This window comes from Phyllobates terribilis, unplaced genomic scaffold (assembly GCF_046119375.1).
Source record: "Phyllobates terribilis strain yellow unplaced genomic scaffold, ASM4611937v1 Scaffold_2__4_contigs__length_985480577, whole genome shotgun sequence".
Classification (NCBI taxonomy): Eukaryota; Metazoa; Chordata; class Amphibia; order Anura; family Dendrobatidae; genus Phyllobates; species Phyllobates terribilis.
In genome coordinates this window covers 400130208-400254184 of record NW_027362762.1, presented here as the reverse complement: position 1 = coordinate 400254184, position 123977 = coordinate 400130208, and the positions used below count along the sequence as shown (strand labels likewise).

Genomic DNA, 123977 nt, shown 5'->3' with positions numbered 1-123977 from the left:
GCACTGTTTAAAAAAAAACCCTTGTCTCCTGACGCAGTTTTTTTCTTTTTTTAAATAGCTTTATTCACCCTCCCCCGGTCCAGTGCTGAGTCTCCGATGCTGCTTCTGGTGTCTTTTGTCTGTAGCGCTGATGTTTCGTTGACAATGCTCTTGTCAATAAATGAGCTCAGTGTCTCTGCCCGTGTAGACGGCATGAGCCACTCAGAGCCACAAAGCTCATTGATTGGCTGCAGCGCTATCAACATTCAGCATTGTGGCCATTATCAGATACGGGAGTAGCGGCCGAGACTCAGCACTGTATACATGGAGGGTGAGAAACGCACAGTCTATTTTTTTTTTTTTTTTAAACAAACTGTGCACGGAGGGTTTCTGAAACTGGAAAACCCCTTCAAGCAGAGACAATGAATAAATCCATACCACATACACCACAATATGAAATATATTTTATTGAATAAAAAAATCAATATAAAAAAAATCGTTGAGCAATTCATAAAAACTGAGGTTGGAATAAAAATTGTTGTACATGGCTACATAAAAAGAAATCCATTCTAATCAGCCTCCAAATAAATAAAATTATTTCTTATTCTATTTTACAAAATAAACACAAAAGTTTTTTAATTACTTAAATACATATCAAATATACAAATCACATAAAAATATAAATGTATTGTTTAAGAAAAAAAAAAACTGCAAAAACAGATTAAAATTATGCAAGTTGATATTACAATGCAAGTAGAAGAGTATGAGTATGTAATATATAGCAGATTTATTTTTTCAGCAATATTTGTGTGCCTCCAGTGTGCATGGTCACAACACACTGAATTTATTAAAAACTTTATTATGTTACTGTGTTTGTCTATGAAAAAATGTTTTCTACATGTGTTGATCTAGTTTTGAAGCACTTTGCAGGATATGTTTTAGGTATAATTGTAGTATGAGAACTGCCCAAGTTAGCAGTTTCCCTGAGAATCAACCTACAGACTGACGACTGCTGTGCATGACAGCCTGTATGTTTAGGGTAGGTGCACACGACATCTTTTACATGCCGTTGTGCCTGCATAGTTGTTATTTTTTTTTCTTTCATTTTTGTGGTGTCTTTTTTTTTAATTTTATATATAAAATAGTGCCTTCTTCCAACCAGAATCAGCCTGAAGAATGGTCAGGTCACTTCTTTTAGCCGCTTCCCAGCTTTCGAAGCCTGAAGTTGTTAAAAAACATATGCACAGCAAATTGTTTCTAGATTGCTGTGCAAATATTCATTATTTTTAACCTTTATTGAGGTGTAATCCGACTGAAAAAGACGGTGTGTGCAAATACCCTTGCATGGGATCCTTGACAATTGTGTTTCACAAATCTCTAATATATTCAGTAAAGTAACTCCAAAATATAGGCATGAATTAATAGGACACTGACAGTTATTGGACAGCGAGATTACTTAGAACTTTGGTAGAAGACAACAACGCTTTCATGGAAACATTCAACATACAACATACAGTGTATTTACTTATTATATAATTAAGGCTGTGTGCACACGATGCGTTTTTAAGAGTTTCCGCAGCGGCAAAAACGCTGCAAAAATGCTTAAAAAACGCATGGTAGAAGGTCTGCCATGTTCCCCAATGATAATCCGCATGTGCTGTGCACATGCTGTGGATTATCATTGCGGAGAAAAACGCAGCACTACCAATTATTTTGCGGAAGTGCTGCGTTTTCGCTGCCAGTGACTTGCATTAGAACGCATGTATTCCGCTTCACTAGATAAGCACATGCGGAATACATGCGTTCAATGTGCGGATGGTACCCAGGTCTAGAGGAGACGAGACTCTCCTCCGGACCCGGGTACCATAGAAAACTGTAAAAAAAAGAATAAAATAAAAAATATACATTATACTTACCTTCTGATGGCCCGCGGTGCGCTCGTCCTCCCTTGCCGGCAGATCGTGATGGACTGGAGGACCTGCACGTCATAGTCATGTGAAGGGTCAAGCGACGCTGACGTCGGCAGGTCCTTCAGTGTACCGCGATCTGCCGGCAGCCTGGACGGAGCGTGGATTTATATAGTGTGACCAAGTTGTCAAGCACTTTCCAAGTGATGCTAAAATCGCTTGGAAAGCGCTTGACAACCCGCATGCGGAAATGCATGTGAAGAACGCTTCACATCCGCTTGTCCCTGGAAGGAAAAACGCATGTACAACCCGCATGTACAATCCGCATGTACAATCCGCATGCGTTTTTTCTGCCAGGGAGATGCAGAAACGTTCAGGAAAAAATCCAGAGCATTTCTGCATCGTGGGCACATAGCCTAATTATTATATAATTAAGAAATTGATGTTTTGTAGATGATCCCATGTATTCTACATAACATACAAAACCACTGAGAAGTGACTGCTTATTTATTATGTAACAGTTCTGTCACGGTCAAAAGAGAAAGTCATGGGCACAAAATGAGATCCCAGTATACGGTTACTCATATTTAATGATGATATGCAGCAAGACTCTGGACAAAGAAGATAGATAATGACTTTGAGATGACACTGAAGATGGATCTTGAAAGATCTTACATTTTTATCCATAGTTTAGTAGTCTCTAAATAGAAGACTCCTGCAAAAGAAATCATGACATAATGGTCAGAAATGTAATACAATTATTCATAGCCATAGTTTATATAGTGAGGAGAGACATAATGATCAGACAGGTAATACACATATGCAAAGTATAATAATATAATAACATATTTGGGTTTGTGATTAGTCTCTTACTAATTCTAGCTCTGCTTGCACAATACACATGCAATATATTACAAAGTGTCCACACCATTTAAACTGAACAGGCATGTTATTTCTATGGTTGAATCAACAATATCTATCCGGCTGACATCTCTAGTGCCACATAGCTAGGATATGGGTTGAAATCCAACCTGTCTGACTACTGTTTCTTCTCAATGGCAGATGTATAGGGATGTGGCTTTGTCATCATAAACTAGAAACTATCTGTGACGTTTGTTAAAGCGCTAAGAATGGCTACAACTATAGTTAACATAAAAGTTGGGTCAGGTTCTGTTCACAGCTATGTTATAAACTGGTTTTGGAGACTTCTATGTAGTTTTTAAATAGGAAAAAAAGCAAAAGAAAACATTCACATGCGCATTGTCGGGATAAATCAGGATGAAACAAACAGGATCAAGGAATAGGGCTATAGACCAGGTAAGCAGAACTTATTAACTGGCAGTGGAAGTCAATGATTCAGGTGTTTAAGTAGCAAACAGCCCCAGCCAGGTCTTTCTGGAAGAAGTAATCAAAACCAGACAAGTACTAACTCCATGGCTCCCTGATTTAGCAGCACCAAAAGTCCCAGAAATAAAACAGGACTGTGACTGTCACACATCGCTTGCAACAAAAATGCAGCCCATGGGCCAAAGAGGAGGCAGTGGGGACTGGAACCGGCACAGATTTTACATGCATTTACTCTATTCTGTTAGTATGCTACGAGCCAATCATCTTCTAGTCTCTACATTTTTCATAGGCTTACAGTTACCATATACTGTATTATTTCAGGTCATGCTCAGTTCACTATAGCTCTCTCGATATTGGATCCGATTGATGGGACATAGGCCTAGATTATGGGATTGCACTCAGCTTGTCATCACAGCACAATGTATAATAACAAGTAGTGAAGACAGAGTCAGACAATGTTAGAATGTGCAGAGGCAGCTTGTAACATTTTACTCTATAGGACGGCTCTACAGGAAACAGTAGCAGGACAATTGTCTCTTATTCTATTCACAGCTGAAGTCCCTAACAAAGAGGAGAGCTCAAGTGATGCTCCATCAGCACAGTGCTGTGAAACGCATTAGCCTGGGCTGATATCATAATACACCCAAACTTCCACAGCTCATAGATCAACCACGGTCCATTAAAAAAAAACATACAATATTAATGAAAAAAGTAACATAAGTAACATAGGCATAATGGAACTATGTCACATCCACAAACAATATGAACAAAAAAAAATTTAGAATACATATGAAATGGCGTGTGATATTAGCCTATATTTCAGACTTTTCCAGATATGAGGGCGGTAATTACACCAACATTGGTTAGGAACATTAGTGGACACTTGTGATACTGAGATAGTGACAGCACAATCCATCATGTGTCTATAACTCAACTACAAGATAAAAATGGAGCTGAATATTTGTCTCGGTCATGTTTCAGAATATCATGCTTGCCGGTATAGGGAGAGTCTTAGACTAAGTGCCCATGATGCAGAAATGCTGCATATTTTTTCCGCATCTCCCTGGCAGGAAAAACGAATGCGGATTTTACATGCATTTTTCCTGCCAGGTAGAAGCGTTTGTCAAGCGTTCTTCACATGCATTTCCGCATGCGGGTTACCAAGCGCTTTTCCAAGCGATTTTAGCATCACTTGGAAAAGTGCTTGACAACTTGGTCACACTATATAAATCCAGGTATATAAATCGAGGTTTAGCCAAGATCTTGGCTAAACCTTGTGAAACTTTGTTGCAGTCTCATGCCAAATCGGACGATAATCAAATTAGATTCATCACCCAGTTTAATAACCAATGGAGTCAACTTTTTTGTAGGCACTGGGATATCCTGAGAACAGATAAATGTGTAACAGGTTTGATACTTGAACAACCACTTTTGACGGCTAGACGTGCGCCCAGTCTTAGGGACAAACTTGTTAGGAGCCACTACACACGCCCAACATATAACACTTCTGAAGGGACTCATCTTAGGGGCATATTTCCATGTGGTGATTGCTCTGTGTGTCCACATATCTTGCCAGGACCCACTCTGATAAACCCAGGAGACAATCAACAGTATCCCCTGAGGGATTACATCAACTGTAGAACATCGAATGTAATTTATGCTCCAAGATGTACCTGTCCCAAGATATATGTGAGGCAAACTTCCCAACAGCTACGGAAAAGGGTACAACAACATATTTCTAATATTAACCTTGCGGAGCAGGATCTAAGAAAAGGTCGGGTAATCACGTCTGTGGAATCACATTTTTTGCACTTTCATTCGGCTAATCCTAAATATCCGCAAAATGGATTATACTAATGATCTGTTGAGATTGGAGTCTAGATAGATTTTCTTGCTTGATTTCGTTGCCCCTAAGGAATTAATGAGGACCTCTCATTCACGGGGTATCTCGTATTGGGCTACTTGACCATTGATCTTTTTTCATGTATTCTATATACATGACTTGTTTGCCTAATGGTAATTTTTCAAAAGCAAAAGGAAGGGAAAGAAAGGGGGAAAAGGGGAAGGAGAGGGAGGAGGGAAGGAGATAGGGGGAAGGGTGGAGGGAGAAGGGGAAAGGAAAAAAGGGAGAAAAACAAGAAAATTGTTCAAAGTTTTTTTTTTTTTTTGGCTTAATATATATTTCTCCTGACAGTCTAACCACTTTCTGTTGCGTCTGACTTATCAAATCAGTTGACTGAGTTTTAATTTTATTTCTTGGTAGGTATATACTTGTTACATGTTTTTTGTTTTTTTTTACGTTTTTCTCTTCTGGGGTATTTATTTATACTCACACTATGGGTGTGTTTTTTTATTTTTCATTTTTTGTATTATTTTTTGCATTGTTCCTTCGTATGTGTTTCGTGTTTTTTCACATTTTTACACTTTTCATTCTCTATTTATATTTTTTTAATTTTTATTTTTATTATTTTTTGCTTATTTAGAATTTTTGATTTTCTATTTTTGTTTCTATATTTTTCTACTGTATAAATGTTGTGTATACACACTTTTTGCTTACCTGGCGGACGTGCCATCCCCTTCTATCTTTTCTCTTTCTTTTTCCCTCTTCCCTCTCCTTTATTATACTGAACCGCGGTGTTATTCATCATGCCGCCTTGCTTGCGTTCCACTGCGGCCAGCATGTGGAACGCAAGTGCTCTAGACACAAGGAGACCGGGAGTGACGTTAGCGCGTCATTTCCAGTTGCGTTCCACCGCGATACCCGGTGGAACGCATGGCATTTCCGGCTGCTATTTCTATGGCGGTTTATTTATACCGCTGCTGCCTCTATGGCGGTTCATCTACACCGCACGGTTTGTGTCCTGGTACGCACACCTGTACCAGGACCGCAAATGCCTTTTCCCTCTCACTCATTACACCTGACAATGGTCACATGCTCCTTTGATCCTGGGTATTTAAACATGAGTAACACACTACCTCATTACCCCTGACAAAGCTGCTGGTGAGCAGCGACACGCGGTGGGTCCATTCACTTTGTAGGTAACTATATGCATTAACCCTTAATATAATGCTTTCATCTGCCAAGGCCATGTTTTTTACTGCAAATATTGATTGTTTATTAATATATTGATCCAGTGGTCAGAGATCTTAGGTATTGTTTTTTATCTGGATTCAATTAATAGACGTTTTTTCACAGTGCCTACAAAGTTTAGAGGTTCTCGGCATTTTTGGATTATTTTCCCATACCTCTTGTATCTAAATATTTTCTACACAAGTTATGTGTTTTAAGTGTTTTTTAAAAAAAAATTGTTTGTGTGTTGCTGATGTATTATTAATAACATTTTTTTAGATATCTTGCATTATATCTGGGAGTGCATGGTCTTTTGTTTGCCCTACGCCCTTTTCTCTTCTTTATACTATATAAATCCATGTAACCGGCATAGATTTATATAGTGTGACCAAGTAATAGTTAAAAAGAATAAGAATGGCAAAAAATAAAGATTATACTTATCTTCCGATGGCCCCCGGTCTCCTCAGCAATGCGTCCGGTGTGTTGCCAACGTCAGCGGTTGCATGACCTGTCACATGACTAAATGACGTCATGGAAGGTCCTTTTAGACCATCGTGAGCCGCCCAACACACCGGACGCATCACTGAGAAGACCGGGAGCCATTGGAAGGTAAGTATATTCTTTATTTTTTATTTTAAATTCTTTTTTTTTACAGGTACTATGGTACCCAGGTCTGGAGGAGAGTCTCCTTCTCCAGACCCGGGTACCATCCGCACATTGAAACGCTTAATATCCGCATGTCCACATGTAGTCATGCGGATATTATGCGATTCAATGCAAGTCAATGGCGACAATTACTCTGCGTGTCCGCAAAATTAATGGACATGCTGCGTATTTTTCTGCAATGATAATCCGCAGCGGAAATTTCCGCAGTATGTGCACAGCACATGCGGATTATCATTGGGGACCATGGGGCACGTATTACCAAGCATTTTTTCCGTGGCAAAAACGCTTGAAAAACGCATAGTGGGCACGCAGCCTTAAAGCTGCTGCTGCATTGTGTTCTGCTTTAACGATTTTTATGCTAATTTGGTATAGTGACCTGTCATTTTTTTGCTCTTTAGGACACACTTCAGGTTTTGCTGTAGTATTAAATCATTGTCTCCTGCACTGACGAGGGGCATCTGTCAATCAATGGGGCTTTGTCAGGCACTGTTCTGTATAACAGTAGTTTCCATAAGTTCATAATTTACAGGATAGGAATAAAAAAATATGGTGTAGAAGCAATGTATTAGTATAAAAAGGAAATAAAAAAGTCAGTCTTTTTTTTTTTTCAACTTTCTTTTCTATTCATGAATCAATTATGTTTGGAATGTATGATTGCCGCATTTACACGCAGTCCATGTGAGGACTTTATTGGTCTTGTCAAAACAGGATTGGGTTTTTTAAGATGAACTTCAATAGTTTTTGACAAGAAATTGTCCTGACACAGAAGTGTGAAGTCAGAGTAAACACCTACAGTTCAGAGATCTATTTGTATCTAAAAAGAAACCCTAGGACTAACCCAGGAAGCCTTAATTCTGATTTAACACACAAGTTGCAGGACCAGTCCTTTAGTATCAGCTGAATTCTCAACCAAAATACTAAAAAGCTTTCCTCTACAAAACCATTGTTCTAAGTGTCACGAGTTGCTCAGCAAGGCATTATTTTCTTTCTTTAGCGAGACCGATACTGCAAGTGTGGTTTTTGGGAAAGTTAGCTTTTTTTTTTTAACCTAAACAAAACTATAAATCATAATATAACAACAAAAATGTCATCTGAAATAGCACTATGCTTTTACATTTTATTTTTGGGGGAATTTTAATTCTTCTTAGGGTGGTTTTTGCATTTTATTTTAAGTAGAATTTTTTTTTCATCACTTTGTTCTTTAACATGAATATAGAGGGGCAAATGGCCACATCATTTCTATGGAAAACAGAAAAGAAAAGATTCCGAAAATGTAATAGTATTACAGCCTTTTCATTTGCAGAAAAAAAACCTGCAATATATAGGGCATCTTTTGATTAAAGCGTAACTATTATTTTGGAAAAAAATGTATATATTACATGCGCTACATAGTGTTGGTGATAGGTGGGGCTTTTGGTCCTGAGACCCCCACTAATCAGTGAAAATACTTCTCTGAGCAGTGTACGGGCACAATAATAAGTCTATGGGACTGCACACCACCACCACTTCAGAGCGGTGTTTTGAGCGATCAGGACACTATGCAGCGCCTATAACATACCAAAACTTTTACAAAATGATAGTTACACTTCAAGATTATTAGTGACTAATGTTCTTTTTAATTTCCTTTTTTCCCAATCTTTTTTTCTCAAAATATACTGTCACTTTTTTAACATACAATTTCACAGGATAAAAACTATCTAAAATGTTGAAAATGTTTCTGCACAGCGATGATAATGATGTTATTACTGATGAGTTGTCATTACTACATACAGTGATTGCTGGTTTCAGCTTCAACTTATAAGGTGATGGTATACTGCACTTCAGAAAGGCCTCTGTACCAGACGATAAAAGGGGACTATGGATTTCCAATAAAAGACGATTTTACTTGCACTTTAATATTCTGAATACTGGCAAACTTCTTTTTTTTTGTAGATTTAGCCTGAAATGGAAATCCACCTTGCATGTTGGCCCAATGGTTACTAATTATCTTTCCTGGTGCTGTCTAAAGCCAGTTAATCCGAAGGTTATTTATATTTATGCTGTGATACATGGTAATAGGTACAACATGTACTTCACTCTCCACCTTGGACAACTTTTTTACAATCTACGTCTCTCACCTCTCTGTCAACTTTTCTGGAGATCGGGATCGGCACTCAGAAGAACGGAAGGAGCGCTCTGGTGAGAGTCTGGATGGACTTGGAGTTCTTCTATAAGTTGAAGTTGGCTGAAAATTCTGGCGTCTGAGCTCTTTGACAGCAAACTCTCTATAAATGAGCAAGATAAGTTAATAAGAGCCATTAATAAAAGTCATAACAACTTATAATTTTCCTATTGAATCCAAGAACTATATATTTTATACATGAATTGCTATGTAACACCAGAAGATTTTACTTTTTAAAACAGGAAGAGAGGAGTCATAGGATGCTTGGAAGACCACCCTGTTATATATTAGAAACCAGGAACCAAGGTGCAGTATGACTTATTGGGTCAATGGCTGCATTAGGCTAAACTGAACAGGAAATTTGGCCTAGATTGCTTCTTTGGAGTGAATCTGTGAGGTTAGCTAAGATTGAAGGGGTTGCCCAGGATTAGAAAAAAGGCTGCTTTATTCAAAAAACAGTGCCACACCTGTCTACAGGATGTGTGTGGTATTGCAGGTCAGCTCCGTTCACTTCAATAGAGCTGATCTTTAATGCTATAGAATACCATATCTAACTAGTAGACAGATGTAGTGTTGCTTTTGGATGAAAGCTGCCATGCTTTTTTAATCTTGGAAAACTAAATGAGGGCACCAAATAATATACAACTGTATACCACTGAGTACAGCAGTCGCTTCTATACTATGCTGCTGTCAGAAAAGAAAGCAAAGGTGAGAGATCCATTTTAAAATAAACAATTGTACAATGGGTCACTGATAAGGAAGATCTCTACATACTGTATAATAGATGGAAAATAAGTATTTTCACTAAAACTTCCCCTGCAAGTATATATTTTTTTATTTTTTTTTTTAATAAGGAAAAGATTTGCCATGTGTTTGTTAATATAGTCTACATATGCATATATACACACGTGGTCAAAATTGTTGGTACCCCTCGTTTAATGAAAGAAAAACCCACAATGGTCACAGAAATAACTTGAATCTGACAAAAGTAATAATAAATTAAAAATCTATGAAAATGAACAAATGAAAGTCAGACATTGCTTTTCAACCCTGCTTCCACAGAATTTAAAAAAAAATTAAACTCATGAAATAGGCCTGGACAGAAATGATGGTACCACTGAAACAAATGTGACAAAAGGGACATGTTAAATCAAGTTGTGTCCACTAATTAGCATCACAGGTGTCTACAATCTTGTAATCAGTCAGTGGGCCTGTATATAGGGCTACAGATACTCACTGTGCTGTTTGGTGACATGGTGTGTACCACACTCAACATGGACCAGAGGAAGCAAAGGAAAGAGTTGTCTCTGGAGATTAGAAAAAAAATTATAGGCAAGCATGTTAAAGGTAAAGGTTATAAGACCATCTCCAAGCAGCTTGATGTTCCTGTGACTACAGTTGCACATATTATTCAGAAATTTAAGATCCATAGGGCTGTAGCCAACCTCCCTGGACATGGCCGTAGGAGGAAAATTGATGACAAATCAAAGAGACGGATAATACGAATGGTAACAAAAGAGCCCAGGATAACTTCTAAAAAGAGATTAAAGGTGAACTTCAAGCTCAAGGAACATCAGTGTCAGATCGCACCATCCGTCGTTGTTTGATCCAAAGTGGACTTTGTGGGAGACGACCGAGGAGAACACCATTGTTGAAAAAAAAATCATAAAAAAGCCAGACTGGAATTTGCCAAACTACATGTTGACAAGCCACAAAGCTTCTGGGAGAATGTCCTATGGACAGATGAGACAAAAATGGAAGTTTTTGGCAAGGCACATCAGCTCTATGTTCACAGATGGAAAAATGAAGCATATCAAGAATAGAACACTGTCCCTACTGTGAAACATGGAGGAGGTTCTGTTATGTTCTGGGACTGCTTTGCTGCATCTGGCACAGGGTGTCTTGAATCTGTGCAGGGTACAATGAAATCTCAAGACTATCAAGGGATTCTAGAGAGAAATGTGCTGCCCAGTGTCAGAATGCTTGGTCTCAGTCACAGGTCATGGGTCTTGGAACAGGATAATGACCCAAACACACACCTAAAAACATCCAAGAATGGCTAAAAGGAAAACATTGGACTATTTTGAAGTGGCCTTGTATGAGCCCTGATCTAAATCCTATTGAGCATCTTTGGAAAGAGCTGAAACATGCCGTCTGGAAAAGGCAACCTTCAAACACGAGACAACTGGAGCAGTTTGCTCATGAGGAGTGGGCCAAAATAACTGTCGAGAGGTGCAGAAGTCTCATTGACAGTTACAGGAATCATTTGATTGCAGTGATTGCCTCAAAAGGTTGTTCAACAAAATATTAAGTTAAGAGTACCATCATTTCTGTCCAGACCTATTTCATGAGATTAATTTTTCTTTAAATTCTGTGGAAGCAGGGTTGAAAAGCAATGTCTGACTTTCATTTTTCATTTTCATAGATTTTAATTTATTACTTTTGTCAAATTCAAGTTATTTCTGTGACCATTGTGGGTTTTTCTTTCATTAAACGAGGGGCACCAACAATTTTGACCACGTGTGTACTTGCCTTTCAAATCGTTCTGTTGATAGTTGTCTTCTTGTCATTTCAAGCTCGGCCTCTTGTTGAGCGATTTTGTTTCTCAGTTGTCCTGCTTCTCGATTCTGAGTGCCTCTGTATAATGGAAACAACATTTCAACATTTTATAAGGAGAATAAAAATCATGCTAAGGTAGCATTAAAAGTTTAATAACTTTACTAGTTATATTTTGTAAAAATGATTCAGATTATAAACAAGAATGTATTCAATATAAATCTAAACTGTGATACTAAACATAAAGCATAAAAATCAGAAGTGTTATAATTGAGAATTTTGAGAATGAAAGATCAGTTCAGGAGGAGAAAGAAGCAGATTTGTCTGATAAGATATATTACAAAGTTGCTTATTTTCATGTGTATTTTTGATTTCTGAAATAAAAATTAAAACAATGGTTACGCTTTAATCAATGATGGATTAATGAAAGAAAAGCCCATGCAGCCCATTAGAGAGCTTTTTAGATAATTGTCAATTACTTTTTGTCCCTTTAAAAAGAGGCAGCTACATATTAAAGAGATGTAATTCCTAAACTCTTACTCCAGTTTGGATGCGAAGACGCTCAAATTAAAGCCGAGAGTCTGCATTTTAAGCCCATATTGATTATATACCTGTATTTTAAATATATTTTGGTAAACAGCTAAAATGCCAAAACTTGTATCACTGTCCAAATATTTCTGGACCTAACTGTAAAAGGGTTCTCCACTTTTTGACATTCCCCGATTGAACAATTTTCTGACAATAATAAACGGATCACAAAGTGTCAGTCTACAGCTGTAATCTTTGGGGAAACCGGTTAGCAAGTGTTAATCTTTTTTGCAGCAACACCACAGGGTAAATGAAGCAATGCACAATGCCCATTGAAAACAAGGTGCTGACTATATAATGCAGGACAGGGAATGTACACCGGAGCAAGAAATACTCTTCATAACTGCTCCCCACACCAGTCAAGAGCTGAGGATGCAGAACAGAAGACTTCACTCTATCAAAGGGAATCTGTCAGGATGTTTTTGCTATATAATCTGAGAGCAGCATAACATATGGCAAGAAAGCCTGATTCCAGGGATGTGTCACTTACTCAGCTGCTTAGTGTAGTTTTCATAGAATTCCAGTTTCCACACGTACTGGAGACACTTACACATATAGACCCATTCAAATGAATGGGTCTGTGCACATGTCATTGTGTTTCCACGGACCGTGTGTCCATGGGCAAGACACGCTGACATGTCCGCAAAACGTTCCACACACATGCACACTGAAGACACATGGATGACATCCATGTGTCATCAGTGTGACACGTACTGGTGCCTGGGAAACATTGGTAAAGTTCCCTTGCGCAAGGTGCTGGAGGCAGCTCTCATCATTGTCCCCTGCTCACGCTGAGATCAGCGCAAGCAAGGGACAATGTTGAGAGTTGCATTCATCCCCCGCTGTCTACATAGAGGCTCGCTCTTGCCACAGCTTCCTGCCCTCCTGCTGGTCCCCTTTTTGAGCGTCATTTCTTTACCTTTTGGGTGAGTTGTCTCTGTCTCCTTACGAAACGGACCATGGCTGTCTATTATTATACTTAAGACACAGGCTTACTCGATTCCAAATCACACTTCCTTTTGTATTATGCTCTTTGGGGCCCTCTGGGGATTGGATGTCTATTTTCTATTCTTTCTTTGTCTTTTATATATTTTTTCCTGCCTTCTCTCTTACTTTCAGGCCCAAGTATATAGTGGGGCCGTTTGTTCCGCATGTTTGCACATTTTGTAATGTATTCTGGAATTATGTATTGATATTTTATATAATAATAAAGCTATTATATGCCATTATACTCGTGTTCCTCCTGTGTGCACATAGAGTGTAAAATTAAGAATAAAATAAAAAACACATTATACTCCCCTTCACACCTAATCCCCTGAAGCCTTGTCCTCTGTAAAAAAAACAAAAATAAAAAACAATATCTCTCACCTGTCCGAAGTTGAAAGAATCCTAGTGTCCCATGCTGTAATGCATCTGTGTGACAATTGCTCATCAACATGAGTGGTGGCATGAGGTGATCACACACGCTGAGGAGCAGGGGAGAATGACTCACTGCAGCGAGCGGGCCCCTGAACTGCGGTGACCTCAGTGAGATCATCGCAGTTCACCGCAATAATTTCAGAACTAAACTGACCTGTTTATTACCTGAAGATTCTTGGGTAAGCAATCAGTGTAAGGGCCCATTTAAACTAGCTGATAATTGTGATAGGAACACTCATTTCAGAATTATCGACCTGTCTCAACAGACCAGCATTCACCCAATGAATGAGTAACTCTCATTCATCATGTGAAATGATTTTTAAGTTAGCTTAAAAATCATTATTCTCTGCAGCACACTGTCCAGTGTAAACAGGTGATGTGCTGCCGAGAACATAATGTTCTAAACTTCTATAGCACACAGAACCATCATATTAACTATCATATTTTTTGCATATAAGGGTAGTCCAGCTGTCCAAACAGGTTATGAAACAATTGCTGATCAGCTTACATGTAGCCGATCAAAGGTTGTTTAAAGCCAGCGATTGTCACATGTAAATGTGGCCTAATTGAGATTGCGTTATCTTTATCGTAGGCTTCTAATTGCAGGCTTTTGCATCTATATCTGTTTAGAAAAGCCTTTCCATATGCAAATGTCAAATATTATTGGCACTGTGTGTTTAGCAGAATGGCTGTAGCTTAAAGTGATACTATGTAATATTAGCTAGACACTAGACTGCAGATTTAGCAGCTGTAAAGAGCATTTACTTACAGTTTGGTCTCTGCCAACATCAGCTGATCTCCAAGCAGCAGAAGTTCTGAGTCAAGTTCCTGGACTCGCACTTGGGACTGGAACTCTTTGTCTTGGTTTGATACTAAGATGGCTTCCAGGTTCTTCACAGCAATCCTCTCACTGGCCAGTTGCTTCCTCAAGAGTTCTATCTCTGAGTGACAGGATTCCAGTTCTTGCTGCAGCTGAACATGCAGAAGAGAAGAGATGTCTGACTTTACAAAACATTGCTGATTGTTGACAGAAAGTTCATGTTTTAGCTTTACTTCACCGCCGTTTCACCATAATATACTATCATCATCATTAAGTGAGTTTTCCAACTTTAGAAAAGTGGACCCCAATCACCTTCTCACACAGAGCCCTGCAGGTTTGGATTTCTTTTTCCCTTAATAATAAAGACCTTCATTTAAAACTGCATTTTTGTCTTTACTTGTGTGATCTTTGTCTAATATTTAAATTTGTTTTGTTATCTGAAACATTTAAATGTAACAAACGTGCAAAAAAATAAGAAATCAGGAAGGGGGCAAATACTTTTTAACACCACGGTAGCACTCACCCTCCCTGGGTCCAGCACCGTCTCTTCACCGCTGCTCCAGTTTCAGTATTTTGACTGCAGCAGTGACATCACTTCAACAGCTCATATCACAGCTGCAGCCAATCACCGAGTTCAGTGTCTCTGCTGATGTAGATGGCACAAGACGCTGAGCTTGGTGATTGGTTTGCAGTGGTGATGCAAACTGTCAATATGATGTTACCACTGCACCCAAAACACTAAGACTGAAGCAGCGGAGTACTATCTACCGAGCAGATGAGTACTATCTACAGAGCAGATGAGTACTATCTACAGAGCAGATGAGTACTATCTGATTTTGTTATTTTTTATTACCGGAAACCATTAGGGTCCACTTTTCTAAAACTGGAAAACCCCTTTAATAAGAATAATGATATTTAGGACTTTATAATTTAAACTTTGAGAGTTGTGTATAAAAATGGCCGCAGGCACATTTTTTCTACAATAGATAGAGTTGAAATGGAAAAAAAAAATATTATATGAATGGGGTACCTAAAGTTCTGGAGCCAAATATAACAATCAGTCCCTACTGAGGTGCCACTTGACATGCATACACTCCCCATGTTATTTTCATGCTGGCTAGCTAACATTGAGGAAGCACATGTTAACTTGGAATCAGTCCCTATAGGCTCCGTATCAGCTGCAGATCAGCTTCTATGGAATGTACATTCTTGACACGCATCATATATATAAAGCATTTCACAATAATCCAGGTTAGAGAGAAAAAATATTATATTTATGAAGTGCCGAAGTTGTGCCCTATTAATATAAAATTGTCCACATTACAGTATGTCACTAAAACATGTGCCCCAACCTGTTACTCTGTAGCTATGCAGGAAACACATGTATTAATATGTAGGGTAACATATTCTAAACCATGTAATGCAGACGTTAAGGTGACACAAGCTTTTTAATCTTGGCCATACATGGAAAATTGATTTAAAAGTCTACCAGCATGTAAATATAATACCTTTAGCCACATGTATTGCACAATATTAGTGCATACAGCTAAACAATAAGGCTGTATGCACACTGCAAAGCCAATTGCACTGACTGTCCCTATGGATATGTATAAGGAGTAGTCTGGTCTAAAACTACAAGTCTGCAGTCACACTATGTGACTACAGACTTGTGAACCGTCACAATGCGCACACTGCTCGCTGTGAGGATTCCCCGGTGTCAGAACTGGAAACGGCGGATATGTGACTGCAAGTATTTAATATGCATACCCCAACTACTGTAGACTGTTTCCGGCCTCGCTCAATATACTTGCATTGACAGAGGAAGTCCCCATTTAGTCTGATAGTGCCCGGGAGTATGTACAGTACAGACCAAACGTTTGGACACACCTCATTTAAAGATTTTTCTGTATTTTCATGACTTTGAAAATTGTACATTCACACTGAAGGCATCAAAACTATGAATTAATGTAGTATCGGTGTCTCTCCCTCTTACCGCCGCGCTCCCGGTCCGGCATCTTCTGGCTTTCCTGCTTCTGCTGCTGCCGGCACGCGCAGCTTCCCGGGCACTGTGCTTAGGGCGCGCGCTCCCTCCCTCTTAAAGGGGCCACGCACGCTGTCCTAAGGAGTCCCTGGCCAATGGCCGGAGGACCTCTCATATAAAAGGCACCTCCTCCAAAATGGAGGTGCCCGTGCAAGGTTGTAGCTTTGTGTCCTAAACTCTGCTTCAGGCCTCAGGTCCCGCTGCTAGTCTGACTACCAGTCCAGTCCGCCAGCCTCACTACCAGTCCAGTCCAGTCCGCCAGCCTGACTACCAGTCCAGTCCGCCTGCCTGACTACCAGTCCAGCCCGCCAGTCTCACTACCTGTCTCCGCCAGCCAAGTGTACTCTCCAGCCCGACGGTCTGCCTACGATCCAAACCCGCCAGTCTGTCTATGGGCCTGGCTTGCCTGCCTACCCGGAGAACGTACCAGTTACCTGCCGTGCCTATCAGTCAGCCTACCTGGAGGCTCCTCCTGCCGTGCCTATCAGTCAGCCTACCTTGAGGCTCCTACCAGTTACCTGCCGTGCCTACCCGGAGGCTCCTGCCAGCTACCCGTGGGAGTCACCTGCTCATATACAAGGACAGGCCCAGAGTAGCACCTGGTCCCTCTGCTCGGTCCTTCCCTGGTTTACGGAGTCGATTGAGCCGCCGTGCGACCTTGGTCAGTCCGAGTTGATACCTAGTTACGCCCCTCTGGTCCCTCCTTGCTCCGCAGCACAGAGGTTCCATCACCCGGATCCGTAACAATTAACACATGTGGAATTATATACTTAACAAAAAAGTGTGAAACAACTGAAAATATGTCTTATATTCTAGGTTCTTCAAAGTAGCCACCTTTTCCTTTGATGATTGCTTTGTACACTCTTGGCATTCTATTGATGAGCTTCAAGAGGTAGTCACCGGAAATGGTCTTCCAACAATCTTGAAGGAGTTCCCAGAGATGCTTAGCACTTGTTGGCCCTTTTGCCTTCACTCTGTGGTCCAGCTCACCCCAAACCATCTCGATTGGGTTCAGGTCTGGTGACTGTGGAGGCCAGGTCATCTGGCGTAGCACCCCATCACTCTCCTTCTTGGTAAAATAGCCCTTACACAGCCTGGAGGTGTGTTTGGGGTCATTGTCCTGTTGAAAAATAAATGATGGTCCAACTAAACGCAAACCGGATGGAATAGCATGCCGCTGCAAGATGCTGTGGTAGCCATGCTGGTTTAGTATGCCTTCAATTTTGAATAAATCCCCAACAGTGTCACCAGCAAAGCACCCCCACACTATCACACCTCCTCCTCCATGCTTCACGGTGGGAACCAGGTATGTAGAGTCCATCCGTTCACCTTTTCTGCGTCGCACAAAGACACGGTGGTTGGAACCAAAGATCTCAAATTTGGACTCATCAGTCCAAAGCACAGATTTCCACTGGTCTAATATCCATTCCTTGTGTTCTTTAGCCCAAACAAGTCTCTTCTGCTTGTTGCCTGTCCTAAGCAGTGGTTTCCTAGCAGCTATTTTACCATGAAGGCCTGCTGCACAAAGTCTCCTCTTAACAGTTGTTGTAGGGATGTGTCTGCTGCTAGAACTCTGTGTGGCATTGACCTGGTCTCTAATCTGAGCTGCTGTTAATCTGCGATTTCTGAGGCTGGTGACTTGGATAAACTTATCCTCAGAAGCAGAGGTGACTCTTGGTCTTCCTTTCCTGGGGCGGTCCTCATGTGAGCCAGTTTCTTTGTAGCGCTTGATGGTTTTTGCAACTGCACTTGGGGACACTTTCAAAGTTTGCCCAATTTTTCGGACTGACTGACTTTCATTTCTTAAAGTAATGATGGCCACTCGTTTTTCTTTACTTAGCTGCTTTTTTCTTGCCATAATACAAATTCTAACAGTCTATTCAGTAGGACTATCAGCTGTGTATCCACCAGACTTCTGCACAACACAACTGATGGTCCCAACCCCATTTATAAGGCAAGAAATCCCCCTTATTAAACCTGACAGGGCACACCTGTGAAGTGAAGACCATTTCCAGTGACTACCTCTTGAAGCTCATCAAGAGAATGCCAAGAGTGTGCAAAGCAGTCATCAAAGCAAAAGGTGGCTACTTTGAAGAACCTAGAATATAAGACATATTTTCAGTTGTTTCACACTGTTTTGTTAAGTATATAATTCCACATGTGTTAATTCATAGTTTTGATGCCTTCAGTGTGAATGTACAATTTTCATAGTCATGAAAATACAGAAAAATCTTTAAATGAGAAGGTGTGTCCAAACTTTTGGTCTGTACTGTATATCATAAACTTGCGATCACATGACCGTCGCTACGGGCGACGACATCAAAGAATCCTCACAGCTCGCAGTGCGCACGTTGTGAGGATTCACAAGTCTGCAGACACAGAGAGTGACTGGAGACTTGCAGTTTTAGACCAGACAACCCCTTTAATACATGTATTATTCACCTGTCTTGTCTCCAGCGCTTGTGTTTGCTCCCTTCTCCTTTGGCCACCTCCCTTTGCAGTAGTCCAAACCAAGTATTATTATTATTAATTTATATAGCGCCATTGATTCCATGGTGCTGCTGTACATAAGAAGGGGTTACATACCAAATACAGATATCACTTACAGTAAACAAACTAACAATGATAGACTGGTACGGAGGGAAGAGGACCCTGCTCTTGTGGGCTTACATTCTACAGGATCTCAAGTAACCTGGCGAACTCCTCTAACAACATCCATCATCACCTCTTAAGGCCAGCTCAGGCAGAGGCCTATACTTCACTGCTTTCCTACGGTTAACCATTTCCTTGCTACAAGCCCATTTGAATGAATCACTACTTTTACTGTTTGTTCTGCTGGAAGATACTATTTGAATTCATTTTTCGGTTACTCTTGTGACTAACTGCTTCCCTAACGGAAAATATCAATGTCCTAAAAAAATTATTGTTCCATTGTGTATCTGCACACCTGGCTATGGTTCATCTCTGCTATCCGCTCTACTTGTTTGTCTGTCGGCTTGCATACTTAGCTTTCCTGGTTCTTGATGATCCATGTGTCGTCTGTGAAGACCCCTCATCTCTGAGCTGTTTTATAAGATTAAGGGAGCTACCATCTTCACTAAACTATACACGCGTGAAGTTTATCACCTAATCTGCATTAAAGGAAATCTGTGAGTTCCTAACAATTCTCCTTGTAATAAAGTTTGGCATTCCACCAAAAACATCAATTTAAAGACTTGTAAGAATCTGGCTCCTAGGTTTATCATGCCACTCCAAGTTATTCAGCAAATCATCCAGTCACTTTCCGTCAGAGATTTCTTTTCACGTTAAAAATTCCCAATGTTTTTCATACCTCCTCACTACGTCCTCTGGTCTTCAAGATATTCTCATCTATTGTTAGACAGCTCCTGCCTCTGATTCTGACATGAAATATGAGATCAATCAATTTCTGGACTGTATAAAGGTTTGTGGGAATCTCTTATACTACCTGAGGCATAGAGATTCCACCTCACCAGGTGAGCCCATCACATCATGTTTTAGATCATACAGCAGTTCTACAAATCCTTGAAGAATTACTCCCATCTTCATAGATGAGTGTTGTTAAATAGTGCTTGTAAAAACAAGCACTTTTGAAATTTACTGAAAATACTTTTTTTTCCTTTGTAGACAGCTTGTTGCCTAGGTCACAGACCACCACTCTTATTTAACAGTAGTGGCTGAGCATGCTCAGTGCTTACAAGCTCTTTTCTATTGAGCTTGTAACAATTGCTTTGAAGCTGGCTGGGATCACTGGTGCACACTGTTATCCCCTAATCAGAGCAAGCTTCAGTGCAGTGCTTACAAGCTAAACAGTAGTGATGGTCGGTCATCTAGGCAATGGGCTGTAAAGAAAAGAAAATTGTTTCTAGCTCAAGAACAGCTAAAATTTTTTAATAAGCAGCAAATTGCGAAAGTGCTTGTTTTTACAACACTATGCAACAACACTCATCTATGAAGATGGGAATTACTCTTAGGAGGGAATGTGTATTTCAAAAAATGACCTATTGTTTAAATCATGTTTTTGTGTTTTTTGTTATGACTGAGGGCCAGTTGCACCTGAAAGGTTTAAGCTAAATCTATATCCCCTGTTTGTGGAGCCATTTAATATGTTTTTTAAACTGAAAAAATAAACTTAAGGTTATATTGTGCATACTGGCTTATCTGCTTATCTCCTTTCCTCAAGTTGTTATGCTAAATATATATTTTTACAAATTGGCAATGTTTTTTTCCCATGTCTCTAGTTGTATTAAAAACAAAAATCATTTTTTTACTCTGGCCTTTGGGGTTATTTTAGGCTCATACTTCCTGCTACTTCAGGAAATCCACATATACAGAAGGGGCAATAGACTGACGCAGCCCCTGCTTTTGTGTTGATGCATCTAATGAATGTGTGCAATTGTCATTATGAAGGGAGTGGGAGAAGGGTCGGGTGTGACATCACTTATTGTGAATGCTGGATCCTGTGTTATCAGATATGTATAGGTGTTATCTGTCATTGTAATCCTGTCTCTGATGATAATGAGCTTGCTCTTCCTGTAGAAATAGCAGTATTAGTCTAAAATAGCCCAAGTGACCAGCGTGAAAACTGCACTGTCATAGAGAAAAATTAAAATCCATAAGACATCTCCGGAGAGGGGATATAGCACCCTCACATTGAACATATGGGATTAGTTATATCTAGGGAAGAGAGAAACTAATTAGAACTGGGGAAGACAACTAACACTGCAACCTCCGTTGAAGTAATGGCCTCCTGCAGTGAACAGGCAATGACCACTAGAAATTTGTTCTGGGATAAAGACACCAATGCTGGGATTCGTGTATTCAGAGGCGGAGAAGTATAGGAGCAGGTAATATGTTTCCCATAACATACCATATCTGCATCTTGTGCTTTGGCACAGAGTTGGCGATTTATCATTTCTTTACCAGAATCCAGTTTAACGCAAAGTTCCCTTGTAGATGCCAGATCACTCAGGGCAGATGACTTCTCTGCTCTAACCTGTTGCAGCTCTTCTTCCATCCTTGTAGTTGATTTGGTCAAAGAACTTATCTGAGATTTGTAAGACTGCTCAGATGTTATATGCTAAAACCCAATAGGAAAAGAACAGATGCATTAGAAGTGAGTCTGAAATAGCCTGCAAAGCTGTAAGTAAATCATGAGGCTACGTTCCCACTATGAGTTTTTGGTGAGTTTTTTACGCTGTTTATTTTAGAAAAAATGCAAGTGACCTATTTTACTTAATGGGTGCAGAAAATCTGCAACATCAAAAACTCATCAAAAGCGTGTCGTGGGAACGGAGCCTTACAAGTTGAAGATTTATTTCAGTCATTTAAGGCTTGATTACATGGTCACATAACCTTGCATGCAAATACTTTATTATTTAAGATAGAATTTACAATTGCTGCAGTTGCATGAAAGTAATCTGCAAACACCCAAGAAGAGTTTCATTTATAAAAGTAGTGCAGATATAGGGTGCTTGGTCATCAGCAAATCAGAAGACATATTTGGCTCGATTTTCTAAACTCACTTTTCTTTGTCTTGTTGTATTCGCTGACATTTTTAAGCCAAATTCTTCAAAATGTTGCAAGCGCTTCATGAATTTTACACAAAATTAAAAACGCTCTTTATTTATGTCCTGAACCCGTTCTGCAACTTTGTAGCGCAAAAAGTCACATATTCCGCTAAAATGACGCAACATTAACTCCAAAACAAAAATCATCACTTTTACCCTCCCAGTAACGTAATTCCCATCTTTATAGATATCTTACTTGTTCAGACTCTAATTGTAAGGCATCAGCTCTTTCTTTAAGTCTTCGGAGTTCTGACTCTGCACCAATAAGATCCAACTTTGTAGAATTAAATTCCTTCTCCAGTTGGTGAAATTTATCTTCCCAAATATCCGCCCTAGATGAGGATTTGCGATAATTTTCAAGGAGGTCTCGATTTTCTTTTTCCTGTCAATGGAGAAATCATTTTCCAAATAACTATGAGTCGGCACTCACCAACAGGAAACTTATAGAAACTACATGGATGGCCATAGCCACAGAGCTTCTGTGAGAACGCAAAATTCAACCTGGTGTAGTTGTCAATGACAATTATAAATCTTACATGAAACAGCCATATCTACTACCATAATTCTTAAAAATAAATTATATTATTCACATTTAATAAAAATAATGAAAAAAGTGGAAAAGGATCACTCCAACAAAGATCATCATACAGAGTGTATACAATTTCATATAACACGTCATACAATATAAATAGTCTCACAGGTTCATTAATTCAGTTAAATCCCATTTAAAATTAGGTGCAAAGTGCAAGGTAAATGAATAATATTTATATGATGCACTATTCATATATATTAGGGATTGTTGTTATACTTTATGAATGCATTGGCTATTTCATTATGAATTTCATATTCTTTAATTATTTATTTACCTTGCAATGTGCACCTTATTTAAATGAGATTTAACTGAATAAGTGAACCTGTGAGACTATTTGTATTGTGTGAAATTTTATATGAAATTGTACATACGGACCACTTACCCTCTTATGATGATCATGATTGAAGTGATCCTTTTCCACTTTTTGAATTGTTCTAAATGTGCATATTAAAATGTATCTTTAATTATTATGGTAGTAAGGCTGCGTGCCCACTATGCGTTTTTCAAGCGTTTTTGCTGCAGAATTTCCGCAGCAAAAACGCTTAAAAAACGCTTGGTAATACGTGCCCCATGGTCCCCAATGATAATCCGCATGTGCAGTGCACATGCTGCGGAAATTTCCACTGCGGATTATCATTGCGGAAAAATACGCAGCATGTCCATTAATTTTGCGGACACACAGCGTAATTGCCGCCATTGACTTGCATTGAATTGCTTAATATCCGTGTCAGCACATTTGCACAAACGGATAATATGCGTTTCAATGTGCGGATGGTGCCCGGGTTTGGAGAAGAGTAGACTCTCCTCCAGACCCAGGTACCATAGAACCTGTAAAAAAAAGAATTTAAAATAAAAAATAAAGATTATACTTACCTTCCGATGTCCCTCGGTCTCCATAGCGATGCGTCCGGTCTTTTGTACGGCTTGCGGTGGCGTGAGGACCTGCCATGACGTCATTGAGTCATGTGACAGGTCACACGACCGCTGACGTCGGCGGTCGCGTGACCTGTCACATGACTCAATGACGTCATCGCAGGTCCTTCACACCACCGCGAGACACTGGGGAGACCGGATGGAGCGGAGAAAATACCGGGGGCCATACAACATACCTGACGCATCGCTATGGAGACCGAGGGACATCGGAAGGTAAGTATAATCTTTATTTTTTACCATTCTTAATCTTTTTTTTTTAACTATTAACTTGGTCACACTATATAAATCCATGGCGGTTGCATGAATTTATATAGTGTGACCAAGTTGTCAAGCACTTTTCAAGTGATGCTAAAATCGCTTGGAAAAGCGCTTGATAACCCGCATGCAGAAATGCATGTGAAGAACGCTTCACAAACGCTTCTACCTGGCAGGAAAAACGCATGTATAATCCACATGTACAATCCACATGCGTTTTTCTTGCCAGGGAGAAGCGGAAAAAATAAGCAGCATTTTTGCATCATGGGCACATAGCCTAAGTGTGGCTGTTTCATGTAGGATTTATAATAGGAAACTTTTATATCACTAATTAACTGGTTAAAGGGAACCTGTCACTTGATTCATGCTGCCCCAACCTCCATTGTAGCCAAGCAGATTTGTCTCTGAAATGCTCTGGCGTTTCAGAGAAAATATACTTTATAGATCCGGATTCTCCCAACACATCTAACGGTGATTGATAGGTACATGATTATGGGTGTTTTTAATTATGATTCAATAAAGGAATTAAATTTTTACACTAGGTTCTAGAATTTTATAAATTTTTGGATCCATTACTACTACTACTCCATGTACCAGGCTACTACACTGATGAGCTTTCTTCTTTGATCATCTAACCATACATACCATTATGATACCACCTTAGGCAGTGCAGAAGACCGTACTTCCTGCCCTACTGCAATCAGACAAAACATTGGATCGCACTTGGACCAATGTTATTCGATGGAGCCGAGCACATGTGAGAGGGAAAAAAAAGTCAATGAGTCTTTGGAAAAAATCTGACTGCGCTCGGATGATATCTGAGTGCAGTTCGAGTGGACTGATAAAATGGAGAAAATCAAATCACATTCTCATCAAACTCTAATCAGAGTGTGATTAGCATAATTGGACCGATTCTCTCAGATGAGAGAAAATACGCTTGAGTAACCCTAGACTTATTCACATACAGTCTTATACACATACAGTGGTGGCCAAAAGTATTGGCACCCCTGCAATTCTGTCAGATAATAATCAGTTTCTTCCTGAACATGATTGCAATCCCAAATTCTTTGGTATTATTATCTTCATTTAATTTGTCTTCAATGAAAAAACACAAAAAGAATTGTCCTAAAGCCAAATTGGATACAATTCCACACCAAACCTAAAAAAAGGGGTGGACAAAAGTATTGGCACTGTTTGAAAAAATCATGTGATGCTTCTCTAATTCGTGTAATTAACAGCACCTGTAACTTACCTGTGGCACCTAACAGGTGTTGGCAATAACTAAATCACACTTGCAGCCAGTTAACATGGATTAAAGTTGACTCAACCTCTGTCCTGTGTCCTTGTGTGTACCACATTGAGCATGGAGAAAAGAAAGAAGACCAAAGAACTGTCTGAAGACTTGAGAAACCAAATTGTGAGGAAGCATGAGCAATCTCAAGGCTACAAGTCCATCTCCAAAGACCTGAATGTTCCTGTGTCTTCCGTGCGCAGTGTCATCAAGAAGTTTAAAGCCCATGGCACTGTGGCTAACCTCCCTAGATGTGGACGGAAAAGAAAAATTGACGAGAGATTTCAACGCAAGATTGTGCGGATGGTGGATAAAGAACCTCGACTAACATCCAAACAAGTTCAAGCTGCCCTGCAGTCCGAGGGTACAACAGTGTCAACCCGTACTATCTGTCGGCGTCTGAATGAAAAGGGACTGTATGGTAGGATACCCAGGAAGACCCCACTTCTTACCCCGAGACATAAAAAAGCCAGGCTGGAGTTTGCCAAAACTTACCTGAGAAAGCCTAAAACGTTTTGGAAGAATGTTCTCTGGTCAGATGAGACAAAATTAGAGCTTTTTGGCAAAAAGCATCAACATAGAGTGTACAGGAAAAAAAAAAGAGGCATTCAAAGAAAAGTACACGGTCCCTACAGTCAAACATGGCGGAGGTTCCCTGATGTTTTGGGGTTGCTTTGCTGCCTCTGGCACTGGACTGCTTGACCGTGTGCATGACATTATGAAGTCTGAAGACTACCAACAAATTTTGCAGCATAATGTAGGGCCCAGTGTGAGAAAGCTGGGTCTCCCTCAGAGGTCATGGGTCTTCCAGCAGGACAATGATCCAAAACACACTTCAAAAGCACTGTAAAATGGTTTGAGAGAAAGCACTGGAGACTTCTAAGGTGGCCAGCAATGAGTTCAGACCTGAATCCCATAGAACACCTGTGGAGAGATCTCAAAATGGCAGTTTGGAGAAGGCACCCTTCAAATATCAGGGACCTGGAGCAGTTTGCCAAAGAAGAATGGTCTACAATTCCAGCAGAGCATTGTAAGAAACTCATTGATGGTTACCGGAAGCGGTTGTTCGCAGTTATTTTGGCTAAAGGTTGTGCAACCAAGTATTAGGCTGAGGGTGCCAATACTTTTGTCTGGCCCATTTTGTAGTTTTGTGTGAAACGATCAATGATTTGATTTTTGCTTCATTCTCTTTTGTGTTTTTTCCTTGCAAGCAAATTAAATGAAGATAATAATACCAAAGAATTTGTGATTACAATCATTTTCAGGAAGAAACTGAGTATTATCTGACAGAATTGCAGGGGTGCCAATACTTTTGGCCACTATTGTACAACCTAAAGTCCCAGAAACAATATATAAAATCCTTAACGGGAACCTGTCTGTCGATTCAAGCTGCCCAAATCATGGGCTTTATGAGTCAAAACCTGGATCGCCAGATTTTGAAATGTTGACATTTTCAGAGAAAAATCGTGCTGCCAGGTCCGATTCATGCTGCCCGTATGGACAGCATGAATCAACCGACAGGTTCTCTTTAAACATATTATATACAGCTATGTAGATTGCCTCTGCTATGTATCTATATATAAATATATATTTAATTTCCAACTTACTTTAGAAGTCAAGGAATTTTCAAGTCGTGTGACATCTGTTTTAGAACCTTGAAGTTTTAGCTTCAGATCCTGAAGTTCATTTTGGAAATCTTTGAGCTTATGGGTTAATTTCTAAATACAAAATCAAACAATACATTACAAGGATTTGTGTCCATGTTCACTCCTTTATCTATAACACAAAGTTGAGTTCACGGTCAAGTTATTAACGCTTTCATAGCCAGGCCAATTTTAACTTTCGCACTTTCCTTTTGTCCTTTTTTTCTTGTGTCAACATTGCTGTAGGACTTTTTTTTGTGGACTGAGTTGGACGTTTGAATGACACCATTCACTTCATTATAGTATATACTGAGAAACGGGAAAAAAAAATGCAAGTGGGGTGAAATGGTGAAAAAGAAAAAGCAATTCCACCATTGTTTTTTGGGGTGTTCATGGTAACAAAATTCGCCAAGTCAGTACGGTTACATCGATACTAACCTTAGACAGTTTTTTAATGTTTTACTAGTTTGTGAAAAAGTTGCTGTGTCGCCATTTTGGGGTACATTTAACATTTCGCTCACTTTTTATTGTATTTTTTGAGGAGGTGCAGTGATTGAAAAATGGAAATATTAGCATTTTGTTTATCTTTGTTTTTTTGCGGAGTTTATCATACGGGTTAATTATTTTTTTTCTTTTTTTAACAATAACTTTTACAGATACAGCAATACCAATGTACCTATTTATTTATTTTTTATTTCTGTATTTTGAGATTGAGAAAAGGAGATAGTTTATACTTTTATATCTTCTCATAGGTTACCAATTCTCTGCTACAAAGGCAAGAATCTACACACTTTCCTGATCAATGGGCGTCCCAGTAGTCAGTCCCACATAGAATATTAAACTGATATTTCATAATGTTGACATGGTTGAATTGAATATTAAAGAAATCTAAGGGTTGGCTTCATTGAGATTCAAAGTAAGAAATGGCGTATTGTAAAATATCTTCAATGTTTTATTCAAAAATATTTAAAAGAGTATAGCAAATTCATAGAAAAATATGTTGCATGCATTTGCTATACTCTTTTTAAATAAAATATTGATTATTTTTTACAACACACCTGTTAAGCTGAACCATTTTTTCCTTTGGATCTTCACAAATTGTCCTAATACAGTGGCGTGGTCCTGAGCCTGGTGTATACAAATCATATATGGTGAGCTTGTTATCTCTACCTTGACGATTCAGTAAGACTGGCATTGAGCACGCCAGTCTTAATGAAGGGCTCGCTAGAGAAAAGACGCCAGCAATTTTGCTAAATGTGACAGGTAGACGTAGCCACATCTCGTCCCACTACGGCTCCTCCCCAGCTCATCCCAATATTCTGGTATAAAAGCTTTGCTGAACTGGGTTTTCAATTCAGTTTAGGGTTTTTAGTTCAGTTTAGAAATTAAAATCTTGGCTTGTAGATAAATAACATACATATTGTAACATACCTGGCGGCGTCCTTGCATGGTGGTCCATCTCCCACTGTGCAAGAGGGCGCACTTGATCTCCTGTCCAGAATGTCTCTCTGGCTTCCCTCCATGCTGTCTGTTTGTGTCTGTTTCTGCTGCTTAAGGGCGGCGCCCGATCACTTCCTGCCTTTTGTACCTGCTGTGGGTCACACCCCTTGTGCGTCCTCAGCCTATTGCTGTCTGTCACTTGGTATATAGCTCAGCAGCTCCCTTCTATCCCTGCCTGAGCATAGTGTTTCCTTCAGTGTGTGCTTGCACTCTGAAGGTGCCAGGTCCCGTCTCTTGTCTCCTGCTTTTTGTATCAGTTCCCGTGTCTGAACTGAGTCCTGTATGTCTCCTGCTTTGCGGTATCAGCTCCCGTGTCTGAACTGTGTCCTGTATGTCTCCTGCTTTGCGGTATCAGCTCCCGTGTCTGAACTGAGTCCTGTATGTCTCCTGCTTTGCGGTATCAGCTCCCGTGTCTGAACTGACTCCTTTCTGTGTTCTCTTGTCTGTCCTGTCTGAACACGCTCCTAGCCTGTTCCTCTCGCCTTCTAGTGGCCGATTTCCTAGACCCGCTCCTGTGTCTGGTCTGTCCTGTCTGAACACGCTCCTTGCCTGTTCGTTCCGCCTTCTAGTGGCCGATTTCCTAGACCCGCTCCTGCGTCTGGTCTGTCCTGTCTGAACACGCTCCTTGCCTGTTCGTTCCGCCTCTCTGGGGGCCGTATTCCCAGACCCGCTCCTGTATCCCTCTGCAGTGTCGGTCTCCTCCGTACACTCAGTTCCAGTCTGAACTCTCTCCTGTCCTTTACCTGTTTTGCCTCTATGTCCGTTCCCTTCCTTTTTCTGCAGAGTCTGAACTCGTACCTAACTCCTGCTTGTTGTCTCTGCAAGTACTGTGTGAGTATCTGGCTCTGTCTTTCCCTTCCTGTCTGTTCCGTGTGAACAGAGCCCTGTCCTCCCTGCTCAGCCTTGTCTGCACTCTAGCTGTGCTTGCCTGTAACCCTCTGCCTGTATTGTTCCTGAGTCCCGGTGTGTACTGGGTCCTATCCCGCCTGTGTTCCTACCTGCTAGTGCCTCCCTGTCTGCACTCTAGCTGTGCTTGCCTTTACCCCCCTGCCTGCATACCCGCCTGCCTGCATACCAGTCGTGCCTGCCTATACCCTCCAGTCTGTGTGCCAGCCTACCAGCCTGTTCCTGTATTCCCCTGTGTGGGTCAACAGCCGTGTCCGGGGTCTGTCCTGGAGTAGCACCTGGTCCCTCTGCTCGGTTCCTCCTTGGTGCACTGGCGTCGTATGCCGTCGTGCGACCCTGGTCGGATCGGGTGAATACTTAGTCACGCCCCTCCAGGCATTCACTCTCCGGCACGGTCCAGTGGAATCACTACCAATCCCACGCACACGCCGCTTAGCCCGGGCGTGTGCATAACAGCATGCTCAGGCCATGGTTCCCGTTGAGCCCCACGGCCTTCGCTCTTTGAGAAGTTTTTCCAGCGAATACATGCATTAAAATAAAATAAATAATTTTTTTTCCCCCTTTAGCTGAGTTCCAGGCGGGTTACGCACCCGTCCAGATGGATCTATCAGCCCTCGTTCCTGCGGATCCGCCACGTTACTATGGGGATCCAAGACAGTGTCGTGCATTTGTGGAGCAATGCATGCTACACTTTAAGGCCTACCCTCTCTATTTTCCTTCCGATTGGGCTAAAGTGGCCTTTATGATTGACTACCTAGCGGGTGATGCCTTGAAATGGGTCACCCCCCTATGGGAAGCATGGGATCCTGTCATCCTTGACCTGCAGGCCTTCCTGGTGGCCTTTCGTATGGTCTTCGAGGACCCTAACTCTGAAGCCCCTGCTGAAGCTTCACTTCCCAATATCCCGGAGCAGCCCCGACGGGTAATGTGTGTGGGTAGCGCAATAGTCCTCCAGCCCAATGAGACTACTGCCCACCCAGAATCCTCACAGGGTGACTACGCTTTCCGGAATACTTCTCTCAACCTCAAGAGGCAGTCCAGACGTGCTAGACTTAGAGGCAAGCCGTCACGCCAGGGTCTGTCCTCCCTGAGACCTCCTGACCCCAACCTTGAAGTCCCTACTGAAGCTTCATCTCCCTGTATCCCGGAGAAACCCCAATGGATAATGTGCGTGGGTAGTGCACCAGTTCTCCTGGCCGAAGAGACTTCTGCCCATCCAGACTCCACACAGGAGAACTTCCTGCACCCGGCATCAGATGCTTCTTTCTCTTTAACCGGTGTGCATGTCCAAGGATGCTCCAAAGCTGTGGTTACCTCAGAGTCTGTGCACCTCTACTACCTGGCGGAGGATCCCCTGTTGCCTCCTGAACCCTCCGGGATACCACTCGATGACAAATGGAGAGAGACTTCTCTACACCCGGTACTCAATACTTTGTCCGCTTCGTCCTGTGAGCCTGACAATGGGTACCCCAAAGTGGTAGTTACCTCCGAGTCTCTACACCCCTCCGACCAGGCGGAGGATCTCCAGTTGTCTCCTGAACCCTTCGGGGTGCTACCTGGTAGCGAAAGGACAGAGACTCTCCTATACTCTGTACCTGATACCTCGCTCGCTTCGTCCAGTGAGTCCAACTTAGTGTACTCCGAAGCAGAGGTTACTCCTGAGTCTCTACACCCCTCCGACCAGGCGGAGGACCTCCAGTTGTGTTCAGAATCCTTCGGGGTGCCACCTGGTGGTGAATGGACAGAGACTTTCCTATATCCTGGATCTGATACCTCGCTTGCTTCGTCCAGTGAGTCCGACCTAGTGTACTCTGAAGCAGAGGTTACCCGTGAGTCTCTACACCCCTCTGACCAGGCGGAGGACCGCCAGCTGTCTCCAGAACCCTTCGGGGTGCCACCTGGTGGTGAATGGACAGAGACTTTCCTATACTCGGTACCCGATACCTCGCCTGCTTCCTCCAGTGAGTCCGACCTAGTGTACTCTGAAGCAGTTGTTTTCTCTGAGCCTCTGCACTCTTCTGACCCGGCGGAGGACCTCCAGTTGTTTCCTGAATCCTCCGGGATACCACCAGATAACAAAGAGACAGTGACTTTTCCTCATTATGTACGTGATAACCCGTCTATTTCTTCCTGTGAGCTTGACAAGATGTACCTCGAAGCAGAGATTACCCTTAAGTCTCTGTCCCCCTCCAACCCAGTGAACGACTGGCCCTCGAATTCCCTGCGGAAGATTCTGGCAGGCCTGAAGAAGAGGGTGCGTAAGGGGGGAGGTACTGTAACATACCTGGCGGCGTCCTTGCATGGTGGTCCATCTCCCACTGTGCAAGAGGGCGCACTTGATCTCCTGTCCAGAATGTCTCTCTGGCTTCCCTCCATGCTGTCTGTTTGTGTCTGTTTCTGCTGCTTAAGGGCGGCGCCCGATCACTTCCTGCCTTTTGTACCTGCTGTGGGTCACACCCCTTGTGCGTCCTCAGCCTATTGCTGTCTGTCACTTGGTATATAGCTCAGCAGCTCCCTTCTATCCCTGCCTGAGCATAGTGTTTCCTTCAGTGTGTGCTTGCACTCTGAAGGTGCCAGGTCCCGTCTCTTGTCTCCTGCTTTTTGTATCAGTTCCCGTGTCTGAACTGAGTCCTGTATGTCTCCTGCTTTGCGGTATCAGCTCCCGTGTCTGAACTGTGTCCTGTATGTCTCCTGCTTTGCGGTATCAGCTTCCGTGTCTGAACTGAGTCCTGTATGTCTCCTGCTTTGCGGTATCAGCTCCCGTGTCTGAACTGACTCCTTTCTGTGTTCTCTTGTCTGTCCTGTCTGAACACGCTCCTAGCCTGTTCCTCTCGCCTTCTAGTGGCCGATTTCCTAGACCCGCTCCTGTGTCTGGTCTGTCCTGTCTGAACACGCTCCTTGCCTGTTCGTTCCGCCTTCTAGTGGCCGATTTCCTAGACCCGCTCCTGCGTCTGGTCTGTCCTGTCTGAACACGCTCCTTGCCTGTTCGTTCCGCCTCTCTGGGGGCCGTATTCCCAGACCCGCTCCTGTATCCCTCTGCAGTGTCGGTCTCCTCCGTACACTCAGTTCCAGTCTGAACTCTCTCCTGTCCTTTACCTGTTTTGCCTCTATGTCCGTTCCCTTCCTTTTTCTGCAGAGTCTGAACTCGTACCTAACTCCTGCTTGTTGTCTCTGCAAGTACTGTGTGAGTATCTGGCTCTGTCTTTCCCTTCCTGTCTGTTCCGTGTGAACAGAGCCCTGTCCTCCCTGCTCAGCCTTGTCTGCACTCTAGCTGTGCTTGCCTGTAACCCTCTGCCTGTATTGTTCCTGAGTCCCGGTGTGTACTGGGTCCTATCCCGCCTGTGTTCCTACCTGCTAGTGCCTCCCTGTCTGCACTCTAGCTGTGCTTGCCTTTACCCCCCTGCCTGCATACCCGCCTGCCTGCATACCAGTCGTGCCTGCCTATACCCTCCAGTCTGTGTGCCAGCCTACCAGCCTGTTCCTGTATTCCCCTGTGTGGGTCAACAGCCGTGTCCGGGGTCTGTCCTGGAGTAGCACCTGGTCCCTCTGCTCGGTTCCTCCTTGGTGCACTGGCGTCGTATGCCGTCGTGCGACCCTGGTCGGATCGGGTGAATACTTAGTCACGCCCCTCCAGGCATTCACTCTCCGGCACGGTCCAGTGGAATCACTACCAATCCCACGCACACGCCGCTTAGCCCGGGCGTGTGCATAACACATATTACCTGCAACTCAACCTTGTTCTTGGATAAATCATCATGAAGAGCAAAGTTTTCCTGAACTAGGGTCTCCTTTTCCCTTCCCGTTTGAGACAATTCTTCACTGATCTCATCCATTTGTCGACATAACCGACTGACTTCCTGCTCATGACTGCTGATAGTCTTAGAAGATTGCCTAAGAAACAATAAGAAACACTAAATTCACAATGATCTCTATTTAATACAGATAACAAATTATTAAAGTAAAAATACAAGTTTACAATATTTGATCTTTGGCCGATATGTTAAACAGTTCAAGACTGGGCAATTTTCTCCCATTACTGACTAGGCAAATGGCAAATTTTCAGGTTTTTTTTGTAAATGCAGTTTTAAGAGCTTTAAAAATGATGCATCTTTTTCCGTGATACTTGGAGTCTAATTTATTTGTTATATCAAAACACAGTTATTTCTTTGGCAGCAGTTTTTTTTACTTCCTTTTTTTTCTGTATATTAATCATACTTACCTTTATTTCACACATTGTGCCCCACCCATAATGTCATGAAAAAACCTTTGAGGGGTATTTCAATATTTAAATCCATTTTTTTGTTTCTAATTTCCCCAGTTAGAGAGTAAATTCAGCCATATGCCTCCACTGCAAAGCTCCATTGGTTCTGGTAGGATCCAGCAGCTCCTGCTCCCTTCTTGTCACCCTACAATTACATTATCTTTGGGTCTGGAGGAAGAAGCGCTGTTAACACTTCCTATGTTATAGAGACAGTGCTTGCTCATCTTTATGTATACAGAGATCAGGAAAGTAGAGATGGTAATAAACCATCTCTACCTTCTCTATTCGGAGTTCCACTGTTTCTGAGAGCTGGTTTCCTGCTCCTACAGCTGCTGCACAATCTCATTTTAGAACATCACTGCATAGTAATATGCAGACCACCCGGACATTTTAAGTATGTGGGTGATCATTAAATACCATGTAGTTAAAAACTCTATATAGGTCTTATGCACACTTGTAGAGTTGTGTATGGATTCTCTATTGAAGAACAGACACTTCTTGTGGTAGACAGCCAAAGGCAATTCATACAGTATGTAGGTGCCATATTATTGATCAAATCTTACCTATAACCAGTTATTTTATTTGTTATTTAATTTCTGCATCTTATATATAGCAAATATATTTCAGAGCACTGTACATAAATTACCACCACTCATATTAGTTCCTGTTCCAAGTGAGGTTACAATCTAAATATCCAATCTCAAACAGCTACTAAAGGCCGGGTCACACTTAGCGACGCTGCAAAGATCCCGACAACGATACGACCTGTCAGGGATCGTTGCTGCGTCGCTATGTGGTCGCTGGTGAGCTGTCAAACAGGCAGGCTCACCAACGATCAGGGGAGCAGCGACATCGTGGAAAGAATCTTTCCAGGATGTCCTGCTCCTGGTTACCAGCCTGCTGCTGAAGCAGGAGCAGGCTGGTAACCATGGTAAACATTGGGTTACTAGGGGCACACGCGCACCTAGTAACCCGTTGTTTATCATGGTTACCACTCTGCTACAGTGAGCGGGAGGTTACCGCTCACTTTAGCAGGCTCGTAACCATGATAAACATTGGGTTACTAGGGGCACACACGCACCTAGTAACCCGTTGCTTATCATGGTTACGAGCCTGCTAAAGTGAACGGTAACCTCCAGCTCACTGTAGCAGAGTGGTAACCATGATAAACAACGGGTTACTAGGTGAGCGTGTGCCCCTAGTAACCCGATGTTTACCATGGTTACCAGCCTGATCGCTGCTCCCGCTGGTCACACACAGCGATGTGTGCTGACCAGCGGGAGGGCAACGACCAAAAAATTGGCCAGGACACTTTGCAGCGATCAACGACCTCACAGCAGGGTCCTGATCGCTGCAAAGTGTCACACATAGCGACATCGCTGGTGAGGTCGCTGTTGCGTCACCAAAACCGTGACACAGCAGCGATCTCGCTAGCGATCTCGCTATGTGAGACGGGGGCTTAACACTTTAGAGCCAATTTCACTGAAATACAATACCCAGAAATCATCCACAGAAGACAATATCCTGGTGGTTCTAAGTAACTTATTCTGTCCCGTGTTTTTATATCTAATGTAATATTAAAGGGAATCCGTCAGCAGGATTTCACACATATAGCTCTTTCAAACACAAGTCCACCAATACCTTTTACATGGTGTGACAAAGTCAGAGGCAAAGTACTGGAGGGGAGATATGTAGCATTGAGATTGTAAGCTCCAGTAACATAAACAAAGGAAAATGTTCCAGCACACAAAGTAACGAGGGGTTAATCAGCCATGTTTAGTCTATATGTGTTGTAATGCAGCGACTTGCTGGCATTACGGTAATGGTCCAGGATGTGTTTTACCTGACCATGTACCTTCCCCCTCAGGTGACTGGTCACATGACTGTGACATAGCACAGGTCCTGCGCGCACAGAATGTCTGTCTGATCACATGACTGTGATACCAGCAAGGTCCTGTCTGTGTGTGTGTGCATGGGATGGATATATAAACCCTGCTTGATGGGAGACAGGTGTGTTTGGTGTGTTGGGCGTGAGGCCTGTTCCCCGTGTGTGTGGGACACCGTGATACAGTGAAGCCTGGCAGCCTGAAAGGTCGAGGCTGGATCATGTGTAGATGCCAGTGGCCTTGGAAGGCAGCAGCTTGGTGAAGAGTCTGGAAAGGCGCAGACTGGATGTGTGTGAGTGAAACATTCCAGTAGCCTTAGACGGGACGACGGCTAGAGACCCCCACCTGGGAAAGCCTTAAAGCCACAGTGGTGGCGGATTAAATGGACTGCAGCAGCTAAAATCCAGCAAAGGTAATACACTTTGTTATATGGACACTTGTATGGACATTGCTAAAGTATTACCTTGCTGAAGGCTGTAACCTGGGCCAAGTGGGCCGGTCTGCCACTTGGGCTCGTGGACATTATATGTGTGAACTGTGGTTTATGAAGTGCAATAAACTGCAGCATTGTGAAATACCGGAAAGACATTGTTGGTGTGCATTAATTGACCCGGTGCAGCGAGTATCCCCCATTATGATGACTAGTGCTGCCTTACAGTGTTTAACTTAAACACATATAGAGAGGGAGGAGGACAGAGGATAAATTCTCAGCCTTTTAGAGCATTGTGGTGTGGGGAGGGCCTGGAGGCACAAGCTCTGGAGCTGTTTTGTCATCTGAAGGAAAGCTAAACCTTGGGTTGTTTGTTTCTGAAGCAGGCGGTGTTACCCGTAGGAACAATAACTGTGCCATATGTTATGTTTTGTTTTTCTTGTTAGACTGGGAAAGCCGTGTTTGCTTTGATAACTTTGCCCTGCTTTATGCAGTGCTCTTAATAAACCACAGAAGATTTAAAGAGACAGTGTTCCTGTGCCTACCTCTATGTGCAACTAAGTGAGCCGATCTACCACAGTTAGTGTTAGAAGTGCAAGCTAGATTTCCAGGAAGCAAGTGTGATGGCTGTGGACAGACTGCATGTCCTGGGTGAAGGCAGCTGTAAAGATGGAACAGCGGTCAGACAAAATGGAGGAGCTGATCAAGCACCTAGTCCAAAGCCAGCACCAACAGCAGCACAGGGAGCAGCAGCAGCTCCAGCACCAGCAGGAGCAGCAGCAGTAGCTCCAGCAACAGCAACAGCACCAGGAGCAGCTCCGACAACAGCAGCAGCAGATTGATTTACTCACAGAGGCGATTCATGGCACTGCAGCAGCTCCAACCCCAATGTCAGCTGATGATTTTTCTGTTCGGAAGGCGGTGAGCAGAGCCTTGCAGAAGATGACCCCAGGTGACGACATAGAGACCTTTTTAATCGTTTTTGAAAATTTTGCCGATAGAGAGAAACTCCTGCCAGAGCAGTGGTCGCCATACTTAACATAGGAGCCACAAAAAGCCTACTATGATTTGGCCTTACAGGACGCCAAAGAATATGAAGAATTGAAAACAGAAATTTTGGCGCCCTTTGGAGTGACAATATCTGTCAGGGCACAACGGGTTCTCCGCTGGGCATATCACCATGACAAACCCCCTTGCTTCCAATCATTTTGATCTGCTGCACCTTGGCCAAAAGTGGTTACAGCCGGAGTCCTCTACCCCAGCGCAGATGGTTGAGCGAGTTGTAATGGACCGGTTCGTACACTCTCTTCCGAGCCCGATGCAGACTTGGGTTGCCCATGGAGATGACTAAGTCGGACTGATCGAAAGGTATCAGGGGAGGGAGGTCGATGGTTCCGTGGAGAGGCAACCCATTCCATACTGGGGGGGTTGGAGGTTAAAAAAGGGGTGGGGCATTCAATGTCCAAGGGGGTGACAGAGGTCATGCCAAGGTCCTCATCGGGGGATGTAATTTGTTGGAGATGTCACAGATGGCCCAGGTCATATAGGAGCCCATTGTCCACTGACCACCGAACAAATGGACTGTAGCATGGGACGCCGGTGTTCCTTCTACGCATATCCAGCTTGCAGTGTGGACTGTCCCAAACTTGTCCTGTAAAAGTGAATGACCTGCATATGACTGGGCTACTAGACTCAGGGAGTTTGGTGACCCTCATGAGGGCCACACTCCCTCTCAAATTGATCCCTGGGAAGAAGGTTGGCATCCGCTGAATTCACAGGGATGCTAAAGACAATACGGTGGCCAGAGTGGTCATTGAAACGGCCCGAGGTACTGAGTCCCATGAGGTTGGCGTGGTCCCAGATTTGTTGCACCCAATTATCAAAGATCAGGACTTTGTGTTGGTTTGGGACTTGTGGGGGAGGGGCGGAGACCTTGATTACTCGTGTAAGAAACGGGTTGGACCTAAAAAAAGTCTCACCAACCCCAGAGTCTGATGGGTTTCCCTTTTGTGTAATGGGAGAAGAGGAGAAAGAAGTATCCCCTGAGGCAGACATTCCTGAGATAGGGGTGACTAGAGAAAAATTTGGGTTCACCCAACATAGCGTCCTATCTCTAAATGAAGCGTTCAATAAGGTAACGGTTATAAACGGCATAGCACAGGAGTCGGGGGCTGACACTAGGTTTCCCTATTTCAAGTTGAGTGGGGTTGAGTGGGAACTTGTTGTACCGGGTTACTAAGGTGAGGGAGGAGATAATGGAGCAATTGTTGGTACCAGGATCCTATAGACAAAGGGTGTTGGACAGGGCCCATTCACATTTCTAGGGTAGCCAGCTGGGAGTGGACAAAACTCAAGAATGAGTCATGCGGAGGTACTATGGCCCAGATGTCACTGTGAAATCCTAAGATATTGTAAGTCCTGTCCCAGCTGCCAGTTAACCGCTACCACCTCTCCCTTCCAATATCCTCTCGTACCACTAGCCATCAAGCAGGACCACAGAGAAACCACGTTGAAACTCCATGTTGGCTGGAAAGACCAGAAGAGGACACTAAGGGTGTCACCGTGGCAGAGACTCTGTCCGGCCCAGAAACAGCAGTGCCGAGAACTGCTTCAGCAGAACCAGGACCTGTTTTCGGAGTTGCCAAGACAGCCACAGGTTGGTGAACATGGAATCCTGATGGAACCACATGTACAAGTGAACCAAAAGCCGTACAGAATCCCCGAAGCACGCTGCAAGGTGATTTTGAAGGAGGGGGTTAAATGTGACGCGTATCCGATACCCCGCAACGATTGACTCATAGAGTAGCGGGGGTCAGCCAGATACATCACCTCCCTGGACCTAACGAAAGGTTACTGGTAAATCCTCCTCTCTTAAAGTGCCAAGAAAGACGGCCTCTTTTACACCTGACGGTTGCTTCCAGTATACCAGAAGCCCATTTGGGCTGCAAGAAGACCCAGCTACCTTCCAGAGGGCCATAGACGGGCTCTTAGCTCCTCACAAAAAGTATGCCGCAGCTTACCTTGACGATATTGTGATATTCAGCCCGGATTGGGGAAGTCATCTGCAGAAGGTCCAGGCCGTGCTGGATACACTGAAGAAAGGGGGGGTTTACCATAAACCCAAAGAAGTGTGCCATTTAAAAAAAAAAAAAGGAGAAAATATCTGGGCTACATCGTCGGAAGATGCAAACATAGGAAAATGTTCCAGCAAACGAAGTAGCGAGGAGTTAATCAGCCATGTTTAGTGCTAAGTTGATTAAACACTTGTAGAGAGCTAGGAGGTCAGAGGATAAATTCCCAGCCTTTTATAGCATTTAGTGTAGGGTGGGTCTGAAGGCACAAGCTCTGGAGCGGTTTTGTCATGTGAAGAAAAGCTAAACCTTGGGTTGTTTGTTCCTGAAGCGGGTGGTTGCCTGTAGCAACAAGGACTGAGCCATACGTTATGTTTTGTTTTTCCTGTTAGGCCGGGAAGGCCGTGTTTGTTTTGCTAACGTTGCTGTGGTTTATGCAGTGCTCTTAATAAACCACAGAAGATTTAAAGAGTCAGTGTTCCTGTGTCTACCTCTATGTGCAACCAAGTGAGCCAATCTACCACAATGGACAGTCCATTCCTCCATTGCCGCAACATCAGTGTTTGATTTGATATAAAAGTAAGGTTGTAGATCTGAAATCTCTGTAACTCCAGCGGTATTCCGCACCCAGTGCCGCCTCCTCCTGTTTCACCTACAGCTCCTTTGCCTGAAGTCACACATCATAAAGGCGGTCAGTCAAGAAGGAGGAGTCGGCACTGGGCGGGGAATAGAGCTGGAGTGACAAAGGCTTCAGATCTACAGCCTCATTAGCTTATCAATGTGTACACTGATTTCTCAGTAACAAAGGAACGGACTGGCCATATAAAGGTACTGCTGGACTTGTCTTTGAAAGAGCTAGATGTGCATATTAATAGTTTTGGAGGTGAAATCCTGCTGATAGATTCCCAGTAAGCTGTACTTCTTAGACAACCAGAAGCTAAATATGCGTGTAGTGTACAGTGCTGGAATTTCCGATTAGGCACGGTGTCCTGTGGCAATGTACAGTGGCTGCTACACTTTGGGATGGGCCAGTCACGGCTGGATTACAGCAATGGGATTTGGTACAGCAATCTTTTTTGCTTTCTTTTTGAAAGTTACATACTGCAAACATGGTTATGTAAAATTATTTCAGGTTAACACTACATGTTTATTTGTAAAAAAAATGTGACTATTAATGGTGAGGGCTTAAAGCACAATGTGTCTTTTGATTTGAGGCTGATGAGAAGTAAATCTGGCACTGACATTGTGTTCAAAATGTAATTAAAAATATAAGATTACCGTGCAGATTCTTCCATCTCCCTGAGCATGCGTTGTATTGAATTTTCCTGAGGAGCAAACAAATGAAATGTTTAGTAAACTTGCCTATACATGTGCATATACGAGTACTCAAGGGCTTTCTCTTGTAGTCTAGATGCCATGTATTACATCTGTGGTCTAAAAACTTAGTTTAATTCAAATGCTTATTCTTCCATGTAACCAACAAGCAGCCATTTATAATGGTCTGATTTAAAGGGGTAATCCATCCATTTAAAATTAATGGATTATGCTTTGGAAAAGCCATTAATGTTAGATCTCTGGAGGTCTGACTTTCAGTACCCCCTCCAATCAACTGTCTGAGGAGGCCACAGACTGGTTCTCACTTGTCTGTGCTGTATTTTAAAAGATTGTATAACCCTTTAATGTCGCTAAGGGCTCATTCAGGTGTCAGTGATTTTTCTTGGACACAAAAATTGGTCAGAGTTTGGTCAGTGTCAGATTTTACCATCAGACTTTAGTCAGAGATTTATTAGTTTTTCTTGGATGGGAAAAAAAAGGATGCAGGTTTCTCAAGCCTCTCCTATCAAACAGTATGTGAAAAAACAACAACACCTAAATGCTGTCCGATTTTGTTCACAGATCCACAGACTTGCATTGGCGAATTTGATCCTACACTTGGATCAATATGGGACAAATCCCAGTGATTTTGGGCAGACCATTCAGCCCAAGGTAAAAAAAAAAAGACGTGAACTACCCCATAGACTATGTGAAAAACACGGACCGCACTCGTACGAGAAAAACTGACATCTGAATGAGCCTTACATAGATAATTTTTGGATGATTCAGAGATATTTGAGGTATTTCTAAAAATTATTTGGTGGAAAAAAAGCCAAGTGACAGCTGCAGTGCCTCAGTTGTTAGCTATGAGAATGGATATTCTAAGCAATAATTTAATAATTAGGTGTAGCAGCGACATCTTACCTAGATCTATTTTTCTTTATAGTGCATTACTACAAAAGGAACTATAGAAACAGGACAGCAATACGACATACAGATTCTGCCATAGTGTTACTGGAAGATACCCAAGCTTAGCAATTATTTGCTGAACATAGCTGTATAGGATTTGATATGAAGAGGACGCCAATACTATGCACAGAACAGCAGCTTAATTTTGTGGTCATAGTAATATAGTTTGTTATAGAAACCACTTCTGCCCGCCAAGATGCTGATTTGTTCTTAGAGGCAAACTTTTCAGAGTCTTTATTATCATAAAGCGTGAGCATTAAAAAGCAAGCCTAATGATTTTTTTTTTTTTAAACTTAGTGTCCTAAGTTTAAAAAAATAAAATAAATAATTAAGCATGCTTTATAATATTGTAGTGTGCAAACTTTATGATAATGAAGACTCTGAAAGTCAGCAATATTGGAGCAGTGAGGCTCCGACTCCCAAATTAGCCTCAATGTTTACCAGGCAATGTACACTTTATAGCGACTGCGCCTTCAGTGCCGCTCCCTCCCAGTGAATAGGACTGAGCTCCAACATCAGGCACCGCCACTACAAAATGTACGGTACAGTACTGTGACTTATAAATATAGAAGGGAACGCAGAACTGGATGGAGTGCTGTGGCCCTATCAAATCAGCTGGGAGTCGGACACCCACTGATCAGATATTGAATTGCTGTTCTAAAATAGGGCATCAATATAAAAGTCCCAACCCAACAAAACGACAAAAAAAAACATTTAAATATGACACATGAAATAAGGAATGCATTCATATACAAAAAAAGTACAACAATAATTGAAAGGGTTTTCCCACGAACAAAGTACATGTTAATTAATAGATCTTAGAATAAAAATAAGTTCCGTAATTGAATGTGTTAAAAAAAATGTTCTTGTGCTGAGATAATCTTATAAATGTGCCCTTGTGGAATGGATGTGTCCGACCATGCAGGAATATGGTCTGATCATACCACAGCTCCTGGGGAGGAGAAGAAGTAAAAGAGTATACAGACATTACAGCATGGGATCATAGCTGCTGCTTTCTGTGAGGTAAAACAAGCCTTTAAACAGGCAGGGAAATGTTTTTCCATAGGGTGCTTTCACATTGTGTTTTGCCACCCGTTCGTTGGTCCTGTCAGGGCCTACGTCCGAACCCTTCATCCACAAAATGGGCTTCGGGTGTATGCGCCAACGGGGCCATAGCCTATAATGGTGCCAACAGAGCAAACGTGCATCATTTTCGGGCATATACGTCTACTGGAGGCGGAAACCCAGACGTAGTAGACTGTTCGTGGGACAACCTCTTTAAAATCATGATTACTGTAGGTCAACGTGATCTTGTTTATCCAGACCTGTGCATATCCATAGCATTTAAAATGGTAAAACAAATTAAAATTACTTTAAGAGTAAGGCTGCCCTCAAGAGAGGAAATCTTTTCGCTTTTCTGATCCATACTGTATAATAAATTGTCCTTTTCTTTGTCCATCTCTGCAATGGTTTTCTGCAGAATTGTAATTTCTTCCTTCTGGAAAAGGCTTTGGTTTGACTGTTCATCTTAAAATGGGAAATGCAGTAATGAATTAGACAATTCGGCACATTAAAACAGCAGCTGTACATATGACCAGAGAATGTTCACACAGATTAGGTTAACCAACCAATCTAAACAAGCCATTCTTCCTAATAACTGTATGTATGAGGAAACTGTGACAAGTGCCAGCCAAAACAACATCCTGCCAGCAATTGGGGTTTATGCCTCTGTTTTGTACAGGCCCATTATTGGGCACCAGCAGAGGTGAATGGGGGTTCTATAGTAACTGTAAAAACCCTAAAAAACTCTATGTCCCCATTTGAAATGATATGTATGAAGAAGTACAGTAAGACTTTGTGCATTTTATTGGTGCAATAATGTGTACAAAATTGAGCCTTAAGGGGTATTCTCAAGTTTGAAAGTTATCCACTATCCATGGAATAGGGTACAACTTCCCAATCACTGGGGTCCGACTGCTAGGACCCCCATCAATCCCGAGAACCGGGGGCTCTGAAGAGCCTAGTGTGAGTGGAGCGGTGGTCGATCATGCGCACTGCCGCTACATTCATTTTTAATAAATAAAACCGCCGGAGATAGGAGAGCGCTGATCTTCGACACTTTGATAAGAATGAATGGAGCGGCAGTGTGCATGATTGACCTCCGCTCCGTTCAGGTTATCAGGATAGGTGGGGTCCCCAAATTCAGACCAACAGTGAACAGGAAGTTATCCCCTATTCAACGGATAGAGGATAACTTTAAAACTTGAGAATAACTCCTTAGTTTGTATGGGCATTACCAATAGGCATTTGTATCAGATTAATGAGAAGGAGATTTAGAATTCTATAAGAAACCTTGCTATTACTCATAGAAAAATTTCTTACTAATGATAATAATAGAAAATATTGAAGATAGGAATTACTATATAACCTACCTATCTTAATTTCCAGCCTAACAATTTTCTCCTGTGCCAACTGCAGTTCATTTAGCTTCAGTGAAAGTCGTCGCTGAGCCTCATCTAATGAGTGTTCAGTTTTATTATTCAGCAACCTGAAATGTGAATGATCCATAAATGTAAACATTATCCAGACTGATATCATCAATCACATAGCAAAAAACTTTCCTCCCCTATGTTTATGACCCCCATGCACATTAGATAAAAAGCCCGCCGAACTTGCTGATATTCGCAGGACTAGCAGACAGTCTAAAGTGTATGGTGGATTCCTGACTCTCCTTCGGGAGATGATGCTTTAGAAGATAAGGATTCGCCCTGTTGAATTTTCAAAGGCCAATCCTTTAGTTTGGCGCGGAGATAAATCGCTGCCAGAGGAGCCTGACGCGGCTCTCTAATAGAGTATACAGGAGCGCTTGGCAAAGCCCATTGTAATATGGGAGAGCTGGGAGAGAAAGCTGTCAGCCAAATGATCTAATGTGCATGGGGCCTTTTACATCCTGTAGAAACTACGGCAGTAGAACACAACGCATGGATCTCACAAATAAATACAGTGCCTTAAAAAAGTATTCCTACCCCATGAAATTTTTCACATTTTTTCACGTTACACCCACAAACTTAAATGTCTTTTATTGGGACTTTATTTGCTATACCATCACAAAGTAGCAAGCATTTCCGAAGTGTAAAGGAAATAACACATGTTTTTAATTAATTAAAAAAATATAAATCTGAAAATTGTGATGTGCATTTGTATTCAGCCCCCCCCCCCTCCCCCAGTCAATACTTTGTAGGACCACATTTCGCTGCAAGTACTGCTGTAAGTCTTTTTGGGGTATGTCTATACCAGCTTTGCACATTGGGAGGCTGACATTTTTGCCCATTCTTCTTTGCAGACTCACTCTATATCAGTGAAACTGGATGGAAAGCGTCTCTGAACAGAAATGTTCAAGTCTTGACAAAATGTGTCAATGAGATTTAGGTCTGGACTGTGACTGGGCCATTCAAACACATGAATATGCTTTGATCTAAACCATTCCATTGTAGCTCTGGCAGTATGTTTAGGGTACGTGTCCTGCTGGAATGTGAACCTATGCCCCAGTCTTAAGTCTTTTGCAGCCTCTAACAGGTTTTCTTGGAGGATTCCCCTGTATTTAGCTCCATCCATCGTCTCATCAACTCTGACCAGCTTCCCTGTCCCTGCTGAAGAAAAGCATCCCACAGCATGATGCTGCCACCACCATGTTTGACAGTGGTAATGGTTTCTCCAGGGTGATGTTTAGTGCTAGTTTTCCGCCACACTTATCCTTTTGCATTTAGCTCAAAAAGTTCTACCTTGGTTTAATCTGACCATAGCACATTCTTCCACATGCTAGCTGTGTACCCCACATGGCTTTTTGCAAACTGCAAACGGAACTTCTTATGGCTTGCTTTCAAAAATAGCTTTCTTCTTGCCACTCCTTTATAAAGATTTGTATATGAGTATATGACTAATGGTTGTCTTGTGGGCAGATTCTCCCACCTGCGCTGTGGATCTCTGCAGCTCCGCCAGAGTGACCATGGGCTCTTGGCTGCTTCTCTAATTACTGTTCTCCTTGCTTGGGATGTCAGTTTAGATAGACAGTCATGTCTTGGTAGATTTGCAGCTGTGCCATACTCCTTCCATTTTTGGATGGTAGATTGCACAGAGTTCCATGAGATGTTTAGAGTTTAGACTATTTTTAAAACCTAACCCTGCTCTACTCTTCTCCACAGCTTTATCCCTGACCTGTCTGGTGTGTTCCTTGGTTTTCATGATGCTGTTTGATCCAAAATGTTCTCAAACAAACCTATAAAGGCCTTCACAGAACAGTTGTAGATATACTGAGAATAAATTTCACAAAGGTGGACTCAATTTACTAATGATGTGACTTCTGGAGGCAATTGGTCACTCTGGATTTTATTTAGGTGTATCAGATTACAGGGGGCTGAATACAAATGGATTTTACAATTTTCTGATTTATAATTTTTAAATAATTAGAAAAACATGTATCATTTCCTTTACACTTAGAAATACTACTTTATGTTGGTATATCACATAAAATCACAATAAATTACATTTAAATTTGTGGGTGTAACATGAAAAAATATGGAAACGTTCATGGGGTATGAATACTTTTTCAAGGCACAATATGCTCATTTACAATGAGCCCTTTTATTGCATGTGAATAGGACCTGAAAAATCCTTTAAAATTGGAGCAGATTTATGATCCACAACTAAAATCTTCAGTCTTTTCACATCATTTGCAGCCTACTTTTTAGAGGGCTCTCTTCACAAGTAGAATGCATGTAAAGACTGAATAGAAAACTCAATTTATAAGCTGCAGAAATAATTCACACTACTTAGCTATGAGCAATATGCTATTTGAAGAGTATATGTAATTAGCTTTCATATATTTGCACGGTACTTTATTAATTATTCTAAATAGTAATTTTCTTCTAGATATATACCTCAAAGAGTCACAATCAGATTTCTGCTGTCTCAACTCATTTTCCGCCTCTGCTGCTCTTCTGCTAAATATTTTTAATTCATTTTCCATTGTCGATACTGTGTCTTTCATTAGAGACAGCTCAGACTTCTGGTCCATACGGTCACTTTCTATCTGTAAAAGACATTAAAAATATCCAGCAGGTTAATGAAAAATGGGAGTGATTGTGAATGGGGAGACTTGCCATTTGGTTGCATCGTTTTTGCTATGTATACATCTTTATGTAGAAAAAAAAAATACAAAAGCTGCGTTAAAGAGACTTAGGTTCAATTTTCTATACAGCTATGTAAAAGCTGTAAAAGTTATAAAAGTGATCCCGAAGTTCTTATTCAATATTTTGGTCTTACTATTGCAATTGATGACTGTAAATCCTCAATTTTCTGTTCCAGATGAGCTCTATCACCTATAGCGGTTTCCTGTGAAATCTGTATTGACGAAGAAAAAAAAAACCATGAAAGACTGAACGAGATTTATGAAACTAAACACAGCAGAATTCTGGGGTAATCTGTGCAAAAAACGGTGATATGACTTGCACCATATTTGTTATATGTCTTGGACATGTTTTGAGTCTGATGAAAGGACGTAGTTTCACTAAAAAGGTGAGTAGCATCATGGAAAGGGGCAAGATCTAGTGTGCATCATGTGAGCCAAAATTGTGACGCAAATTTCTGGCGCAAAGTACCGGTAAGCCAACTGATAGGTGATGTGAACATGAACTAGAAAGTCATAAAATTAGGCAGATTTATGAAACAGAATGAACCACTTTGATAAATCTAGCATATTGTAAGACAAAGACAACTTTTCCCATGAATAACAAGTATGTTACATATATTCATATAATATAAACTCCTGATTGAAGGTAGCCAAAGTGTTGAAACGCCACCTATCCAAAAAAAACAGTGTTCTCTTTACCCCCCTTAAAAGCCTAGAAAAGAAAATGTCACAAGCATACCATTCAAACAAAAACAGGGCTGGATACTTCAACTCTCAGGATTTTTTTTTTTATGGCATAACAATTCAAAGTGAAATAAGTGGTGAAATCCTGTTGATCATTGGGGGACCAAGCATGTGATAGAAACATAATATATTGACAGATCCTATGTTGCCCTGATTAAGGAAATCATATAATGTGGGAAGGTTTGCTCTTCTGTTAGACTAAATAGTACAAACAATAATATGCTGTTTGGCTAATATGATTTATCAAATAATACAGTGGACTGATACCTATTAGTCTACTCACGGGGTTTTCAGGTGAAATTAAATTACCTTAGTTAGTTAGACTGCATGAAAAAAGCAAGTTTGAAACTGACTTACTTTTTTGATCTGTTTCATTACTAAAGTTCTAGTCCTCTTCCTATCTGAAGAGACAATTTGCATCATATTTCCCAAAGGAGCATTGTGGCTTAAAAGTCTCCTCACCTCGGCATGTCAGGCTTGACATGTCACTCTCTGCAAAGAGAAACGTTACCCCTTGGATCCCGGTCAGACGCCTCTCACCCAGTCAAACCAGATCTCACACTTTGCACTGACGAGGGGCAGTACCTCGAAACACAGGGTCTACAGATTGAGATTTTGATTTTGGCTTTAATCCTAAATCACGTGACAAGACTCGTTAGAGAGTTGATACTGAGTTTTAGGATTCCTACTTCCTACAACTCTCACTTTTACTTTTCTGAGCCATATGCTTGTTCAAAGCCTCTATAATCTCATTACATAAATATAGTGATAACAGTTTAGACTCAAAATAAACACTGACAGACGTTAATGTGTTGTAGCAGGACAGACCTCTTGACCAGAACTGTCACTCAAGGAAGAGTGCCCATTTCCCATGCAACCAGGAAGTAAAGAGACTATATAGCTTAGAGCTGCTTATAAGAAATCTTGAGAACTCCCCTTTATGAGGGCGGCACTCCCCTGCCCTTCTGAGCATTAAGTGACAGGATCCTGTTATTTCCATATATACACACAGCCATTCCATGAAGCAGATGAGAGAGGTAGGGGGCAGCGCACCACTCATTAACCCCTTTCTGACGTATGACCTAATAGTACGTCTTGGTGACCTGGGCCGATTGGACAAATGACGTACTATTAGGTCATATGGCAATCGCGCCCGCACACAAGCGGTGTGGGGCGATCGCTGCCGGGTGTTAGCTGATTGTCACAGCTGACACCCGGTACTATGTGCAGGGAGCGGTCCCGCACCGCTCCCGGCACATTAACCCCCTCAATGCTGCGATCACAGCATTGTAGTGGCAAAGGGAGGTGATCGCAATACTCACCTCCTCTTCTGGCCTCCAGCACTGTCTGCCGCGGCTTCCTGGATGTTGCCATGACGACCCGATGTTGTCATGACAACATCCGGGTCACCAGACAGCAGGAAGATTCTTTGGTCATGCGCAGTGCATGACCAAAGAATCTTCTCCCTGTGCAGCACTGACAGCCTGTATAGCACAGGGATGGGTGCTGCATTCCTGTGCTATACAGGCGATCAGAATAAAAAAAATGAAAGTCCCAGAGTGGGACACAAAATAAAAGTCCAAAAAGTGTTAAAAAATAAAAAAATAAAATAAAAAAAATAATCCACCAAAAATAAAAATATAATGTACCCATCAATAAATATTATTATGAAAAAAAACAAACAAAAAACAATAAAAGTAAACATATTTGGTATCGCCGCGTCCGGAACGACCTGACCTATAAAACTGTCCCACTAGTTAACCCCTTTAGTGAACACGGTAAAAAAATAAAATAAAAAACGAAGCAAAAAACAATGCTTTATCATCATACCGCCAAACAAAAAATGAAATAACACGCGATTAAAAAGACGAATATAAATAAAAATGGTACCGCTGAAAACGTCACCTTGTCCCGCAAAAAAACAAGCCACCATACAGCTCCATCCGCTGAAAAATAAAAAAGTTATAGCTCTCAGAATAAAGCGATGCAAAAAAATATTTTTTTCTATGAAATAGCTTTTATGTGTAAAAGCGCCAAAACATAGAAAAAAGATATAAATGTGGTACCACTGTAAATGTACTGACCCAAAGAATAACGCTGCCTTATAAATTTTACAACACACGGAACAGCATAAAAAAAAAACATAAAAAAAATTCTGGAATTGCTGGTTTTTGTTTATTCTACCTCCCAAAAATCGGAATAGAAAGCGATCAAAAAATGTCAAGTGCCTGAAAATGGCACCAATAAAAACATGAAGTCATCCCGCAAAAAACAAGCCATCATATGACTCTGTCAGCCAAAATATGGAAAAATTATAGCTCTCAAAATATGGCGATGCAAAAACTAGATTTTGCAAAAAAATGCGTCTTTTAGTGTGTGACAGCTGTCAATCATAAAAACCCAATATGATTCTGATATCGCTGTAATCGCACCGACCCGAAGAATAAAGTCGTCTAATCACTTATATCGCACGAGGAACGACGTAAAAAATAAACTCTAGGGTTAGGGTTGCACTAGGGTTAGGGTTGTGTTAGGGTTAGGGTTGGGCTAGGGATTTTTTTCAAAAGTAAAAAAAAAAGATGACTATATGGCGACTAGTGCTCGCTACTTGAGTTTGCATCGGGTGCTCAGGAATGCACTGAGCATCGTGGGTGCTCGAGTGACATGCTCGAGTCTCTGCCCCATATGCTTCGTGGCCAAAAACACCTTGCGGGGATTGCCTGTCATGCACGAGCGATCTCCGCATGTTTTTTTTGGGTGTCTAATAACCATGAAACATGCGAGCGGGGACTCGAGCATGTCACTCGAGCACACGCGATACACGGTGCATACCTGAGTACCCGATGCAAACTCAAGTAGCGAGCACTTGCGCTCAAGACTAATGACAACTTATTCAATATGATGACCTAATGTTATCAAATTCTGTGTCGTACCTCGGGATTCAAAATGTTCACTATACCCCTTGATAAAATCCTTGAGGGGTGTAGTTTCCAAAATGGGGTCAATTGTGGTGGGGTTTCCACTGTTTCGGCACATCAGGGTGTCTCCAAATGCGACATGGCATCTGCTCTCAATTCCAGCCAATTTTGCGTTCAAAATGTCACACAATCCTCCTTCCCTTCTGAACTCTGCCGTGCGCCCAAACACTGTATTTTCCCCACATATGGGGTATTGGCGTACTCAAGAGAAATTTCACAACAGTTTTTGGGGTCTATTTTTTCTCCTCCTACCCTTGTGAAAATAAAAAAATTGGGGCTAAAACATTATTTTTGTGGAAAATGTTTGATTTTTTTATTTTCACGGCTCCATGTTATAAACTTCTGCAAAGCTCTTGGGGGTTCAGGGTGCTCACCACACATCTAGATAAGTTCCCTGAGGGGTCTAGTTTCCAAAATGGTGTCACTTGTGGGGTTTTTCCACTGTTTAGGCACATCAGGGGCATATCAGCTAAGTATTCAAGTAAATTTTACATTCAAAAAGTCAAATGGCGCTCCTTCCCTTCCGAACCCTGCCATGCACCCAAACAGTGTTTTTTCCCAACATATGGGGTATCTTCTTGCTCAGGAGAAATTGCACAACAAACTGCATGGTGCAATTTCTCTTGTTACCCTTATGAAAATGCAAAATTGGAGGCTGAAAAACATTTTTGTTGCAAAAACGTGAAAATTTTATTTTTACGGCTCAATGTTCTAAACTTCTGTGAAGCACCTGGGGGTTCAAGGTGCTCACCACACATCTAGATAAGTTCCCTGAGGGGTCTAGTTTCCAAAATGGTGTCACTTGTGGGGGGTTTCCACTGTTTAGACACATCAGGGGCTCTCCAAACGTAACATGGCGTCCGCTAATTATTCAAGCAAATTTTACAATCAAAAAATCAAATGGCGCTCCTTCTCTTCCGAGCTCTGCCGTGCGCCCAAACAGTGGTTTTCCCCAACATATGGGGTATTGGCGTGCTCAGGGGAAATTGCACAACACATTTTGGGGTCCATTTTTTCCTGTTACCCCTGCGAAAATACAAAAAATTTGGTCTAAAGTAACATTTTTGTGAAAAAAGTTAGATGTTAATTTTTTTCCTCCACATTCCAAAAATTCCTGTGAAGCACCTGAAGGGTTAATAAAGTTCTTGACTGTGGTTTTGAGCACCTTGAGGGGTGCAGTTTTTATAATGGTGTCACTTTTGGGTATTTTCGGTCATAAAGAACCTTCAAAGTGACTTCAAATGTGATGTGGTCCCTAAAAAAACGGTTTTGTAAATTTTGTTGGAAAAATGAGAAATCGCTGGTCATCTTTTAACCCTTATAGCTCCCTAATACAAAAAAATTGTGGTTCCAAAATTGTGCTGATATAAAGTAGACATGTGGGAAATGTTATTTATTAACTATTTTGTGTGACATATCTCTCTGATTTAAGGGCATAAAAATTCAAATTTTGAAAATTTCAAAATTTTCGCCAAATTTCCGTTTTTTTTCACAAATAAACGCAAGTGATATCGAAGAAATTTTACCACAATCATGAAGTACAATATGTCACGAAAAAACAATCTCAGAATCAGGGGGATCCGTTGAAGCGTTCGAGAGTAATTAACTCATAAAGTGACAGTGGTCAGAATTGTAGAAAATTGGCCTGGTCATTAACGTGCAAACCACCCTCGGGGGTAAAGGGGTTAATACACTAAAATCCTAACTATGCTGTTCTTTTATTCTTTTATTTCTGCTAATGCACAAACAGTAAAATAAATTTTGTGTCGATTAGGCTGCTTGGAGAGGAACCCTACCCTATTATACTGCATAGTATGCTGACAGATCCACTTTGTTTTTTATCGATTTAGATGATAGATCCATTTGCTATAGACATTATTAATTTTAACAGGAAATTAAAGAAGACAGGCTAGTTGCTCTCCATGACACTACTGATGAATAAACCATAATGGACAGACTATCTAACAAACCAGAAGTTTGATAACAAAGCCACAGTGACCTGCAACAACCTTCTTCGTGACACATAACGATTGCCAAAAAAAGGCATGAAAGTTACATTCCCAAGTATTGTAAATGTCATCTGTTACTGCTGGAGCCGCAGAAAATCTACCAGCACCTCTTGCCAGTGTGTATTGGATCATGTATGCCAATATAAAATGTAAGACATATGATTAGAAAAAGGTTTTTTTACCTTTAGCCGTTCTCTCAAGCTGTCTCGCTCTGTAGTCATGCGACGTAAATCTGAAATGGCGCTGTCTCTTTCACTTTCAACGCGCTTTAAAATAGTTTGAGCTGTTAAACTGGCTTTGGGGGTCTTTGGAGATCGCATCAACTCTCTTCGAAGATTAGTTATTTGCTGTTGAGCCTAACAAGTATACAATATGTGCAATTGACTAATCAGAGGAATACGAGATGGAAAAGTAGTATGCATCTGCTGTACTATCATAGCCTGTAGTGTTTTAATGACATGGCATTAATAATGAAGAATAGAGGGTGTAAATAAGGGGAAAAATAATTGAGGGGCTAATAGCAACTCATTTCTACTGGGCTTCGTAAACGTTTTCCATTGGGGCCTCAAAAGACTGAGCAAGATGATACCTAGGTCTCACCATCCGAGATAGAGGTCCATACTAAAATTAAAAATATTTCTCATTTTTCTTTTTTTGCCTTCTGAACCCAGTATAACATAATAAGTGAAAAAGGAGTTCATTATGTTGTTAAACTAGAGACTGCTGTATATATTGAAAAGACTGAAGCATTTGGTTACTTCTATGAAAACTGCTTTCTACAGAACTCGGGGGCACCTCACTGATAAGGCCAGTCTCACATTTTGAGAAGTGTTTGGGAATACTACAGTATGTCTCATTCTTAAAAAAAAAATAACTTACAAATATAAAGTTTTATGCAAAAGTTTTATTTTGGAACATTTTGGAACAGTGACCATCAATATTTAACGAGGTTACAATGTTCATCTTTTTCTTTGGTTTGATAGTCCTCTAATTATGTCAAAATGTGTAAGAGAGGTAATTTAACATGTTATTTTATTTATTTAATTTATACATTTTTAGGCTTGTCTTATGTTTTCCATTTGGGTTTGTTTTTGTTTGTTTTATTTCATTTTTATTTATTCATTTTGACTTTTATATGCTGCTAAATCCAAACCCTTATTACATGCTAATAGCAATAATCTAGAATAGTTGCAACAGAGATTAAGAACACCTATTACTTTCCTGTATATTAATCACGTCTGTAACAGATTATATAATATTTACCTTCTCGTATAGCAAGTTTGTTTTGTCTCGTTCTGACGTCAAAACTTTGACGTTGGCCTGGATTTCTGCCATGTGACGCTCATACTTTGTGAGCATGTTCTGGAGCTCATCACGATCTCGAACAATCTTCTTGATTTCAGAGTCGAGCTGTGCAGAGATTTAGCAAATGGGAATATTCTTAAAAATATCAAAAAGTTTTCATAAAGAAATTTTTATGAAGTTACCTATGCAGTTTTCAAATATATGGAAAATATTTGGCTTAGATCTTTGCATAACTTAACTCCAAGCCCAATTACTTCTACAAGGATTGTAATTTGCCATGACAGACTCTGATTACATCACTTGGCCTACAGTTATATGAAAAAGTTTGGGCACCCCTATTAATATTAAGCTTAATGTTTTCTTAAAATTGGTGTTTTTGCAACAGCTATTTCAGTTTGATATATGTAATAACTGTTGGACACAGTAATGTTTCTGTCTTGAAATGAGGTTTATTGTACTAACAGAAAATGTGCAATCTGCATTCAAACAAAATTTGACAGGTGCATAAGTATGGGCACCCTTATCATTTTCTTGTTTTAAATACTCCTACCTACTTTTTACTGACTTACTAAAGCACTTTTTTTGGTTTTGTAACCTCATTGAGCTTTGAACTTCATAGCCAGGTGTATGCAATCATGAGAAAAGCTACTTAAAGTGGCCACTTGCAAGTTGTTCTCCAGTTTGAATCTCCTGGCATCATGGGCTCCTCAAAACAACTGTCAAATGATCTGAAAACAAAGATTATTCAACATAGTTGTTCAGGGGAAGGATACAAAAAGCTGTCTCAGAGATTTAACCTGTCAGTTTCCACTGTGAGGAACATAGTAAGGAAATAGAAGAACACAGGGACAGTTCTTGTTAAGGCCAGAAGTGGCAGGCCAAGAAAAACATCAGAAAGGCAGAGAAGAAGAATGGTGAGATCAGTCAAGGACAATCCTCAGACCACCTCCAGAGAGCTGCAGCATCAACTTGCTGCAGATGGTGTCACTGTGCATCGGTCAACTATACAACGCACTTTGCACAAGGAGAAGCTGTATGGGAGAGTGATGCGAAAGAAGCCATTTCTGCAAGCACGCCACAAACAGAGTTGGCTGAGGTATGCAAAAGCACATTTGGAGAAGCCAATTTCTTTTTGGAAGAAGGTCCTGTGGACTGATGAAACCAAGATTGAGTTGTTTGGTCATACAAAAAGGCGTTATGCATGGCGGCAAAAAAACACAGCATTCCAAGAAAAACACTTGCTACCCACAGTAAAATTTGGTGGAGGTTCCATCATGCTTTGGGGCTGTGTGGCCAATGCCGGCACCGGGAATCTTGTTAAAGTTGAGGGACGCATGGATTCCACTCAGTATCAGCAGATTCTTGACAATAATGTTCAAGAATCAGTGATAAAGTTGAAGATACGCAGGGGATGGATCTTTCAGCAAGACAATGATCCAAAACACTGCTCCAAATCTACTCATGCATTCATGCAGAGGAACAATTACAATGTTCTGGAATGGCCATCCCAGTCCCCAGACCTGAATATCATTGAACATCTGTGGGATCATTTGAAGAGGGCTGTCCATGCTCGGCGACCATCAAACTTTACTGAACCTGAATTGTTTTGTAAAGAGGAATGGTCAAAAATACCTTCATCCAGGATCCAGGAACTCATTAAAAGCTACAGGAAGCGACTAGAGGCTGTTATTTTTGCAAAAGGAGGATCTACTAAATATTAATGTCACTTTTCTGGTGAGGTGCCCATACTTATGCACCTGTCAAATTTTGTTTGAATGCAGATTGCACATTTTCTGTTAGTACAATAAACCTCATTTCAAGGCAGAAACATTACTGTGTCCAACAGTTATTACATATATCAAACTGAAATAGCTGTTGCAAAAACACCAATTTTTATAAAACATTAAGCTTAAGATTAATAGGGGTGCCCAAACTTTTTCATATAACTGTATGTGTTCATGTTTTTATCCAATGAAATCAAGTGGCATATTTTGTATACAACTCTTAGTATACAACTATTTTACTGGAAATGATGTTCAGAAATTATACTAGGTTTCTCTTAAAAATTATTCCCCACCAGGACCACCAGTAATTATAACATGCTGATGGATGGAGGTCAAACTGCTGCGGCTGCCACAGATCCTGAGGTCATAAAATGCCCTGTTAGAATGGAGAAGTAGCCGCAGATAGGGGACAGTTAGGATTATTATTATTATTATTTATTATCATAGCGCCATTTTTTCCATGGTGCATTACAAGTGAAAAGTATACATAATAAAAACAAGTACAATAATCTTAGACAATAGAAGTCGCTGACTGGTACGGGAGGAGAGAGGACCCAGCCCGCGAGGGCTCACAGTCTACAAGGGATGAGTGAGGATACAGTAGGTGAGGGTAGAGGAGGTCATGCAGTAATGTGGTGGAGCGGTGGTTACTGTAGGTTGTAGGCTTGTCGGAAGTGGTGGGTCTTCAGGTTCCTTTTGAAGGTTTCCATGGTAGGCGAGAGTCTGATGTGTTGGGGTAGAGAGTTTCAGAGTATGGAGGATGCATGGGAGAAATCTTGTATGCGATTATGAAAAGAGGAGATAAGAGGGTAGTAGAGAAGGAGATCTTGTGAGGATTGGAGGTTGCGTGTAGGTATGTACCAGGAGACTAGGTCACAGATGTATGAAGGACACAGGTTGTGGATGGCTCTGTATGCCTTGGTTAGAGTTTTGAACTGGAGTCTCTGGGTAATGGAGAGCCGATTAAGGGATTGCTAGAGAGATGCCGGGGAATAGTGGGGGGACTGGTGAATTAGTCAGGCAGCAGAGTTTAGGATAGATTGGAGGGGTGCGAGAGTGTTAGAAGGGAGGCCACAGAGCAGGAGGTTGCAGTATTCGATGCGGGAGATGATGAGAGAGTACACTAGTGTTTTTGCAGATTCTTGAGTAAGGAATGTGGGGATCCGGAAATATTTTTGAGCTGCAGTTGGCAGGAAGAGGAAAGGACTTGGATATGTGGTTTGAAGGAGAGATTAGAGTTTAGGGTTACCCCGAGGCAGTGAGCTTGCAGGACTGGGGAGAGTGAGCAGCCATTTATTTTAATTGATAGTTATGTTGGGGACGTTGAGTGAGATGGGGGAAAGATGATGAATTCTGTTTTTTCCATGTTAGGTTTTAGAAATCTAGCAGAGAGGAAGGATGAAATAGCTGACAGACATTGTGGGATTCTGGTTAGAAGGGAGGAGATATCGGGCCCAGAGAAGTAGATCTGTGTGTTGTCAGCATAGAGGTGGTACTGAAAGCCGTGAGACTCTATGAACTTTCCCAAGGAGAAGGTGTAAATGAAGAAGAGCAGGGGCCCTAGGACTGAACCTTCTGGGACACCAACAGATAGGGGGCGAGGTGAGGAGGTGGTGGTGAGTGGGAGACGCTGAATGCCCGGTCTATTAGGTATGACGAGATCCAAGCTAGGGCTAAGTCTGTGATGCTAAGAGATGAGAGAATCAGTAGTAATAGGGAATGGTCCACTGTGTCAAAAGCCGAGGACAGGTCCAGGAGAAGGAGGATAGAGTAATGTCGCTTGGATTTGGCGGTTAGTAGGTTGTTGGTGACTTTAGTCAGGGCAGTTTCAGTGGAGTGATGTGGTCGGAAGACAGATTGTAAGCGGTCAAAGAGGGAGCAAGAGGAGAGGTGGGAGGAAAGTTCAAGATGGACATGTTGTTCCAGTAGTTTTGAGGCGTAGGGGAGAAGTGATATGTGGGAATAGCTAGATACAGAGGATGGCTCAAGGGAGTGCTTTCTGAGGATGGGTGTGATTGAGGCATGTTTAAAGTATAAGGGGAAGACACCAGTTGTTAGTGATAGGTTGAAGAGATAGGTTAGGGTTGGGGTGAAGACTGTGGTGAGGTTTGGGATTAGGTGGGACGGGATCGGGTCGAGTGGATAGGTGGTGAGATGTGATCTTGAGAGTAGAACAGAAAGTTGATCTTCCATGATCGTGGAGAAGCTGGTTTTGTAGGAGGGTTGAGTAGTTATGAGGAGGGGCTGTGGGCGTTGTAGGTCAAAGCTTTCTCTGATATTATCAATCTTCTGCTTGAAGAATGAGGCAAAGTCTTCAGCTGAGATGAGAGGGAGGAGGAGCTGGGGGATGAAGGAGAGAATTGACAATGTTGAATAGCTGTTTAGGGTTGTGAGACAGGGCGGATATGAGAGATGAGACGCATGTTTGTTTTGCTGCAGTAAGTGTGAACTTGAAAGTAGTGAGAGACTGTTTGAATGTGAGGAAGTGTTCTTTGCAGTGGGATCTATTCCATCTCTGCTCAGCAACTCTGAAAGCCCGTCTCAGTTCTTTGGTCAGGCTGGTGTGCCAGGGTTGCCTGTTGATTTTGCAAGCTTTGGTATGTGTGAGAGGGGCATTCGATTCGAGAACTGCAGCTATTGTGGTGTTATATAGAGCGGCATCATTTGCATTGTGTAAGGAACTTATGTCTGTAAGAGGGAGAAGGGATTCAGAGAGTGAGTGTAGATCAAGATTTCTGCGAGGTGTGCAGGTTTGTGGAGTTGGGGTTGTGGACCTGGAGAGGAGAGGGAAGAGAATGTAAGTAGGTTGTGGTCAGAAAGAGGGAGAGGTGAGTCAGAAAGGTTAGATAGGGAACAGAGGCAGGTGAAGATGAGGTCCAGAGTGTGGCCATCTTTGTGAGTGGCTGCGGAAGACCATTGCGTGAGGCCGAAAGCGGAAGTGAGAGATAGAAGCTTAGGGACAGCTGAGAGGGAAGTGTCAATGGGGATGTTGAAGTCGCCCATGATGATAGTGGGGATGTCAGCGGGAAGGGAATGAAGCAGCCAAGTAGTGAAGTGGTTGAAGAAGGTGGTGGCTGACCCTGGGGGGTGGTAAATGACAGCCAGCTGGAGGTTGGAGTGGGGGTGGATGCGCACACAGTGCACTTCAAAAGCAGGAAGGGTAACGGAGGGTGGCAGTGGAATTGAGGTGAAGGAGCAGTTATCTGACAGGAGAAAACCAACTCTTCCGCCATGTTTGCCGCTGGGGCAGGGGGAGCGAGAAAGATGGAATCCACCGTACGAAAGTGCAGCTGGAGAGGCTGTGTCAGAAGGGGTGAGCCCTGTTTCGGTGATGCCGAGGAAGGAAAGTTTGTTAGTAATGAAAAGATCATGGATGTATGAGAATTTGTTGCAGACAGAGCGAGCGTTCCATGGGGATCCTGTCAATGGGACTGGGGAAGCGGGAGCTGGGCGGATGGGTATAAGGTTAGAAGTGTTACGGAAATTTGTGGTAGATCGTGGATAGGAAGTAGAAATGACTGTGAGGATGTGGTGAGGAGGACCAAGATTTGGCGAGATATCGCCGGCAGTGAGGGGGAGCAGAGAAAGTGTTAGTAGGTGGGAGCAGGAGAGAGCAAGACCAAGAGGTGGCTGTCAGTGTTTGGAGACACAGGATTGAATGTTGAGGAATAGTTCTGAGGAGAAGGTGAGTCGGATACCCCCTTTCATTGGATAGTCCGAAACAAAAAAAAAATAAAGCCGTTAGAGTGAGTAAAGAGTAGTATAATAGATAAGTGATCAGATTATTACAAAAAATTGACAGACATTTAGGATTAAAATTAATGTTAGCTTCAGACCACCCCTTTAAGAAAGCTTGTTCATATAGTGTCAGTATTGGTATATGACTTCACAAAAAGCAATACTTACCTGGGATGGGCTAAGCTTTGGACTACCGCTACGACCTCGAAGCATCTTCCTTAGATGTTCTGTTTCTCTCTTGTAGTGATCCCTTTCTTCTTCCAGACTCTTTACAAACGAGTCCAGTTTAGAAGGAGATGTCGTTCTTCCCTTCTTATTTGGTAACGCACCCTTCTTCTCTAGTGGATTGAGACAAAATGCTAGTTTTAATTAAAATATCACGAAACCACATTGTTTCATAATGGTTAATGACATATATAGTTAATTTTCTTTAGCTATTGAGCATGCCAATCACACATCAAGAAACATATTCTTGTGATATATTGTTAAGGAGCATTATACAGGTAAGTCGAGAAAACCATATTAAATTGAAGATATATTATGCGCTTTTCATCACAGTGTCATGTATTTTTGACGATAACAAAGACCGCAGACTGCTTTTCTTTTGTAAATGAAAGATTAGAACCAGGCTCCATTATGAAAGCAAGCTGTGATATTGCTGAGAACAGAGAGCAGCAGAACGATTTATTACCAGAGTATTAAAAGATTTACTATTTAGTCACTAACGTAGGTGTCAGTCCCAAAGCAATCAAGGTGTTGTAACATTCTGTATGTATTTCAGCATATACATACGCATAATTGCCCAAGTGTGTACACGATCAAAGAGTGAAATCTCCCAGAGGAATTGCTGCTAGAAGCATATGCTGCAACAGTGCCTAAAAGTCTCATCTAGAAAGCAATTATTTTTAATACCAAGATGGGGGATATACAGTATATACCTATATACCAGGATGGGGCCAGGAAGGGGAACATATATACCAGGATGGAGGACATATATATACCAGGATGGGGACAAAATGAGGGACATATATACCAGGATGAGGGACATTATATATACAGTTATATGAAAAAGTTTGGGCACCCCTATTAATCTTAAGCTTAATGTTTTATAAAAATTGGTGTTTTTGCAACAGCTATTTCAGTTTGATCTATGTAATAACTGTTGGACACAGTAATGTTTCTGCCTTGAAATGAGGTTTATTGTACTAACAGAAAATGTGCAATCTGCATTCAAACAAAATTTGACAGGTGCATAAGTATGGGCACTCTTATCATTTTATTGTTTTAAATACTCCTACCTACTTTTTACTGACTTACTAAAGCACTTTTTTTGGTTTTGTAACCTCATTGAGCTTTGAACTTCATAGCCAGGTGTATGCAAACATGAGAAAAGCTACTTAAAGTGGCCACTTGCAAGTTGTTCTCCAGTTTGAATCTCCTCTGAAGAGTGGCATCATGGGCTCCTCAAAACAACTGTCAAATGATCTGAAAACAAAGATTATTCAACATAGTTGTTCAGGGGAAGGATGCAAAAAGCTGTCTCAGAGATTTAACCTGTCAGTTTCCACTGTGAGGAACATAGTAAGGAAATGGAAGAACACAGGGACAGTTCTTGTTAAGGCCAGAAGTGGCAGGCCAAGAAAAACATCAGAAAGGCAGAGAAGAAGAATGGTGAGATCAGTCAAGGACAATCCTCAGACCACCTCCAGAGAGCTGCAGTATCAACTTGCTGCAGATGGTGTCACTGTGCATCAGTCAACTATACAACGCACTTTGCACAAGGAGAAGCTGTATGGGAGAGTGATGCGAAAGAAGCCGTTTCTGCAAGCACGCCACAAACAGAGTCGGCTGAGGTATGCAAAAGCACATTTGGAGAAGCCAATTTCTTTTTGGAAGAAGGTCCTGTGGACTGATGAAACCAATATTGAGTTGTTTGGTCATACAGAAAGGCGTTATGCATGGCGGCAAAAAAACACAGCATTCCAAGAAAAACACTTGCTATCCACAGTAAAATTTGGTGGAGGTTCCATCATGCTTTGGGGCTGTGTGGCCAATGCCGGCACCAGGAATCTTGTTAAAGTTGAGGGACGCATGGATTCCACTCAGTATCAGCAGACTCTTGACAATAATGTTCAAGAATCAGTGATAAAGTTGAAGTTACGCAGGGGATGGATCTTTCAGCAAGACAATGATCCAAAACACCGCTCCAAATCTACTCAGGCATTCATGCAGAGGAACAATTACAATGTTCTGGAATGGCCATCCCAGTCCCCAGACCTGAATATCATTGAACATCTGTGGGATCATTTGAAGAGGGCTGTCCATGCTCGGTGACCATCAAACTTAACTAAACTGGAATTGTTTTGTAAAGAGGAATGGTCAAAAATACCTTCATCCAGGATCCAGGAACTCATTAAAAGCTACAGGAAGCGACTAGAAGCTGTTATTTTTGCAAAAGGAAGATCTACTAAATATTAATGTCACTTTTCTGGTGAGGTGCCCATACTTATGCACCTGTCAAATTTTGTTTGAATGCAGATTGCACATTTTCTGTTAGTACAATAAACCTCATTTCAAGGCAGAAACATTACTGTGTCCAACAGTTATTACATATATCAAACAGAAATAGCTGTTGCAAAAACACCAATTTTTATAAAACAATAAGCTTAAGATTAATAGGGATGCCCAAACTTTTTCATATAACTGTATTGTGACAAAGTCACTGGTAAAGTGCTGGAGGGGGAGATATGTTTCTCTGAGGCTATTAGCTTCAGTGAATTAAAACCGTTAAGTTAAGGAAGTGTTTTTATGACAATTACACTTGCCACCCGGATTGACATCCGGTTCCAGGAGCGCACCAAAGAGGCCACCCGTGAGAGGAGGTTTCCACGCCTTGCCCCTACCTTCCAGAGACCCGTCACTTCCTCCGTTACTCCCCAGGAGCACTCACCCGAGCCTATGCAGGTCGACCAGACCAAGATGGTCAAGACCCGTCAAGAATTACGCCGTGCCGAGGGGAGCTGCTTCTACTGTGGCAGTAAGGAGCACCGGATCCGTTCCTGCCCGGAGAGGTCGGGAAACGCCTGTGTCTAGGATCACTCAGAGAGGTCGCCCTAGACAGAAGTAAACCCTCTCCATCTCTGATGCTGTCGGTCTCTATCATCTGCGGGGAGAACCGTTATTTTGAACTGGCTCAACTTGACTCTGGAGCTGCCGGAAATCTCATTTCTCAGTCCCTGGTAGAGAAATACCGCATTCCCACCAAACCTCTGGCTGTACCCTTATCTGTCGCCGCCGTGGATGGGGGCCTCTTACCACATCCCATCCAACTCATCACCGAATCCATAACTCTGCAGGTGGGAATGCTGCACTCTGAGAGCATCTTCTTCCATGTTCTGCCTGGACTCTCTCACGCCCTCTTGCTAGGCCTACCTTGGCTCCAGAGACATGCACCCGTGCTTGATTGGCAGACCGGAGAAGTTCTTCGCTGGGGACAGGACTGCCATAAGACTGGTTTAGTTCCCGTTCATCCTGCTCGTCCTTCTCCTACCCCAGCCAATCTACCCGGCCTACCGGTTCCCTATTGGTCTTTTGCGGACGTCTTTAATAAAAGAGAAGCAGAGACATTACCCCCTCATAGACCATACGACTGCCCAATCGACCTGATGCCCGGCGCTACTCCTCCCCGTGGGCGTATTTACCCTTTGTCCGCTGCTGAGACCCGGTCCATGTCTGAATATATAGAGGAGAATCTGGCCCGGGGATTTATCCGGAAATCTACCTCCCCGGCGGGAGCAGGCTTCTGCTTCGTCCAAAAGAAGGACGGCTCACTCCGTCCCTGTATAGACTATAGAGGCCTTAACCAGATCACAGTGAAAAATAAATACCCCCTTCCGCTCATTCCTGAATTATTTGACCGTCTGAGGGGGGCTAGAATCTTCACCAAGCTGGACCTATGTGGGGCATATAATCTGGTCCGTATCCGTCAGGAGGATGAATGGAAGACGGCATTCAACACCCGGGACGGCCACTATCAATACCTTGTAATGCCCTTCGGTCTCTGTAACGCTCCCACCGTCTTTCAAGAGTTGGTCAATGACATCTTCCGTGACCTTCTCTACTCCTGCGTGGTGGTGTACCTGGACGACATCTTGGTCTTCTCTCCGGATCTTCTCACTCACCGGAGGGACGTTTGTCAGGTCCTGCTCAGGCTCAGGCAGAACCACCTCTACGCTAAATATGAGAAGTGCCTCTTTGAGCAGACCTCGCTTCCGTTTTTGGGCTACATTATTTCTCAGACCGGCCTCCGAATGGATCCAGAGAAACTGTATGCCATCCAGAAGTGGCCCCGACCAGAGGGGTTGAAGGCTATTCAGCGGTTCCTGGGCTTCGCCAACTACTACCGCCTCTTCATTCCGCACTTCTCTTCCCGGACTGCCCCTATCTCTGCGCTCACACGTAAGGGCGCTAATCCCAGAGAATGGCCGCCCGAAGCTGAGGAGGCCTTCCTTTCTTTAAAACAAGCTTTCTCCTCCGCTTCTGTGCTGCATCGTCCAGACGGCAACAAACAATTCTTCCTAGAGGTTGACGCTTCCTCCTCTGGAGCCGGAGCGGTACTTACCCAAAAGTCATCTTCCGGAAGAAGGGTAACCTGCGGCTTCTTCTCCAAACTCTTCTCCTCTTCTGAGCGCAATTATTCTATAGGAGACCGAGAATTATTGGCCATTAAGCTGGCACTGGAGGAGTGGCGTTACCTGCTCGAGGGGGCTCTTCACCCGGTAATAATTTACACGGACCACAAGAACTTGGCTTACCTCCAGAGCGCCCAGAGACTTAACCCGCGCCAAGCCCGGTGGTCCTTGTTCTTCGCCCGCTTTGATTTCATTCTTCATTTTCGCCCGGCAGACAAAAACATCAAAGCTGATGCCTTGTCCCGATCCTTTTTGGTCTCTGATCTTGAGGAGGAGCCTAAGCACATCATCGACCCCGCCAGAGTAATGCAGGTGGCCCCCGTGAATCTAAATCGTCTTCCACCCGGAAAGACGTTCGTAACAGTACCTCATCGTGAGAAGGTCCTACACTGGGGACACTCGTCTAAGCTAGCTGGCCACGCTGGTCAGAAGAAGACCCTCCAGCTTATTACCCGGCATTACTGGTGGCCTACCCTGCACAAGGACGTAATAGATTTTGTTTCTGCCTGTGTGTCCTGCGCCCGCAACAAAGTTCCGAGACACCTGCCAGCCGGCCGCCTCCTTCCTCTTCCTGTACCTGCTGCCCCATGGACTTTATAACGGACCTCCCTGTCTCTGCCGATTGTACGGTCATTTGGGTGGTCGCTGACCGCTTTTCTAAGATGGCTCACTTCGTTCCCCTGCCGGGTCTCCCGTCTGCATCCGAGTTGGTTAAAGACTTTATACATCATATTTTCCGTCTTCATGGTCTTCCTCTCCACATTGTATCCGACCGAGGTGTTCAGTTCACCTCTCGCTTTTGGCGAGCCATGTGTAAATTGCTGGGAGTCACCTTGGACTTTTCTTCTGCTTATCACCCACAGTCCAACGGTCAAGTAGAACGGATCAACCAAAATTTAACCAGTTACCTCCGGCACTTTATTAATGCTCACCATTCCGACTGGGTGGATCTTTTACCGTGGGCCGAATTTTCCTACAATAATTACGAGAGCGAATCTTCCTCCAAATCCCCGTTTTTTGTAGTCTACGGTCAACATCCTCGGATCCCGTTTCCCGTCTCCACCTCGGTGGACAACCCGGCTGCGGAATCTTCTGTTAGCGAATTTTCCTCCATTTGGGAGAGTACCAGATCCGCACTTCTTCAGTCTTCCGAGCGGATGAAAAAACAGGCTGACAAAAGACGTCTGGATCCACCGCAATTCCGTCCTGGAGATAAAGTCTGGCTCTCGTCCAAATATGTCCGGCTCAAGATTCCTTCTTACAAGTTAGGGCCTCGGTTCATCGGCCCACTGGAAGTTATCATGCAAATCAACCCGGTGGCCTATAAATTGAAACTCCCGGCCAACTTGCGGATCCCTAACTCCTTCCATGTATCTCTACTCGAACCCGTGGTACTTAACTCTTTTTCCAAGTCTACAGTTACGCCTCCTGCTCCGGTTTCCACTGAAGACGAGTTTGAGGTAGAGAACATTCTAGCCACCAAAAGGGTAAGAGGAAAGACCTTTTTTCTAGTGGATTGGAAAGGGTTTGGTCCTGAGGAGAGAACATGGGAGCCCCGGGAGAACATCCATGCCCCTCTCATCCTTGATAAATTTCTCTCTGGCCCAAAAAAGGGGGGGCCTAAAGTGGGGGGTACTGTAGCGTCGGCGTCCCTGCCTCCTGCTAGGCAGGGACGCCGTTCCCCTCACCTCTCCGCTCCGTGCCCGGCGTCTTCCTCCCGCCCTGCTGGCAGCGCGCGCTGCTTCCCGGTCACTGTGCTTAGGGCGCGCACGCGCTCCCTCTCTCTTAAAGGGGCCGCGCGCGCCGTCCTAAGGAGTCCCCGGCCAATGGCCGGAGGACCTCACCATATATAAGGCACCTCCTCCAAAATAGAGGTGCCTGAGCAATGTTGTTGCAAAGCCTATCAACTCTGCTTCAGCCCTCAGGTTCCGTTACCAGATACCTGCCAGATTCCTGCTTGATACCTGCCTGATACCTGTCTATCTGCTTGCATTCTTGCGGTCCGACAGTCTGCCTACCAGCACCTGCCAGTCTGTCTATGGATCAGTCTGCCCGCTCACCTGGGAGCGCCCACCTGCTACCTGCCTGCTAGCCTACCTGGAGGCTGCCGTCACTGGCTGTGACCACCTGCCTGTCCAGAGACTCTTGCCCGCTCACCTGGGAGCGCCCACCTGCTACCTGCCTGCTAGCCTACCTGGAGGCTCTGCCGTCACTTGCTGTGACCACCTGCCTGTCCAGAGACTCTTGCCCGCTCACCTGGGAGCGCTCACCTGCTACCCGCCTGCTAGCCTACCTGGAGGCTTAGCCGTCACTGGCTGTGACCACCTGCCTGTCCAGAGACTCTTGCCCGCTCACCTAGGAGCGCCCACCTGTTACCTGCCTGCTAGCCTACCTGGAGGCTCTGCCGTCACTTGCTGTGACCACCTGCCTGTCCAGAGACTCTTGCACGCTCACCTGGGAGCGCTCACCTGCTACCCGCCTGCTAGCCTACCTGGAGGCTTAGCCATCACTTGCTGTGACCACCTGCCTGTCCAGAGACTCTTGCCCACTCACCTGGGAGCGCCCACCTGCTACCTGCCTGCTAGCCTACCTGGAGGCTCTGCTGTCACTTGCCGTGACCTCCCGCCTGTCAAGAGACTGTTCCCGTCACTTGCCGTGTCCGTTCTGTCCTTCTACCCTGAGACTGTTCTTGTCACCTGCCGTGTCTACCTTCCCGCCTTCCCTGGGAGCCACCTGCCTCCTTACAAAGACTGCCCCTTTGTATAATAGCTCAGAGGTTCCACCTCCCAGACCCGTTACAACACTGTTGTACCCTCGGACTGCAGGGCAGCTTGAACTTGTTTGGATGTTAGTCGAGGTTCTTTATCCACCATCCGCACAATCTTGCGTTGAAATCTCTCGTCAATTTTTCTTTTCCGTCCACATCTAGGGAGGTTAGCCACAGTGCCATGGGCTTTAAACTTCTTGATGACACTGTGCACGGAAGACACAGGAACATTCAGGTCTTTGGAGATGGACTTGTAGCCTTGAGATTGCTCATGCTTCCTCACAATTTGGTTTCTCAAGTCCTCAGACAGTTCTTTGGTCTTCTTTCTTTTCTCCATGCTCAATGTGGTACACACAAGGACACAGGACAGAGGTTGAGTAAACTTTAATCCATGTTAACTGGCTGCAAGTGTGATTTAGCTATTGCCAACACCTGTTAGGTGCCACAGGTAAGTTACAGGTGTTGTTAATTACACGAATTAGAGAAGCATCACATGATTTTTCAAACAGTGCCAATACTTTTGTCCACCCCCTTTTTTAGGTTTGGTGTGGAATTATATCCAATTTGGCTTTAGGACAATTCTTTTTGTGTTTTTTCATTGAAGACAAATTAAATGAAGATAATAATACCAAAGAATTTGTGATTGCAATCATGTTCAGGAAGAAACTGATTATTATCTGACAGAATTGCAGGGGTGCTAATACTTTTGTCCACCACTGTATAAGTATAATGTATTAAATTATTTTTTCATTTATTTTAACTAATAATTAATTTTAATTATCTTATTTTTTTTTAATTAGATACAGTACAACAGGAAAGAAGGGTTTTGTTTATTTCACGTGTTATTCCATCTGCCTTTTTCAAAAGAACACAGTACTTGTGTTTCCCCTATAGAAGAAATTGAAAAACGTAACCTATGGTGTTTTTGTGATTTTTCACGATAGTCAAGCCTCAATGGGTCATAACTTTCTTTCCTTCATGAGATCTTCTAAAAATCAAAACCGTCACCCAATAATTGCATAAACATAGAATACAATACGTTCTTATTAATGATATATCCCTGTTTACGCTGACACCCTGTCAGTAAAATCCAAAAACAAAAGTACGAGTGTTGATCTGAGTATTGAAATCAAAAACTTCAGTGTCATGGCAGAAATACCGGCTTTCTCAAGTTTTTCAAGTTTCTTGCTAAGTCTGTTGTTGTCTTCTTGCAGTTGGTCTAAAAGGAGATTTACAACTCTGGTCTCCTGCTTTTTCTCCTCCAGTTCAGATGCCGCTTTTTCTATTTGTTCTTTGGCAATGTTAGAATCCTAAAACGAAAAAAAAAAGCATACTCTTCATACACATACATGATGCCAATTATGACATTCATATATGAATGACTCATTTTTACTCACTGATTTTAGATTTTTCACTGTAACCCCCAAGTTATCAATGGTTTTCTGTTGAAGTCTTACTTCATTCTGAAAGAACAAAATATAAAGTGAGTGACATATTAATGATCTTAAATAATTCTCCATCATAAATGTCAATGAAACTTCTCTGAAACATCTCACTATAATCATTATAGGCAACTGGTTCCTATGGGGACCTGTCCCCACGGTGTCTTTACTGTACTGGTGCTCCAACCTGTCGCTTCAGAATGAGCCTCATTACCCTTGGTCCCTAAAATAAAGCACAATCATTAAAGGGTGTTCCAGTCTACTGAGATGATCATCTATCCATGGAATAGAGATTGACATGGGTCTCAAATCTAGGACCCTCACTGATCACCAAAAAGGGAGAATTACTGGAAGGGCTCATTCATATATCCATGGCAATCGGTCCAAGCACAGCTCGCTAAAGCACGGACTGGCCGTGGCTCTCCCGACCTGAGCGTGACAGCTTCATATACTTCTATGAGATTCCCATACTTGGGTTGGGAGACTGGCAGCCAGTCCGTTCATGGCGGTCCAATATCAGACTAAATTCCATGGGCGCATGAACCCCGAGGTCCACTTTTTACCCTGGTTCTCTACTTTCTAGTCCTGTTGCTCCAATCAAAATCTATGGGCCTGACAAAGATAGCCAAGATGATCTAAAATGTATCACTTCTCCAGTGTAAAGGTGTCATTATATACCCTTTAATTTATTTGTTTCTTCCAGGGCTGTGGAGCCGGTCAGCCAAACCACTGACTCCGACTCCTCAATTTCCCTGACTTCCGACTCCACAGCACTGCCTCACTACTCAGCATGTACATAAAGTGCAGCACAGATTCATCTCACTGCCTCACTGCTGAGCATGTACATAAAGTGCAGCACAGATTCATCTCACTGCCTCACTACTCAGCATGTACATAAAGTGCAGCACAGATTCATCTCACTGCCTCACTACTGAGCATGTACATAAAGTGCAGCACAGATTCATCTCACTGCCTCACTACTCAGCATGTACATAAAGTGCAGCACAGATTCATCTCACTGCCTCACTACTGAGCATGTACATAAAGTGCAGCACAGATTCATCTCACTGCCTCACTACTCAGCATGTACATAAAGTGCAGCACAGATTCATCTCACTGCCTCACTACTGAGCATGTACATAAAGTGCAGCACAGATTCATCTCACTGCCTCACTACTGAGCATGTACATAAAGTGCAGCACAGATTCATCTCACTGCCTCACTACTGAGCATGTACATAAAGTGCAGCACAGATTCATCTCACTGCCTCACTGCTGAGCATGTACATAAAGTGCAGCACAGATTCATCTCACTGCCTCACTACTGAGCATGTACATAAAGTGCAGCACAGATTCATCTCACTGCCTCACTACTGAGCGTGTACATAAAGTGCAGCACAGATTCATCTCACTGCCTCACTACTGAGCGTGTACATAAAGTGCAGCACAGATTCATCTCACTGCCTCACTGCTGAGCATGTACATAAAGTGCAGCACAGATTCATCTCACTACTGAGCATGTACATAAAGTGCAGCACAGATTCATCTCACTGCCTCACTGCTGAGCATGTACATAAAGTGCAGCACAGATTCATCTCACTACTGAGCGTGTACATAAAGTGCAGCACAGATTCATCTCACTTCCTCACTGCTGAGCATGTACATAAAGTGCAGCACAGATTCATCTCACTGCTTCACTACTGAGTGTGTACATAAAGTGCAGCACAGATTCATCTCACTGCCTCACTACTGAGCATGTACATAAAGTGCAGCACAGATTCATCTCACTGCCTCACTGCTGAGCATGTACATAAAGTGCAGCACAGATTCATCTCACAGCCTCACTGCTGAGCATGTACATAAAGTGCAGCACAGATTCATCTCACAGCCTCACTGCTGAGCATGTACATAAAGTGCAGCACAGATTCATCTCACTGCCTCACTGCTGAGCATGTACATAAAGTGCAGCACAGATTCATCTCACTGCCTCACTGCTGAGCATGTACATAAAGTGCAGCACAGATTCATCTCACAGCCTCACTGCTGAGCATGTACATAAAGTGCAGCACAGATTCATCTCACTGCCTCACTACTCAGCATGTACATAAAGTCCAGCACAGATCAACTAAACTAAATATAATTTTTTTAATCAACTAAACTCAACTAAAAGCCGAGATCCTTTCATCAGGAACAGAACAGACATTTATAGGACATTTCATAACTTTCTCAAATTCTTATGAAAACATTTACAGCACACCCTGCATTGTACTAATGAACCCAATTTATTATATATTTTAGGAGTAGGTCCGTTTTATACCGACTCCACCAAAATGGACACCGACTCCATGACTCCCACTCTGACTCCACAGCCCTGGTTTCTTCTTACTTATCCATTCCCCACCAATCCCTAGTGTTCTTATGTACTTTCCATTTCATCTACCATCTCCTCCCACACAGCTTCCAAACCGGCTGAATGGATCTTTTTATTGCTTTAATATATATATTGCACCATAATTTTATATTTTGTTCTTTTGTTATTTTTCTTCTCTTTCTCCAAAAGCCATAACTGTTTTATTTTTGCATCACCATAGCTGTGGTAGGCTTATTTTTTGCAGAACTAGCTGTCGTTTTGAACTTCCCCATTCACTTTACCATATAATTTACTGAAAAACAGAAATAAAATTCCAAATGGAGTAAAATTTTGGGTTTTGATTTTATGGTGTTCATTGTGAAGCAAAAATTACCTGGAAACATGATTCTTAAGGTCAGAGCAATTACAGTGTTGTCAAACTTATAGTTTTTTTAATATAATTTAGAGGTTAAAGAAAATTCACTTTTTGAGACCTGTAGCTTTTTTACTTTTTCATTGATGAGTTGTGTGCGGAGTTATTTATTTGGTAGTGGCAAGCTGTGGGTTTTTTTCTGTATCATTTTGGGCTCCATATGCCATTTTGATCTCTTTTTAATAATTTTTTCTTTGTTTGGAGGTGCGAGGACTGAAAAAAATCAATTCTGTCTTTTCAGTTCTTTTTTTCTATATTATGCCTTGGCACATGGGCACCCCAGGATCATATCAGAGAGGGTAAGGAGCAAAGGCGCGATAGGCTCCGGAACACTTAGGAACCACTAAGTGCTATTCAGTGAGAGCAGCATCTAAACAGCTACTCATCAGCAATCAGAGAGCTAACACACCCGGAACCTGCTCTGTATGGAGTGGGCTCAGCTCCTGAGCCCGCTCCATACACCTATACATCAGTGTACAGAAAGGGGTTCATCATGCCCCAGGAGGCCCCCTACTATGCCTACCAATCATTCCAATCTAGCATACATGAAACGTCATGCCTATATAGACAGGTATTTTACTATTCCATAGTAGTGCCTTTATAAAATGCAACTGACTTCCAAATGCATGCTTAAATAAACCTGATGGTATTCACAAACAGAAAATCACCGAGAGCCGGACAGTGGCAGGAGCTTAGATTCTGGTGTAGGATATTGGCCGGATAGACTACTATGTCACAATGGAGCATTGAGTCACAATTATTAGAATGCTATTTAAACAAATCACATTCTATCAGCAAAACATTAGCATGATACAACACTTCTGTTTTGGCAGAATTATCTCTACACTATGTGCACCTTCATTTTTGTTCTGTTTAAGATCAATTCAAAAGCATACTATAGGGTACATAGTGTCCGTCATGGCGAGTCTGTCCCTGTATCGCTGTAGGTCACAGCATCAAAGGCTTAGCTAACCATCCATACAGTATATACTTTCAAAAATGTGGTAATAGCTGAAACATACTGTATGTATAAATGACCAATACAGAAGCAATTATCACCTAAAGCTCTGTTCACACACTGTTTTTTTTTTCTTCCCTTGAAGTTATAAATATGATGTATTCCCCAACTTAGGCTGCAACATATGTCACTGAAAATAAATAACACATAGCTTTTTTTTTTTACTATATATCACTTTAAAGAATACATTGTCCATATGGTAAAAAGGGTGAGCTGATGCATACACTCAATAGCCATTCTTATAGCATACACTAAGTTTATATGGACTTATGGATATATTCAGCATCTGTGCGGAAGCTTTCCTGGCACATATGCCTATTGCAATTAACACAATCTCATTCACACGTCCATGTTGCATGTGCGTGTTGTATCCATGTTTTTCTCTCATACAACACATATCGGTTAGAATCTATGGGGCTGTTCACATGTCCGTGTTTTTTCAAGGACCGTGCGGCAGTGCAGATGAAAAGTGCCAATGGGTCCGTGAAAAACACGCACAGCTCGCGGATGGCATACAGATGTCTGCTGTCCCTGGTTGACACTGCAAAGGATAGGAGCTGTAATTTATTTGGCCATATGTGAAAAGCACTATTGAAACACTGATGGTAAAAACTGACACACAGAAGAAACCTGATGATACTCAGATCCAACATTGATGGCACAGGCACCATTTTTTGGTGTACGCAAAAAACACTGATGTCTGAATGAGGCCTATGAAAGGGATTAATGTGGCCTGGCTGTTGGCAAATTACGTTTTCCTTTCTCTGCCATCAGCACAAATCCAGGCAAGCTTTGGACTATAGCTTGGAGTCATATAATAGCCTAACAACTAAACTCTTGCAAAGGTGTTGTCATAAATTTCTTTCTTCAATCACACAAAACATAATTTATCAGATGTATGCAGCATTTTTTACTCTAAAATACTGCAACGTTTCAGGGAAAACATACTTTGAAAAGATAGCTGGGGACTGTGTGTTTAGGAAGGCTAGTCCGAGGCAAGATACTGGCGGCTTCTCCCCACCTCGATCCCCTATTGATAAAGCCAGTTCGAGAAAAAGATCACAGCATGCCCAAGTGTTATCTGGCATCCAGATCGCACTCGGCCATGCAAGTCATTGAGAGTGTGGAAAACATTGGACTGCACTCAGATGACATCTGAGTACAGTCCAATTTCCATGGACTGAGAGAATGGAGAAGATGGAGACATTTTTTTTCTCTATCTTCACCACATCCGGTGAGAATCGGATCACACTATGATCAAAGTCTCGGAAGAGAGAATTAAAGCCGTCTGCGCCTGCCTTAGATGTCAGCTTAATGTGCTGGTGTCACATGGTCACTAGCTCGGCCCCACCAGCAGAGTCATTTCTGCTACCAGAGGAGCCACAACAAGTATCTAACTGCAATATCTGAACTTGGGTGTTTAACCTAAATATTTCAATTGAAAAATGTTTTATAATCTAAAAGAGAAATCATTTTTAATTATTAGACAACCTCTTTAATAGAGTTCTCACACAATTCTCCCCTAGCATCCAGTCTGTATCAGATTACTCATATCACAATTACCAGTAAGGTGTCAAATGCTAAAATTCAGATAGTCTGTACCTTAGACGCAGATGGTCTCGGCTGTATTCGGAATTAACATAGCAATTAATAGAGAAAGCTGGTGCATGTGTGACCACATCCCCACTCACTGCTGGTCGCACATTAGCTGGAGGATCAAGGGAATCCTTGTTCTGGAGACAGATGTGGGTCCAGAGGTGGGACCAGCATCTGTCAGACACATAGGCATATCCTATGGTTTATGGGATGTAATAGAGGTGTGATGGAGATGGGATACAGTACAGACACTTGTGTGTCTTTGTGCCATGTTACCACCACAATGGTGGAACACTAAACATTCATTAAAGCGAATACCTTTGCTTGTTCTAGTTCCTGCTCAGCAATATTCAGAGCGTGTTCCTTCTCTTTCTCAAGTTGCTCTGCTAGCTTGTCTATCTCTGTGAGTTCTTTGCAGAGCTGCTCATTTTTTCGAGCCAAGATATCAACTTCATTGCTCGCGGCCTCTTTATTTTCTGTAAGGTGTACAATGTGCTGTTCTAGGGTCCGATTTGTAGACTGCAGTTCATCAATCTAGTGGGTAATGCAATAAATTAGTACATACTTTCAGTTCACAATGGGAATATCTTTAAGAAAGCATTTAAAGGTTAATTACGTACAATACATATAGACATTGCGGAAGATGTATAAAGACCGGTGCAAGGGGAAAAGTAAGCAGATAGCCATAGCAAACAGTCACTTTGCTCCATTCATTTTCCAATCCGCTTTAGAAAAATGAAAGTGGATTGGTTGGTGCAGTAGCAGTGGGATTACCTTGCTCCCTTGTACACCTCTTCCTCTCTATTGGAAGCATACAGCCAGATTTAACACTGAACATTGTATGATTGGCCTAAGGGCTTGCTCTCACTTGCGATTAAATCGGACAAATGCAATCCGATAAAAAAATCGGATTGCATTCGGACCAATTTAATCCCATAAGTGTGTGCTCAGTGGCTTTTTTTTTCCAGCGACGATCGGATTGCGATCAGGCTGGAAAAAAATTGCAGCATGCTGCATTCGGATCGCACGCACCCATATCAGCCTATGGGTGCATGTGAAACATCGCACTGCACTCGGATATCACCTGAGTGCAGTGCGATACCCGCCGACGCCATCCACACAGGAGATGGAGAAATTACTTTCTCTGTCTTCTCCACAGCTATGCTGTGATTCTCTCATGTGAGAGGATCAGAGCACTGACACTCGGCTCACGCTCACAGCAGAGCAGGAGCCGAATGTCATTAGCATATCGTATCCGATGCCATACGCTAGTGGGACCCCGGCCTAATGCAGAATAGTACCTATGACGCCGTGCGTGTGTGTGAATACCCGGAGCCGGGCCTCTGTGCGACGCTGGGGTTTGTAGTCTCCGTGGCGGCGACCCGGTCCCGTGGCTCAGGGCGGTCAAACCAATGGCGGATCTGTCTCTTTGGTTCTGTAATGCTTAAATGTCCGACTACGCCACCCATGGATTGCGGTCACTGAGAACCGCCGCTGCGGGCAGACCGCTGAGGCTGATGTTGTGTGTGCAGCAGGAGGTAGTATAACTCCCCACAGGAGGAGTATAGCCTCAGGGCAGTGAGTGCAGATGGTGGGGGTGATGGTGCGCGGGAGCAACAGTAATGACTCAGAGTCCAGTGATGCAGTCCAGTGTCTTTACTCACAGTTTTACACTCCAAGCCACTTCTGCAGGTGATGGCTGCCCTCGTCGTGCCGTGCTCACCAGGTGAGGGGCTCGGCCAACCCCCAGGTACCTTTGGAATGCTTTTCAGGACCCCCTTCGTGTGTCCTTTCTCTGGCTTGTCGTACCCCACAATTGACCATGTTTCTGTCCAGCTGCCTCGGGCCTTGGCGGGCAAACGTATGTTTCGTTTCCCTGGGTCCTATATGGTGCCTTCCTAACGGGTGTGGTGAGGGGCCGTAACACGTGCAATGCCACGGCCTCCAGTTACTAGCTGAGGGTAGTTGCTCTCCTCCACTAGATGAGGGATCCGGTTCCCTTTTCTTGGCCTGACCCCCCTACTCTGGTAGCGGCGGGCGTGCGGTGGCGGCTGGCCGGTCCGCACACCTAGGGTCCCTTCAGTCTTCTCCTAGAGCTTCCTCCATTCCTCTCCTTCTGTTTCCTCCCTCCAGGCTCAGGGCTTGAGACTTGGCCCGCCTGCGGAGCAGAGCCCATGCAGAGCCTCGGCTCCCAGCCTCCTTCTCTCTCTGCTCTCTCTCTTCTTCTCCCTGACTCTAAGATGGTGCCCACCATATATACTCCTCTATACAGTGCACCCGGGATCTACTCTCCCCACCCACACACTACCGGGTTCCCCCTTTCTAGGTGTTCCCTCCCCCCACTCCAGCCAGGGACAGGGACGGTTGTGCTCACACCCGGGAGTAGTGGTGTAGTGCATGTTGGGTGTTAGGGTCCTGAGCCATACTCCATCCTTACCTGGAAGTGAGATATCACACCTCTGGGTGAGATGCAATACCTCTGTAGCGACCGAACCCTCGGGGCGCTACACCTACGTTCATGTGGTCTGTTTTTTAATGAATGTAAATACCATAAAGACAGATTTTATAATAGTGTCAGAGATTTAGAGAGCCAAGAACACAAGAATTCACAATGGCTCCTGGCAAATAATACTTACAGTGCAAATTAACTATGCAGTATACAGCAATCAAATCTTCACAGCTGCCAAACTCTGCGAACTGAACACTGACTCAGCTCTGCTCAACTAGTGTAAAGCCTCATTCAGACGTCGGTGATGCATGGACGTCTGAATGAGGCTTTACAACTGTCCTTGAAAAGCGCTGCAGAAAAGATGACTTTGTCACTGGTTACTATGCTCTGCACACTGAAGATGAATGTGCATCAGCCAAGTGCTGCAACGTTATGATTTCACTACTGTGTTCTGAACACTGCAGTGGAGAGAACATAATGAGCAGCCTGACAATGTACTACTAATGCCAGGCTACCAACCTGTTCTCACCACTGGAAGCCCTGCTCTAATACAATGGTGAGGGCAAAACTGTGGTGGTGACTTCTTCCAGCAGTGAGAACAGTTTGGTTGCCTGGCATTAGTAGTACAATGCCAGGCTGCCACCATGTTCTCACCACCACTGCCCTACTGCTCAGAGCACCTGATACCACCACCACCCTGGTGCCAATATCTGGTGTCACTGCTTACTGCTGTAAGTAGTAAGTAAGTGACAGAGGGAAATTGCAGCTCAGTGCATAATGATGTGCTACTATAAAATAGCAACTGGCTCCCCCTCAGCTGTGACCTGTGCATGACAGGGGGTGTCCTCAATTAGGGTAACTGATGAATGGGACATCATTTCAGGTGAGATGACATCTTGTCCAAACGTCACCAGTCACCTGACCTCTGAGGCCATCGAAAGGCTGCAGCAGTCCGGTGACTGATGAATGGGGTATCATCCTTCTGACCACAATTTTGTCTATTACAGCAGGGGGCGCTGGAGCTGCCAGTGATTTAAGTAGTTAGTCATTTTCTAATATTGACCAATATTTCTTATTAAAGTAGTTCACTGTTCAAAAGGTAAAGCTGGTACTGGATAGCCGGAAATTAAAAAAGCGTGCTCACCCTTTTCTGTTTTTACTGCTATGGTCACTTATTATTAAAAATCAAATTAATTTGTTTTTCTAAATTATAACAGTTTTGCCTGTCCATGTGTTTTGGCACAGTTGTCCAGCAACAAAAAGGCTCATTAACAGATAAAAGTAGCTGTACCTTTTTGGATGATTAAAGAGTTTCTGAGAAGCTAATACTAAAGTGACCGCCAAGGTGCATCCTGTTGTTACTTTTGCAAAAAAATTGCTATTGTAATGCAATAAAAAATGTGAGCATCTCTGTAGGTAAAACATACATAATTACCCAGCTTTGGCATGTTTACGATGTGGGTGAAAATCCACTTTAAATCTGAAAAGAGTCAAAGACAAGCATGTATCTTTCCACAGGGCTCATACACTTACCAATGTGAAACAATAGGAGCTCAGGGGCACTGCTTCTTATGGCTCAATACTTCATGCTATTATAGATAAAAGTCTCGTGTGGATAGTAATTAAGGTTTTTGAAAACTTTACGGTGCCAAAATCAGTTCAAGTATCAAAGCCCAGTGTAGCTAGCAGAAAGCGACCCTAACTGACTTCACTGGCAAGCTTGTTTCCATGGTAACAAAGGACTCAGCCCTGCACAACAGGTGTCTCCTGTATAGGTGTAGACTTTCCTTACACTTTCAGCACATGTATTTCCACTGTCTGCACTTTTTTGGACTATATACAGTTTTTTTTTGTGATAAATAGTACCATTCATTTTAGTAAAAGTTAAACTATTACTTTAAGAAAAAAAAGTAATAGCTGAATATAAGGCCATGTTCACACGTTCAGTATTTGGTCAGTATTTTACATCAGTATTTGTAAGCCATAACCAGGAGTGGGTGATAAATGCAGAAGTGGTGACGTGTTTCTATTATACTTTTCCTCTGATTGTTCCATTACTGATTTCGACTTATAAATACTGATGTGAAATACTGACCAAATGCTGAAGGTGTGATGAATGCTGAACGTTATTCTGTAATGCAGTGAATACCTTTATCTGTAGCTCTGAGAGGCTCTTGGATCCAACGTGGTGTTTACCTGCCATGGCGAGATGATGTGCTCCAGCAAGTGGCAGCTCCTGTATCTGGATGTGTGAAGAGCAGAGCCTGCCCTCCTTCCTCTGCCCGCCTTCCTCTTCCAGTGTCCCCACTCCCGCACTTTTTCTCCCCTTCCCTCCTCAGTTCTCCTCTGTTGTCACAGTAGTGGCTACAGCAAACACATCTACAACATCCCCCACCCACAACAGCTCTATTCTTCCAAGCTTAGTCGCACCTTGATGCAGGCTCTGCATAGTTACCAGTCATTTTACTGACTGCGGCATTGCTGCCCCTCTGTGTACAGGGACACTTGCTGCTATTCTATACAATGTGTATAGTACCTCTATAAAAAATTCACAAAATATTGTATCCGTAATTGTGAAACAAATTCATAGGTGATGTGAACATATAAAAAATGCATTAAAAAAGTCAAATATTTTTATATAAAAAATAAAAAATCTAAGTACAAATTTATCTGATCTTATAATGAATTTCTAGTTTTGAGCTACTTTATATGTTATAGCAGAAAATTGCCTGAATAGGATTCCATTTGGACTAAAGGCCCCAATTCATCAAGCAGATGTCGCCAGAATTCTGTCGTGAAATTGGCTGAAATATCGCAAATTTTTAGTGCGCAAAAAATTGCCAACTTTTTTTATGCCAGTAACAGCCAGATCTGCCAATTTTTTTTTGAAAAGTGTGTAAGGCCATATTCTCACTATCAGTATTTGACATCAGTATTTGTAAACCAAAACCAGGAGTGAGTGATAAATACAGAAGTGGTGACGTGTTTTAAGTGGAACATGTAACTTTTTACTCTACAAAAGGCACAAAAAGTAAAGGACAGAATGAAGTGCATTCTTGAAAAATGTGTGCCATTTTGAAGGATTTGCAGCAAAAAAACCCAATGAATACTAATAGACAAAAAAAGAGAAAAGACTTAAAAAAAACGCAGAATCGGGCCCAAAATGTCACTTAATAAAACAAAAGCAAATGATAAATCCATGCATATATGCCTGCCCCCAATCCATGTATGTATGCTCCCCAATCCATGTATATATGCTGCGCCCAATCCATGTATGTATGCTGCCCCCAATCCATGTATGTATGCTTCCCCCAATTCTTGTATGTATGCTCCCCCAATCCATGTATGTATGCTGCCCCCAATCCCTGTATGTATGCTCCCCCAATCCATGTATGTATGCTCCCCCAATCCATGTATGTATGCCTGCCCCCAATCCCTGTATGTATGCCTGCCCCAATCCATGTATATATGCCTGCCCCCAGTCCATGTATATATGTGCTATGCCAGATGACCTGGCCTCCACAGTCACGAGACTTGAACCCAATCAAGATGGTTTGGGGTGTGCTGGACCCCAGAGTGAAGGCAAAAGGGCCAACAAGTGCTAAGCATCTCTGGGAACTCCTTCAAGATTGTTGGAAGACCATTTCCGGTGACTACCTCTTGAAGCTCATCAAGAGAATGCCAAGAGTGTGTAAAGCAGTCATCAAAGCAAAAGGTGGCTACTTTGAAGAACCTAGAATATAAGACATATTTTCAGTTGTTTCACACTTTTTTGTTAAGTATATAATTCCACATGGGTTAATTCATAGTTTTGATGCCTTCAGTGTGAATGTACAATTTTCATAGTCATGAAAATACAGAAAAATCTTTAAATGAGAAGGTGTGTCCAAACGTTTGGTCTGTACTGTATGCTGCCCCCAATCCATGTATGTATGCTGCCCTCAATCCATGTATGTATGCTGTCCCCAATCCATGTATATATGCTGTCCTCCCCCAATCCTTGTATATATGCTTCCCCAATCCATGTATGTATGCTGTCCTCCCCCAATCCTTGTATATATGCTGCCCCCAATCCATGTATATATGCTGCCCCCAATCCATGTATATATGCCTGCCTCCCCCAATCTTTGTATGTATGCTGCCCCCAATCCATGTATATATGCCTGCCTCCCCAATCTTTGTATGTATGCTGCCCCCAATCCATGTATATATGCCTGCCTCCCCCAATCCTTGTATGTATGCTGCCCCCAATCCATGTATATATGCTGCCCCCAATCCTTGTATGTATGCTGCCCCCAATCCATGTATATATGCTGCCCCCAATCCATGTATGAATGCTCCCCAGTCCATGTATGTATGCTGCCCCCAATCCTTGTATGTATGCTCCCCTATCCATGTATGTATGCCTGCCCCCAATCCGTGCATATATGCCTGCCCCCAATCCATGTATGTATGCTCCCCAATCCATGTATATATGCTGCGCCCAATCCATGTATGTATGCTGCCCCCAATCCATGTATGTATGCTTCCCCCAATTCTTGTATGTATGCTCCCCCAATCCATGTATGTATGCTCCCCCAATCCATGTATGTATGCCTGCCCCCAATCCCTGTATGTATGCCTGCCCCAATCCATGTATATATGCCTGCCCCCAATCCATGTATATATGCTGCCCCCAATCTATGTATGTATGCTGCCCCCAATCCATGTATGTATGCTGTGTTAGAACCCTCCTGTTTGTTTTTTCCCATCTTGTGTTTTGCGGTCACGTGACCATCGGTCACTTTTTTTATTCCAGCTCAGCCTTTTTGGATGTGCTGGACTTCAGTGTTTATCTTTTGTTTTGTGCAACAACTTACTCTGTTCAGGAGGTGTCCCATTTTTGTTCCAGTCCTTAGTTATTTTAGGGACCCCTTCCCTTTATTCTATAGGTCTTTGTTCAGACTAGCCTAGGACTAAGGCGGGTCTGTTCGCTAGGAACAGGCAGCCTGCTGCATCGTAGGGATTCAGCTTAGTCTTACTGTAAGGAAAGCTTTCCCCTTCTTTCCTTAGTTCTTGTTTGCAGATCATAACAGTAAGTCCAATCCCCCCCCAAAAAATTAAGGAAATATTAATACGGGGATCAGTATGGCTTCCGTCCAGGATTTGGCTCAACGCTTGCAGGGGTTGACTCTGGAGATGGCCGAGCTCCAGCAACAAGTGAGTAGCTGTTCCGGAGCGCATTTTATGAAACCCAAGGTAGGACTGCCGGATGTTTTTTATGGTAAACAGCAAGATTTTTTTCCTTTAAAAATGCTTGTTTGTTATATTTTTGTTTGAGACCAAGGTACTCTGGGAATGAATCACAGCGCATTGGTTTTATTATGTCACTTTTGCGCAATGAACCACAAGGGTGGGCCTTTTCTCTTCAACCTAATGATCCATGTTTGAGGTCGGTAGAAAAGTTTTTTTCTGCTATGGGTCTATTATATGACGATCCTGATCGAATCTCATCTGCTGAGGCAGAACTCAGGGGACAGATGATGCTAAGATTTATTGCACATGTAGCGCCCCGAGGGCTCGGTCGTTACAGAGGTATTGCACCTCTGCCAGAGGTGTGATATTCCACTCCCGGGTAAGGATGGAGTATGGACCAGGGCTCAGGTAGCTGCATGCAGCACACACACCCCATTTCCGGGGGACAGCTCAACGGTGCTCCCATTTAAATATTAATGCAGGCACGACAGACCATGTCCCTGGCTGGAGTGGGGAGGGGGGAGGAAAACCCTGTGATGTAGGAGCAGAAGGGGACAGTTCCTGAGCATAGGTAGGAGCCCATTGGTTGCTGGTCACCTGTGCTCAAGTTCTAGAGGGAAGTATAAAAGGTGGGCACCATCTTAGATCGGGGTTCAGTTCAGTTCAGTTCGGTCTGTTCGGTGGAGAACGCAGAGGAGAAGACAGGGAGCAGAGGCTCTGTAGGAGCTCTGCTCAGAGGAAGGCCTAGAGAAAAGGCCGGGGCCAGAGAAGAGAAGGAACAGAGGAGAAGAGAAGGAACAGGAGAAGGGAAAGAAGTGGCCAAGAAACAGAAGGGCTCAGGAACAAGAAGGTGGAAGGGACCCTAAGGACCAACGTGAATCGGGTGACGGGTCAGGCAAGAAGAGGGTACCGGATCCCAATTTGGTGGAAGCTAATAATCTTCAGCCAAGAACCGGAGGTCGCGACCATCACTTGGTGCGACCCCTTGCTAAACCTTGCTAGGAAGGCATACCATATAGGGTAGCGGGAAACGGGGCCCACGTTTGCCCGCATAGACCCGCGGGAGCTGGACAAAAGCTTGGTCACTGGCGGGGCATGAGCCGAAGGAAGGATAGGAAGGAGCTCTGAACCATACTCCTGAAGTGCCTGGGGTTGACCGAGTCCCTCACCTGGTGGACACCGCACGGCTTGGGTGGTCACTGCTTGCGCTGAAGTGACCCGGAGCATATGAACTGTGAGTAAAAGCCATTGGACTGCAGTACGTTGTCTGTGTACTCCTTGCTCCTCCAGCACTAAAGGCACTGGGACTCTCTGCACTATCACCCACACCATCCTCTACACTGCCCTGGGGATGCACTCTTCCCGTGGGGAGTAACACTACCTCAGCTGCAAACACCATCAGCCTCAGCGGTCTGCCTTGCAGCGGCGGTTCATAATAGCCGCAATCCACGGGTGGCGTAGTCGGACATTACTTACAGCACATCATAGACTACCACTGGTCTGACCACCCTGAGCCACGGGACCGGGTCGCCACTACTACTCCCAAGCATTGCCCTGAAGTCCGGTCCCGAGTGCCCCACGGCCCAGGGGGCGAGTCACACACACTTTAGAAGGTGGGCTTCTGAAATAAGATGGAATGATCCTGCTCTGAAATGTCTATTTCTTGCTGGTCTGAGTGAAAGGGTTACTGATTTGCTAATTGCATTCCCTGCACCTAAGACTCTGCAGGATGCCATGCAATTAGCTGTTTGTGTGGATAGGAGGCTGAGATCTAGGCAGAATGAGGTAAAGACTCCTGTAATGCCAGGTCCTAGTTCCCTGAAAATCTGCTCAGACGGCGGAGAACCGATGGAGGTTGGGGCGATGTTGCTCCGCTCTCAGGAAAGAGACCGGAGGTTCGCCGAGGGATTGTGTCTTTATTGTGGTAAAGCTGACCATTTGATTAAGTATTGTGAGCTTTGTTTAAGTAAAGAAAAAAAAAGGTCAGGTACGCCCGTATAGCTTGTTTACGCTCTGCAGGAGTATTTCTTTCAGGGAGTACTACTTTGCAGGAAAATTTGATTGAATTTCAGGTATTTGTGGATTGTGGTTCACACTTAATGTGATTGATAAAGGGTTTTTGGAAAAACTTAAATTGAAATCCAAACCTTTGTCATCACCTATTTCTGTGATTGCAATTGATAACACTCCCTTGAAATGTATTACTCACAAGGTTGCTGCATTTCCCCTCACTATCAATGGTCTTCACAAGAAATTTTGGACTGTAATTTTGGTTGTATTAGATAATTTACCCTCTCCGGTCGTTCTGGGATTGCCTTGGTTAAAACTGCACAATCCTTTGCTGGACTGGTCTACTAATATGATTAAGTCTTGGAGTCCGCAATGCTATGATAAATGTTGTAATGGTCGCATTGCGGCTGTGGGAAAAGGGGAATTACCTGTGCCTATTCAGGATTTTTGGAGGGTTTTTTCGGAGGAGGAGTCGCAAGTTTTACCTCCTCATAGGGATTATGATTGTGCCATTGAGTTTATTCCGGGAGCTACTCTTACCAAAAGTCGCTTGTTTAATCTAACTATCCCTGAAAGAAAGGCCTTGGAGGAGTACATACAGACTAGCCTGGCTGCTGGTCACATTAGACCTTCTAAATCGCCTGGGCAGTTGGATTTTTCTTTGTTAAAAAAAAGGATGGGGGTTTGCGTCCGTGTCTGGATTTTCATGAAATTAATAAGATTACCGTACACAATTCCTACCCATTGCCATTAATTCCTGACTTGTTTAACCAGTTAGTGGGGGCCAAGTGGTTCTCTAAGATTGATCTCCGGGGGGCATACAATTTGTTACGAGTGAAGGAGAGTGATGAGTGGAAAACTGCTTTTAACACTCCGGTAGGTCATTTTGAGAATCTGATGATGCCTTTTGGTCTTACCAATGCACCTGCATTTTTTCAGAACCTTATTAATGACATCTTGAGACCTTTGATTGGTAAGAATGTGGTTGTGTATTTGGATGACATTTTGATTTATTCACCAGATCTGGAGTCCCATTGGCAGAGTGTACGTGAAGTTTTGCAGTTATTGAGTGATAATTCACTCTTTGCTAAGCTGGAGAAATGTGAGTTCGCTGTGCATAAAATTAGTTTTTTGGGCTACATTGTCTCCAGCTAGGGCTTTGAGATGGACCTGGTGAAGGTTCAGGCTGTGCAGGAATGGCCTAGGCCTATTGGTTTCAAATCTATACAGAGATTTTTGGGTTTTGCCAATTATTACAGGAAATTCATTAAGAATTTTTCTGTAATTGTTAAGCCTCTAACCGATCTCACCAGGAAAGGTGCGAATACGGTCCAATGGACTACTAAGGCCATTGAAGCGTTTAAATATCTCAAAGAGAGGTTCAGTTCAGCCCCTATCCTTATGCAGCCTGATGAGACTAAGCCTTTTTTGGTGGAGGTCGATGCTTCATCGGTGGGGGTCGGAGCAGTTTTGTCTCAGGAGAACAGGGATGGAGTACATCCTTTTGCCTTATTTTCGAAAAATTTTTCGGAAACCGAATTGAATTATGATGTTAGAAATCGGGAGCTGCTGGCTATTAAACTCGCGTTTGAACATTGGCGTAATTTTTTGGAAGGCGCTAGATTTCCTATTCAGGTTTTCACAGATCATAAGAATTTGATCTATCTGGATGCTGCCAAGCGCTTGAATGCCCGTCAAGCTAGGTAGGCACTTTTTTTTTCTCGGTTTCATTTTTCTGTTACCTATATCCCTGGTACTAAAAATGTTAAAGCCGATGCTTTATCTCGCAGCTTCTCTCCTGTGGTCGGTGCCGAGGAGGAGAACATTTTACAGAAAGGAGTTGTGGTAGCGGCATTGGACTGCGTTTTAGAGAATGGGATTTTAAAAGCTCAAGATGATGCTCCATCTAACACTCCCCATGGGAGGTTGTTCGTGCCTAGAACCTTTAGGAGAGACTTGTTTGTGGAGTGTCATGAGTCTTGGTTGGCAGGTCATCCAGGAATTTCTGAGACTAAGAGACTTATCAGTCGCAGGTTTTGGTGGCTTGGATGGCAGAAATAAGTCATCAAGTGGGTGCGTCAATGTACGGTGTGTTCTAGGTCAAAGGCTTCACATACTCCTGCTGCGGGGTTGCTTTGCCCTCTGGAGGTTCCTAATGCGCCTTGGACGCATCTCACAATGGATTTTATTACTGATCTGCCCGTGTCCGAGGGTTTTACTGTCATCTGGGTGGTCGTGGACCGTTTTAGTAAGATGTGTCATTTGGTTCCATTCATTAAGTTGCGCTGCGCCAAGACACTTGCTAAGGCGTTTGTTAAGGAGATTGTCAAGCTTTATCGCGTTCCCACTGATATTGTTTCTGATAGACGACCTCAGTTTGTGGCTCGCTTTTGGCGTGCTTTTTGTGACAGGTTGGGAGTCCATTTGTCATTTTCGTCTGGGTATCATCCTAAGTCTAATGGACAGACTGATAGAAAGAACCAGGATGTTGAACAGTTTTTGCGATGTTTTGTGGCGGACAATCAAGGGGTGTGGTCTGAGTTTCTGCTTCTCGCAGAATTTGCTCTTAACAATCATACGTCCTCCTGAGCTGGGTGTTCTCCTTTTTTTTGTTGTACTGGGAGACATCTGTCTTTTGGTTCATTCTCCAAATTGGGGTCGGTGGTGCCGGAGGAGGAGAATTTTTCCGGTGATTTGGAGAGAGTTTGGACTAATGTACGTTGCAACCTTCAAAAGGCTAACAAGAAGTCCAAGAAGTATTTTGACAGGAAACGAAAGGTTTTGTTTACTGTGGGTGACATGGTTTGGTTGTCCTCAAGGAACCTGCGGTTGAGGATTCCCTATAAAAAACTGGGTCCTAAGTTTGTGGATCCATTTAAAGTGCTTCAGGTTGTTAACCTGTCTGCGGTTAGGTTGGATGTTCCTACTTCCTGGAAGATTAATCCTGTGTTTCATCATGTTTCCTTGTTGAAAAAGGCAGATGTATCTGATAGGGATGCCACTGTCTCAGTTCCTCCAGTGGTGGAAGACGGCGAATATGAAATTTCACATATCTTGAATTCTAGATGACATAGAGGGAGAGTACAGTATCTCGTCTCCTGGAAAGGTTTCGGTCCCAAAGATAACTCCTGGGTAAGGGCGGATGATGTCTCTGCTCATAGGCTTTCCACAAGAGGTTTCCAGACAGGCCTGGGCCTGGAGGATCCGGAGGATCCTCTTGAAAGAGGGAGTACTGTTAGAACCCTCCTGTTTTTTTTTTCCTTCTTCTGTTTTGCGGTCACATGACCATCGGCCTTTATATTCCAGCTCCACCTTTTTGGCTGTGCTGGACTTCAGTGTTGTTTGACTGTTTTGATAGCCAGGTGCTTCGGTGCCTATGTCTTCCAGTTCGCTTGGTCCTTTGGGACCTCTAGTACCTTTTTGTCAGTTTATCTTTTGTTTTGTGCAACAACTTACTCTGTTCAGGAGGTGTCCCATTTTTGTTCCAGTCCTTAGTTCTTTTAGGGACCCCTTCCCTTTATTCTATAGGTCTTCGTTCAGACTAGCCTAGGACTAAGGAGGGTCTGTTCGCTAGGAAAATGCAGCCCGCTACATCGTAGGGATTCAGTTTAGTCTTACTGTAGGGAAAGCTTTCCCCTTCTTTCCTTAGTTCTTGCTGCCCCCAATCCACGTATGTATTCTGCCCCCAATCCTTGTATATATGCTCCCCCAATCCATGTATGCTGCCCCTAATCCTTGTATGTATGTCTGCCTCCTCCAATCCATGTATGTATGCATGCGGCCCCCAATCCATGTATGTATGCTGCCCCCAATCCTTGTATGTATGCTCCCCCAATCCATGTATATATGCTGCCCCCAATCCATGTATGTATGCTGCCTCCTCCAGTCCATGTATGTATGCTGCCCCCAATCCATGTATGTATGCTGCCCCCAATCCATGTATGTATGCTGCCACCAATCCTTGTATGTATGCCTCTCCCCAATCCATGTATATATGCTGCCCCCAATCTATGTATATATGCCTGCCCCCAATCTATGTATGTATGTCTGCCTCCCCCAATCCATGTAGAAAACCTCTTCCAGAGTGCTCTGGACCTCAGACTTGGTCAAAGGTTCACCTTCCAACAAGACAATTACCCTAAGCACACAGCTAAAATAACAAAGGAGCGGCTTCAGAACAGCTCTGTGACCATTGTTGACTGGCCCAACCAGAGCCCTGACCTAAACCCAATTGAGCATCTCTGGAGAGACCTGAATATGGCTGTCCACCAACGTTCACCATCCAACCTGACGGAACTGGAGAGGATCTGCAAGGAAGAATGGCAGAGGATCCCCAAATCCAGGTGTGAAAAACTTGTTGAATCATTCCCAAGAAGACTCATGGCTGTACTAGCTCAAAAGGATGCTTCTACTCAATACTGAGCAAAGGAAACCTATAAAGACACCACACAAGGTGGGGTCTATACCGATTTCAAACACTCAACCAAAAAAGAGAAATAATTTGATCTGAAAAATATGATCCGGTTAATAAGTCCCCAAATAATATAATAGAAATGTCAGGGGGTTCTTATAATCATAAGAATCTTATAAGAACCCCTTGACATTTCTATTATATTATTTGGGGACTTATTAACCGGATCATATTTTTCAGATCAAATTATTTCTCTTTTTTGGTTGAGTGTTTGAAATCGGGATAGACCCCACCTTTTGTGGTGTCTTTATAGGTTTTTGATTATAAGAATACTGAGCAAAGGGTATGAATACTTATGACCATGTGATATTTCAGTTTTTCTGTTTTAATAAATTTGCAAAAATTTCTACATTTCAGTTTTTTTTTCAGTCAAGATGGGGTGCAGTGTACTTTAATGAGAAAAAAAATGAACTTTTTAGAATTTACCAAATGGCTGCAATGAAACAGAGTGAAAAATGTAAAGGTGTCTGAATACTTTCCGTACCCACTGTATGCTGCCCCCAATCCTTGTATGTATGCTGCCCCAAATCCATGTATATGCTCCCCCAATCCTTGTATGTATGCTGCACCCAATCCATGTATGTATGTCTGTCTCCCCCAATCCTTGTATGTATGCAGCCCCCAATCCATGTATATGCTCCACCAATCCATGTATATATGCTGCCCCCAATCCAAGTATATATGCCTGCCCCCAATCCTTGCATGTATGCTGCCTGTATGTATGCTGCCCCCAATCCTTGTATGTATGTCTGCCTCCTCCAATCCATGTATGTATGCTGCCCCAATCCTTGTATGTATGCTGCCCCCAATCCATGTAAGTATGCTGCCCTTAATCTATGTATGTGTCTGCCTCCCCCAATCCATGTATGCTGCCCCCACTCCTTGTACGTATCAATGCTGCCCCCAATCCATGTATGCTGCCCCCAATCCTTGTATGTATGTCAGCCTCCCCCAATCCATGTATGTATGCTGCCCCCAATCCTTGTATGTATCCTGCCCCCAATCCTTGTATGTATGCTGCCCCCAATCCACGTATATATGCTGCCTCCCAATCCTTGTATATACAGTGGGTAGGGAAAGTATTAAGACCCCTTTAAATTTTTCACTTTGTTTCATTGCAGCCATTTGGTAAATTCTAAAATGTTCATTGTTTTTCTCATTAAAGTACACTCTGCACCCCATCTTGACTGAAAAAAACAGAAATGTAGAAATTTTTGCAAATTTATTAAAACAGAAAAACTGAAATATCACATGGTCATAAGTATTCAGACCCTTTGCTCAGACACTCATATTTAAGTCACATGATATTCATTTCCTTGTGATCCTCCTTGAGATGGTTCTACTCCTTCATTGGAGTCCAGCTGTGTTTAATTAAACTGATGGGACTTGATTTGGAAAGGCACACACCTGTCTATATAAGACCTCACAGCTCACAGTGCATGTCAGACCAAATAAGAATCATGAGCTCAAAGGAACTGCCCAAGGAGCTCAGAGACAGAATTGTGGCAAGGCACAGATCTGGTCAAGGTTACAAAAGAATTTCTGCATTACTCAAGGTTCCTAAGAGCACAGTGGCCTCCATAATCCTTAAATGGAAGAAGTTTGGGACCACCAGAAGTCTTCCTAGACCTGGCCATCCAGCGAAACTGAGCAATCGTGGGAGAAGAGCCTTGGTGAGAGAGGTAAAGAAGAGCCCCAAGATCACTGTGGTTGAGCTCCAGAGATGCAGTAGGGAGATGTGAGAAAGTTCCACATAGTCAACTATCACTGCAGCCCTCCACCAGTGGGGCCTTCATGGCAGAGTGGCCCGATGGAAGCCTCTCCTCAGTGCAAGACATATGAAAGCCCGCATAGAGTTTGCTCAAAAACACATGAAGGACTACCAGACTATGAGAAATACGATTCTCTGGTCTGATGAGATGAAAATAGAACTTTTTGGTGATAATTCTAAGTGGCATGTGTGGAGAAAACCAGGCACTGCTCATCACCTGCCCAATACAATCCCAACAGTGAAACATGGTGGTGGCAGCATCACGCTATGGGGGTGTTTTTCAGCTGCAGGGACAGGACGATTGGTTGCAATTGACAGAAACATGAATGCGGCCAAGTACAGAGATATCCTGGAAGAAAATCTCTTCCAGAGTGCTCTGGACCTCAGACTTGGCCAAAGGTTCACCTTCCAACAAGACAATGGCCCTAAGCACACAGCTAAAATAACAAAGGAGTGGCATCAGAACTCTGTGACCATTCTTGACTAGCCCAGCCAGAGCCCTGACCTAAACCCAATTGAGCATCTCTGGAGAGACCTGAAAATGGCTGTCCACCAATGCTCATCATCCAACCTGACGGAACTGGAAAGGATCTGCAAGGAAGAATGGCAGAGGATCCCCAAATCCAGGTGTGAAAAACTTGTTGCATCATTCCCAAGAAGACTCATGGCTGTACTAGCTCAAAAGGGTGCTTCTACTCAATACTGAGCAAAGGGTCTGAATACTTATGGCCATGTGATATTTCAGTTTTCTTTTTTAATAAATTTGCAAAAATTTCTAAATTTCAGTTTTTTTTCAGTCAAGATGGGGTGCAGAGTGCACTTTAATGAGAAAAAAAATGAACTTTTTAAAATTTATCAAATAGCTGCAATGAAACAAAGAGTGAAACATTTAAAGGTTTTGAATACTTTCCGTACCCACTGTATGCTGCCTCCCAATCCATGTATATATGTATGCTGCCCCCAATCCATGTATGTATGCTGCCCCCAATACATGTGTATATATATATATATATATGCCTGCCCCCAATCCATGTATATGCTGCTCCCAATCCTTGTATGTATGCTGCCCCCAATCCATCAATCCATGTATGTATGCTGTCCCTAATCCATGTATGTATGCTGCCCCGAATCCATGTATGTACTGTATGTCTGCCTCCCCCAATCCTTGTATGTATGCAGCCCCCAATCCATGTATATGCTCCCCCAATCCTTGTATGTATGCATGCTGCCCCCAATCTATGTATATGCTCCCCCACTGCTGGCACCGCTGTTCATCGCATATAGAAAAATACTCCCACTCACCTTCCTTCCTCTCCCACGCTGCGTCCTCTCTCTGTAGCTGATTTCAGCGTCCTAGCGACGGGGGCGCATGACGTCACTGTTATGAGCCCAGTCGTGTGTACGGTGACGTCAGCTGCTGGCCTCTTATTGGCCAGCAGCGTGTATTGCGGAGCACGGGCCTGGCATTTCGTGCGCTGCACTACACTTCAACTAGATGTGTGTCAGAGAACGCACATCTAGCTGAAGTAGGGGCTAGCGTCGGCACTCGGCGAGTGTAGAGTACTCACCCACCAGGCCCGATACAGGAGCGCGCGTGCCCTTAGGGAGGGCTCTGCGTGCCATAGGTTCGCCAGCACTGTCCTAGAGGGTTAAAGGGCCTGACCTGTAGGATACAACCTAGGTGATAATGTGATCGCAGGGAGTTCAGCCGCTTTGACACCCACTGATCTTGTCCTCAGAAGAGGGGTCCTAAAGGAAACCAGTTCAGCCCTGAGCCTCCAGCCCCTTAGCTTTGTTACCATGTGACCAGCACATTGACTGCTGCAGCGGTCAAATACCGTATAACCTGCATTACAGCTCCCATCGCTGAGGCCAGTAGATAATACTGATTGGCTGCTGAATACATTGAATAAATTATGTCGTACTGAGCTGTAATACCAGACACAACCTATCACCAGGGGTGGAGCTGTTCTAGGAAGAAAGCAGCCGACCCCACCAGACACAATATCACACTATATTCCAGTGTGATTATCACAAGAACGTGTCCTGTGTAACCCCAGGCGGAAAGCAGTGCTGATTGATCTTCCATGTGTATACTCTGCAGGTGAGAGGTCGTACGGTGCAGACAGAGTTGCAGCAGGCAGCACTGGGGGTATATGTTGGGTACAGTCACACACTGCTTGTTTGGGCGAGTGTAGAAATACCGCAGTGTAATACCGTACCTGCCGAGTAAGAGTTTCCACTAATCTCACCTATATGTGGAGACACTAAAACGCGGTGCAGATTTCATTGCTGATCCCATGGTGCAGGTTTTGCTGCCGAAACTTCTGCACCTGAAAATCGGTTCCAGTCATCTGATTGGGGTCATTTCAGATAAATGGGTCACCTGGAACAGCAACTAAATCTGCACCGTGTGAATTCCCATTTGTAATAGAAAAACAGAAATTTTCAGCAAATCCGCCACAAAATCCGCAGGCAACATTGCTGGAGCAGAGAAACTGCCGTGGAAAAAATCCCACCCAATACTGTACACGTGTGAATATTACAGCTCACAGCGCTGACACCTGCTGAACAGGAGCACATGACACGCCTCCAGCAGCACAAGGCTTGACTCCTCCCACACATATGACACATCACATGGTCGTGACGTCATCACAGGTCCTTCAGCTGACTACTGTACTGTGTACTGTACTGTACGACTGCAGGGTTGAGCGTAGACTGTAGTGGCTCCTTCCAGGTCCTAACTACAGCCCATACATTCTAGCGTCTTCACTAATGAGCCAGCTAGAATGTATGGGCTGTAGTCAGGACCTCGAAGGAGCCACTACAGTCTAGGCTCAACCAAGGGTACAGGGTAAATCCAAGTGGGCTAAAGGACCTATGCGACGTCATGCCCATGTGACCATGCGAGGAGATGATGTCACCGGAAGGGGCGGTGCCTCTCCCTCCATCCTAGACGCTACCGGACTGTTATCTGACTTTGAGGATTGCGCATGTGCGGGAGGACTTCCGCGTGGCCGCCGGAGTCGGGGAGGTAATTGTGGGGATTTGCTGTACAAGTTCTGGCATCCATAACTCCGCACTGCCGAGTAATAGAAAATATAGCAAAGCCTGCCTGTACTATCGCCTATGATAATAAAGCCTCACGTGCCTGCTCTACAGGACTGTACTGGAGCCTGAAATAGACAGCCGCCACTAGAGGACGCTGGCTGCATTTATTATTCACAGTGGCAAGTCTGATGTGTGACTGTGTTTAGCGAGCTCCCCCTTGTGACAGGTTGTTTGCACTGTTGCTGGCAATAAATGGTAAAGTAGACCCGAGGCTGGCAATGTGGCTTAGTGGGCCCTCTGCATAAATGTGTATTAGAGTGATTGTCCATTTGTCCTATTTTTGTAATTAAAATGTATGTATTTGCAGCTAAAAATGATTTTTGCTATTGGGTTTCATTAAAAAAAATGTTTGCACCGTTTGTCAGCTATAGCTTCTGTGTTACACTATCAGTGGCTGCAGAATGAGTTAACTGACAATCTGTCAGTGAGCTCACTAAGAATGAGGGTGCGTTTGTAACGCTTTTGAAGTTTTTTTTCTGAGATCCTGACCGCGGACCACCTCAAAGATAGATGTGCTGCGAAACAAAGCCTGAAAAAGCCAAACGCTGCAAAGATTTTGATGAATCACAAATGCAAACTTTATTTTTATCCCCAAGTTAAGTAAAGAAAATAATTGCCCCCTAAGGTTAACAACCCCCTTAGGTGAACTTTACTGGCACAGTCTGCTGCTGATATTGGTCATCTGGGGCACTCTGCTGACGTCTTAGGGGCCTATAGTTATGGATGGAGTATATGTGGTAAAAAGCATTCTGGATTGAGTGCACAATCTCTCAATTCTACTGGAAATGAATTCTTAGGCTATGTTCACATGCGTAAATATTGAAACAGTACAAGGATACCCGCGAGAATATATTCCTGAAGGTAATAAAGGTATACATAAATAGTGATTGTTTAGTAATTACCAAACAGGATTTCGGACTAAGTGTAAAGCAGAGGGACAGTCGGAAAGAAACAAGAGAAAAAGAGACAAGGAAAAAACCCGACCATGAAAGTCCCAAACGTCAATTGCAGTGGAAATTATTATTTATTTATTGATTATAGGTGACAGACAAATGGATAGCAACTAGCGTTGAGCGAGTATGTTCTATTAACCCTTTCGGTGAGTATGCTCGGGCCGAGCTCCGAGTATTTACAGCTGCTCGGTGATATGGTTGAATCGCTCCCTTGTGCATGATTTGCGACTGACAGTTTTAATACATGTGAGGAATGTCTATTTCTTACACATTCCTCACATGTAATAAAGCTGTCAAACAGTCGCAAATCATGCACACGGGAGCGATTTAACCTTATCACCGAGCAGCTGTAAATACTCAGAGCTCGGCCCGAGCATACTCGGACCGAACATACTCGCTCAACCCTAATAGCAACCAATGACAAAATAAAATAAAAACATTTAAAAGCCATTTAAAAAACAGGGGCGCATATCCGGGTTATATGTAGAAAAATTAATGTTGGGAGTAGCCAATTAGTAATTTAGAATTAGTGGTCCATAGGTAGCAAATAATAAATATTTATACACATAATCGCCACATAGAAACATATAAGGGATGAGGGAGATGAAAAAAAAAATATATTAAACATATAAAGTGCAAGTGCATATACTGTATTGCTCACTCTCCCAAAGTATATTATATGTGCGATATTTACACTATAAATCTCATTCACTCTCCAATGCTGTGCAAACCTTCAAATTGTATATCACATGATTGTATATCACATGTGCAAAGATATTATAAATGTAGTCTGACATTCCCACAAGATGCAGGGTCAGCCAACACCATACAAAGGGAGGAAAGAAAAACGGCGATCAGAGAATCATTGTTGTAGGTTAAGTTTTTAGAAAAAAGATGTGCTTGTAGAGTACCGTTTATATGCTGGACCATACAGCTGGCATATATCAGTTAGGCCTCATAGTTGGCAAATACGAAGCTGAAAAACACTTACAGTGAGTAGCCAGGTGTCCCAATCCCGGGCATGCGTCCACCCCATGTTCACATGCGACGGTTTTGCTGCATTTTTTTTTGCACTGCCAAAACCTGCTCTCTTGGCAGTACAGATGCTGGGTTCAAAATGTCCTTTTTGCGTCATTTTTGTCGTGTTCTTTGCAGCATTTTGTTGGGTGCAGATTACACGTGTGCTTTGTCTACAGAACATGATTGAGAAAGTTAGTTTTATTCACCAAAATGCAGTGAAAAAACGCCATTGCGGTTTTTGCAGCGTTTTTTTTAGTTCTCAAATTCAGTCAGGAAAAAAACCAAGAGTGCACTTGAGATTTCTGAAATCTCATAGCTTTTGCTGGTACTGTAAAAATCAGCTTTTAATAAGCATAAAAAAAGCGCTGCGTGTGAACATAGCCTTAAAAGTTGGCAAGTAGCTATTCATAGGCTTGTTTTTTGGATGATGAGTTTACTTTTCAGTGCTGCTATTTTGGGGTAAATATATCGTATTTTTATTTTCTTACTTTTATGGACTCCTTTAGGAATGGAGGAAAAAACGCCTTTGTTTTAATTAATGTCTAGTGTTGAGCGATACCTTCCGATATCAGGAAATATCGTATTGGATTGGATCGGACCGATACCCAAAAAGTATCAGATATCGCCGATTCCGATACCGGAAAGTCAATGGGACAGAAATATCGGAATGAAAATAAACCCTTTCTTTCCTTGTAGGTTAATTCTACATGAAGTAAAACAACTAAGAATAATGTAGAATGTATTACATGAAAAGCCGGCAATTCAGCAGCGGCATACACCGGTACCCGACAATTTACAAAAGAAAGAATAGAACAACACACATAGATTAGATAGAAACATGTCAGTCACATATATATGAAGTACAGTGACAGTGTTGCTTACTGTACTTGTCATTTAGTGTAAAGGATTTATTAAAAAAAATAAGTGTTTTCATGCACCGTCTCTTTAAGAAAGCTGGCCGGCAATTCAGCAGCGGTACCCAACAATTTACAACAGAAAGAATAGAGAATCACACAAAGATTAGATAGAAACATGTCAGTCACATATATATGAAGTACAGTGACAGTGTTGATTACTGTACTTGTCATTTAGTGTTAAAATAAAGGATTTATTTAAAAAAAAATTGGTGTAGGGTTCCCCGTAATTTTAGGCTCTAGCGGAGGTTAAGCAGACGGCTGGGGCAGATGTTTGAAGCCTGGGAAGGGGGTAATACCCACGGAGCTTCCCAGGCTACTAATATCAGCCCCCAGCGGAATACCTGGCCTTTACTAGCTATTAAAATGGGGGACCCCCCCAAAAAAATGACGTGGGGTCCCCCTTAATTTAATAGCTAGCAAAGGCTAGGCAGACAGCTGGGGGCTGATATTAATAGCCCAGGAAGGGTGCTATGAATATTGGCCCCCTCCCAGGCTAGAAACACCAGCCGTCAGCCGCCCCAGAAATGGCGCATCCATAGGAAGCGCCAATTCTGGCACTTAACCTCGCTCTTCCCACTGCCCTGTAGCGGTGGCAGTGGGGTAATAGGGCAGGGGTTGATGTCAGCTTATAATGCCAGCTGACATCAAGCCCAGGTTAGTAATGGAGAGGCGTCTATAAGACACCCCCATTACTAACCCCATAGTCAAAGTTCATGTCCAATGAATTCAGCTGACCTCATGCACGTCACTGACAGCGTGGGAGAATTCTCACGCTGAAGCGCTGAGTGCAGGAGAATTTTCCCACGCTGTCAGTGACGTGCATGAGGTGAGCCGAGTTCATTGGACATGACCTCGGCTCATCTGGATGCCGTCACAGAGAGACACTGAGGAGCGCAAGCATGCTTGCGCTTCTCAGTGTGTGCGGGATGACAGGCTGGATGGCAGCGGTCTGCTGCGGTCCAGCCTGTCATCTCGATGTAGCAGAGCTGGAGCCGTCGTGGGAACCATGGAAAGGTAAGGATGAGGTTGCTTTATTATTTTTCTTTTATTGCAGGAGATCGTTGGCTTCAGCTGGAATGGGCGTGACGGTAAGTATAGTTTAATTTAGAACAATAAAGAATTGTGTGTTTATTTCAATTAAAGGACTTTATTCTGGGTGTTGTGTTTTTTTTAAATACTTTACTAGAAATTCATGGTGGTCATGTCTAATATTGGCGTGACCCCATGAATTTCGGGCTTAGGGCCAGCTGATAATGCCAAGCTGACCCTAACCCCTTTATTACCCAGTGAGCCACCGCACCAGGGCCCTGGATGAGTTGGGTACAGCGCCAGAAGATGGCGCTTCTATGAACGCGCCATTTTCCGGGGTGGCTGCGGGCTGCAATTTGCAGCGCGGGTGGCCCAGAAAGCTTGGGCCTCCCAGCGCTGCGAATTCCAGCCCCCAGCTGCCTAGTTGTACCTGGCTGGACACAAAAACAGGGCGAAGCCCCACGTCACTTTTTTTTAATTATTTCATGAAATAATTAAAAAAAAAAAAAGGGCTTCCCTATATTGTTGTGTCCGGCCAGGTACAAATAGGCAGCTGGGAGTTGGGGGCAGCCCGTTCCTGCCTGCTGTACCTGGCTGGCATACAAAAATATGGCAAAGCCCATGTCAAAATTTTTGGGAAAAATTAATTAAAAAATAAATAATAATTTAGGGACTGCATCTTTATTAACCCCTCAAGTGTCATTTAGTGTTAAAATAAACGATTTATTAAAAATAAAATTGGCGTGGGATCCCCCATAATTTTAGTCTCTAGCGGAGGTTAAGCAGATGGCTGGGGCAGATTGTTTGAAGCCTGGGAAGGGGGTAATACCCACGAGCTTCCCAGGCTACTAATATCAGCCCCCAGCTGAATACCTACCCTTTACTAGCTATTAAAATGGGAGACCCCCCAAAAAAATGACGTGGGGTCCACCCTATTTTTAATAGCTAGCAAAGGCTAGGCGGACAGCTGGGGGCTGATATTAATAGCCCAGGAAGGGTTCCATGAATATTGGCCCCCTCCCAGGCTAGAAACACCAGCCGTCAGCCGCCCCAGAAATGGCGCATCCATAGGATGCGCCAATTCTGGCACTTAGCCTCGCTCTTCCACGCTGCCCTGGTGCGGTGGCAGGGGGTAATAGTGGTGGGGTTCATGTCAGCGCCAGCTGCCATGAAGCCCAGGTTAGTAATGATGGGCGTCTATAAGACACCCCCATTACTAACCTACAAAGTGTTAAAAATAAAAAACACACGCTACACCCAGAAAAAAATAATTTATTTGAAATAAAACACACCATTTTATTTAATTCTTAGTTTACTAAAAAAAAAATAGTTACCTGTCCACGTTCCTGCGCTGATCTCCCTTGCACAGCTGTCACATCCGGAGACCTCCTTTACGGCACTGCTGTACTGTGGGAATTTCTCACGGTACAGCGGGGCCGTAAAGCAGCTAACCGGAGCAGCGCTGCCTGAACTCCGGCGAACCCGCTTATGCAATGACGGGGCTGCTTTACGGCCTCGTCATTCTAGCGGCGGCAGCGGTTCAGAGCGGTCACATTCTATGAGGCTGCTCTAAACTGGAGATCATCGTGGGACACTCGTGGACTACTACGGAGGGGTAAGGATAAGGTCGTGGTTTATTATTTTAGATTTTATTACAGGAGATCGATGGCTTCGGGGAATTAGGTGTCTAGGTGAGTATAGGTGTAGTTTTTTATTTTTTACTTTATTTTAGGTGGCGATCGGCAGGGACAGGTAATGTATAAACTAATTTATTGTAGGTAACCACTGGCCACCAATGACATGTATTTAAAATTTATTGGGGACCATGGGGTAGTTTAAATAGCAGGATCAGGCTGATGGGAACTACTGCTCCCATCAAGCTAATCCTGCTGGCACGAGTGGACGGGTTACAGACATAGGCCGATGGGAGTAGTAGTGTCACATCGGCCTATGTTTGCCTGCACGCAGACACCGGCAGACATCGCACAGACACCGCGCACACCCGCACGCACACCCGCACACACACCCACACACACTAATCATGACGGGTCTGGGAGGTGAGGCTGACCTGTGCGGCCGTGGGAAAGTTCATGTGAGTTCATGCAATGCAGTCAAGCATGAACTCGCATGAACCCTCCGAGGGCACCGCGGCGACTTCAAATGAACAGCTGATCGGCATCACCTGATACCTCAGCTGTTCATTTGAAATAACCGGCGGGAAAGCACAGCACAGAAGGGGAAAGCCGGCGGTGAAGTCTTTTCACTGCCGGCTTTCCCGCCCGGGTCCTTCGCTCCCCGCTCCTTGGTGCTCCGCTCCCTGCCCGGTCCTAACTTACGATCGGGATGGGAGGTGGCGAGGGGAGTGGAGGATCGGGGTGGGAGGCTGCGGGGAAGCAGTATGGGGCTGTGTGATTGTTTAAAAGCCGGCGGCTTTTTACCGCCCGCCGGCTTTTAAACAATCAGGAGAATTCTCCCACGCTGGGATGGCATTCTGATGACAGGCTGGATCGCAGCTGAGCACTGCCATCCAGCTTGTCATCCTTCAGAGACACTGCAGAGCGCAGACATTATGGGAACTTCCGATTCCGGTATTCGATATTCTAAAAGTATCGGAATTAAGTATCGGAATTCCGATACCGCGAATATCGGCCGATACCCGATATTTCAGTATCTGAATGCTCAACACTATTAATGTCACCTTTATTCTGTAAGTGAGCACTATTACTCCCATACAGAAAATGATGTTGTTTTTTTATATGCTTTACTACTTTTGCATAATACAACACTTTTTTATACAAATTATTTGTTGTTGAGTCTCCATATTTGAGAAGGATAACTCTGGTGCTTTTCTGTCGTCGTAGTTGTGTGACCCTTTGGTTTTCTGAAAGTTGATGTTCTCATTGGAACCATTTAGGGATACTACAACATTTTGATAGTTGTTTTTTTTTTTTATAAAGCTGGATCAACATAGAAAAAATCAGTTTTGGCATTTAGGACACAGTGACACCATTTATGTCAACTTTTTTATTTTATTTTTACTTAGTAAAGTATTTCAAATATTAATAAATCATTTTTTCCCCATTGTAAGGTTTTTATTTACTTTTAGTCCTATTTGGAGACCGGAACTTTTAAGAACTTGATTGCTCATCTGATACTCTGCTGTATTTCTGTAATGCTGACTGGTCTCTTATTACCCCCTGCCCTTTACTATCCAGTTTGTGGGAGAATGCTACAGTTTTTATTTTTTTTTGCGTTTGAGAAACATGGATGCAACAATGATGCTAAAAACAGAGATCTGGACCAAAAATTTATGAAAACTGTATAAAAACTCATTAAAACTAATCAGTTTTTTTCTCTGAATGAGGCCTATCAGGTTCTGACTTTGGAAGATCCTAATGGGTGTAACTTAGACGGTAGACCTGGGGGCTTTCATTTGGCATCCGACCATCATCACAAGCAAACAGAACCTCAGTCATGCTTCAGGGGTATTAATGGGATTGATAACCCTTCTTTCTAATTCCATAGATGCCACATTTGCATGATCAGTTCCTGTGTCCAAGCCATTATTATACCAGACATAATGTACTTGGTGATTTCCAAGAACAACCCGCCTGCTGCAATAAGCAGTTACCGCTCCATGAGAGCATTGTAACTGTCTCTTCAGTAGAATTTGCAGCAGTATGTCTGTGGCTTCCCCTATCTCCTCCCACTTCCTCCTCCATAGAATTTTAAAAGCACCAACTGCCATCTCCTATATCAATAATGGGAAAAGTATTATTTATTTATATAGCACCATTGATTCCATGGTGCTGTACATCGGGTTACATACAAAATACAGATATCACTTACAGTAAGCAAACTAACAATGGTAGACTGGTACAGAGGGAAGAGGACCCTGTCCTTGCGGGCTTACATTCTGCAGGATCTGTCTTCACTGAATACACATTTTACCACCAGATTAAGAGTGAAATTACAATCCAAGAGGAGAAAGAAGCATTTCCCTGATAATATACAGTACAGATCAAAAGTTTGGACACACCTTCTCATTTAAAGATTTTTCTGTATTTTCATGACTATGAAAATTGTACATTCACACTGAAGGCATCAAAACTATGAATTAACACATGTGGAATTATATACTTAACAAAACAGTGTGAAACAACTGAAAATATGTCTTATATTCTAGGTTCTTCAAAGTAGCCACCTTTTGCTTTGATGACTGCTTTGCACACTCTTGGCATTCTCTTGCGTTTAGTTGGACCATCATTTATTTTTCAACAGGACAATGACCCCAAACACACCTCCAGGCTGTGTAAGGGCTATTTGACCAAGAAGGGGAGTGATGGGGTGCTACGCCAGATGACCTGGCCTCCAGTCACCAGACCTGAACCCAATCGAGATGGTTTGGGGTGAGCTGGACCGCAGAGTGAAGGCAAAAGGGCCAACAAGTGCTAAGCATCTCTGGGAACTCCTTCAAGATTGTTGGAAGACCATTTCCGGTGACTATCTCTTGAAGCTCATCAAGAGAATGCCAAGAGTGTGCAAAGCAGTCATCAAAGCAAAAGGAGGCTACTTTGAAGAACCTAGAATATAAGACATATTTTCAGTTGTTTCACACTTTTTTGTTAAGTATATAATTCCACACGTGTTAATTCATAGTTTTGATGCCTTCAGTGTGAATGTACAATTTTCATAGTCATGAAAATACAGAAAAATGTTTAAATGAGAAGGTGTGTCCAAACGTTTGGTCTGTACTGTATATATTGAAAAGTTTCTTATTTCCACATATACTATTGATTTATGTAATAAAAATAAAATAATGGTTACTCTTTATGACCATTATATATGTATAATGCTTTTTTTTGTGGCCCAATCACAAAGTTTTAGTCTCCCAGTGGGAAATAATTACTGCTATAACTTTTTAGTCCAAATCTGGGTAATAACGGAAAACAAACTTATTAAACTGACCATGTTAACAATTAATTTCAGTGATATGTCCAGGTTTTATTCACATTAACCGCTATTTTTTTTTCTCTCGATTTAGTGAAAATGCTGTTAAGGCCATTGACTTTGAAAAAGATTTGTGCGCCAAATTTGTGCCACAGGACAGTTGTAAGATTTGGAAGTTTGGCTAGAGAAGGGCTCATTCTACAGTCGGCATCAAGCAATGTGTATGAGAATCTGGCGGTGGAAGACTGGATTCATGATCACATGGACTTGGAACAAAAAAGTGTCCTCTTTCTTTGGAGGAATTCTCCAACCGTGGTGATCGGTCGGCACCAGAATCCATGGAAAGAATGCAATCTTCATCTGATGAGGGAGAAGGGGATTACTTTGGCGAGGAGAAGAAGTGGCGGTGGGACTGTATTTCATGATTTGGGAAATATAAACGTAACTTTCTTCACATCCAAGAAAAAATACGATAGAATGGAAAATTTACATCTGGTTATTAGAGCTCTTAAATCATTGCAGCCATATTTGCATGTACAAGCCACAAAGAGATATGACCTCCTGTTAGATGGAAAGTACAAGGTATCGGGGACTGCTTCAAAGCTTGGAAGGACAGTTGCATACCACCACTGTACACTGTTGTGTAGTGCCGACAGCTCGCTTTTACCTTTAGTGTTACATAGTCCTTATGACGGTATACATAGTAATGCCACGCCTAGTGTGCCTTCACTTGTTCAGAACCTCTCCCATGCCCATCCATCTTTAACATGTGAAGCTGTTATGGGCGCCGTCGCCAAAGAATATAGTTTTCTGTATGATGATAAACCAAATATTCATGTAGTTGACCCAAGTGATGAAGCCCTCTTTCCGGGGATTACAGCTAAAATAAAGGAGTTGTGCACTTGGCATTGGATTTATGGAAAGACACCAAAATTTGATATGCAGAAATCCTTTCAGATTTTACATAAGGATATTGTGGTGGATGGTAATGTAAGCATATCTATAAAAAATGGTCATATAGAGAGCTGCTCGCTGACACTGCCCAGTCATTGGCTGTCTGCGCAGCACTGCTCTGAGCTGCAGGAGAGTTTGGTGGGCAGTAAATTTTGTCCAAGAGAAATAATTTTCTTAGTGACTACTTTATTGAGGAGCTACCCAGACGATGATGACGCTCACACGAAGTGGGACATGTTATGTGAGAAGTTGGTGTCAATGATGTGATTTTTATCATATAACTGTGTTTTACAATAATTGCAATAAATCTTTGCTGTTTTCTTAGAAGTTTATTTCTTTACCATTGCAAATTTTAGGCAAATCCAGGGATATAGAGGCGATAATAACAGATTAATATATTGAAAATACAAAAAGATAAGCTCTAGCGCTACCTCCCTGCCTAGCGATTTGAAGCTGCGTACCAGCGCACTTGCTGCCCATGTGCGTGATAGACTAGTGTCAATATGATAATGGAAAACAGTATGCCCTTACAATTGCTTAATGATTTGATAAGGACAAATATTTTTATTCTGGAACATTATAATGACACTGTTATTCGTAAGAGCACTGTATGGTGTTGTGCTGCAGAAGACCGGAGAAGAGGGAAGTTTGCAGAGATGACCTGTTAATGTGAAATGAAGAAGAAAGGGATGAGAGGGACTCCAATCAGAGAAAACGTTATCTATAAGGCATCTAAATGCTTATGTATGCTATTGCCTGCATCCAATCAGTATTGTGGTTCCTGTATGGTCCGCAGTCTGATGGCTGGTAACAACAACTCCCAGTAGCTTCTTACATTATTAATAACATACTGGGAGTTCTAGGTTCATGCGATATCAATATATACTGAGTGAGGCTGACCTGTCATTACAATTGATTGCAATAGAATCATAGAATATTAGCACTGGAAGGAACCTCCAGGGTCACTGTGTCCAACCCCCTGCTCAATGCAGGATTCACTAAACCATCTCTGACAGATGTCTGTCCAGCCTCTGTTTGAAGACTTCCATTGAATTAGAACTCACCACCTCGCGTGGCAGCCTGTTCCACTACTCACTGATCACCTTCAAAAAGTTTTTTTCTAATATCAAATCTGTATCGTCTCCCTTTCAGTTTCATTTCATTGCTTCTTGCGTTTTTATGTACAAATGAGTAAGGATGATCCCTCTACACTGTGACATCCCTTGAGATAACTGTAGACCGCTATTAAGTTTCCTCTTAGCCTTCTTTTCTCCAATAACCCGCCACGACAGCACCATAGGAGGATGTCACCCCACCCTAATAGGGACAGGAAACACAAAGAGGTCAAATAGCCCCTCCCTCCAGTGTTTTTTCCTGTCCCTGTTGGGATGAAGTGGTCATCCAGGGTGCTCAGTGCCAGCGGCAGACACCCAGCATACCTTTATGCCGGGCAGCTGGGAACGGGCAGTTTTCCTCCTCCCCTTATGCTGCTCCCGTCTCACTCGGGACCCCCATCCCCACCAAGTCCGCGCCTGCGGGTAAGGTCCGGTGGGTGTCGGACTGGAGGCCTCCTCGAGCTCACCAGCCCAACTCCACCCCCTCTCAAGGTGGCCTCCGGCAGTCTCCATAGTGGAGAGACTCGCGCTGGATCCCGGAAGTGATGCGGACCGCTGATGACGTCACTCAAGGTGTGCGTTCCACCCTGTAACGCAGTAACCTGAAAATGTCTGGAAAGTGACGTGGGATGCCGAAATAGGGTCCCTTAGGTCACTTCCGGCCCGTTTAGGGATATCCTCTGCACACAAAAAAAAAAAAAAAAATAATCTAAATAAATAATGAAATAATCCCGCAGGTGATCGCAGGTGTTCCTCCTTCACCAATTGGACCAAGGGGGAGGAGCCTTCCCACCCCCTTCCCCAGGGAAAGAGGGAGAGCGCTGAGTTCAGTCGCCTATATAAGAGCCCTGGACAGAAGACATCTAAGGTAGGACCTAATCCGTTTTTGTATTTTTATACACTGGATGGTCAGGAATCTATCCTCTCCATGTCTGCGGAGCCCAGCGCAATTCCTGTCCCAGTAAGTCTGGCACTGGAGGTCCTTTCCTAGGTGCAGGTTAGAATTGATACATTAATTACCCTTCTCCCTCTTTTTTAGGGGGACAAGGATCCTGCACCAGGAAATAAATCTAGCCAGAAGTGTGCTATATATTCAAAAAAACTATCTTCTTCTAACAAAAAATATTTATGCCAGAAATGCACGGAGAAAATTATTAGGGAAGAGCAGCCATCCCTCATAGACGAGATCAAGGGGATAATCCATCAGCAGGTTCGGTCTTCATTGGCTCCTTTTCCCGATCCACTTCTGATTCACCTGCAAAGGCTAAAAAGAGGAAGATTTCCCTGGAAGAAAAAAGAGACTCGGACTCCCAGGATGAAATATCCCTTCCAGAAGACCTTATAGAGGAAGGGGAACTTAGCCCAGCGGAGGAAGGTCTGGGAAATAAGAAATATTATTTCTCAATGGAATTTATGGAAGATCTCCTCACAGCAGTAAGAAGAACAATGGAAGTGGAAGAAGAGAAGCCCACTAGATCAGTCCAGGAAGAGATGTTCGGTGGTCTCCGCTCAAAGAAAAAGATGGTGTTCCCGATACATAAAAACATTCAGGATCTAATCCTGGACGAATGGCAAAATCCTGAAAGACGACTGAATACACCAGCAGAATTGAAGGACAGGTTTCCGGTAGATGAAGAAACCTCAAAATGTTGGACTGAGATACCTAAGGTCAATATTCAAGTGCCAAGAATCGCTAAAAAGACAGTATTGCCATTCGAGGATTCGTCGCAACTAAAGGATCCCCTGACCCGCAAGATGGACAGCCTTCTCAGAAAATCCTGGGAAACATCAGCAGTCCTTTTGAACACAAACGTAGTCGCCGCATGTGTTGCACGATCCATGTCAAGATGGCTCAACCAGCTTGAAGAGCATCTGGCTATGGGCACATCCAGAGAGGAGATACAAGCTTCCCTACCTTTACTGCAGAAGGCCACTGACTTTCTGGCGGATGCTTCAGCAGAATCTGTGAGGGTAACCGCCAGGGCAGCAGTCCTATCGAACTCCACAAAGCGAGCATTATGGCTGAAATCGTGGAACGGTGATGTGGCCTCTAAAATAAAACTTTGTTCCATTCCCTTCAGGGGAGAATATATGTTTGGCCAGGCCCTCGACGACTTCCTGGAGAAGGCGGCTGATAAAAAGAAATCCCTGCCTGAACCCAGACACTACAGGAAGACCCCCTTTCGCCCCCTTCGGGAGCAGAATCCCCAGTACAAGGGGAAAGGGAAGTCCGGTCGATGGAGCTACCCCAAAGGGGGAAAAATAGGAATATTTTTTCCCAAAAGGACAGCGACAACAGAAGCGATGACGCCAGAGCAGTAGGGGGACGAATCATGAGATACCTTCCCCAATGGCAAAAGATTTGCTCCAGTCAATGGGTCTTAAAAACAATTCAAGAGGGGGTGAAGATCGAATTCTCCTCATATCCACCAAAGAAAGTGAGAATAACCAGTCTAGCCTCTCCGAGATTAAAAACTGCTCTGATGTCCGGCCTAAGAAACCTGTTATCATTGGGGGCTATTTCACCGGTCCCAAAAACAGAAAGACAAACAGGCCACTATTCACACCTGTTTATGATAAGAAAATCAAACGGCACTTACAGAATAATAATAAATCTGAAACCCTTAAACCAATACATCATCTACCGAAGATTCAAAATGGAGTCCATCAGATCAGCAGTTCCCTTGATAGGACAAGGATATGTAATGGCAACCATCGACTTACAGGACGCATACTACCACGTCCCTATACATCCAACATACCGGAAATTTCTAACGTTTGCGGTGGTTCAGAGGATCAAACGTTACATTTTCAATTCAACGTATTGCCGTTCGGAATATCCTCAGCACCAAGAATATTTACCAAAATTATGTCCGAGGTAGTTGCTTCTATAAGAAAGGACAAAATCTGCATCATTCCCTACCTCGACGACTTCTTGCTAGTAAGTCCCTCGGCATCACTCCAGGAAGATCTGCAAAGAACAATCCAAATCCTGACTACCCTAGGGTGGTTGATAAATCATCAAAAATCACCTGGTCCCTGCCACAGAAAAAACGTTCCTGGGTGTTCTATTAGACTCCGCCAGACAAACCTCCTTCTTACCAAAGGACAAGCAGATACTTTTGAGATCCAAGATATCGAAGCTGAAGACCCTGAACAAGGTGTCCCTAAGATTTGCCATGTCAGCCCTCGGCTCCATGACAGCCTGCATCCAATCAGTAGTCTGGGCTCAAGCTCACACCAGGGTATTGCAAACCCATATTCTCGCACAGTGGGACGGATCCCCAGACTCCATCAACAAGAAGATCCTGATCCCTCATTATGTGAAAACATCCCTGTCATGGTGGCTCAGCCCAAGAAACCTAAGAACAGGAGTTCCATGGTCTCAGTCCCCTCTGATAAGTCACGGTAGATGCCAGCAAGACCGGATGGGGAGCCGTCGTTGCCCCAACCCCCTTCCAGGGAGTCTGGACAGAAGAGATCAGGAGATCCTCCAACTTCCACGAATTAAAGGCAGTGGAGGAGGCACTCAAAACATCGGCTCCAATCATGGTGGGCAAACGCGTAAAAGTCTATTCAGACAACATGACTACCGTAGCTCACCTGTCCCATCAAGGGAGTACAAGGTACGAGAATCTAAAAAGTATCTCCGCAAGAATATTCTTCTGGGCGGAAAGACATCATCTTTCCTTATCAGGTCTGCACATAAAAGGCTCAGACAACATCCAGGCCGATTTTCTGAGCAGAAGGAATATCCATCCTGGGGAATGGGAACTGGACTCAGACATTTTCCACATGCTGACCAGACAATGGGGTCAAAAAATACTTCTCTCTAGATCCGGACGACGTATGCCTGGGGATAAATGCATTCGCTCACCCGTGGCGTTTCCATCTAGCTTACGCTTTTCCCCCAATTCCATTGCTACCCAGGACCTTACAGAAAGTAAGGACCGAGGAGGTCAAGGTAATCTTGATAGACCCACTTTGGCCCAAAAGGAGCTGGTTCTGTGCACTAAACAGTCTAAGCATAGAAGGCCCCCTCATTCTACCAGAAATCAAAAACCTTCTCCATCAGGGTCCAATACTCCATCCAGATCCAGAGAACCTTCATCTAGCGGCCTGGCTTCTGAGTTCACAATCCTAAAAGCCAAAGGACTCTCAGACCGAGTAATTCATACCCTACAAAGAAGTAGGAAACTAACTCCAAATACAGCAAGATATGTAAGACCTTCCTAATATGGTATAAACCAAATATGCCAGATCTTCGGCACCCTGACATGACCCAGATCTTGGATTTTCTACAGGAGGGGCTGGAAAAAGGCCTTAGGCCCAGCACCCTCAAGATACAGATCACAGCGCTGAGTTTCTATTTCGACCAAAGCCTAGCCAAACATCGATGGGTAAAAAGGTTCATGACAGCAGCTACTTGTCTGCGTCCCAGAATAATCAACCACGTTCCCTCCTGGGATCTTAATATCATCCTTAAAGGTCTGACACTACCACCTTTTGAACTTTTGGCCTGGATAAGTTAGCCTGGAAAACAACTTTTTTTAGTAGCAATTACCACTGCCAGGAGAGTGGGAGAAATCCAGGCCTTCTCAGTGAATGACTCATATTTGAGAATCCTAGATGATAGGATTATTCTACAACTGGACTCATCTTTCTTACCAAAAGTGGTCTCAGACTTTCATACATCACAGGAGATAATTCTGCCCTCCTTCTGTCAGAACCCAAAAAATAAAAGAGAAGAAGAATTCCATTCTTTGGACTTAAGACGGGTCGTTCTTCACTACCTCCAAAGGACAGAGGCCTGGAGGAAGGATCAGAACCTCTTCATTCAGCCATCTGGTCAAAACAGAGGAAAGAAAGTCTCAAAAGTTACCATCGCTACTTGGATCAAGAAGGCAATTGTGGAGTCATATCAGATCCAGGATATCTCAACACCAGAAAAGCTGAAAGCCCACTCTACTAGAGCCATGTCCATCTCCTGGGCAGAGAAGGCTAATGCTTCCCTCGAGCAGATATGTAGAGCAGCTACATGGTCCTCGGTCCATACCTTCACCAAACATTACAAACTTAATTTAATGTCCATTAAGGACTTGGCCTTTGGGCGGAAAGTGCTTCAGGCCATTGTCCCTCCCTGAGCATGAGTCTTTGGTGCTGTCGGGGGTTATTGGAGAAAATAGAATTAGACTTACCGGTAATTCGGTTTCTAATAACCCTCCACGACAGCACTGGTATATTCCCTCCCAGGCTTGGTTAACCAAACACTTAATTTGAATAAGAATAAATATAATTTGAAGCATCCATACTTGTGTGATGCTTTATAAAAACACTGGAGGGAGGATGAGGGAGGGGCTATTTGACCTCTTTGTGTTTCCTGTCCTTATTAGGGTGAGGCGACATCCTCCTTTGGTGCTATGTTCACACGTAGCGTTTTTGATGCGTTTTTGCATTGCTTTCAACGGTGAAAAATGCATTCACCAGGAAATATCATTTTAACATTTTACTACCTTATCTGACCATGTAGTGAGTGAGACATCATCAGACACATCCTGTTTCATTTATGAAGGAGGGAATCTGAAAGTCAAAAACACTATTATTATAGGGTGATCAGGCGGCCCTTACTATTCTTAAAGGGTCAGCAGTCGGCTATTCTTTGTTGTTCCCATTATTAAAGAGTGGGTCTCCTATACTGTTACTGCATATGCAGTGACTGTAAGGGCTGCCAAAAATTTGGATGCACCCCAATACCCCTTTGAAGAGACATAGAGGAGGGCCTCAGTAAAAAAAAAATGTTCCCATTATAAAGGAGTGGGTCTCCTATAGTGGTAATGCCCATGCAGTGACTGCCAGGGCTGACAAAATTTGGGAAAAACCCCAATACCAATTTAAAGACACACAGAACTGGGCCACAGTAATGACATGTTCCCATTAGAAAGGAGTGTTTCTCCCATGCGGTTTGCCTATGTAGTGAATGCAACAGCTGCCAAAAATTTGGAGGAACTTCAATGTCCCTTGCAAGAGACGTAGAGGTCGGAGGGCCTCCTGCAAACCATGTTCCCATTATTAGGAAGTGGGTCTCCCATATTGTTTGCCTATGCAGTGAATGCAACGGCTGCCAAAAATTTGGACGAACTCCAATGCCCCTTGCAAGAGACGTAAATATGGTGATATGGTAGATATTTTGGTGATATGGTGGTGGAGGATGAGAGATGAGGAGGACAAGAGCAAATAGACAAAATCAGGAAGCTTATACCCATGTCTGAGTGTGAAGACAGAGGTGCATGCAAATAGATAGACCTCCCAAAAAAAGACACTGTATTTAAGTTTATGCTATGCTGCTATCATTCGGTGTTGAGAAGTCTGGCTCAATCCAGCCCTTGTTCATTTTTATAAGAGTCAGCCTGTCAGCATTTTCAGTTGAAAGGTGGATGTGCCTATCGGTTATCATTCCACCAGCAGCACTAAAAACCCGCTCTGACAAAACGCTAGCGGCAGGGCAGGCCAGGACCTCCAAGGCGAAGAGAGCCAGTTCATGCCACGTGCCCAGCTTGGATACCCAATAATTATAAGGCACAGAGGAATCACAGAGGACATTGGTACGATCGGCATGGTACTCCCTCACCATCTTCCGAAACTTTTCCCTCCTTGTGAGAGTACCCCGCGCCTCAGGGCCTGTGTGATGGGCGGGTCTGAGAAAACTGTCCTAGAACTTTGACAGTGTTCCCCTGACTCTGCTGAATTGCATTTGTGTCTCTCTCTTCTGTACTGCTTGGTTGTGCAACGAGCTGTGACCTCTGCCGCCAGCATTTCCAGATGGGAATTTTTTTAATAATTCCGGCACAAGGGCCTTCTCGGACTGCCCCATTTTATTAGGCTTGTCCTGCAACGGAATAAGAGACAGAAAGTTTTCCTTGTAGCGTGGGTCTAGAAGTGTAACCAACATGTAATGACTGTCACCCAAAATTTGGACAACGCGAGGGTCACGGCAAAGGCAGCGTAACATAAACTCAGCCATGTGTGCCAGACTGCAGAGGCAACCTCACAAAGAGGACGATTGACTATGCTCTCATCCTCCTCCTCCTCCTCCTCCCTCTCCTCAGACCATCCACGCTGAACAGACGGTATGATAGTTGTGCAGGTAATACCATCTATAGCGCAGGAAAATAGCTCCTGTTCCTCCTCCTCCTCCTCATTGTCACCCAATCCACGTTGGGATGAGATGAGGCTGGGCTGTGTGGAATCACCCTGTATGGTTACTTGCTCCATCTCATTGTCCTCCGCCTGCAATGCATCCTCTTTAATTGTGAGCAGAGAGCGTTTCAGAAGACAGAGAAACGGGATGGTGACGCTAATTATGGCATCATCGCCGCTCACCATCTTGGTGGACTCCTCAAAGTTTTGGAGTATGGTGCAGATGTCTGACATCCATGTCCACTCTAGAGGTCTTATGTGTGGAGTCTGACCTGAATACCGACAGCCGTGTTGATGCTGGTAGTCAACAACTGCCGTCTTCTGCTCACAAATCCTTCCCAACATCTGCAACATAGAGTTCCAACGCGTGGGGACATCGCACAACAGTTGGTGAGCTGGAAGCTGCAACACTGCTGAAGCACGGCAAGGGGGAGCAGAAGCTGTAGCTGACTTTCTAAAATGGGCACACACGCGGCGTACTTTGACAAGCAGATGCGACAGATCTGGGTAGTTTTTGAAAAACCTCTGAACCACGAGGTTAAGCACATGGGCCAGGCATGGTATGTGTTTGAGCTCGCCTCGCTTCAGAGCCTCCACCAGGTTCCGGCCATTGTCACACACAACCATGCCTGGCTGTAGGTTCAGCAGTGTCATTCACAGATCTGCCTGCTCTTTCAGAGCTGTCCACAACTCTTTGTCACCTAAGCATATTAGATTCAGCACAGCCTGTTGCCGCTTGGCCGAGGCAGTGCTGCAGTGCTTCCAGCTTGTGACTGATGTGGTCATTTCGGAGATGGAGGCTGAAGAGGAGGAGGTGCAGGAGCTGTAGAATGTGTTGGCAACCCTGATTGACCAAGGGCCCCCAATCCTTGGCGTCGGGAGGACTTGTTCCATCCCAAGGTCCGACTGGGTCCTGGCTTCCACTATATTATCCCAGTGTGCCATCAGCGAGATGTACCGTCCCTGCCCACAAGCACTTGTCCACGTGTCCATGGTTAGGTGGACTTTCCCAGTAACTGCGTTGTTGAGGGCACGGCTAATGTTATGGGACACGTGCTCGTGTAATGCGGGGACGGCACACTGGGAGAAATAGTGGTGGCTGGGGACCGAGTACCGAAGGACGGCCGCCATCAGGTTGCAGAAAACTTCTGTCTCCACGAGCCTAAAAGGCAACATTTTGAGCGCACGCAGTTGCGAAATGTGTGAATTTAGTAGTGTGACCTGTGGGGTATTGACTGCGTACTTGCGCTGGCGTTCCAAGGACTGAGGTAGGGACAACTGAACGCTGCGCTGTGACAAGGACGTGGACATGCTTGCTGATGGTGCTAGTTGAGAGTGTGCAATGACACGTGCAGGGCAGGAGGCATCTTCGCATGCGCCATGGATAGTGGGAAGCAGTGATGTCACCCACAGACACTGTTTCTGGACCCTGGGGTTCGACCCACATAGTTGGGTGCTTTGCTGCCATGTGCCTGATCATGCTGGTGGTGGTCAGGCTGGTTGTTTTGCCACCCCTGCTGATGCTGGCCTGGCAGGTGGTGCAAATGGCCTTTTTGGGGTTATCGGCAGAGTCTTTAAAAAACAACCAGACTCGGGAAGACCTAACAGTTGTACTGGCAACTTCCGTCATGTTGGTGTTACGGAGAACGCTTTCCCGCCTTGTGTCAGTGGCCACCACACTGCTTCTTTCTGCCTGTTGTGGTCCTCTGCCTCCCTCCCCCTGTGTGCTGCTGTCCTTGCTCTGCATGTCCTCCTGCCAGGTTGGGACAGTTACTATATCATCCACCACCTCGTCTTCCACTTCCGCTCCCTGGTCCTCCTCCTGACTTTCTGGCAATTGTGTCTCAACATCATCATCATCATCCACCTCTTGCGACAGTAATTGCACTTTCCCATCGTTACCTTCGTGTGACCATGGCTGCTCAAATATTTGGGCATCACTACACGCATTCTCCTCGTGACTCGCTTGAAGCCTGAATCTACAAATGCAGAAGTGAACAGCTCTTCTAAGTGTCCAAGTGTGGGATCAATTGTCTCCGGGCACTCGGCATGTTGAGAGGAGGGAGGAAGAAGGATCAGGGTGAGGAATATGTGGTCCAGACTCACGGCTACTGAGACTTGACCTTGTGGAAGACAGGGTGGTAATGGTGGTGGCAAAGTGACTGGAAGCATTATCTGCTATTCAACCAACAATCTTTTGACATTGCTCTGGGTTCAATAGTGGTGTGCTGCAGTCCCCTAGAAATTGGCACAGGAATGTCGGACGACAAGATGTGGGTGTTTGTTATGGCACAATTTCAGCTTGCCCACGGCTTCGGCCTCTGCATCCATCATGTCCACTTCCTCGTCTCTTGCCACGCACCTTGCACATTTTAAATGGAGGACAATATTTTCCACGTTCACTAGAAATGGCTGATTTTGGAACGCAGTTATATGTGATACGCCTGACAGAGAATCACGGTTTTAAATCGCAGGCATGTAATTTACTAATACTATTCTTCACAGAGACCTAGTGTGAATAGCTTGACCGACACTGCAACGAAATGGAAGGCAGAAATGGCTGATTTTGGAACGCTGTTATATGTGAGATACGTCTGACAGAGAACCACGGTTTTAAATAGCAGGCCTGTAGTTTAGTAATACTATTCTTCTCAGAGACTTAGTGTGAATAGCTTGACCCACACACTACAACAAAAAGAAAATGTAAGCCAATATTTTCCACTTTCAGTTCAAATTTCTGGATTTTTATCGCTGTAATATGGAAAAGATCTGGCTGTATTCTGCAGTGCTAACAAGCAAATTGAGCAGAAAAATGTGTACTCTGGATTGCTTTTTAAGCACATATTCAGGATTAAGATAAAAAAAATTGGCCCTGGCCCCTGATATATGGGGCTATGTCTACAAATATCTGTCAGAACAGCAGCAGCAGGAACGTGCTATGGACCCTCTTGCACTATATGCACAGTAGTCTGCCATATACACTGCCTCCCTAATTCCTGCTATCAAATTCACCACTGAAAATATGCACCTGGATTAGTCCTCAGAAGGATTGTTCGTTCAGATGGCTATATACAGTACAGACCAAAAGTTTGGATACACCTTCTCATTTAAAGATTTTTCTGTATTTTCATGACTATGAAAATTGTACATTCACACTGAAGGCATCAAAACTATGAATTAACACATGTGGAATTATATACTTAACAAAAAAGTGTGAAACAACTGAAAATATGTCTTATATTCTAGGTTCTTCAAAGTAGCCACCTTTTGCTTTGATGACTGCTTTGCACACTCTTGGCATTCTCTTGATGAGCTTCAAGAGGTAGTCACCGGAAATGGTCTTCCAACAATCTTGAAGGAGTTCCCAGAGATGCTTAGCACTTGTTGGCCCTTTTGCCTTCACTCTGCGGTCCAGCTCACCCCAAACCATCTCGATTGGGTTCAGGTCTGGTGAGTGGAGGCCAGGTCATCTGGCGTAGCACCCCATCACTCTCCTTCTTGGTCAAATAGCCCTTACACAGCCTGGAGGTGTGTTTGGGGTCATTGTCCTGTTGAAAAATAAATGATGGTCCAACTAAACGCAAACCGCATGGAATAGCATGCCCCTGCAAGATGCTGTGGTAGCCATGCTGGTTCAGTATGCCTTCAATTTTGAATAAATTCCCAACAGTGTCAGCAGCAAAGCACCATCACACCTCCTCCTCCATGCTTCACGGTGGAAACCAGGCATGTAGAGTCCATCCGTGCACCTTTTCTGTGTCGCACAAAAACACGGTGGTTGGAACCAAAGATCTCAAATTTGAACTCATCAGACCAAAGCACAGATTTCCACTGGTCTAATGTCCATTCCTTGTGTTCTTTAGGCCAAACAAGTCTCTTCTGCTTGTTGCCTGTCCTTAGCAGTGGTTTCCTAGCAGCTATTTTACCATGAAGGCCTGCTGCACAAAGTCTCCTCTTAACAGTGGTTGAAGAGATGTGTCTGCTGCTAGAACTCTGTGTGGCATTGACCTGGTCTCTAATCTGAGCTGCTGTTAACTTGCGATTTCTGAGGCTGGTGACTCGGATAAACTTATCCTCAGAAGCAGAGGTGACTCTTGGTCTTCCTTTCCTGGGGCGGTCCTCATGTGAGCCAGTTTCTTTGTAGCGCTTGATGGTTTTTGCAACTGTACTTGGGGACACTTTCAAAGTTTACCCAATTTTTTGGACTGACTGACCTTCATTTCTTAAAGTAATGATGGCTACTCGTTTTTCTTTACTTAGCTGCTTTTTTCTTGCCATAATACAAATTCTAACAGTCTATTCAGTAGCTGTGTATCCACCAGACTTCTTCACAACACAACTGATGGTCCCAACCCCATTTATAAGGCAAGAAATCCCACTTATTAAACCTGACCGGGCACACCTGTGAAGTGAAAACCATTTCCGGTGACTACCTCTTGAAGCTCATCAAGAGAATGCCAAGAGTGTGTAAAGCAGTCATCAAAGCAAAAGGTGGCTACTTTGAAGAACCTAGAATATAAGACATATTTTCAGTTGTTTCACACTTTTTTGTTAAGTATATAATTCCACATGTGTTAATTCATAGTTTTGATGCCTTCAGTGTGAATGTACAATTTTCAAAGTCATGAAATTACAGAAATTTCTTTAAATGAGAAGGTGTGTCCAAACTTTTGGTCTGTACTGTACATAGCAAAAACATTTACATAATCTTAAAACGAGTCAGCGACTGGTACAGGAGGAGAGAGGATCCTGCCCGCGAGGGCTCACAGTCTACAAGGGATGAGTGAGGATACAGTAGGTGGGGGTAGAGGAGGTCATGCAGTAATGTGGTGGGGCGGTGGTTTCTGCAGGTTGTAGGCTTGTCGGAAGAGGTAGGTCTTCAGGTTTCTTTTGAAGGCTTCCATGGTAGGCGAGAGTCTGATGTGTTGGGGTAGAGAGTTCCAGAGTAGGGGGGATGCGCGGGAGAAATCTTGTATGCGATTGTGGGAAGAGGAGATAAGTGGGGAGTTGAGAAGGAGATCTTGTGAGGATCGGAGGTTGCGTGCAGGTAAGTACCGGGAGACTAGATCACAGATGTATGGAGGAGACAGGTTGTGGATGGCTTTGTATGCCATGGTTAGGGTTTTGAACTGGAGTCTCTGGGCAATGGGGAGCCAGTGAAGGGATTGACAGAGGGGAGAGGCTGGGGAATAGCGGGGGAACAGGTGAATTAGTCGAGCAGCAGAGTTTAGGATAGATTGGAGGGGCGCAAGAGTGTTGGAAGGGAGGCCACAGAGCAGCAGGTTATGGTAGTCAAGGCAGGAGATGATGAGGGCATGCACTAGTGTTTTTGCAGAGTCTTTGCTGAGGAATGCACGGATCCGGGAGATATTTTTGAGTTGGAGTCGGCAAGAAGTGGAAAGGGCTTGGATATGTGGTTTGAAGGAGAGATCAGAGTCCAGGGTTACCCCGAGGTAGCGAACTTGTGGGACTGGGAAGAGTGAACAGCCATTGACGTTGATGGATAGGTCAGATGGGGGATATGAATGAGAGGGTGGAAAGATGATGAATAGTGTTGAGCGAGCACTAAAATGCTCGGGTGCTCGAAGCTCGGGCCGAGCTCGCCGTGACACTCGGGTGCTCGACCCGAGCAACGAGCCCAATGTTAGTCTATGGGAGACCCGAGCATTTTTGCGGCGGCACCCCCGGCAGTATGTAGAAAGCCTAAAAAGTGCCCAAAACGATAGTGACAGTGCTAAAAAGACATGGGGACAGCATGGGCATCGCCCCAGGAAGCATTTCTGGTCACTGCTGTCAACAACATGGTCAGAGGTATTAAGCCACTTTAACGGGCTCACAATAAAACATTCAAAAACGAAACTGAAATGGTTTTCCTGTGAAATATGTTAAGGAACTTCCTTTCCAGGGTAAAGACTTGTGTATAAGGTAAAATAAATAACCAAAAACAAAAATACTCCTCCACACCTTGGGCTATGTTCACAAGTAGCATTTTTTATGCGTTTTTGCACTTTTGTATTGCTTTCAACCGTGACAAATGCATTCACCGGTGTAACATACCTGGCGGCGTCCTTGCATAGTGGTCCATCTCCCACTGTGCAAGAGCGCGCACTTGATCTCCAATCCAGAATGTCTCTCTGGCTTCCCTCCATGCTGTCTGTTTGCTTCTGTTTCTGCTGCTTAAGCGCGGCGCCCGATCACTTCCTGCTTTTTGTACCTGCTGCAGGCACATCCCTTGTGCGTCCTCAGCCTATTGCTGTCTGTCACCTGGTATTTAAACCAGCTGCTCCAATTAACCCATGCCTGAGCATCTTGCCCTGTCAGTTGGCTTCTTGTCTCTGACATGCCAGGGCCTGTGTATGTTACCTGTCTTGCAGTATCTGTTCCCGTGTCTGTACTGTGTCCTACCTGTGTACTCTAACCTGCAGTCTGTACACGCTCTCTAGCCTGTTGTCTTCTGCCTATCCTGGAGGCTGTATTTCCAGGCCCGTGGGAACACGCTCCTAGCCTGTTCTTTCCGCCTTCTAGGGGCCGCATACCTAGACCTGTTCCTGTATCTTGCCTGTTCTTGTCTGTATACTCTCCTAGCCTATTACCTGTTTTTCTCCATGTCCGTACCTTCCCTTTTCTTGCAGAATCTGATCCCGTACCTATCTCCTACTCGTTGTCTCTGTACTCCCGTTTGTGAGTTTAGAGTCCACTCGCTACTTCATTGCAAGTATCCTGTGTGTACCTGGTTCTGCCTTTCCCTTCCAGTCTGTTCCATGTGAACAGAGTCCTGTCCCCTCCGCTCTGCCTTGCTTGCCGCTTCGGCGGTTCTTGCCTGCTCAGCCCTGTCCACCGCATCTGCGGTTTCACTTTGCTCTGCCCTGTCCACCGCGTCTGCGGTTTCGCTTTGCTCTGCCCTGTCCACCGCGTCTGCGGTTTCGCTTTGCTCAGCCCTGTCCACCGCGTCTGCGGTTTCGCTTTGCTCAGCCCTGTCCACCGCGTCTGCGGTTTCGCTTTGCTCAGCCCTGTCCACCGCGTCTGCGGTTTCGCTTTGCTCAGCCCTGTCCACCGCGTCTGCGGTTTCGCTTTGCTCAGCCCTGTCCACCGCGTCTGCGGTTTCGCTTTGCTCAGCCCCGTCCACAGCGTCTGCGGTTTCGCTTTGCTCAGCCCCGTCCACCGCGTCTGCGGTTTCGCTTTGCTCAGCCCCGTCCACCGCGTCTGCGGTTTCGCTTTGCTCAGCCCCGTCCACCGCGTTTACTCTGTTTGTTTACCGCATCTGTGGCTCTGAATTTGTCTCCCAGTCTGTACTGGACCCTACCCAGCCTGTGCTCTAGTCTGCCTGTTCCTGTATTCCCCGGTGTGGGTCAACAGCCGTGTCCGGAGTCTGACCTGGAGTAGACCCTGGTCCCTCTGCTCGGTTCCCCCCTGGTGCACTGGCGTCGTATGCCGTCGTGCGACCTTGGTCGGATCGGGCAGATACTTAGTTACGCCCCTCCAGTCACTCTCCGGTTCATGGCACAGTGGAACCACTAAACACGCACACGCCAGTCAGTCCGGGCGTGTGCATTACAACCGGGAAATGTCATTTTAACACTTTACAATCTTATCTGGCCATGTGCTGTGTGACACATGCATACAGTGCTGAAAAGACATGGGAACAGCATGGGGAAGACCCCTGGAAGCATCTCTGACACCCAGGTCACTGCCTAAAAGTGTGCCCATCAGAAGTGATCCTTTCCGCATCAAAAGATGCAGACTTGCAACTATCCCAGTGCAAGTCCTTGTCCCAGGGCAGTGTCCAATTGTACCTCTTCCATTTCTTGCAATGCAAGCGCAAGTATGCAGCCTGCCACCCACCCACCCCCAGGCTGCAATACCATATTGCTAGCTTGCTTGCACTGGGGCCTTTTAGTTTGGAGGAGGCGGAAGCTAGCCACTACCTCATGGCTGCTTCGGCAGCGAGGTATCAATACTCAGTCCCCAGCCGCCCGGCGGCTGGGTGTCCACACTCGGTCCCCAGCCGCCAGGGGGCGGCCGGGTGTCCATACTCGGTCCCCAGCCGCCCCGCGGCCGGGTGTCCATAAACGGTCCCCAGCCGCCCCCATTTCTCCTTGGAACATCCCCCCACACACTTTTCTTAGCTTGGTCTGCTTTAGGGCAGCATTGGATGAGCCCACCAGAGAACCAGACTCTTCCGGTGGGCTCTGGCTTCTCCATCAGGGGAGTTGAGAGTGACAAGGTGAGGAGCATGATGATGATAGAAGTTAGTGTCTGCTTTGTTTTCTTGGAATGCAAGCGCATGTATGTAGTAGCGGCTAGGCCTGAGGTGGTCAGCGTTTTGGCGCATATCCTACCTCCTCTGAGGATTGCTGGATGTTTTCCTGCTACTATCCCAGTTCTATGACTCCCGTTAAAACAAAGCTTTAGGTGATGAATGATGGATGAGGTGGTGGCAAAGGAGAAAGAGCAGGAGGAACATGGACCATTCACATCAATATCAGGCCAGTCAACCACACATGTCTTGTAGGATATGTTTCTGTACCAAAAGGAGCGGTTTGGCTACACAGTTATAGGGCATACAGTGAGTGCAATGCCTACCAAAAATTTTGAGGCACTCCAATGCCCCTTGGAAGTGACATGGAGGTCAGAGGGCCTTAAATAAACCGTTTTTTCCATTTATAGCAACTGGGTCTCCTGTACACTGTTGGCCTAAGCAGTGAATGGAAGGCTTTCCAATAATTATGAAGAACTGCAATGCCCCTTGAAACAGACGTGGATTACAGCATACTAAAAACTTTCTACCCATTAATGGGGAGTGGGTCTCCCTTAGTGTTTGCCTATGCAATGAAAAGCAAAAGCTGACTAAAATTAGGAGGAAATGCAATGCCCGTTGGAAGAATGGTGGAGGTCGCAGTGGAATAAAAAGACAATATCAATGCCCCATGGAAAAGTGGTGGAGGTCGCAGTAGCTTAACAAGACAGTTTTAATGACCCTTGGAAGAGTGGTGGAGGTCACAGTAGCTTAAAAAGATGGTTTAAATACCCCTTGGAAGAGACGTGGAGGTCACAGTGGAATAAAAAGACAATATCCATGCCCCTTGGAAGAGTGGTGGAGGTTGCAGTAGCTTAACAAGACGGTTTTAATGCCCCTTGTAGAAGTGGTGGAGGTCGCAGTAGCTTAACAAGACGGTTTTAATGCACCTTGGAAGAGCGGTGGAGGTCGCAGTAGCTTAACAAGACGGTTTTAATGCCCCTTGGAAGAGACGTGGAGGTCGCAGTGGAATAAAAAGACAATATCAATGCCCCTTGGAAGAGACGTGGAGGTCGCAGTGGAATAAAAAGACAATATCAATGACCCTTGGAAGAGTGGTGGAGGTCGCAGTAGCTTAACAAGACGGTTTTAATGCCCCTTGGAAAAGACGTGGAGGTCGCAGTGGAATAAAAAGACAATATCAATGTCCCTTGGAAAAGTGGTGGAGGTGGCAGTAGCTTAGCAAGACGGTTTTAATGCCCCTTAGGAAAGTGGTGGAGGTCGCAGTAGCTTAACAAGACGGTTTTAATGCCCCTTGGAAGAGCGGTGGAGGTCGCAGTACAGCATCTTAAAAACATTATTCCCATTATTGGGGAGTGGGTCTCCCATAGTCTTTGCCTATGCCTTCCAAGAAAAAGCTGCCAAAAATTAGGACGGAGGATCTTGCAATGCTGGCAACACGGACCAAGGTCACCCTGGTGGTATAGTGGTGGTGGAGGCTGAGGATAAGGAGAAGAGCAAAATACAGCCAAAATGAGGAAGCGTATACCCATGTGTGGGTGTGAAGCGGTGCATGGGAATACACCTCCTGAAATAACACAGTGGATTTGACTTTGTTACTCTGCTGTCATTTGGTGGTGATGAGAAGTCTGGCCCAATCCAGCCCTTGTTCATTTTTATAAGGGTCAGCTTGTCAGCATTGTCAGTTGACAGGCGAGTGCGCTTATCAGTTATAATTCCCGCAGCGGCACTAAAAACACGCTCTGATAACACGCTAGCGGCAGGGCAGGCCAGGACCTCCAAGGCGTACAGAGCGAGTTCATTCCAAGTGTCCAGCTTGGATACCCAATAATTGAAAGGCACAGAGGAATCACGGAGGACGCTGATACGGTCGGCAAGGTACTCCCTCACCATCTTTTGAAACTTTCCACTCCTTGTGAGAGTACCCCGCGCCTCAGGGCCTGTAAGCTGGGCGGGTCTCAGAAAACTGTACCAGAACGTTGACCGTGTTCCCCTGCCTCTGCTGGATTGGACTTGCGTCTCTCTCGCCTGTACGCCTTGGTTGGGCAACGAACTGTGACCTCTGCCGCTAGCGTGTTCAGATGGGAACTTTTTTAACAGTTCTGCAGCAAGGGCCTTCTGGTACTGCCCCATTTTTGTAGACCTCTCCACCTCAGGAATAAGAGAGTGAAAGTTCTCCTTGTAGCAGGGGTCTAAAAGTGTCACCAACCAGTAATGACTGTCACCCAACATTTTTACAACGCGAGGGTCACGGATAAGGCAGTGTGACATAAAGTCAGCCATGCCTGCCAGACTGGTAACGGGTAAGACTTCCGTGTCCTCACCAAGATGACGACTGACCATGCTCTCCTTCTCCTCCCCCCTGTCCTCAGGCCACCCACCCTGAACCGACGGTATGACAGTTGTACAGGTACTACCGGCTACAACGCATGATACCAGCTCCTGTTCTTCTTCCTCCTCCTCCTCTCCCTCATTGTCCCCCAATGCACGTTGGGATGAGATGAGGCTGGGCTGTGTGTAATCGCCCGCTATGGCTTCTTGATCCATCTCATCATACTCTGGCTGCAATGCCTCCTTTTTAATTCTCTGCAGAGAACGTTGCAAAAGACAGACAAGTGGGATGCGTCATCGCCACTCACCATCTTTGTGGACTCCTCAAAGTTTGTCAGGATGGTATATATGTCAGACATCCAGGTCCACTCCTGAGGTCTTATCGTTTTATGTGTGGAGTCTGACCTGAATATCGACGGCCTTGTTGCAGCTGGTTCTCCACAACTGCTCTCTTCTGCTCAAAAATCCTTTGCAACGTGTGGAGGGTAGAGTTCCAACGTGTGGGGACATCACACACCAGTCGGTGTGCCGGAAGCTGCAAACGCTGCTGCAACACAGCAAGGGCGGCGGAAGCTGTAGCCGACTTCCGAAAATGAGCTGACAGGCGGTGTACTTTGACGAGCAGATCTGGCAACTCGGGGTACGATTTAAGAAACCGCTGAACCACGAGGTTAAGCACATGAGCCAGGCATGGTACGTGTGTGATCTCGCCTCGCCTCAGAGCCGCCACCAGGTTACGGCCATTGTCACACACGACCATGCCTGGATGTAGGTTCAGCAGTCTCAGCCACAGATCTGCCTGCTCTTTCACAGCTGTCCACAACTCACAAGCAGTGTGAGGTTTATCACCTAAGCTTATGAGTTTCAGCACAGCCTGTTGCCGCTTGGCTGAGGCAGTATTGCAGTGCTTCCAGCTTGTAACTGATGTGGTGAGATCTGAGATGGAGGCTGAACATGAGGAGGAGGAGGATGATGCGCAGGAGCTGTACACTGTGGGGGCAACTCTGACTGACATAGGGCCCGCAATCCTCGGTGTGGGGAGGATGTGTTCCGTCCCAAAGTCCGACTGGGTCCCAGCTTCCACTATGTTTACCCAGTGTGCCGTCAGGGAGATGTACCGTCCCTGGCCACAAGCACTTGTCCATGTGTCCGTTGTCAGGTGGACTTTCCCAGTAACTGCGTTGTTGAGGGCACGGCAGATGTTTTGGGACACGTCCTTGTGTAGTGCGGGGATGGCACACCGGGCAGAATAGTGTCGGCTGGGGACCGAGTACCGAGGGACGGCCACCGCCATAAGGTTGCGGAAGGATTCCGTCTCCACCAGCCTAAAAGACAGCATTTCCAACGCAAGCAGTCGTGAAATGTGCGAATTTAGGACTGTGGCCTGTGGGACGCTGGCTACGAATTTGCGCTTTCGTCCAAAGCTCTGGGATATGGACAATTGAACGCTGCGGTGGGACGTGGACGTTGATGCTGTTTCTTGAGAAACTGCCATAACAAGTGAAGACTGAGAGGAGGGGGCATCTTTGCATGCAGTATGGACAGGGGATTGCCTTGCACGCACAACAGGTGGTTCTATTACACGCACAACAGCGGAAGAAGCAGTGGTGACACTCGCTGACACTGGTCGTGGACCCTGGGGTTTGCTGACATGTGCCTGATCATTCTGGTGGTGGTCAGGCTGGTAGTTTTGTCACCCCTGCTGATGCTGGCATGGCAGGTGGTACAAATGGCCTTTTTGGGGTTATCAGCAGAGTCTTTAAAAAAATTCCAGACTCTGGAAGACCTACCGGTTGTACTGGCAACGTCCCTCGTGTTGGTGTTATGGGGAACTGTTGCCCGCCTTCTGTGTGCGGCAACCAAACTGCTTCTTCCTGCCTGTTGGGGTACTCTGCCTCCCTCCCCCTGTGTGCTGCTGGCCTCGCTCTGCGTGTCCTCCTGCCACGTTGGGTCAGTTACTAGATCATCCACCACCTCCTCCTCTTCCACTTGCGCACCACGATCCTCCTCCTCACTTCGTCATCGTCCACCTCTTGTGACAAATTGCCAGCGTTGACTTCCTGTGGCCGTGGCTGTTGAAATATTTGGGCATTGCTACATGGGATCTCCTCTTCCACCACTTCAAGCGGAGCAGGCGAGGGGCACAAATATGGAAATGGACCAGTGAACAGCTCTTCAGAGTGTCCAAGTGTGGGATCAGTTGCTGTCTGACGACACGATCAGTTCGCAATACTGGTGTTGTAGTGTGGTTCCCTAGTAATTCGGTCAAGAAGAGGGAGCGATAAGATGTGGCTGTTGGTTGTGGCACATTTTCACCTTGGCCACGGCCCCGTCCTCTACACGCACCATCACCAGAACGTCCAGTTCCAAGTCCCTTGCCACGCGCCTTGCCCATTGTAAATTAAGTAAAATAGCTTACACTCGCACTATCAATGGAAAAAGGGTAATAAAAAGGAGATTAGAACAGTGGAAGAGGAAAACCACAGTTCCATTTCTCTGGCCTACAACAGAATCTTTTAAACAGATATATTTGTGACTGAACAGACAGGGAGACACTATTTTATTTTTTTATCTTTTTTACATAAAACAGGCCAAAAACTGGATAATACAGAGATTTGAACAGTGGAACTGCAAAACCACAGTTCTAATTTACTGGCGTATACCAGACTTTTTTTAATAGATATATTTGGGGCTGAACAGTCAGCAACACACTCAAACTGTTTTTTTTTTATGTAAAAAAGGCCCAAAAGTGGATAATACAGAGATTTGACCCGTGGAACTGCAAAACCACAGTTCTATTTTTCTGGCCTACACCAAACTCTTTTAAACAGATATATTGGTGTCTGAACAGTCACAGACACACTCATTTTTTTTTTTTTGGGGGGGGGGTGTGGGGGGAAATACCAAAAGGTTAATAAGACGCGTATTTGGACAGTCTGACTGAGGAAAAATTTTTTTTCCTGGTCCCTGAG

General features: G+C 43.9%; 2 protein-coding genes across 2 annotated transcripts; one reads left to right on the top strand and one right to left on the bottom strand.

Annotated features, from left to right (window-relative positions):
- Positions 1-2375: 2375 nt before the first annotated feature.
- TSGA10 (testis specific 10) lies at positions 2376-78056 on the bottom strand. Its single transcript, XM_073664881.1, has 20 exons — positions 77834-78056; positions 73554-73769; positions 67795-67860; positions 67557-67707; positions 59108-59277; positions 53376-53522; positions 52295-52468; positions 46516-46593; positions 46131-46282; positions 43626-43741; positions 42566-42720; positions 40189-40235; positions 32985-33153; positions 26821-26931; positions 22339-22524; positions 21443-21652; positions 14463-14665; positions 11659-11767; positions 9087-9229; positions 2376-2601 (listed from the first exon to the last, which is right to left on the bottom strand). The coding sequence occupies exons 1-20, from the start codon at positions 77885-77887 to the stop codon at positions 2577-2579; spliced, it is 2682 nt and encodes an 893-aa protein (XP_073520982.1). The 5' UTR covers positions 77888-78056; the 3' UTR covers positions 2376-2576.
- Positions 78057-91977: 13921 nt separating this feature from the next.
- LIPT1 (lipoyltransferase 1) lies at positions 91978-102432 on the top strand. Its single transcript, XM_073670531.1, has 2 exons — positions 91978-92205; positions 101246-102432. The coding sequence occupies exons 1-2, from the start codon at positions 92052-92054 to the stop codon at positions 102370-102372; spliced, it is 1281 nt and encodes a 426-aa protein (XP_073526632.1). The 5' UTR covers positions 91978-92051; the 3' UTR covers positions 102373-102432.
- The last annotated feature ends 21545 nt before the right edge of the window (positions 102433-123977 follow it).

What these genes read in the sequence shown, in the direction of transcription:
- TSGA10 (XM_073664881.1), bottom strand. Translation starts at nt 77,887, where the DNA reads ATGGCAGGTAAACACCACGTTGGATCCAAGAGCCTCTCAGAGCTACAG. An exon ending in CAGTGAAAAATCTAAAATCA is followed by an intron (nt 67,708 to 67,794) that starts GTGAGTAAAAAT and finishes TTTTCGTTTTAG; the next exon opens with GATTCTAACATTGCCAAAGA. An exon ending in TGAAAAACTTGAGAAAGCCG is followed by an intron (nt 59,278 to 67,556) that starts GTATTTCTGCCA and finishes TCAATCCACTAG; the next exon opens with AGAAGAAGGGTGCGTTACCA.
- LIPT1 (XM_073670531.1), top strand. Translation starts at nt 92,052, where the DNA reads ATGCGACGTCATGCCCATGTGACCATGCGAGGAGATGATGTCACCGGA. An exon ending in TGGCCGCCGGAGTCGGGGAG is followed by an intron (nt 92,206 to 101,245) that starts GTAATTGTGGGG and finishes CTCTCGATTTAG; the next exon opens with TGAAAATGCTGTTAAGGCCA.